The following is a 144,179-nucleotide window of genomic DNA, read 5'->3' as shown; positions in this document are numbered from 1 at the left end:
TCCGAAAACAACTGTCATGTCAATGGAGCGTGAAGAAGGAAAGTTGGAGAGATTCTGCCATGCAGAGATGATAGAGCAAGATCCTCACACTATTTGCTGGGTAATGTAGTTTAAGGGCTCAGGGCTCCTCCCACCTGCCTAAGACCCAGCATCCAATTTGGCAGCAGTGGATTTGATATCTCACAAAGGATTTGAGATAAAACCATGCAGGGTTTAACAGTTAATGAGATAGTTATTAAACATTTCTGGAATATCAAGTCATGAGAATCATACTGAGCAATCAGTAACAGAGACTCATCCACAGCTATTTTTACAGTTAAGATTAAATGTTTTCGAGAAACAGTTTGGGTGTGATCCTGAATTTCAGCATACATTCAGACTGGGAGTTGGTGATGCTCTGCTCTTCAGAGAGGGAACATGGGTCCCATCTTGCCCCAAATGAGCTGGCCCAGCCAGTTGTCTCTTCAGTTGAGGAGGAGGAGGAGCAGACAGCAGATACTTCTTAGGTCCTCCAGACATGAAGCCTTTGAAAACTGGCAGAGAGGAGATTCAGCTATTGAAAATTTTTGTGAGAGCTTCCCTTCAGATAACCAGCAACCTCCAGATGCCTTTGGATTGACATCCTCTACCATGGGAAAGGCAAATACTGTCAGTGGACTGTAAAATCCCAAATTCTCCCTTTCTGTTGTTGTCAGGCCCAACAAACTTCAGGTTTGGAGCTGAAAGCACTAAATTAGAAAAATGACACCCAGAGTCATGCCTGTATCATTTACATCAACATGTAGTCCCTGAAGTCAGATCTTCAGTCTTGCCCAAAGGTAATTGCATTCAATAACCCTGTAGACCTTTAACCAAAATTGGATCCTTTCCTGTATGTTTTCTTGTTTCCCACTTAAATAAAATAGATTGTAATGAGTTTCTGACCTCCTCTCAGCAAGTTTCTGCATTGATGCCCTCTTCTGATGAGCCTCTGTGACTCAGAATTAAGAGGAATCACATTGGGTGCCACCATCTCATCGAAACATTCAAGAATGTAATCCATTACTAACCTTTCATTTCAAGATCTACCTTTTATGTTTGTTCACAAAGTTAAAAATACAATCCCAAAGCTTATCTTCACTTCCAGTAAGCACTTCAAAATGTGTTGGGTTTCATATTTTTATGTGGAATAGTGCAGAAGAGTCCCTGGAACACCTTCACCATCAAGGAGTGTTCCAGAGCCCCAGAAATGTGCAACTCCAAAGTAGTGGGAAATTTTTGAGCTATGTGACTCCACAGCTCCTGCTTTGAAAGGCTAAAAGGAGCCTGGAAAATGAACTGCAGAGAATCCGGCCATATGACACCCAAGGAACGCAGGGACTTTTGGGGAGAAGAGAAGCTTAACAACTGGGGCACCTCTGGCCTTGGCTCCACAGCAGTTGATTTGCCATGATGTGAGATCCTAGAAGATGAGGATTCTTCTTCCCAACCCACCAGGTGAAAAATGAAGCAGGATGAGGTAGACACATGACAATTTTCCATCAATCCCTTGATGAATTCCAGCTGTTTTCATGGTTCATTTAGCTGTGGGATCTATGGAGCTATTGTCATGGTGGAAAGTATGGATAAATCTGAGGAAAAACTCACAACTAACAATCCCCTGTAAGCAGTGGGAAAAAAATCTGAGGTTTTAAAGGGAAATAATTAGTGCTGGATCCAAACCAAGTAATTTATTTAAAATCTTAGGGGCCTTCCTGTGAAATGTGCAGCTTTTTTTCTTTCTGTTGTTTTAACCAGACTGAAGCCTACAAGACAAAGATTTGAGACACTAATAACTGTGGCTGATTTCTGCCTGGATTTGTTTCAGCCCTGTCTCTTAATGCTAACCAGGAAAATGAAAAATAATTAATAACACTCAAAGTTCTCCATGCTAAGTGTGAAGTGCCATTGTTTGCCTCACATTCCTGGTGATGATTCTGCAGGGCCCCAACCCAACAAAGCAATCAAACACATGTGTAACACTGACAGCCTGACTAGCAGCTTTGGCTCCAAGGAGATCAAGGCTAGTATTTCATCCAAGAAACAGTGCTGGGCCATTAGCTGACAAACTATATGGACATCTTGAGCAGGTTCTTGCCTTGTTTTGGAGTATGACCATTTGTGACTTGATCTTTTGTGTAGGATTTTGTGTTTTCAAAGCTGGCCATGATAATCCAGCCCTGAAGCTTTAGATGTGCTTCCAAAGTTGTTTCAAGGACAATATTGGTTGTTGCAGAAAGGGTTGTGGTGTTTTCTGCAAAGTTTCCCTTCGCCTGTGTCTATAGGGTGAATCAAAAAGCACCTGGGATTCTTTCCAGACATGAGAGTTCTCTTCTCCAGATGTGTGACAAACAACGCTCACTTTTAAAAATTTCAAAGGTATATTAAAAACCTTAACAAAAAACAACAAAGGACTGAATAAGGAAAAATTACAGTACTGGGAGCACAGGAATAAACTTCCATGTGCTCATCTACAAAATGGATGCTCTGCTTTTCATACCCTTTGGCCCTCCTAAAGTCTTGTCAATCAACTCCTTTGCCATTTGTTGGTGGAGGCTTCTTTTTTGCAACTTGATTGGAGGTCAGGTGTTGTCATGCCGTGCCTCTTAGTAACAAGCCTTCCCTCCTCCCAAAATGCCCTATGCAAGGGGCACAGGTCAATCACAGAGGGGAAAGGGAACTATGGGGACAACAGAGGACATCTAAATGACAAATCACAATAACATAACTGTACACCAGTAAAACTTTCTTTAACACACACATAATATGTATCTCTTAATTGCAAGAGCCAATCATCAAATTACCCATCTATAACAAGATGTTTTAATTTTTAGGATGCTCTTGGCGCCGTTCAGATCTGGACAGTCAGACTGTTCCATGAACATCTCCCAGACACAGCTCAGAAGGCAGCACAAGTCGACAACTCCACACAGGCAGTTTGGAAGAAGCCACTTAGTTCTGGATAGCAAGAAGGGACAAGAGTGTGGACACAGCCCTCCCGTGCTGTTTGGCTTCAGGAGATCAGCACTGGGCACATTTAATTTACTGGTATAGACCCAGTGACTAAATCCCTCTCTTAACCTTTCTGTTACCCAGTGGTAATGTATCATGTGGCAGAGATGTTTATAAATCTTCATCCATCTGGAAATTATTATCTCAAAATGAAGTTTATTTGAAGAAATGGTATTAAATGATTACATGCTATTTTTGCCTCAGTTAGAAAGCAAACGGTACCATTATGGAGAGCCTTTCTTTGGTCCCAATTTATTTCAATTTTTTATCTAGACTATCAGCATCAGGGTATGGCAGCTAATTTGCCTGTTCTGCTACAGTTGTCTGGTGATTGGACATAATTTATTAGGAGTTTGACTATTTATTTAAGTTTATTTGTTACTGTTTCTCTTCTCCATCTTCTGTTTGGGCCTGTGTATTACCCATCTAAATTGTCTCTTTATTTACTTTTTGCTTTTCACAGTGAAGATTTGAAACACATATTAAAGTCCAGAAAAAGAAGACCTAAAAAAAATCACAGATAAGTTGCCAAAATAGTGTTGCCAAAATACACATTTTTGTTGTGTATTTGGAAAAAGCTGGACTGGACAGCTCTGGGACTGATTCTTCTCCCAGTGATAATTAAGTTAAGAAAAAGCCCGAGGGAGACCTAAGGTGAAACACTGAATTTCAGCAAATGCAGAGATTTTGCAGACGAGAGGTCGACTTCTACAATGGTGCAATCTTACTCCAGATCCCTATGACACCGATTGATAATTCACGATTGAACCAGAGCTTTCACTTTGAGGGGAAAAATAACAATTGGGTTTAAATATGTTAGCAAGTGGGGAGTCTGATAATTTCTGGCATTTGTGTTCAGTTCTGGCTCCTTGCCTTACACACACTGCTTCTGTAGCGTGCCCTTTCCAATCCATCTGCACCACCAAATTCTTGTGCGGGAGCCTCTTTTCCTCTAGTCATTACAAATGCCATCCCATCCCACTGACATTCATCCTGAGTGTATCTTTGATCAAGTCCCTTCTTCCCCAAACAGGTCTCCTCAGTTTCCCCCATCTGTGACATATCCAGTGTGAGCTACTCCTCCTTGCTTTCATCAGGCCTTCCCTAATGCCAGGTTTTGCATCTGCTGCCCCTTTCAGGTTTCTCAGATGTGTGCTCTCTCTCTGACAGAGCCTGGATTCATCAAAGCACATGAGCAAATAAAGTGCAGGAGAGAGTGCTACTTAACATGGGGCTGGTGGGTCCTTCCACACCCCTCCTGGGTTGCACCTCAGGAAGATAAAATGGAGAGCTTTTGGGGCCCATGGTGAAAAGGGCACCTTAAGTGAATGTGAGGTCCAAGACATGAAGAAGTTGTGAAGTGATTGACCTAGCAGTAGTTAGAAGTGGTTTTAAACCATAATATACTTGTTTTTTTGTCTACTGTTTTTCTCCACTACTAATCTGGTCAGTATGGTTGTTTTGTAGCAGAGTTTTTTATTCCCTAAATCCTGGAAGATCCAGAAATATTTCTTTTTCCCCTGTATGTTACAAATTTTCCCCTGGGGTGGTGTCACAGACCAGATCCACTGGTGTGCTTTCCTCTCAGCAGTGGCCATGTCCCTCTGCTGTATTTGCGCCATGATATGCACAGCAGAAAACTTCTGCTATATAAAAGCAAATTAGAAACATTTGCTTTTATATCCCATGGCCACACTTAGACATACTCCACAGTGATTCCTTAACTCTTTAGTTAAATGCTTTTAACAAGTAGGATAAATGTCAGCCAGCTACTACATTTTGTATACTTTCAAAGTTTCCAAGCCTATCCTTATCAACTTAATTTTTCTCTTTATTTTTCTTCCTAATGACATATTTAGAAAGGAATTCCATACTCTGGCAGGTTTAGAGACATTTATTAATTACATCCTGCTCTTTGTTTATTAATGAGATTGGGTTCTCATTTTCCCCCATTACAATTGTGGAGGGCTTTTGTTCCCCTTTAGCCCTAGCACTCTTAACATTAGCTCATAAACATTTCCTTTCTTATACCCAGAGATTTTCAGTGAAAGTTTAATTGACCAGTGGCTCATCTTAAGTAGGGAACTGACTCATTGTGCTCTCTACAGCTGTCAGCAAATCAGGAATGGATAACATGCTTGCTGGGCCTAAGCCCAGGACAATTTGACAAAGAAAAGAAAGTCAAGACAGGATTTCTCCAGTATATTTGCATAACTTCTGGCATGATGTAGGCCAGAGCTGCCCCAAAGTTTCCAGGTGTTACCTCAATAATAATAAATAATAGTTATTATTAACAATCAGCAATAATTATTAATAGCATAGAGTAAGAAGAAATAATAACAAATAATAACGATTATTTAATAGTATGTGGGAGGTGATGTTTGAAAAAGATGGGGAATTATTTCCACAAAAACATGTTCTAGATGTTTCCATTTTCCAAGAGTTCAAATGACCCATTTTCCACATAGCACTGCAAATTCTTCTAATGAAAACCCCAGTAGTACTTGAGAAATGAGTTCTCTGGTTTTAAATAAATAAATAAATAAATAAATAAATATTAGTGGAGATGTCAGAACAAGGTCAGCATTGTTGGGATGATGGGTACTGAAGGAGCTCTTGTGTGAAGGCTGCAGATGAAAAGGGCCAGCATTGCTCTGGATCAGAAGTTTCTTTGGTGATCAGTAGCTGCAAGAGAGCAAACCACACTGCCCAGAAGCCTTCGGGAGAGAACACCAGCCACAAACTCACAATGAAGTCATTCCTTAAGACATCAGCAACTCATTCAAACATAGCATAGAGTCATAGAACGCTTTCAGTTGGAATAGACCTTTTAAAAGTCATCTAGTCCAACTCCCTTTCCCTTAGACCAGTTTCTCTAAGCCCCATCCTACCTGGCCTTGAACACTTCCAGGGATGGGGCAGCCACAGCTTCTATAGACAACCTGTGCCCAGGGCCTCAACACCTGCACAGCCAAGAATTCCATTCCAATATCCCATCTAACCCTGTCCTCTGTCAGCGGGAAGCCATTCCCCTTTGTCCTGTCCCTCCAGTCACTTGTCCAAAGTCCCTTTCCAGCTCTTAGTGCCCCTTTAGGCACTGGCAGTGACTCCAGGGTATCCCTGGAGCCTTCTCCTCTCCAGGTGAACACCCTCAGCTCTCCCAGCCTGTTTCCAGAGCACAGGGGCTCCAGCTCTTGAAGCATCTCCCTGGACTGCTCTGGACTTGCTCCAAAATTCCACATCCTTCTTATTTTTGGAGCCCCAGACCTGGACGCTTACACCCTATGTTAGTTGCCATGGGGCAAAACATCCCTCAGCTTACAATTCCACATCCTCCAAACTTCTTTGCTGATGTCAAAGATGTTGGTTCTTCATGCAGCATGAAATCACATGTGCCCTGACTTGGGCTCATCAGTGGGTGGGATGGAGCTGTGCTTCCCTGCAGAAAGGTGCAAAGCCTAAGCTTGATGCAACTCTCCATCCTCATCACCAATACGGGGACAATTTGGAAGTCAGAGCCAGAGCTCATGGTGCCTTAAGGTTGGCTCTGTGCCCCTTCAAGAAGAGCAGAGTAAATGTAATCTTGTAGGATATTGGGATGTTTGCAGAGACCTGGCCTAGAGTTTTTGGGTCACAGAGTGAGAACAGGGATCTTTCTCCATTATAACAAGTGCTTCTGTGATCCGCCTTTGCCAGTTTTCCCTCTTGGTCCTTCTTGTCCCTCTGGCCCTCTCCACATCTTGCTGATTGTGCTTCAGACCCAGAAAATGAGCTCCTACACCAGGTTCCTCCACCAACAGATTCAACTGGCCCAAGAAGGCTCCATCCCAAAACACATCCTCAGTGCATCACAGGAACTTGGAGACTGCCCTACACATCAGAGGATACAGAGCTCTTCCGCCTGTTTTTTTTTCTCCCTAGGCTTCAAGATTCCTCCTTTAGACTACCTCTTTGATTTATTGCACTTTTGCACTTATGAGCACCTGTAAAATGTTTTTGTCCCATTAATTTCAACTTGGAAGTTTCAGTGTTTCCCAGAAGAAAAATAAATCACTCAGGATGGGAAGACATGCTTCACAAACTCCCTCCCTTGTCTGCGTTCCCCCTCTTGTCTTCCATTTCATTTTCCCTCCTACTGTTCCCTTCCCCCTAATCCAAAAGGGAAGAGGGGAGATAAATGTGCCACACAAGGTATGAACTTCACAAACCAGGAGCAAGGTAATTCTGTCTGTCCAAACATTGCTTTGCTGAGCACCTAAATAAGGCTCTCTGCATTTAGCACATTTCCTATTGCCAGAGATGAAGACTGTGGTCCCAGAAAGAGGACAACCAGCTGGAGGGGTCTAATCTCTGCAGGGATCTGTATCCACTTCTGAAATACTTGTCCCCAGAAGTTTGAAACACTTCGAATAGTCAGTATTCAGATGAAATTGTGTTTCCCTTAAGTTCTCCCCAAATGTGACTCTTCCAAGCCAGTGGTCTCAAGACTCTCACCATGCAATATAGCTTCTCTCCCTCTCCCAGCTTTCCTCCTAGCTTGCAATCATCCTCCTTGCAAGGAAACAACCAACAGTAGCACTCACTGGACTTCCTGAACAGATGATATACCCCAGATCAAGCCTTTTCCCATTTTATCAGACATTGGGAAGCAATAATGAAATGTATGTACTCTTGTTTTCTATGGTCAGTCTCAAGCACCTGCTCCAGTCTTCCAAGAACATCAGTTGTCAGGTTGGACAGGGCTTGAAGCCCCGTGGAACCTAGTGGAAGGTTCCCTGCCCATGGCAGGGGGTGGAGATGAGATGAGATTTAAGATCCCTCTTAACCCAAGCTATGCTATGGTTCTATGATTCCTTGCTGAAGTCCTGTGGTGTAAGTTGAACTACTGATATCATCTGCCAGGATAACTCCTGCTCTGCACTGGGGCCATTATGCCTTTGTTATAGGCTAATCAACAAAGACTCAACAATTATGGTTTTATAATATCCTCACCACATGGATAAGTCATTCAGTTTTCTTCCAGTGATGAGAACAAATTATGGACAAATAAGTTACACTTCACACTAAAGGAAGTGCTTCAGAATCTATGAAGTGTTTGTCTAATCAAGATCTGTTGTAAAAAACAGAGTTTATTTAAAAGATAGTCTCAGTCCCCAGATTCAAACCTGGGTTGAGGTTTTCCACAATTCGTTTCTCCTCCATTCAGTACAGGAAATACAGTGAGGGAACCCCTCGTGAGTTCATTTTATCATTTATTATATAAACTTCCCCACAAGAATTTAAATTTACATGGTCATTCAGTCTGTCATCTGTCTGCCCCCCACAGATTTCTCCACTTGTTGATTTTTCAAACAGTTTTGACAGGAAACTGAAGGTCTCAGAAGATATTATGTTCCTATTCCAACATTAAAATAATGATTCAGAGAAAGGAATTATTTCAAGCCATACAATTTCTTCTTAATTTTTTTCCTATAAGCTGATTTCTGCAGGGCAGGTGATGTACATAGCAGATTCTAGTAGATAAAATGCACAAAAAGCCCAAGGGAATTTTAGACGGGAAACAGAAAAAAAATGAACAATCTTAAAATAAATCAGTTTAATAAGCCATCAGCCTTGAGACAGAAATCCATCACAATCAGACTCTGCTTCCTGTCATTCTTTGTTCTTCTCATTTCTGTCTGGATTCGAGTCCACTCAAACCTTGCTGGAAAGGCAATTCCCTCTGGTATTTCCAGGCTGTCTATAAATATATGAATAATAAGCATCAGAAATTCTTCAAGAACACACATTTTCAAATGATTTCCAGTTATGTTTTGCACACTGCAGTCTCTAGGTACAGTGTGTGCATCACAATCAGGAGGCAAATCATTCAAAATGGCACTCAGCACAGCACAGAGGCCAGAGTAACCAGTGCCTAACTGGTGGTGACTTGAACATTACCACCTGTCCCGATGGTAACAAAAGTGAAAAAATTTACAGTTTTCTTCTAGACTGCAGTTTTGAATTGCTCAGAGATATCACCAAGAGTATATGTAGCATATAATTCCTCTCAGCATAGACTCTGGGAGTACATTGCATGAATTACATCACCAGGTTTCTCTCCCTTAAAATTAATTTAAAGGGCCAACTTGAAAGTAATGAAAGTAAATAAGACCAGAAAGATAAATCACTTCAATAAGGAAATTGCTAAGAATCTAAGTCTCCTCACTGTATTGTCTTCTGCCCTTGCAAATTTACAGGGTGGCATTCAAGAGCATCAGAAAGAAGAGTCTTGTGCAATTCTAGAAGTGCAGCTCAACAGAACTTTATGTTAGTCCTGCCTTGATCAAATTCCACCAAACTGTGAGGATTTCCTGAGGGAAAACCAGCCTAGGAAAGGAGAAAAGCAGGCAAGCTTTATGAAACAAGGCAAGCATAAGTGTTCTACCTCCAGTGCCGTGAAGTTGTACAGAGGACATTCAGCTCCAGAGGGATGTGGGGAGTGTGGTAGTTGAATGTCAAATATGGTGCTAGAATCACACGACTTGCACACTACATTGTTAAGGGGATCCACTTGAGAAAGTGTAAACAGCAAGTAGCATTATTATTTAATAGTTTTGTAGTGCCTTTCATTCAAATATCAACTTTTGTAAAAGTGTCTGTGAAAGCAGGGGACTGAAATGATACCCATTTCCAGATGTCAGTTTCCTGACCTAATTTTCTCTGTGTCCCTCTATCACTGTAGAGGGGACAGGCTCACTACACACTTCACTCTTCTCAAAGCACCCACTGCCCTTGAAGGGCCTTCACTTAGAACCTTCCAGGGCTGTGTCCAATGTGTCTTGCCCTGTGGGAAAAAGGAAGACCAACCCACAAAAAATCTTGCTGGGAAGTAAGTTTTCCAGTCACTTCCAGTGCAGCAGAACCACCTCAGCTCTTGCAATTGAGATTTTTCTCAATTTTTCAAGAAAATACTTGCCAAGAAATAATTATGAAGGCAGCCCTTCAGGGACAAAACAAGGAGGAGTGGCTTCACACTGACAAGAGGATAGGGTTAGGTGGGATATTGGAAAGAAAGTCTTCTTTGTGAGGGTGGTGAGGCACTGGCACAGGTTATCCAAAGAAACTGTGGCAGTTCCATCCCTGGAGGAGTTCAAGGCCAGGTTAGATGGCCCTTGGAGCAACCTGATCTAGAGGAAGGTGTCCATGGTGGGAGTTTGGAACAAGATGAACTTTTAAGGTCCTTTCCAACCCAGTCATTCTATGGTTCTGTGATTCTAATCCCCAGCTCAGAGAGAGATGTTATTTTCAATGCTTTCCCAGGGTTCTCTGCTGTGCCAAGACACAGCATCCCAATGAACCTTTGATGTACCTGTTATTTATTGTCTTATTATAGAAGAGTGTAAAAGTTACAGGGCCTGATTTCAAGCCCCTCGGCTTCTGAGCAACATGTGGTCACACATTAAGAGAACATTGATGTCTTTGGAGGGTTTTATGGTTCAAGTGTCAGAGGCAAAGGGCAAGAGGAGGCAGTGTGGAGGGCAGGGTACAGATTCCCCATCCTGTCAGCAGATAGGGCTCCATTTTTCAGTCTTATCTCTCTGTCTGCTTACTCCTCTACCATTGCCTGACTCATGGTGAAATTAGGGGCCCAACTGGATTCTCCAAAGTCTACATTGTCAGCAACACAAGAGGTACACACAAGAGGCTTTCAAAATCAGGTTCATCCACACATACAGGAGTTCCAGGAAGGAGAGAGTCCTTGGTTTTCTCAGCTCCCGTGGGCTGGACAAAATGGGTGTGTGGAGGACAAAGCAGACAATGTGCCCACACCATGGAAGGGATTTCAAAATCATCTTGTCCTCAACAGCCCTGTGGTGCAGGGACATGGCTAGATCAAAGTGTCTCAGTGGCACATGGAATGTTGGGTTTTGGTACTCTCTGGATAAGGGGACAAAGCTGGCCCAAGCCTGAGGAGACAAGTGATGGATGGAAAGCTCTAGGAAGACAGAGGAACAACAGAAGGCACAGAAACTGGAGCAGGTGTCCAGTTTTTAACCTTTCCTGTTGCCATTGGCAAGTGTCCACTGAGCTTGTTGGCAGAGCAGTTCACTGAAACTTTTCCCATTCATAGGACAGGTCACAGACCAAGGTCACCCAGATCTTCCCTGGTGTTTAAGCTGGTCAAACCAAGCACCCATAAACCCATCTGGCCATCATGATACAACCAGCAGTACTTGGGGACACACAGGATACTACACCTCTATGTGACGCTCTACGTTTTCCCCTGGCTGTCACAGCAGAGATTAGAGGCATCCACAGCATCTCCTACCTACATCATTTGCAATTTGTAGTCATTTATACCTTTTTTTCTTTTCTTTTTTTTTTTTTAAGGATCAGCACCCTGAAGCCAACACAGAATAAATTACAGAAAATCAGTGCTGTAGGCTTTAACAACTTCTTCTGCAGAAATAGAATATCACGTAGGAAAAATATAAGCACATAACTCCACTACTGAGAAATACTGAGGGATGCAATTTTTCTTTGCTGCCAGACTTTGATGAAGGTGGGAATGATTTGCTGCATCCTAAGAAGATGAAGTTTGTACAGTTGATCTTGAAGCACGTGGGATGGAGCATATATCTATCTGACAGACTGTCTGCTTTTCCTCTAGCATTTCTTGAGCCCTTCTACAAATTTCTAGCAAATTTGACTGAAAATCAGCAGTATCAAAAACACTTGAGTTTCAACATATTTTCTGAAGGAGGGAGGGGGAAACAATATAAATGTGCCCAGTGAGGAAAGGTCAGTATATGTTTTCTGTCCTCATAAGACTCTAGAAGATCTACACAGGTAAAGCTGGGAATCTCCTAAACACTGTAAAATCTTCAGCAGGGTTTGTAGGTAGCAGACAATGGAGACCCCAAAAGGGAGAACATAAACCCTTTTAGGTAACAGTTCACTGTTCCTCATTGATACAAATTTAACTATAAGGAAGAAGGTTTTTTTACAATGAGGGTGGTCAGGCCCTGGCACAGGCTGCTCAGACAAAGCTGTGGCTGCCCCATCCCTGGAAGTGTTTAAGGTCAGGATGAACAGGGCTTGGAGCCACCAGGTCTGGAGGAAGGGTGTCCCTGCCCATGGCAGTGGAGTTGAACTAGATGGTGATTCTAACTCAAACCATTCTCTGATTCCATGATTTCTAAAAGTACATCAATCCTTGAAGATAAATGAAGTCCCTAATGCTGATTGACACAGATTGAACAAGTCCTAAGTGTCTCCTTGGTTGACATTGGAGGTTTATCATATCTCCTTTTGATCTTCTGCTTCCCCTTTACAAGTCAGGGCCATTTTAATCTCATTCTGCCAGCACCTCCCTCCCCAGGAGACCTAAACTCCTCCTATAGCCCACTCTTCAGCCAACCCCAGCTTTACTGCAGGAGTACAACCCTGTAGTGAATTTGCATTTGTATCTCCTCCTGTTTGTTATGATGGCCTGGCTTATTTCTCCTGCCGGAGAGTTCATTTGAACTCTTACATTTCCAGCCAATTCTTTGCAGCTGAGGAAATCCATGTATCCTGCTTTATTCTTCCCCTTGGAGCACACCAAGCTTTTTGGGTCCTGCTCCAGAAGCACTGTCCAAGTCATGCCTGCTTCACAGAGGGACAGGAAAGATTTGTGTCATGTCTGTCAACAAGGGTGTTATGGTTTTTAAAGTGATTAAAAATGCCTCTGCCCAAATTAAGGTGAAAACTAGAAAATATACTAAAGTCAATAGTATGGATTTTATTTGTAAATATGAGAAAGAGAGAGGGAGAGAGAGGAGGAGAAAGAAATAGAAAAGAGGTGGGCGGACAGAAAGAGAGTGACAAAGACAGAATAAAGAAAATATCACCACTCCATTCATCCCAATGATATTTTGTTGATCATCTCCAGCTGGTCTTCTTGGTGTTGAGGGTCCCCCAAGAATCGTAGAATTCAATGGAGTAATACACACTCAGGTGAACTGGGAATGCCCAGGTACCTCCCCCAGAGGGGGGGCAGTCTCTTGCAGCACACTCTGGACCTGTTGCATTATTGTGCATCACATGCAATGCTGTGGTGCAAGGGCTCTGTGGAGCACTTTGGGGGTCTTTGATGGATTATGACACTCCCTCAGCTGCCTCTCAGGGAATGTCCTGTGGATGTGGCCTGTGGTGATGGGGGTTTCAGAGCTGGGCTGGTTTGTGTGAGGGAGGATGGGTGTCCACTGCCTCTGACCAGAGGTTACACCACAGACATGAAACCTCCTCCCCCTGCCTCATTTCGGGGGTGGTCTGTGTAAACCTGGCCTCTGTGGGCTGTGGTCTCCCCCACCCCCAAACCCAGCCAGGGATGATTCTCAGCACAGCTGCTGGCTTTGGCTTTCTTGTGGATGCATTTCCTTCCCTCAGCCTTGTTGGTTTCTCCCTAGACCTGAGATGATTGAATAATAATGTCCACTTTATCTTACCTAGGAAGCTTAATTCACAGTGCAAAGTCCCAGTCAAGAATCTTCAAGGATGCTTCTTGAAGCTGTAGCTTCTTTATACAGTTTTTGCTGTAATGGGCAAAACTCCTTCATTGCAATGAGGGCATGAACCATTTCTGTCCCTGACAAAGGGGGAATTCTCAAACTCCATGAGATTCCACATATCCTTATTCCAAGGTGTTTTGCTTACTCTCTCCTGGTTTTCAGTATTTTTAACTCTTTCTTCTGCTCTTGAAATACATTAGTTGCTGATCCACGAGGAAAACATCTCCATACCATGCTGTTGAGAGGCTGCTAGTATCTGGGGTATTCAAATGGATCATTTCACCCAGGAGGGGAAAAAAAACAACAAAAGAAAACCAAACCAAACCAAAACAAAACAAACAACAACAACAAAAAAGCTAATTCTTTTATTTTGGTAGGATGTTGACTCTTTGTCTCAAATACAAATATCAAAAGACCTCCAAGGTAATTTAGTTCAGTCTACCCCCAGGTCTGCACATATGCCCCAAACCTGTGTTTCTCTGTCTTCCCTAAGTCTGTATCTCTAAAACAATTCTATTAGCTGGAAAAAAACCAAGAAAGATGGGATAGGACCAGTTTGAAAAGATCAAGCAGAAATGCTGAAATGAGCACATGTGGACAGAGTTGAATCATCTTGCTGGTACAGTTTTGCTTGTGGGGAAGAATATTAATGTTTTCTAAAAGCCACATGCATGATATACTGCCAGTAGAATGGTATTGTGAAAAATGACACTCACTTTTTTAAATTTGAAAAGGTTTATCAAACCTTAACAAAATGCAACAGGACTGAATAAGGAAAAATTACAGCACGGGGAGGTCCCTGAGATTAGCAGCCACATGCTTGACTGCAAAAATGGATGCTCTGCCTTTTATACTCTTGGCCCCTCCCAAAGTCTGTCAGTCAACTCCAAGCCTGCCCTCCTCCCAAACACCAGGACTACCAAGGCTGTCCAGTGGCAACAATACAAGGGAGAGGAGAAAGAGGACTATAGGGAGAACAAATCACAGTAACATAACTATACGTCCATAAAACTTCTATTAACTTACACATAGTATTCATCCCTTAATTGTGAGAGCCGACCATCACATTACCCATCTATAACAGTGTCCTCTCCTGGGAAGAAAGCAGCAGAAGCCTTACTGGCTTGCTGGGTGTTTCATTGTTTTAAATGTCATGCTACATTTCATTTTCCCTAAGACATGAGAGATGTTAATTATTCCTTTCACTGAGCTGAAAAGCACCATTTATGTAACCAAAGCCTTTTCCTGTGTCTGTCATTGCTTCAGAGCTGCTGTTCATTCTCTTAACATAAGGCTGGTTCTAGACCACGAATCTCCATCCTTCCAATAGAGGCACATTTTTCCTTCACATTCTGCGAAGTCTGAGGGTAAATCTGAGCCCTAATTAATGCATACAAGCCAGCACAAGCAATGGAAGGAGACCACAGATACTGGCCTGGCAGGAGGTGGCAGGATCCTGGCAGGATCCTCACCTGGAGGTGAATAATCCCATCAGCTTCAGTAGTGATGTCAGCACATGTAAATGACGGCCACAGTGTGCACCCACTGCTCAGCCCCCAACATGGATCATGTGAAAAAGACTCCATATGATCCATCATATAATACCAGTGTAAGTATTTTCTGTCATGCCCTACTGAACTCATGTCAGGCTGAATCAGCTGAGATAGCACCAGGATTCAGTGCTAGGGGTTAGGTTTTTCCCTTTTTTTTTTTCTCTCTCTGTCTCAGAGAATTTTCTTCCCATTTGTTGCTGAATGGATAGTATTTAACAGAAAAAAGACATGGCAGGGTGTTTTGGAATTCCATTGAAATGGTTCTAGGGTGGAGGAGGAAAGTGGTGTGCTTTCAGCATTCTCTTAGCTGGGGGCAAGAGAGTCTTTGTCTGGCTTTGAGGGAAGATGTCTGTGGCTTTGGTGCTGGACTCCTGCTGCCCAGAGGACTCACTGCTACTACTGAGTTTTCCTTCACTGTTTCTCCTTACTGTGGGTCAGCCTCTGCTCACAAGAGCGGCTGTTGGACTGGAACCTTTCAACACTGAACCTTGTTGGTAAGAGAGACCTTCACCATCTGCATGGGTGCCACAGAGGAAACCTGGGCCCCAGCCTCCTCACTCTTTCTGGAGAAAGCACCTCTCAACTCTTCAGGTCCTTGTCGGAGCCCTGGCTGCTGTTGCCATTGCCAGGACATCACACATGGCATCTTTGGAACACCTGAGAGCCAGGGGAAAACAGAAACACTCTCCACCCTCCACCTTCTCCCTCCTCCTGGGGCTGCCATCATCCCTGGGGAGGTTCAGAATTCACTTTGGCTGCGCTCTGCCCCACCCTGAGCCAACAGAGCCCCTGCAGCCCTGGGGGAGTCACTGCAGCCCTGGGGGAACCACTGCAGCCCTGAGGGAATCACTGCAGCCCTGGGGGAGTCACTGCAGCCCTGGGGGAACCACTGCAGCCCTGAGGGAATCACTGCAGCCCTGGGAGAGTCACTGCAGCCCTGAGGGAGTCACTGCAGCCCTGAGGGAATCACTGCAGCCCTGGGAGAGTCACTGCAGCCCTGAGGGAGTCACTGCAGCCCTGGAGGAATCACTGCAGCCCTGGGGGAGTCACTGCAGCCCTGGGGGAGTCACTGCAGCCCTGAGGGAATCACTGCAGCCCTGGGGGAGTCACTGCAGCCCTGAGGGAGTCACTGCAGCCCTGGGGGAGTCTCTGCAGCCCTTGGGGAGTCTCTGCAGCCCTGGGGGAGTCACTGCAGACCTGGGAGAGTCACTGCAGCCCTGGGGGAGTCACTGCAGCCCTGAGGGAATCACTGCAGCCCTGGGGGAGTCACTGCAGCCCTGAGGGAATCACTGCAGCCCTGGGGGAGTCACTGCAGCCCTGGGGGAGTCACTGCAGACCTGGGGGAGTCACTGCAGCCCTGGGGGAGTCTCTGCAGCCCCTCTGCCCTGCCCTGAGCCAACAGAGCCCCTGCTGGTTTTGATCATAACTACACCAAAGGGGAAAGTGCTTGATGGGCAAGGGTGAGAAAAAGGGGCTGTTAGTGGGAATTTTCAGGGTTTTGTTGTTGCTGTTGTTGTTTATTTGTACGTATATATATATTCCAGTAAAGAACTGTTATTCCTTTTCCCATGTCTTTGCCTGAAAGCCCTGCAATTTCAAAGCCATAGTAATTTGGAGGGAGGGGATCATCTTTTCCATTCCAGGAAGGTTCCTGCCTTCTCTGGCAGGCACCTGTCTTTTAAACCAAGGCAAGTAGGAAAACACATGGGATGCTCATTGCCAGGGCTAGTGTGAAGGACGCATACTTTCCACAAACCATTCCTTATTTCTGCTTTCAGCACGGGCAGGGAAGATCATAGATTCCCCCTTCATTATCCCTTCCCACACTCTTGACTGACTTCTGTTTCAGCATGAAAACCATGCAGCCCTGAGAAGGTTGCCACCAGCCCTAGGCAAACATCCCAGCTGGAGTGGGTGGTCTCTGTGCCACATGCTGGTCATGGAAAACATCCTATTCATGATCCCCACTCTCTTTAAGCTGAAACATGTAACAGGAGTCTCTGATGGGAAACGCCAATTTATCAGTCCAAGTGAGCTGGAAATTCCTTTTTGTCAGGATCTGTTCACTCCTGAAAACATGCAGTACAGCCCAAGAAATGAGCAATGAACATGATATCTCTTTTATGTCTGTGCCTTGGTTTTAGACAATTTAAAAGGAAAATGCTCTGGAATGAGTTTTCTCTCTTTATAGGTCCAGCCAAGCCTTTTCCACCAATAAGGAACAAATACAAGTAGTTGTAAGTGAAAAAAATCTCCACAGTTTACTAATAATCAGAACAGCCACAGGCAAAAAATAGCAGTAAATAACAGCTAGATACCAAACTAGTGAATCTCATGAACTCCATGGGAATAGAGACACAAAATGTTGGAAATGCCCTTTCCTGAGATAGTGACACACCAGAGGACTTGGAGGACAAAGGGAAGACAATGTCACTTCCCTTCCAAAAGGACCAGTCTGTCTGTGCCAGCACAGGGTGGCCTGACCGCAGGAACTCCCCAGGTTTTTTTGTTCCTTGCTGACGGTAGAGTTTGCAAATTCACTTTGAAACACTCTCTAATCACTGAATGCAGTCAGTCATGACTGGCTACAGCTGGAAACACAAAACAACCACCTTGGAGGCAGAGCTCCTGCCTTCAGTAAAGGCTGTCATGAAAGAGAAATTCTGCTTCCATAGTTTCCTGTCTTTGGCTGGCAGGCCACCAGCGACTCAGATAGGGCAGGGCCACTCCACTACTGCCAGTGTCATGCCTTGACTGCAGATAGGCAGCTGCAGAATCTTCCCTTAAGGCAGCCCAGAAACAGTAACTGCAGTGTCTTTGAGATAAGGAAAAAAAAAAAAACCAAAAAACTAACCAAACCAACCAAACAAACAAAAAAATACTGCCATAGTACCCTGCCCATTCCAGCTTCCCAGCAGCAGGCTCTTAGAGCAACAGTAACAATTTCTTAGGAATACAATAACAATTTGAATTACTCCAGGGCAGACTGCCATGAAAGATAGCCTTTTAATAATAATAGCAATAATAATTTTTAAAGCCTGCCCAGTGACTTCACACTAGATGTAAAAGATAGATGGGAAACACTTAAGAGATATTTTTGGTATTTACCCTTGAAATGTCTGTATCCTGCCTCTCTTTACTTCAGTGTTAGTGGTGTCGCATGTCTGAGATGCTGTAATGTTTGAACAGCAAGTTGTACAAATGATGTAAGTCATTCCCATGAGAATGAAACTGCAGGATCCTGATCCCAAATAACTTGCATTTTCTGAAGTCTAGCAAGGGTTATGCTCAGCCCTTTCTTCCACTCAGCATTAGCAGGATTTCTTTCACTTTGGTGCTTGTGCTTACAAAATATATTAGAAATTCCCTGTCCCTCTGGCTTAAATTGGCTGATATCATGTGTTGGTTTTACAAAGCCTGGTTTTTGGCAGCGAGGGTAGGGGGGCACAGAGGTGGCTTCGGTGAGAAACTGCTGGAAGCTTACACCATGTCTGTCAAAGCCAAGCCCTGATGGCTCTGAAGATGAACATGGTGCTGGCCAAACCTGGGCCAATGAGAGATGTTGGTAATGCCCCCATAATAACATATTTAAGAAGAAAATCAAAACAAAGGGCAGGCAAGGGTTATTTCCTAGTCAGAGAAGAGGAGGAGGTGAGAGCATGTGAGGGAAACAACACAGAGACACCACGGTCAGTGGAGAAGGAGGGGCAGGAGGTGCTCCAGGTGTCAGAGCTGAGATTCCTCTGCAGCCCATCATGATGACCATGGTGAAGAAGCTGTGCCCCTGCAGCCCATGGGGATCCATGGGGGATGCAGGGATCCATCCATAGCCCATGGGGAAGGTGCCCATGCTGGAGCAGGTGGATGCCTGGAGGAGGCTGTGATCCAGTGGGAGACCTGGAGGAGAGAGGGAGACCTGCCTCCAGGCTGGAGCAGCCTGTCCTTGTTGGACTGCACCCTGTGGCTGAATGACCCATGCTGCAGCAGTTTTGGGAGGAATGTTTGCCTGTGGGAGGAACTCATGTTGTAGCAGTTTTGGGAGGACTGCTGCTTGTGAGATTGCAACTATGTTGGAGAAGTTCATGGAGAACTGTCTCTCCCACGGGAGGGACACCCTGACATAGCAGGAGAAGGACTCCTCTCTCTGAGCAGTGGAAGAAAACCTCAGCTGACAAACTCTCCAAAACCCCCATGCCCTTCTCCCTGCACAGGCAGCAGGAATGAGGGAGGGTCTTGGGGGAAGAAAACATGTTTTTAAGGGCTTGTTTTACTTCTCATTATCCTCCTCTAATTTTGTTACTAATAAATTCACTTTGTACTTCTAAGTCAAGCCTGTTTTGTTATTAGAGTGTATTTTCCCGGTCCTTATCTCAATTTATGAACCCTTTATTAATTTTTTCACTCCTCTGCCCTGCTGTGGCAAGGGAGAGTGAGTGCCTGGCATTTGTCCAGTGTTAAACCACAACACATCCATAAGTGGTTTTTTAAGAGATAAAGAGACAGACACAGGCATGTGCAGAATATGAACATATAAGTTGTGCCTTCTTAGGTAGCCAAGTAGAAAACAAGCCAGATGTCTTCAATTCAAAATTAACTTAGAAAATAAACTCTTGTGACGATGATCATGGTGGTGAGGAGTGAGTGGGTGGAAGGAGAAATAGGCTATGAGGGCAGCTGCAACTCAGGTAAATTAAAAAAATGAGTGATGCAGGTATAGATTATATGAGTCATAAGGATTGCAGACTCTCTGCCAAAGCATTTGCACACTGGAGCCAAAATTTGGCCTTAGAGAAGTGAAATTGTTACTGGTCATTCAGGGTAAATCACCCTGGATATATCTATCCTCCAGCACTGGGACACAGAAAACACAGCACAGCTGGAATGATAGTAGACCATAGAATAGGGATGGGACTGTAAAAGAGAGGAGAAACCATGGGATGCTCTCTCTGTCAAGACCCCCATGTTGTCCCTGAGACCAGTGTGGTGATTTCCATCTCCCAAGGTCAGACAGGGAATGAGGGTTTAGGCAAAGCACAGGAATTGACCTAACAGATGACAGGGTGATGGATTCCATAGCAAGTATCTGAGGTGCTTTTATTGCTCCTTTTTGGATGCTTGACATGGACCCAAGGGGGTGTGTCCATCCTGGGCTGTTATTTTTAAGTGACTCATGGTTTCAGGCAGGAGGGTTGCCCTAGTCTTGTTTCTGCTCTGCAGGTAAACAGTCCATTCCCATCAGGTCTCCCTGGAGCAAAGGAAATTCCAAACCATGGAATTGGTTTCATGTTCCCAGGATCCAGGTTCCCACTTACCACCCTGCTGCAAGATCTTTAACTCTGGATCCCAGAAGTTTTCCTCCCTGAGCCTACCACTTTCAGTTCCCAGTTGTGTGTGGTTGAGGTAAGCCAACCCCACTATCAGCTGAGTGCCTTGAAGAATAATTTGGAGTGAGTCAACATGAAGAACTCAAGGTGACACTGTCCTTCTTCTTTAGGTGTGTCTTGAGTAGAAACCAAACACAAATCACAACCCTAAACCAAACAGATTTCCAAAAAACGATGATAAATGATACCTGCTCTGTTTGCCATGAGAGGACACTTGTACATTAACTCTCACATTCCTGGCTGTAGCATGGAATATGCCAGAATACAGTTTGGTCAGAGTGAGATTCAATATTCATCTCAATGGAGAAATTTCTCCTGCAAGGACAGGGCTCTGTTGAGTGTGTTCCTCATTATATTACATAGGGCAGATGGTGGTGGTCTACAACTGCTATCCAGAGGGAAATAATAATAAAGAAAATCCTTGGGGTAAATGATGCAAAGAAAATTTCTTAAGAGGAAACAGTTTTTAAGGTAAGATTATGGAAAAGTGAAACGTCTATCAATACAGATGAAGGAGACACCTGTTCCCTGACTTCTTTAGCAAATATTGTATAAATCAACATTTTGGAAACTGAACAGTGTTTACTGTAGGTGAATTGTTCCTTTGCAAACACCTTATCAGCTGGAAGCTCCAGGATAGAACCCAGGCTGCTGACTTGGAACTCATTAGAAACGTCAATTTTGCCTGCTCTGCATCATAGAATAGATGTGGAAAACTGCAGACTCTGAGAATATGCATAGCTCTGAAATTACAGCTATTCATCAGGTCAAATTTGTTCCTGAAGGAATCCCAACTGGTCAAGGAATTCTGCAGGAGAATAACAGGTAATTATCTTTTGCTTCAATTCATTTTGTCACAACCTCTGCTGGACTGTGGTTTTCATTTGGTTTTCAGGAAATAAAAGAAAATTCAAGCAATGAGACAAATCTTTGATTCTCTGGGAAGGCATCTCATGTTTGGAGGATAAATCAACTGTGCCATGTAAGCCAGTTAACTGATACAATCACTGTCTTCTGTCTCAAGTTGGACAAAAAAAGAAGTAAGGGGTGGGGGTATAAAAGAGGAAAAAAAAAAGTCTCTTTAACTAAATTTTTAGTCCAGAAAGGAGAATAATAGATATGAATTAGATCAGTCCTAAGAAAAAGAAGACCTTTTTATCAGTCATCTTTATCCACTCTTTTTTCATCTTAACTCTACCACAGATATCACAGAATCACAGAATTGAGGAACGGTAAGGGTTGGAAGGAACCTCTGGAGGTCATCTAGTCCAATCCTTCTAATAAATCAGGCTCACCTGGACAAGCTCATGTCCCTAATGGTTTTGAATATCTTCAGAGCAAATGCCACACCCCCTTTGGGCAGCCTATACCAGTGCCCTGTCACTCACACAGTGAAGAAATTTTTCCTCATATTCAGATGGAACTTCCTGCACTTCAGTTTGAGCCTGTTGCCCCATGTCCTCTTTCAGGGCACCACTAGAGAGAGTCTGACCCCCATCCTCTTGACACCAGCCCTGAAAAGATACTCATAAGAATTGTTAAGATTCTCTCTCAGTCGTCCCTTCTTCAGGCATGTTGTGAGACCATCAGCACTGTGAAAAAGGAAGTCAGATGTGGGCAAGCTGAGGAAAAGGTCACGGGTGAACAAGACAGCTAAGAGACTGAAGAAAATACCACTTGTCTAGAGCAAAGTAGCCGTGGAGGGAATGTGATGGCTGTCTTGGGCATCAGTTGCAGCAAAGCAAACTCAGGTGGGCCCCAAAGGAAACCTACTAAATTGATGCAGCAATGTGGGAACAAAGCAACACGGACCCCCTTGTTCATGCAAGGAAATCACTTCATTGTAGAAAACACTCCCCTTTTATTCTTTTAACTCCAACCAGATGTAACCAAAACTTAACAGAAGGGCACTCATTGGGTGACTCAGCTGTAGCCTGCTGTCCGTGCATCCCATCACCAAGTCAGCTTCCCCCTCATTTGCTGTCCACACATTCTTTTTCTAACCTTAGAAACCCCCTTCCTGCAGGGGTGTCTGGTAAACATAAGCTTGCATGACTTTAACAAATATAACCCCATGTCCCACAAGCTGATAAAAGTGAAACACTGAAAAAGTCTGGACTCATTTCTGCTGTGGGTATTTCTGGCAGCATCGTCCTTGGTGTAGACATTTAGACTAAGGGGTCTCTTGAGATTTCTTCTGTCCCAAAGATGCCCAAATTAATGGAATTCCACAGGCTCTGCTATATAACTTCCATTAAATAGGATTCTCTGTAGGTCTACCACCCAGACTCACACTACAAGGGAAAGCAGAGTAACAGTTCATCTTGTCTTCAAAACCAGTGCTGGTGGACAGAGAATCTGTCCTACACACATCCTACCTCCAAGCACCAGGATTTACAAGCACTTGTGATGGTAAAAAAGGCTGAGTTCAACGGGCTGAGGCTGGAGGTGAGGAACCAAATCCTGTTCTCAGTAACGTTAAGTATAAAGTCTTTCTGCAAGAAACTCACATGAGATTTTGTCCTTACTGAGGACGTTCCAGTAAGATCAGTAAAAAGGAAGAGAGAAAAAAAAAATGTTTTGTTTCATTTGCTGCCTAATTTTCAGTATTTCACAGTTTTGGAATACACTGAAACCTCTTCAGCTAGATGAAAGATTCAAATGAACCTTGCCTGAGCTGGGGCAAGGTGCATCAGGATGCCTGCCTGCAACAAACACCATGGCACAAAAGAAACATAGGTCACACCTGGAATTTTGTGTTCCCTGGTTCCAAGTGCCATGTCCATGACTGCAGACTCTCTCCATCACAGCAAAACTATTACATATTGCATCGATACAAATATATACCCTCCAAAGAAGACACAACCTCATGTTGCACCAGGGGAGGTTTAGATCAGAAATTAGGAAAAAATTTCTTCTCTCAAAGGGCTATTCAGCCCTGGCATAGACTGTCCAGGGCAGGGGTGGAGCCACCATCCCTTAAGGAGTTTTAAAAGCCATGAAGATGTGGCACTATGGGATGTGGTTTAAGTGGTGGGTTTGGCAGTGCTGAGTAAATGGTTGGACTCAGTGATCTTGGAGGGTTTTTCCAACCTAAATTATTCCATGATTCTTTGATTCTCAGCCTCCCATGGAAAAGCCATGCACATCAGGGGGAAACTTATGAACCAAAATACACCACGAACCAGGAAGATTTCCAAACCACTTGTTCTCCAATACAGGGGGGAAAGCTGCTTTGAATTTGCAGCAGGCTGGGCTAAAAAGCAAAGGCATTCAAAGGGCAAGGAGGGCTGCCAGGGGACATGAGACGCAGGAGCATTTATATCATCTCCAAATGTCAGAGACCCTCTCTCTGTCCTCCTGCATTAACCCTTCACCTTTAAGCATTCTCTTCCCAGACAGGATCCTTCACAAGAAGACTGGCCCTCTCTAGCAGGTCATTGCTTTGAGGGGCAGAGCTGTTCACAGCAATCAGCTCTTGCTCAAGGGTCAGGAAGCACATAGCTGAGGAGAAGAACTCACAAGAAAACATTTCAATAGTGTTTCTGTTTTGTGGGACTCATGGTTTGCATTTATTCCCCGTTTCCCCTGTGGAAAAAAAAAAATGTTGCAATGACTCTCAGAGACAGGGAGTGACATGTGGGTCTCCGCCACCTTCCTCCTGAATTCTTTCTGTGAAAGAGTCTGACCCTCCTGGTGAGGAGGTTCATGCACATGATAGGAGAGGAACATTTCCATGCATGTAAGAACACTCCTTGCATGCAAGAACCACCCACAAAGTATCTTCTCCAATCACCTTCCCCAAGCAATGGCTCCCAAAGTCCGTTTGGTGTCATGGCTCCTTGCAAGCATCTCTTTGTTATACCAGATTTGTCCCCACCACTCATCTTAAAAACAAAAAATACTCCAGTCATAAAAATCGAGTCACAGAATACTTGCAACATGATGATCTGATAACAGAAGGGTTACAAACACTCCAAAAGCCAGTGCTTCCACCCAGGCAAAATTCAGAAGTGGTAATAATAAAATATCCATGACTTGGAGGCAGTGGATGAAAGATGGTCAGTGCTGTGGTTATCATTTTGCCAGAGCCAAGCCTCTTCAGCTGCATGAAGTGATCCATGATTGCAAACCAAGCTGAGATACCAAGGCATCTCCAACCACATTAGGCATTTTTTTGTACCTCAAATAAATTAAGAAACTCAACAGCTTACAACCTAGACAGGAATTTTCTCAAAAACAATGCCAAAAGAATTTTCCCCTGACATCTAGTGGCTGCTGAAAACAGAGACAGATAATGTGGCAGGAGAAAATAAGCTGAGCTATAACCAAGAAGATTAATTGCAAGTGCAATAATATCCAGGCCTTCTGATGAAATATTTTACAGTATATTGCCCTCAAGAGAGTGGCTCTTTTTACTGATTTATTTTAACCTTCACATTACACAGATATGTTATAGATGTTTTCAGGGATGCCTTGGTGTTATTTGCCCCCTGACAGCAAATAATAAACTCTTTCTCAGCTATAGAACATTTCCAAGGAAACCCTTGATGCGACTACAAAAATATCAAGGACAATTAAGTCACATGGCACTCATAGCCCTGTGGGAAAGGACTCGAGGTCTGCTCCAGGATTCAGATAGCATGAGAAACCCTGCTTCAAATCGAGTAGCAACAGCCTTAGGGGTAGTAATTATTAAATATCTCCTGGTTAAAGATCCTCTGGGGTCTCTCTATTATTTTAGTAATGGTTCAAGTCAACTTTACTGCTTCCAGAGGAGCCTGGTACCACAAAGGTGGAAGGGCTCATCTCAAGGGAATGCAGTCAGGACATCTCAGCTGCACATAATTCTGTTCAGCAGGGAGAAAGGGGATGTTGGTCACACATCTTTGGGAATCCAGGCAGACTCGATGTCTCTCTTGTAGGCCCAATTTTTAATCTCACTGGATGGAGGGTTATCATGAACAGAGGTTTCTGAGAGGTAGATGCATGCATAGGGTTCCTGTGGTTAAAACATGGTTAAGGAGATTCAGGCAATTTGGGGAGATTTCCAACCATCTAATCCACCAGCCCGGATGGCTTGCTTTGTCCCTACCCTTGGTTCCTCCTCTGTAATCCACTGTAATTAATAAGGCAGCCTTTTCCCCTCACTGTGGTTGTATTAGCTTTGGTGTGCATCAGCAGTGCCTGGAATTTCGGCCACAGAGTCTGGCTGAGTCCCCACTCCTCATCACACTCAAGAGAGAAGCCACTTAGGACAGGTGAAGTGAGATAGGTGACCAAATCCTGCTAATTGCACATTAACAGACCCACAGCATCCACTGGCATCAGAGGAGAGAGGCTGACTTCCCCTGGGCCCCAGAAGTGTGGCACACACCAGAGGGTGTTGGGAGAATGCCCAGCATGGCTCCCCAGCTGATGCTTCCATCACTGCTTTGTTACAGGCAGAAAATCCATCCACCCTCACTCCACCAGTATTTGCAGGATGCTGGTATCAGTGCCCCTCCCACTCTGGGTCACACCACACCTCTGAAGGTTTCTCCACACCAGCTCTCCATGAACCTGCTCTTCCTCTCCCTTACAGTCTCCTCATCCCACTCATACAGCAAAACCTCTCTTTAAATCCTTTAGTAACCATCAAAGCACCTTAAGGTTAGGGTCTTGCCCCATCTAACCCTGACTCCACAGCCAATTTCTCTTGTTGCTGTTACTCTTGGGATGATGGCACAGGAGTCCCACATTAGACCTTTCTGCCACGGGATTGTGCAGCAAAGCTTGGCAGACTGGTTCTGAACATTCCCCTTCTCCATTCAGCCCCTCAGGGGACCCAAACCCCACATGGAGGAAGAAAATTAATTTCTAAAAATCCTAGCAAGTGAGAATTACACCGGGACTTCTGGATGCACCAGACCAGCCCATGCTACGTCATGAAGACCTCACTTGTTGCAGCAGCAGCTTGCATTGAAGTCTCACCTAAATTCATGGTGATTGGACCTGTATCTTATCACAAGAAAGTTTGGAGAAAATGGACTGAAGCAAAGTTCTGGTGGCCCAGAGGAACTGTGTGGCCACAGGGGAGGCAACAGGATCTGTAGTCATGTGTTTTTCTTGTTATCTGTAAGGTCTCTGCATCTTCTGGGCACGAGTCTGCTGGCTCTGTGTCCACGTGTAGTGGATGGCCATGTGTGAAGATAAACCTGAGAAAATCATACAGGTGACCTTGTGACTCTAGGTTTAGACTACTTCAAAAAACATTGAGCACTTGGAGCCTTTCATACCCCAAAGAGAACAATGCATCTACCGTGGGTGCTGCACAGCAGATGCTAGGCCCCTTCACCAACACCACAAGCTTGAAGTGCAGCTTGCACAGACCTCTGATGCCTTTTTGGTTTTATCCTCCCTCTTTCCAAGCCCTGTGGAGCTGGAACAGAGCCCTGTAAAACCACTCTGGTTGGAGAGCTGTTGTCAGGTCATTTTCAAAAGTTAACAACACTTTGCAAATTGTTCTTCCTGGAGGTTCTACTATAACAGTGCCATTACTCAAAAAACCCATCCAAGATTATTATGTTAGACATAGGTCAGATCTCTTCACTCACAACAATATTCCATGGAAAAAAATAAAAGGGGAGAAAAAGAGGGAAATAAATTGTTCAACACAAACTGGAGATGACAATGAAACATTTACCCTTAATTAGGTATATTTTTATGGAGAATGGTTATCTATCCATCCATCATCACATACTAGGACAGGAAAGAGCCTGTGACTGTTTAGATATAAGTATCTTGCATGTGTAGTTAAAGAGAAAAAAGTGCTCCTAGAGAGGCTGGCTCTATTTCCCTCCTCCTATCCCTTTAGATGCCCTCCACAAACACTGCGTAAGTATGTTGAAGTTGGTCACCTGAGATAATTTAATCATCTGTATTAGGAAGTAATGAGTAGGAGTGTCTGTTCCTCTCCAGAAACAATAAAGAGAGTCTCAACCAATTAGTCCAGCTGCAAAAAACTCCATCACACCAGACCAATCCCATTTATACAATTTGATTTCTCCATCTGTAAAGCAGAGATAATAAGCCTGCCTTTATCTCAAAAGCAGTTGAAGATCCTTAAGGAATGAGGTAGTCATGATATGGGGATATTACTAAAGAAAAAAAACACAAAAAGGTTAACAAGGTCAGTAATGAGTTCTTATAGAAAACCTGCAGTGGAATTGCAAAAAAATCCCAAGTTTGCCCTCAGTTTGGAAAATCAAGGAATCAAAGATTTGGGTTTGGAAGGGACCTTTAAAGGTCACTTAGTCCAACTCCCTTGCAATGAGCAGGGACACCTTCAACCAGGTCACGTTTATAGTCTCCCCACAGCTCAAACTTGGGTCCTTCAAAAGCATTCTTCTTTCAGCAATTTTCAAATGACACAATAAAGAAAAAGATGCTTTTTTTTTTTCTATAAGTCACCCACTCGATGTTTCACAAAAGTTAACCACAGTGCAATTATCATACTTTTTGGCATTTCGGCAAGTTGAAGGCAACAAATACCATAACCTATACAAAAATTAGAGTATTTGTCTTTTTTAATTCTATTTTGATGATTCTTTTCCCATTTATGTTCTCCCTTGCACCTCTACTTGGACTCCTCAGCATCAATGAAATACCTCACAGTGGAGGAGCAGCAGAGCCACCCCCAGAGTGATTGTTTCTCCTGGGGCTCTTACACAGAGGACTCTGCTTCACCCCATCCTGTCTAGCCCATGGCAAGCAGCTGGTGCCTCGAGTCCACACCAAACCAAGACCACCTGTTCCTAGGCCTGCAGCAAAAGCACAGGGCTCTGGAACGTGGCTAAGACTAGGAAAGCTGGAACCTGAGGCCTTGAACAGCTGGAAAAAGATGCAGCCCTTGGAAAACTACCAGGTTTGGCTGCTCAGGATGGAAGGTGTAAGAAGGAGCCAGGGTTTAGGCATGTCCCTGCATGTGCCTCAACCTCTGGGTTGGAGCCAAGACATCTGAAAATACATGCCTGTAAGTGCATGTGCCCTGGAACAAGGTGAGACATCCCCTCCTATGCCCTTCCCTGATGGACTCACCAACGATCAGGGCTCCATGGAACACTGGTGATTGGGATGTTCCTGAAGACACCACAAGACCCCACAAAACTCATGATAATTACAATAGCCTCATTCTGTCATTAGGGTAGGGAAACACCAGTGCTTAGACATCTGTTCGCCTTGTGTCCACACTTTGCATCAATTCCTGCCCACTTTTAGTGTGTCAAAGTCTTTGCAAGGGGCTCTGTAAATCTGCAGCCTTGGTTCAAGTGAAGTTTTGCCACCTCTCTGGGTCAGGTCAGAATCATGCCCTGGGTCTTCAGAGTTTTTAAATTTTCACAAAGTTCCACACCATTAATTTCCTCTCAATCAGTTTTTCCCTCTCTGCTGATTAGTCTTTTCTGCCTTTAATACATTTCCAGGCTCTGTAGCCTCATAAAACTTCACGGGGGAACATTTCTGCATGGTTGGTGTGGGCAGGAAATTACTGTCATTTTTCACTTCTTCAGCCCAAGAAGGTGTTTACTGGGCCTGTCATCAGAGGGCATTTGCACGTTGGCCCTTCCAGCACCATCCCCAGAGAGGTGTCAGCACCAGCAGCCAATGCAGAAAAGAATCCAAGCTCTTTATTTTGACTGGCCTGGGAAGGAAATCTGGGCATTTCAGCAACACAATTTCTCCAGACGACCCCTCATCAGCATCTCAGCAGGGCAATGAAGGCTGGAGAGAAACTTCCTGGCCTCCACCAAAGGTTAGCAGCAACGCAAATGCTTCTGTTTATGGACATAACACACCCTGCCCCACTGCAGCTGATTGAGTGTGGGCACCCACATCCCTGGAATACCTTTATGTTTTGACACCTCTCTGATAGTGCCCCAGACAGGGACTCCTGGGGATACCTCTGTGTGGGGAGACTTAACGGAGAGGGGCTTTGTGGCAGAGCACAAATACAAGTGCAGGACTTGCAAGTGTCCACCAGGCTTTGTCTACTTCCTTTATTTTGATTATGAGCTGGCTGGAAATGAATCTAGGTGTGCCCAGGTGGGTAAGAAGGCTGAGGGCACCTGGCCTGTACCAGCAACGCTGTGGTAGCAGGAGCAGGGCAGTGACCTGTTCCAGGCACTGCTGAGGTACTTCCAGCCCTGGGGGGCAATTCTGGGCCCCTCACAACAAGAAGGACACTGAGGGGCTGGAGCATGTCCAGGGAAGGGAATGGAGCTGGGGAAGAGGCTGCAGCACCAGGAGTGGCTGAGTGAGCTAATGGAGCGCAGACTGGAGAAAAGGAGGCTCATTCTCCACAACTCCCTGACAGGAGGGTGTAGCCAGGTGGAGGTCAGGCTCTTCTCCGAGGGAACAAGGGACAGAACAAGAGAAAGGAGCCTAGCCTGTAGTTGTGCCAGGAGAAGTTTAGGTTGGATACTGGGAAAATTCCTCTCCTGAAAAGGTTGTCCAGCCCTGGCAAGGGCTGCCCAGGGCAGTGGTAGAGTCCTCATCCCTGGATGTGGCACTTGGGGACATAGGTTAACGGTGGCCGTGGTAGTTTGTTAGGGATTATTTGGACTTGATGAACTTAGAGGGCTTTTACAACCTCAATAATTCTGTGATTCACCATTTAAGAGGAATAATGAAAGGCAAAGACCAACATGTCGGGCGAAGAGATTCCTCCTCCACTTGCAAAGTGCATAATTTTGTGGGTCTTGCAGGTGGAAGGACAGGGGTTGGAAGATGCAGTTCTTGGGAAAAGCTACAGGATGTGTTGAACATGTGGGAAAAGTTCCATTCTCCTTGGCTGTACAGTAGTTCCTCAAGGGACATTTGTTTGTATTTTATTCAGTAAAGCCTTCAAACTTCTACCTGATGAACTGCACCCCTTTCTGTGGCAGAAAGAGTTTGCAATGCTCAGTCATTCACAAAGATGATGGGGGCAGAGCCTTGTCCTTCCTTGCCTGCTGAGCCGTAATCTAAGCCCATCCTGAATGGGATTGTTCAATCCAAGATGTAAGAGCTCACATATGCCTTGGTTGAACTTGGCCAGGTTCCTGTCAGCCCATTTCTCAGGCCTGCTCAGGGCCCTCTTCTGAGTAGCAGCCTTGATCTCCAGTCCATTGGCCACTTCCCTACCTAAGTCTACTGCCACCCACTTCAGCTTTCTGGGAGCAAACTGCATCCAGGTGATCAGTGAAGATATTCACTAATGCCAGCATTACTGGGAAATACCACTAGTTACTGGCTGCCAGGTGCACTTTGCACCACTTACTTACCATAACCATCTGGGATGCTTGCACCAGAACTAGATACTTGTGACTCACATCTCTGTGGTAAGAACCAGAATCACAGAATAATTGAGGCTGGACTGACCTCTGGAGGTTGTGGTTCAACCTCTGCTCACAGCAAGACCACTGCTCTCTCAGATCAGGTTGCTCAACCCCACCTTTATTCTGCAAGTTCAGCTCAGCCTCATTCTGACACAAAATGCTGCAGCTCTCCCCGCTTTAATTTAGAGAGAGCAAACTGTGATCTCCATAGCAAAGTGCAGTAGATCACCCCACACCTCCCAGTCCAGAGCTGTGAAGGCAGGAAAAGACAAACCAGGTGCTGTATAGCTAAATCTACTGTTCGATCAGGTTGCTCCAGTGTTCCTGGGTTGTTCAGTAATGTTGCCCTCTTTAAGTCCTAAATTCTTCCTGTGTGCATGTGCACAGCTGTAACAATAAAGAGCAAAGGCTGCAGGTGCTCCATGCATGATCTCAATGGCCTAATGATCTCTGCAGCCTGGCAGATTGATATTCCAGGAGACATGAGGATTTCTGATATTTAAATAGAAAACAGGAGAACAATCCGAGGGCTGTTTCAGCCTGAATTCAAGGCAGCCTCCAAACACTGAGCCAGGGAAAAATGCTCATTCATCGAGATACTTGGAAAGGATTTCATAAAGGAACGAAAATACAGAGAATATCTTTCTCCTCAGTCATTTAGTCTTTCATCATTTCCTCAATTGTCCTCATCTTCTTTCACATAAAGATTTCAATGTTAAAAGGTGGGGCAAAGTTTACTTTTACTCTGTTCATTTATGCTGAAGTCTCCAAAAAAACCAGAACTGGACATAACTTTTCCATTTGAAGAAAGACATCCTAGAATCACGGAATGATTTGGTGGAAGGGACCTTAGAGCTTATCTTGTTCCAACACCCCTGCCATGGTGTTGGAAGCTAAGATTTTTCTCCTTTTTTAATTGGTTTTCTTTCCCCTCTCAGGGTATTTTCTCCCATTTGTTGCCTAAGAGAGGAGGATACTTAAGAGAGACAAAAGAAGCGTCCAAGACTGGGTAAGGGGTGTAGCTGGTTGCACTCTATTGGCTGAGGGGTGGAAAGTGCAGAGGTACCATGAGATTTTGGCTGGAGGATGAAGGGCTGGGCTCAGGTCCTTGCTCTCTCTCGCTCTCAGGACTGGAGGGGAACTGGTCAGGCTGGTGCCACTGTGGGGGAAAATTTGCTGCCACCACGGAGGTCAGCCCTTTACTGCTTCTCCTGCCGTGGGTGAGCCTTTCCTTGTAAGAACCGCCATGGAACTGGGATCTTTTCCACACCTGACCTCACTGGGAAGGACCCTCACCATCTACTGGAGTGTCCCAGGGGAAAACCCGGGACCACTTCCCCTCCCCCTTCTGAGAGAGCATCTCCGAGTTGCCGCTGCCCAGCCCCACTGTTTTCTGTTGCTGCTTTGGGGTTTTTGCTACACTTTAACCTGATATCCTGCGCCTGCCCTGTGGATACCCTTTGGCTCCTGTCACAGCTTTGGAGTCTTTGCTGCACTTTGTTTTGCCACCCAGGGTGCGCTCGCCTGTGCTGTTCCAGCCTGCTCTGAGCTCCAAGGTTCCTGCTACGGTGCGTTTTGCCCTCTGGAACGGCCCTGAGGCCGGCTGCCCTCCGTGAGTTTGCAAAGGGAGCCCCTTCCCTCTCCCTCTCCCCATGGCCCAGGGCGCCATCACCGCGTGGGGAGAGGCGGCTGAGTGCGCCACAGCGCCCCCTGCAGGAGCGGGGGAATCATAGCACCTGCCCTGCCCGGCCGGGAGCCACCAGCGCCCCTGCTGGCTGTGCCTGGAACTGCACCCAGGGGAAAGGGCCTGACAGCCCAGAGGAGGCTGTGCTTGGGATCCTGCCTCTGTCTGCTGTTGCTGCTGCTGGTGTTGTTTGTCTTGTTACTTCTAGTAAAGAACTGTTACTCCTTTTACCATATCTTTGCCTGAAAGCCCCTTAATTTTGAAGTTATAATAATTTGGAGGGAAGGGAGTCACATTTTTCATTCCAAGGGAGGTTTCCACCTTCCTTGGCAGACACCTGTCTCTCAAACCAAGACACATGGGTGGACACACCTCCCACTAAATGAGGTTGCTCAGAGCCCCATCCAGGAGCACTCCTTCAGGCATGTCTCTGTGGAGAAAAGCAGCAGAAGCAGAGGACAGTGTCTCCTAGGTTAGTTGAGTGGCTGTGGCTCAGCTCAGATGTCTCTGTTCAGGAAGTCCCCTCTTCTTGAGGTTCTGACCTCAGAGGGACTCAGTCACCAGGAGGTGCCTGTACAAACTTCTGGAAATTCCCAGAAAGTCATTGCAAATCTGTTTCACCACTGAGGGCCATGCTGCAGACTGTAAATCCCTGATCTAAACCCTTCAGACATCTTTGGGTTCAAAAAAATCTGAAGCTGATCCTACTTCCTTACCTGGTTTGAAGAAATCAGTGTAGCTTCTCTCTTTCCCCATCACCACCAGCAACAAGCACCCCAGTTTCTGGAAGGACTTGGTTGGTGGTAAGGAATAACACACAACCATTGTGCAATTAATGTAGGAATCAGAACCCGCAACCCAACAAAATTACCTCATCTCCTGTAATTTGTGCAAGACGCTTCAGTCTCTGGCTTTCCAAGAGTCTTCCATTCTTCTCACCTGTACTTCAGCACTTGCAGGAAGATTTGATGTGCACAACCCAACAACTATGAAGACGCTGCCACAGATTGCCCAGGGAAGCTGTGGCTGCCCCATCCCTGGAAGTATTCCTGGCCAGGCTGGATGGGGCTTGGAGCAACCAGGTCTAGTGGAAGATACAGGAGGTTGGAACTGGATGAGCTTTAAGGTCCCTTCCAACTTCAATCCTTCTATAGTTCTGTGATTCTAAGCATTTCCAAGTGTTTCAAGCTCTTCTGCCCTTCAAAATAAGAAAACAAAACATCACTGATGAAAAAAACTTGAAAACTATTGACCTTGTCTCCTGTGTTCTACTCGTGCATTTCCTGCCTCAGGATCTGGAAGTTAGTTTAGGGAGCCATCTAAGTTGTGAAATAACAGTGTGATCCAGAAGAAAGAAGGAAAACCTATCTTCTAGGAAATATGGTCTGGCTAAGAATGCAGCTCCTCAGGAGTGGAGGAATGGCTCCACATGTGCTGCTCCTCACAAGTTGTTTCTGTTGCTGATAGGGAAAAAGAAAGCTTTTATAGCAAGACCTACCTTTTTTCCAAGGGATACCTGCACCCCAAGAATAGGACCCTATGCTGACTTCTCTTCCTTGAATCTAACTGGAGCTCAAAACAGTCAGTTTAACTGCACTGAAAATATCTCTTCTCTTTCCCTTCAGCCTTTGTACCATCACCCCACGCCAGGAGACAGTTTCTGGGATACACGTTTCACACAGTTAATGGCAAAAGGTGGATCTGTTGCTCAACATCCCAAACACTGTCAGAAGAGAACTCTTGGAGTGAATCCCCACCCCCAAGTCCTAGACTCTCCACGCAGCCACTGGATGGGTGTTGCCAGGTGAGTGTTGCAATTCCCATCTGCTCAGGAGAGAAGCTCACAAGGACCAAAGATCACTCTGCATGACTTTGGTGACATTGCAGCTAATAATTTCCAGATGTTACACTATCCTTTACAAGCACCACTTCTAGCTGTCTTCCCAGCTTGCTTCCATGCTGCAAAGAATGAGGGACAAGCCCCACTCCCATACCCTCCCTCATTTGGGAATCAGCCCTGAGAACAGATCAGTACCCAGGACCCATGATGCTTTATAGACTCCTTGGTACCAAGGAGTACTAAGGCCATGCCCTGGGAAAAGCTCAATGCTGGCTCCTCATTAATCCAGACAGGCACCTTTTTGACTCTTGTGCTGGACTTTTCCTGGCAGGCAAGGAGATGGGGTCAGCCAGGAAAGAAAAGTTTCACAGTATTAACCCCAAAGCATCCTCAGCCTCAAACAAAGTGTCAAAGAAAGAAGCACGTGGTTGACCTGAACTATTTATAAACTAAGACTCACTGGAAACATGATGGAACTGAACCAAATTCCTACTGCTAACCCATCCCTCTCCCCACAGACTGTCACCTGAGCAGTGTGTCATCAGCCAGCATCCTTGGCACCAACTTCTCCAGAATCAGGGTCTAAGCTATTTCTGAGTGCACAAACTACACCCCTCAGATGAAAAGTAGGTCCTGGAGGTCCCAAAGCTGCCTGGAGGGCGGTCCTTAGGGATGAGGAGGTGTTAGCATATGGTGGACACAAGGAGAAAGCTTGGCTGATCCTGTTCTTCCCTGCAAAGGGCTCTAAGTATCTTGCCAAGGAGCATCATGGGGTGGACACTTACCCTTATGTTTTCACCTTTACAGCTAAAGGGAAGACAGCCAGGGAAAGCAATGTGCTGATTGCGTCAGAGGGATACTCCATCTCCCCAGAACCAAAAACCCTGGAAGGTTGGAGCTAACCTCAACAGCTGGATTTCTACTTAGGCTGAGAAGTGCAGGAGAGGGAGGAACCCAGCACTCAGGTCATTGCCACCCTTTGGCATACCAGATGCCCCAGTTCAGCTCAGCCTCTCCTCAGAGATGAGCAGCAGCTCCTTGGGAAGTGAGTGCCACCCAGGAGGAATCTTCGCAGCCCCACCTCAGATGAGGACAGAGGGTTCTGATCCATCCCTGCTCCAGCAAAAGCAATAGTTGTAACAGCAACTGGACATCATACCAAGCCATGGGGACCGGCAATCCTGTGCTCCCTTCCTGGCAGTGGCAGCCTCTTTCTCTCATTTAGCTGGAGAAGAGAAGAAGGAAGGACATAGAGGCAGGGAGAAGGAACAGTTTGGAAATGCATGAGTCCTAGAAACATAAAATTTTAAGACCTAGACCTATTCTAGGTCTGAAAGAAAGTCAATCTCACACAGAGCCACTTCAGATTTCCTGTTTGGAACACAACAATGAATGTTTTATCTTCATCTTATTAGAAAACCAGCTTCAAATTCCAGCTGAGATCCATTGGATGAAGAGAGCTGAATCTGTTTTTATAAAGAATCAGGTCCAACAAGGGGAGAAGGTGGAAGCAGAAGAGCTGCTGTCCACATGCCAGATGGGCACGGACCAGTCCCAGGCCAAATTCACACCTCATCATAACAGCTTATTAACCAGCAGGTCAAGAGGTCAAGTAGTAACCCTGCCATGTTGCAACCCTCATACAGACGTGGAAAGATTGGAAGATATGTCCCACTCCTAGAGGTAATTCAGATGTCTGAAGTCCTGTTTATCAGGCTGATCACACAGTGACTGGCTAAGATGCTGTGCAGATTTTTCTCATGCTCATTAGAAAGAGGAACAAGATGAAACATTTTAAATTGCAAAAACACGCTCAAGAAATGTGCTTGGCCATAGGACTGTGGATTCATCTGCTGCAATTTAATGAGCTCCCCTTGAGAACAGTACCAAAACCCTATTCAGGAGCTATGCAGGGCAGGCTCCTCCACCGCCAATCCCAGGCAGGAAGAGGTAGGATAGGACAAGGAAGGATAAGGCACCACTGGAGTGGGCTAAAAATACAGTTCCACTTTGGCTCCAAAAACATTTTGGTGTAACTTGCTAACTTGAATTTTATCTGTAAACGTTTTCAGCCTGATACCATTGGGAATCCTGATTTTTCCGAGACTTACCAACAGGAAATCCCTGAGCTGGAGGGTTTAGCTGTAATGAACTTATTGTATATTCAAGCACTAAACGTCAATTTGGACTACCATGTCAAAAATAAGCACTGAAAGAATGCAGCTGGACCCTGGGGTCAGCTGTCAGGAACTCCAGAGTGAAATTGGCCAGATATAGACCAGCACAAACTCCATTTATATTTTTCCCTGAGCAAATATAACAGCTAAGACTGAACAAACCCACTATGTATTGGTGATCCACTCCCTCATCCTCTCCCCTACCCTACTACTTCCTACCCTTCCTACTTTGCAAGGGGAGGCTGGGGAGGCTTCATTAGGGGCTGCCCAAAGAGTTCTGGAGTGTTCAGATGTGTTGGGAGGCTAAATTCCTCTATCAGTATACATCTAAATCACAGCCACTTGTGTCATTCTGGTAGCCAAAAATCCCAGGTGCAATCACGATTCCCATCCTCCCAGACACAGGTGAAGACAAATCCCACCCCTTGTGCTAAAGGCACACAGGAATTAATTCAGAGCATGGGATGCCAGAGAAGAGGTGCACAGGGACAAGAGGAATAACATGTCTTCCTTTCCAGACATGTTGCCACAATGCTGCCCCTGTTCAATGGCTGCTGACAGCTTGTGCCTGGGATTTCATCCACTCTCCTGCATCAACCTGGATTCATACGGAAACAGGGAGGCTGGACTGGAAAACTGGGAAACTCCATTTCTTATGCTCCATGCTAAGCACTTGGAAGTGAGAGTTGTTTCTCTTCTGCTGCCAATGGGTGCAACACACTGCACCCACACAGCAGCACCCATGCATGGGGTATGCAGTGCAGGAAGCACAGGCTCACATCCAGAGGGGTAACACCATCACACAGGGGTGGGAAAAAGTGTCCAACCAAGGGGATGCTCAGAGGAAGCTGAAATCCCAGGTACAAACCACGTGCCAGATTTTAAATTAATTTCAAGCTAGATGAGAAGAACCCAATGCAAATCATAGGATATCCGGAGCTGGAAGGGGCCCACAAGGATCATCAAGTCCAACCAAGGGTGTGAGAGTGTTGTCCAAATGCACACCGTCTCTAAATAAATGCTTTCATTGAAGCTTCTATTCAGTAGGTGCTAACGTTATTGTTCTTGATATTCTCCCTAATTAATGTCCCACTCCCTGAGGTTTCCTCCTAAATTCTTCTCACAGAGACTCTCAACATTTTATAGTTAGCTAGATGGAGAAAATACTTGTAGGAAAGGAAGGTGAAGTTTGGTTCCTCCAACCAAAAGTCATGGGACTAAAATCTTAAAAAAAATGAAATAAAACAAATAAAAACCTTTATTTATAACTCTACCCCATAATTCTCTTACCTGTTTATGGTGAATCTGGGGATGAGACCTTTGTTTGCTTTGAGGGAGCACTGAACTTCCTCTGCCTTGCATGTGCATACACGCAATCATCTGGCAGACGTGGCCATGCACCCCCATGAGTTACTGAAGTCAGGAATGGCATTTGCAGGGCACTTGCAGCCTCCTTTCTTTCCTGCAAACACTCAGCAGCACGAGGAGCTGGTTATCTTCATTCTTTGTCCATTCCTTGTGGCTTCCAATCACTGGGAACAGCTTAGGCTGGAAATATTTGCCCTAGCCAAGTCATTGAGAATCACCCTTGGAGACTTCATGCTGTTCCTCCTCTCCTCTGTTCAGTGACTGCTTGTGTGATCTGGATTCCAGAGCCTTTAATTTGCTCTACTTTCACTAACTACACTAGCACCAAAAGTAAAGTGAGGGATATTAAGTCAACCTAAAGTCACAGTGGTTTTGTCAGGGAAGAAGATCACTAACATGATCAACTCCAACCATTCCCACAGCACTGCAAAACCCACCATTTTACCTTGTTCTCAAATGCCATATCCACACTGCTTTTAAATCTCTCCTGGGATGGGGACTCCACTACTGCCCTGGGCAGCCTGTTCTGAGGCTGGACAGGCTTGTAATGAAAATGATTAAAGGTTTTGGGACTCATTTGTTTTGGCAGGTAGAGAATGATGAATGGTGTCTGTTTTGTTTGTTTATCTTATGCTGAAAATCACAGTGGAGGCACAGGTTTCAAGATGCTTAGCCAAAGTATGAAAAATGTCCCTCTACGCCACTGCTCCCCAGCTCGACAAACCGCTCAAGGCAGCAATACTTTTCATTAAGGCTGGAAGCTTTGCTGTACAGAGTGAACCCACACACTCCACTGCCTGATATCTGGCTAATATCAGGGAGGATTAAAGCTTCCCTTTTTGGCCCTTTGAGTTCCCAGCAAAGCTGACAGCATCTTGGAATTCTCACCCAGGACAAATCCTACCCCAATTTAGCAAGCCTCTTCCATGGACAATAGGGTAGCCAAACTGCTTTTTGTTGTCACACTATGTGTTATTGACAAAGTTATCACTATAAAAACACCAAGCCAAGCCAGCCAGGGCCCTCCACTTACTCCAGCATGAGAACATTTCCTGCTAGCTCAGGGGAAAAGGTTATTAAAGGCACACTTGGAGGCAGAGTGCTGCCACAGGTTGTGGACCTGCACTTGATACACTTGTGTCAGTGTTCAAAGTCCAAGAAAGGTGATCTGTGAAAGGAGGGGTCCAACTGGTAGATGAGGAATATGAAATCCAAAGGTGAGATGTTAAAATGAAATGAGGTAGATGGCAGTAACGTGCAGCAGAAATGTGGTTGAATGTGCTTAAACACACCAGGGAATTAAATGAGAAGATGCTGCAGTTTCAAATGCTTTTAGCTGCACAAGTCAATACTCTGAACAGACACAGAGTCACAGAATCATTAAGGTGGGAAAAGCTCTCCATGATCATCAAGTCCCAAGTGTTCCCCCAGTTCTGCCAAGGCTACCCCTAACCCATGTCCCAAAGTGCTACATCTACACATCTTTTAAGCCCCTCCAGGAATGGGGACTCCACCATTGCCCTGCATGACCTGTGCTGGGGCTGGACAACTTTTGGGGAAAAACGTTTCACTGATACTCAATTTAAATCTCCCGTGGCACATCTTGAGCCTGTTTTCTCTTGTCCTAAGAGACCAACACCCACAAAGGACAAAGGAAGATGTGACAGACATCAATAGGTGGAGAAGTCATACAGAATCCGGAGGGCACTTGTCTTTCATGGCCATCTGAAAAATATGTGAAGTTATCAATCTCTCCAAAACAAGTAATTTTTTGTGGTTACAAATGTAACAGAGAAACGGAAAAGAGAAAATGTTTGTAGAGAATTCCAGGTTAACTTTCAGCCTGCCAAGAGGCATTTAAAGGTGTTCTCAGACTGCAAAAAACCACCATACAATTGCTTTCGTCCTTCTCTTGCACAGGAACTGAAGGTGTCCTGCCTGAGTGTACAACAACCTGTGCTGGAGGAGGAACAGTCCATCAGCAAGGAAGAGCAGTGATTCTGCTCTTCAGATCAACTGTCTTGGAGCCAGCACAGTCCTGTTTCTGGTCACCAGGAGAAGAGCATTTGTGCACTGCCCCAACTGCCCTTACACCTAGAGTGGCTTTACCTTTATTTGTCTCCAGAAAGGTGCTTTCTAATTCCATCACAGTGGCTGGAACATACATCTCACCACACACACTCTCCTGACACAATGCCTATCTCATGGCAATCACAGCCAGGTCACAGGGACGAACTCAAAGCTCCTCTGCTAAGCTCAGCTTTAACACTCACCACTAGAACCTCATCTGTACTGAACAGTGAAAAGAAAAAACAGTGTTGTCATCAGTGTTTTGGTTTTGAGATGAAGGAACAGGAATCTGATGCTGTGCAGGTATTGCAAGACAGTAGGGAACATCTCTGTCTTCTGCCGAAGACTGAGGACTTCTACCCAGAGAAGCTGTGGCTGCCTCATGCCTGGAATTGTTCAAAGCCAGACTGGACAGGGCTTGAAGCAACCTGGTCTAGTGGAGGGTATTCCTGCCCACGGCTGGGGGGCAGAACTGGATGGTCTTTAAAGTCCCTTCCAAACTAAACCATTCTGTGATTCCAATGTGCTTCTGGAGCAGAGTACAATCAGCAATTCCCATGGCAGAAGCACCGACTCATCCAGGCCCAGAGATCTTTTAATACCAAGCATATTTGATTTCAGATCTCTTGGGTCAGGTGTCAAGCTGTGGCCAGAAGCACAATGGCTCATGAACAGCATCTTCCCTCAGCATCTTCCAGATGAGGCATCAAGACACAGAACTTCTAGAAAGCAATTTAGACAGTGGTGAACTTTGTTTATTGACACTCTTTTCCACATTAGTTTCAACATCTGTGAAAGAAAAGAGAAAGTCTCTGAGATTACCTCAAAGCTGAGATGTTATCAAAACCTCCAACAGAAGCCTCATCTAATCTAAAGGAATTGTTCTCTCTTAGTTCTGCAAAGGGCTCAACTGAACCCGCGGAAGGGTCCTCTTTCTGCTGTGCACTCATATATCCAGTTAAAACAGTGAGGATGTATTGGGTTGCAGTGAAATTTCACCATCACTGCAAATTTACAGGGAGAAGATTAATACAGGAAAATTATTTCCAAACCTAGGACCCATATTCTGATCAGAGATAGCCAGGCCAAATGAAACTACAGAATACAACCCCAAACTCTGTCAAGAATTTCAGACCAACAACTGAAACCAGACTCCTGAAAGAAAAACCAGAAAAGCAAGGGCTGAAAAAAAGAGACAGATGGTTTTCTGCAGCACAGCTCCACCAAGGAAGGACAAAGAAGTCTGTGGACATCCTCCTCTGGAGACACTCTGTAAAGAAAAGGAGATTTTCTTCCCAAAAAATGCCTTGTTTATAGCATGTGCAGATCTCAGGTGAAAATAGATACACTTAGCATCAATCAACTGGCCAGCTAGACAGTGCTTTCCTGAAAGGAGAAGCCCAAAGAGACTCGTAAGTAGAACGGTCACCAAGAGATAGTGCTGGAATTCTGATCTGGGTAGGTAACTCAACCATCCATCATGATGTCACCATCTTGCCACCTTCTGTTGATGACTGGAAAGGCTGACCTGGAAGAGAGACCAGACAGAGCAAAAGGAATAAAATAGGTATTTATTGAAAGGACACACCTTGGGCAGTGCAAGAGCTTGGCTGGGGCTACACCCAAATCAAATCCAAGATGGATCCCAGTCATGAGTTTTTACACTTAAGTGCCCCCTTCCCTCTCCGTTGTTTATGCTTTTAAGGTAATGGTTTTCATTGATTCTTTAGCTGGGAAGGGGTTGTTTTGTCTAACTACCCTGTGAAGAGAACTTACTAACACCTAACATGAAGTTTCAGAGTTACACACCAAACAGCAGAGAATCTGAATATAAAAATTAAAATCCCAGGCGTCACTGTATGAAGCACAAAGAGATAGATGTCTCCCCAGGAGCAGAAGTTCCTCTGCCTGTCCTGTCCACAAAGTGCAATCTCACACCCTCATGCTTGGCAGAAACACAATGGCTGAGCTGGCAGTTTTTCCATGTGCACCAACCCTGCATGTTCAAGGTTTACAGATTTTTTTTGTGCAGCTTAACTGACTGAGGTACCTTATTGCTGGATTTTAAAAATAAACACATTTCGCATGAAATTTTGAGGCAGGCAGGATGTAGGAGTGTTCTATGTATGTCTGTTTTATATAAACATAAGTATGATATGGCAGTTCAGGAGTTGCCAATCAGTTCTCATCCATGGTTTCACTTAACACCTGAGACGAGACCATACAACCTGATATGCAAACTCCTTTTTAAGAGAAACATAAGAAACACACTATGTAAGGCAGCTGACCAGATGAACTCATGGAAGTCCAGGCTCAGCTCACAGTTCAAGCACCATCACCAAAAGATGCTCTGAGGGCTGGAGGAGCTCTACCATGAGAAAAAAACAAGAGAAATAGTATTCTTCAGCCTGGAGAAGGCTCCAGGAACACCTCAGAGCCCCTGCCAGTGCCTAAAGGGGCCCCAAAAGAGTTGTAGAGTAACTTTGAACAAGACCCTGGAATGACAGGACCAGGGTGAATGGCTTCCCACTCCCAGAGGTTGTTAGATGGAATACTGGGGAAAAAAATCCTTCCCTGTGAGGGTGGTGAGGCTCTGGCACAGGTTGCCCGGGAAAGCTGTGGCTGCCCCATTCCTGGAAGTGTTCAAGACCAGGATGGTTGATCTGAGTAACCAGGTCTAGTGGGAGGTGTCCTGCCCATGGCAGGAGGTGGAACTGGATGATGTTGAAAGTCCCTTCCAAGCCTACTCTATGATGCTATTAAAGTAACCTAGCAGAGCAAGATTGAAGAGTCCTGCAGATTAAATGTTGAGCCAGTCAATGCAATAAATTCACCACTAAATTGAGCAGCAGCAGAGCTGACATCTCACAGTCATTTAGGGCAAAAAAACTTTCATACTGTTTAAGGAAAATTGTAAACCAATGTTGCATCTTACCATACACAAAATAAAGTGCTATTAAAACAATGAGCACTTAAAAGATTTGATTAAAAGATGTTTTTTTTTTTCCCCTGGGATTAAGAATAGATTGCCTGCAGAGTGGAGGTGCTCAAGGCTGCCCAGAGATACCACCTATGCCAGATCTTTTCAGAGCAGACAGAGCATATGCAAACACTTCCACATGAAAAAGGTCAAAATCCAGACAGCAAGGAGACATACCTTCTGGCCATTTGAAAGGTGATGGAATAAGGCACAGAAGAGCCCAAGGTTTATTTAGATTAAGTCCACTCTTCCAGCAGCACCTCCACCTTATTCTTTCCACTCCTTATTCTTCACTTTCATGCAACTATATTTCAGTAATGCTGTTCAATACTGTAAATAGCTTAAAGAAAAATTTCTCTCCTGTATCTTCCCACTTCAGCTCCTGGACTATACAGATGATGCCTTGGGTTTTTACTCTCTGCTATAGACAGACTGGGTAGGAGGAAAAACAAAACAACCCAAGAAACATCCTAATGATGCCTGGAGAGTCCCTGCAGCTCTTCACATTTCACTGCTTCCCACCAGAGACTCAAGAGTTGTGGACAGACTGCTGCTAAGACTCATGCAGCAGACTCCTGATCACTCCTGTTCATCAGCATTTTGGGCAGACGTATGTTGATTATTAGCTGGCATCACAGAAGGTGCTGGATGAGTAACAAACACTGCTTCCCCGATGAAGGAACACAGTATTTCCACTATCCATACATGTCTACAAATCCAGCTTAGTCCCAGTCCCATCGTAGGCTGGAGCTGTTTTTCTAGCTGCATGCCATCTTTTGGGCAGAAGCATGAGAAAGAACTGCAGTACCAGCTTTTCTGAAACAGGATTTGGAGCCATCAAGGCAGTTGGTTCTTCAGGCAAATCTTCTTGCCCAGACATTCACATCTGAAGCAATTTTGATTTGATGAACAATAAGCCAAGGAGTTTTGGGGCTGAGAAGGCCACTGGGGTTTAAACCAGGCTCATAAAGAAAACAAACACAAAGGAGCCATTGAAGAAGACACTCAAGTTGTGAGATACAAATCAGTTTTATTTTATAAAGACAGATGAGCTTTCCTGCAATTGCCAACATAGCTTTAATGTGTCATTTACTATGGGATATTCTGGTCTCGCTTATTTTAAATACCTGGTCAAGCAAGGATAAACCAATGCTGCTGAGCTCGCTATAAAAATATAGTGGGATCTGATATTCCAAAACTAATATGCTCAAAAATCTTAAGGATTTGTAATGAGGGATTAAATTGAGATTGCAATGAAATGCTTTCTCCATTTGAAGACAGTTGCAGACTTTTAAGTGCCACAGCTGTGCAGGAACTGATAGGCTCTTGAAAATTGAAAGCACACTGTCAAACCTCCTGTTTGTTTCTCTTCCACTACACGATTTCCAAAGTAATTTACAGGGGGTGAAAAAAAGAAACACCAAAATGAGAAAGCTATGATACAGCTGCAGTCTGTACAACCCCCTGCCTCACAGCCACAAGGAGCTGGTCAGTGCTTCATCAGCCCTGTGATGCTGTCCCACCTCACACCACCTGCTACATGGAAAGTGGCAGAAGTGGAAGAGAAACAGAGATAATTTAAGGCTAACTAAAGATACATCCACAGAAAGCCTATCTGAGCAGCTTTGTGCAACAGATGCAAAAATCAACTGTAGTGTTCGACACATTAACAATTACAGGGGTTAAACAGAACAGCAACACAACATTGGGGAGGAGAACTAGACTTCATTTGGTTTGTGCAACCTGAGAAATAAACAACTAATGAAAAAAACAAAAAAAAAGAAGTCCCACTGATGCTGTACAAACCTAATTTCACATGTTGCTCAACTGTGCTGAGATGCTCCGTGTTCACCTACAAAACACAGTGACTTCACGACTACTCTTTGGGTTGCTTTGAAAAGCCACCATCACACACAAGCTGATGCTTTTCTGTTATATTGGAACAAAAACAGGCCTCTGCTGCCTCGAGCATGCCAGATCCCATCCACAGTGTGCAAAACTGACCTAAAGTTTCTGAATTTCACCTGAAATTATACTGGTATCATAAGATGGTACAGGGCACAGGACAGAATTATCTTATGCTCATCACTATGAAGTGCTGTTCTTTCAGGTGTTTCCTTCTCCCTCTCTGGGCAGGAGGGAGAAATAAACACCTGAAATAAGCAGAGCAAGAGCTTTCCTACCTACTCCTTCCCCAAAGATGATGGCAGTGCTACAAAGTGGCAGCACCTCCTTTGAGGAAGTTTTCATGAAGTTGGAACAGAGCTAATCTGGGGGAGAAGATACTCATGGATGTGTCCAACTTTGCACCTGAAATCATGTTCAGTGTCTCAAAATCAAGGTCTCCAAGCTCTCTTATCTAGCACATCATCCTGGAACAGACCAATGCCAACAAATTGCTGCAGAGAGGCTCAATTCAGCCACTCAACTGTGGACACAACCATTAAAAGCTAACCGAAGAAATATGAATATAGTTTTAATACAATCATTAAGGCGTTACCTGGAAAAATGCATATTCTAGAACAGTGCTATTATGTATACTGGTTCTCACAAACACACCTGTTTTGACAACAGAAAGCTGAGATTATACATATCTATATTTTAAAAAAGTTAATTTCAGCTAGCCTTAGAGTGAAGTTAGGAAAAGACTATGTTGTGGGTTCAAAAGAAAACATAAACCAGGGAGAGAAAAATAAGCCAGGCATGATGAAGTATTTTTATTCTGCTATATACCTTTATATTTCAGAGCTCACAACTGAGCCCAGATTCTTGGGTATACAATATGAAAGCAAGAGCAATGAAATCCAAACTGAAACACATACCAGGAATCACAAAGCAGGCTGCAAATTGCTTTCCCATTAGTGCAACTGAACACATGTGGTAACCTACCCAACAGCAAACTGCAGCTCCAGCAAACCACCGGAAGCTTCTTCCCTCAAAATACAGATGGTTTAAAAAAACCCCTATTAATTCAGATGAATAATGTTAAGTGCCTCCTTTTTACAGAGGGTGGAGCAATTCCACACATTCACCTAATGCCAAAGTGCTTCATTCCCAGACTGGGTTTTTTGGAAGATGTCTGAAGTGTCTCTGGGCACACTGTCCCCACTGCACACCCTGGAGGGCAGCAGCTGAACCCCACGATGGTACTGTGTTCATTAAGTCTCAACTAATGAGATCTGTGCCCAACCTAAGTAGGGGAATGGTCAGGCTGAAATTATTATGCAGAACCTTAGAGGTGTCTACCTCAAGGTTTCCACTAGTAGGAAGAGCAAGTATGGAGGAGTGGAAAAAACCCCAAATGTCATTTCTTATTAACCAGGTGCAAGGAAACTTCAAAAATCTTACAGGTGCTCATTCTCTGGCAAGTTCACACTGCCAGCTGAAGACTCCTCAGTGCAAACTAGAACTTCAAAGGCTACAGAGGACAGCCAAAATAAAGTTGTCGAACTGTAACAAATTCATGGTATTTCTCCAATACTGACTACATTATTCAAGCAAACACAGGGGTACATGGGAGAATGTAAAGACATCTTACCATAAAAGTATTTTAAATTAAAGGGGTTTTTCTTCTGAAAATATTAAAATAAATTTAAATAATAATTAAGAACTTACCAAACATTCACAGAAGGGGCTGATCAGCACTAGAAGTTGTTTTCAGGAAAGCCTTTATAAATGGATTCAAATGCCCAAGGGAAAAAAAACCACAAAACCTCTAACAGATTATAAATATCAGACATAAAAGGACTTAAAGCAGAATGAAAATTTACCTGGGCTGTGAATACACCATGATCCTGTGTTATTGTGCTCAAGTTCATTTGTCTAACACCATAGGGACAACTTTAGCTTTTTTGCTTTCATAATTAATATAAAGAATAAGTGCAATTTTATTTCTATTCCAGATCACTGATTTCACCTCAATGTCTGCTATCAAATCCCTGTCCGAGCTCACTTGTCCGAACTTTTGCGAGGTCTGCGGAAGCTGGACATGTTCTCATTCAGTGCACAGATCCTTCGAGAGAACTCCTCAAACTCCCCTAGGACTTGTTCATCACACTCAACTGCTACAGCATGTTCCACTGGGATGGAGTTAAAGTCTTCAAGCTGATCTCCTGCACTGAAGCCTGTCGCTTCCATACCCATGATCTCCTCTGCCTGCTCCACAGTGCAGCAAAGCACGGGGTTGAGTGTGGGCTGAAACTCACGGGGCTGCTCCTTGCTCGTGGTGCCAGAGCACTCGCCAGGCAGAAATGCCCCATTTATTGCACTAGAACGTCCAAGGAAAGATTCCTGCCCATCTTGGGTATTGTTTAGGCTTCCATTTTCTCCATTTAAACTACTGCATGAGTCCTGGCCTTTCTTGGTATTTCTTTTGGAGGAGTCCATAGAGGTGTCCAAGGAAGAACTTATGGGTCCAGGTTTTTTATCCAGCTCTCCAACACAGGCTGTGACAGCAACAGGCTGTGTTAAAGCAGAGTTGTAACTAGGAGGAGGAGTTTTGTACTGTAGTCTCTCGTTTCCTGTGCTGGCTCGTTTTCGGAGTCCTTTATCTGGAGAAGGAAGCCCACTGGAAAAACCAATATCCAATCTGCCAAAGCTAGAGCTCTGTCTCTTTGGAACAGGAATTGCACTGGATGTATGGTGTCGATCACTATAAAAGAAGGAAAGAATAGATCATACCTGTCAGGCATGTTCATGAGCAATACAGATGTTTAACCACAGGCTGAAGCAATTGTTTTATTGTAACTCCAGGCTCCATTTGGCCTACAACTTGTATCCCAAAGTGCTAAAACCCCAAATGTGTTTAGTGCCACATGAACCACAGAAGACACCCCAGAGGACAGCTGTACTGAAAAGCAGTGAGGTCGTGTAGGAACACTTACACAGCACTATGGTTTGGCAAGCCAATCACCCAAGAAACCACCACATTATGTAAATTTGTACTGTTAACACCATTTTATAGGACCAAGCTCCACTTTATGAAATACTAATATTTACCATATATTTACATATTTAAGGCCTGTAGTGGGTCATTATAAACTCTTTAAAAGTGAGTAATAACAGATTAATCCTCTATAAGCAAAGAATAAAACAGTGGATTTCCACGACAGCAGAACAAAGGAGAAAAACCTCACCAACTCCACTATTTGCAGAGGGTTATTCTTGCAAGATCTTCTGCTTTTCTGTGCCAGTCATTCCAAAACAATTTTGACAATTGCCAACTTCTATTTGTTTTCAGGAACATGAACCAATCAAGCCTAATTCACACATCTGACTTTACTTTTTAATACTTCCACAGGCCACTTTCACTGTCTCAAACTCTAAAATTTGGAAAATCCACTTTACATCATCTCGAGTGTGTTATGAGAATTTTCCTTCATCTGCTCAATACTTAACCAACTGTAATCACCACCTTATATGCAAATAGCATGCTGTACATTAAATAAGCAGCTGGTTCATTTTCCTCCCAAACAACAACAAGAACAAAAAAAAGTAAAAAACAGTCTAGTATATATTTGCTGAATATGTGACTCTAAGTTTCAACCATTGTCAGTATGAAACTCCTTTACAAACTCCATTTGAAAGAAACTCCTTCTGCTCAAGATATTTTGGGTTTTGTCTGGCATGGGAAAATCTTGTGTCGTGGTTTAACAGATTGTTTGGTTTTTAGGTGGGGAGGGAGTCCATGGGCTGTGGGGATGGTTCCCTGTGGGGACCTGGCAGAACCAATCAGCTGGCTATTTTTGAAGATTGACACCTGATTAAACCACTTAAAAGAGTTGGAATATGCTTCTGTGAAAACACATTTAACAATGGGCAAGCCCATGAAAAGCTGTATTGCTTCTGGCCTTTGAACAGGCAGTTGGGTGCTGGCCCCTTCCCAGCAGAGCCCACAGGTCCTTTTTTCCAGCAGCACCGGTGGGCCATGCCGCCGGGAGCCATCCCAACACCAGAAGCAGCCACGTGGCCAGGACCAGCTTCAGGAGTGGCCCCGTGGCTGCTGCTGGAGGTGGCCCTGTGGCCTGGAGCTGCCATGTGGAAGGGACTGCTCAGCCGAAACTGGCACGGCTGGAGCAACGCCCCACAGCTGTGGCTATCTTGGCATGGCTCGCAATGAACTTTGTTTGCCTAGCTGCTTTTAGCCAGCCATGCTTTGGCCGGAAGGACAAAAGCAGTGCCAGCAGCTTTTCTTTTCTCTTCTTTTCGTTGCCCCGCATGAAGAGAAGGCGTGGGTGGCGCCAGCAGCCGGCGTGACTTGTGTGGTTCATGAGAGATACAGCGAGCCATTTCCACGACACAGAGCCTGCATGAGATCAACCTTCCAGCACTGCAGAACTCTATAAAAAACTGTCTCAATTGTTAAAGCTTGAGAACAAATAAACCTACAAACACCAATTCTCTCCCAAATCAGGAAAAAGGAAAGGATGAAGACACCTAGAGAAAACAACATGGTACACTGAGGTCAGTGAAGGAGGAGTCAAATTCTAGATGGGAGGAGATTGAGGAGCCTAAGTCTTGGGCTGAAATTCTCTTGTAAGGCTGTGGTGAAGATACAATTGATACATCGGACTTATATTTCTTCCCTGCAACTCATGGAATGCATTGGGGGGATGTAGTGTTCTACCCACAGCCATGAACAGAAGCAATCCTGTTGAAGTAGCTTGAAGAGAAAGAAATGAGAGAAATGAGAAACCTTGCCCCAGGAATAAAAGAAGGAAACCTCTGTTTTCCAGAGATGGATGAAGAGAACTTTTGCTTTTATGTGTGAACAGCTCATCCTTAAAATAGTACCCCATAAGTTGGCATGGCCCATGAAAGCAGCTTTGGGAAAGCTCTAAGTTGAGGGGAGGGACTTACACACTGGAAACAGGTTTTCCTTTCCTGGGTTGCCGATTTGCTGAGACACTGATGCTATGAGAGAACTGCTTCTTGTGGAGAAGTCTCCATGGCATGGCAAGAGAGATTCCTCTCTCTAAGAGAACTGAAGAAAGACTATTAGAGAGGTGGTAAACTGACTGAAAGTTCCAGGTTTTGTCTCTTTATGTTGTCAGTGGGAAAGAAAAGAGGGTGTGGGGGGAGAAGTGTTCTGAAGGTTTATTCTGATTTCTTGTTTATTTTTTTCTTTTAGTTCTGTTACTAAAGTTTTCTTTATACCGTTTAAAGTTTTGAGCCTGCTTTTCTCTCCTCCTAACCCTTATCTTGCAGCACAAAATGACTAAGTAATTCTAGTGGGTGCACTGGCATTTGGCCAGCAGTAGACCCACTACATTAATCAGTGTGTTGGCTGGGAAACTTATATTGGCAAACCAAAACCACTACACTTAATTGGTGTTTCTGCCTGGTTTTTGAACTGAAACCACCACATCTTGAAACAGCAGTTACGAGTAGTCTCTACCACAGATCCTTTTCCACATTACCTTTCTTGTTTTGCTCCCCTTTATAAATAGAATAAAGTAGATTGCAGTAAGTCCCTCATAAGTGTCCCCATGAGAGGGCAGTGGGTAGTACTGCCAGTGAATTTCCTCTCCCATATTACCTCCTCCCAGGCCGCCCCTAAATGCATCTGTAGGTTTTCCACAAAACCCTCAAATCACCTTAAGGAGAAGCTGGTTTTCAGAATACACAGTTGCAAACAGTGAAGTGGAGAGGTAAGGGCCACACATGAAGGCAGAAGCAAAACACCAGCTTTCTTCTTAGATTTCAACAGCTGTTTCAGACCTTTTAAATGAAAACTCCACAAAGCTTTTACAGCTTTGTCTTTCAACCAACCCCTACAGCATCAACCATTTATTTTCAGAATGATGTAATATGACAAACACAAGAATCTGCAGCAGGAGACTTGTGAACTGTATTCAGGCAATTTGCACTGCTGATATATTAAGGATGGTCTGTTTTGCCCTCCCTTCCCTCAGTTTAGTACTTTCTGCCTTTATTCAGAAAAATAAATGAATACTCTGTATTACTTATTTGTTGAGATTCTGTTTATCCTACAGTTAAATGACAAGTTCTAGGAATTTACCCAAATTCCAAGATGCGCAAATATTCACAAAGACAGATAAAGACAATTCAGTGGGTCAAAGGACACATCATCCCATTTTTATGTGAACTAATTTCCCAGGACAAATGATAGCTGAATGTACAGATCACTACTCAAGTTATAGGACACTTTGCAAAGAGTAGGTGGTGCTTTTCAGTGCAAGAGATCTAAGATTTTGCTGCCTTTCTAATTCTAGATACACCCAGGTTGCAGCACTGAATTCTCTCTCTTGTTTGGGCAGGACAGTTTGTATAACAAGGTGATTTGCATGTGCTACCAAAGAGATGTGGCAAGATGCATGTCACACCCTGAGCCACAGAAACAAGGACAGGCAGTGACTCCATGCAACAGAACTGGACTTCCTTCTCCCCTCTTCTTTACAGAACTGAGCCCAAAGCACAGGCTAGACTACTCTTTCTGCTAAGAGCAGCTTAAGTCTGATTCAAGCCAGGAGGAGTACAAAAAGAAGCCTCCAGACAAATGTTCTGAGCTTTTTGCAGCTCTAGAATGAGCTGTATATAACTTGTTTTTAAGTCTGGACCTATCTGACAAATCTATCCACAAATGCAACTGACCATTAGCATTTAAAACAGTGAGTATGCAAAGAAGCTGGAGTGGACACCATTCCCACAGGAGCTCCTTTTCAAACTCAAAGGCCACTTATTATAGATGCATGGATGTGGCACTTGGGGACATGGGTCAGTGGTGGACTTGGCCTGGGGAATGGTTGGTCTTGATGATTTTAGAGGTCATGTCCAACCGTAAGGATTGTATGATTGCACCTTCCCAAAATAAATGGGCCATTCCTTAAAACTACTGCCAGTGCTATACCGCCTGCAACAGCAATGACAAAAATCATTCTACCTGCTTTCTATCAATATGTCAGGAAATGGAAATATATTCCTGCTGAATCAGAACCAAGGTGGGGCTGCAATCCAGATAAACAATTCCCATATTTGAAACAATTATTTTTAAAAAAAATTTAAAAAAATATTTAATTCCCCCACCAACCAAACCAACAAAAAAAAGATCAAAAAAATAACTCCAGGACTAGGTATAATACAAGATTTGCTGGAAGGATAACTTTTTTTCCCCTCACGTGCAATGGATGGCAGATACAGGGATGTATCATGTTAGTTCTTTTGCCAACAGTTTGTGTTCAGGTTCACCAAGAGACCTCCACAGCAACAGCAGCAGTCTCTATGGCAGCTACAGAAGTTATGGTACAGAACACTTGCATCCTTCCCAAAGTAAAAGGACAGTTTGATGTCGAAGTGTCAGATCTGTAACACCTCATATAGCTGTGAGAGCTTCCTATCTCCCCTTCTAGGCAGAATGACTAGAAGATTTATAGGAAATTCTGCCACTTCTCTGGGTTTTATTCAATCATCCACAGGTTAAAATAAGTATTTGGGACACTAAAACCTAATCCAGGAAGAATTTCAAGCTGTACCTTGTGGATTTAAGTACAGATGTGCATTTGTCAAAATAGTGACAAGACGATCTACTCTTTACACAATATTTGGGTGATAAAAGCTCTTGCCTGGAACATAAGCAGTCAGAATTGGGCCCAGACAAGTTACAAACACAGCGGCCTGCACAGGCTATAGTTGGGTTTGGAGTAGACCATCCTGTTGAATACATCACTTTGCAGCCCAAGATGCAAGACCACACAAGAATAAGTGCTATCTCAGATGAGAAGAACATGGAGGGAAAGAAGAACAGAAAGTAGGCCTGGCTTAATCCCATCTTCTGAAGTTGCAGAGGAATACTGTTGTGCAAAGCACAAGTAATTCTAGGACAGAGCAAACCCAAGGCAAAGTTTCTTTGCTCTCTTGATTGAGTAATACCTCTTATCTGTTGTGCTGTGTCTCAAACTTGCTCAAACTAATTTACCTTACGTTGGACTCTTTAAAGGACAGAGACTTCAGTATGGCATAGGACTGCCTAATTTGCAAGCCCCAAGTTACCTGCACAATAGCTGAGGTGACTTGGCTTGTTCAGCCTGGAGGAGGCTGAGGATCTCCCCACAGTCTGCAGCTTCCTCCCAAGAGGCAGCAGAGCAGCAGCTCAGATCTCTGCTCTCTGTGACCAGGAACAGGACCCAAGGGAATGCCTGGAGCTGTGTCAGGGGAGATTTACACTGCTTATCAGGAAAAGGTTCTTCCCCCAGAGGGTGGTCAGGCACTAAAAAGCCTCCCCAGGGCAGTGGTCACAGCCCCAAGGCTGTGAGAGCTCAAGAAGTGTTTGGACAATGCTCTCAGGCACAGGGTAGAATTGCTGGGGTGTCCTGTGACGGCCAGGAGTTGGACTTGGTGATCCCTGTGTTTCCCTTCAACACAGGATATTCTGTGATTCTTCAGCAAGACTTAATGAGTTCAGTTTAGGCACAGCAGCAACTCTTCTATTAAGCAGAAGAAACTTAAGTATCTGAGTAAACCAACATGAAAACTGAGGTGTCTAGCACAAGAAAAACAGCTTTAAAAACTGTTGCAGTGGGCATATAAATTTAAATTTCCCCTCAAACATTCTTACATTCCTTTGTAAAACTAGACCTTACAGGAAAATGGGTGAGAAATTAATTAACTTGCAGGACCAGGAGAGTTTTTTAAGAGGTTGTTACGACACGGCTACTCAAGCTAACATTAGATACGCCTGAGCAATACCTCTTTAGCCCAGCAGCCAAAAAAAAATCTTCCCTTCCTTACTAAACTGAACAAGCAGAATGATCTATACCAAGAGATCTAAATGTAGCAACAGTGAGCTGTTTATCTCTCTCATCTATAAAATAACTTCTCAGCAGAATACTTAAGGGCTGCCCCATAGGGCAGTAAAGCAGGAATTATCGCCATTTTTTGTGCATATATTCAAACTAATGTATTAGGACAAAAAGTGCAGCCAGATTCCTTGTTTGACATGCACTGAAATGGCCCCTAAGACTTTAAAACCAGATTTTAAGCTGCTGGAGAAATATGGGGGCAGAGGTCAGAAACTGTCCATTGTTACCAATAAGTATGAAGGAATGAAGTCAACAGTATGGTTTATCTGCTTATCAAATATTACCTAAGGCATCTAGATAGTTAAGTAAATATGTATGAAGTACTTTGGAAATTAGTCATCCAAGAGTTAATTTCCTGGACTCCTTCCACAGTCACTGGAGAGGGAAAATGAGAAAAGAGTGATAATCCCATATTTGAGAGCCAGTTATAATCAGTGAGAAGGTCATCCTCCACAGATGCCTCTTCCTGCTCACAGGGGGCAATGCAAGAAGCTCAAGCTGAGTGACAAGTGTCTACAAGGCAAACACAGGAGGATAAATAGCTCTCTACAGACTTTTAAGTAGAGCAATGTTCATAGTCTTGCAGGCAAGTAGAACAAATCCATAAGGGCTCTGGGTACACTGGGTTAAACTGTTACGTCTTTTTCTGCGCCATCACCTCCCTCCAGGTGAGAATGGAAGTCATATTGAGGTTATAGCTCAAAAGTAATGCTTAGACAGAGGCACAGAGCTCAGAAATACAAAGTGGCTATTAATACCTACGAAAACAAGCAGCTGACTGAGGGTGTCTATTCCATTTGTGTGTTCCTTGAGGCTTTACTGTTACCAGAATTCACAGCATTCTCATCAAGGTAAAGCCCAGAGAAAGAATCCCAGAATAGAATCCCAGAAGGGTCTGGGTTGAAAGCTACTTTCAAGACCATCCAGTTCCACTCCCCTGCCAAGGGCATGGACACCTCCCACTAGACCAGGTTGCTCCAAGCCCCATCCAATCTGGCCTTGAACACTTCCAGGGATGGGACAGCCACAGCTTCTCTGGGCAGCCTGTGCCAGGCTTCCCCACGCTCACAGGGAATTTCTAAACTAAACCCACCCTCCATCAGTTTAAAGACACTGTCCCTTGTCCTTTGAGCTTCACAGCTCATGAAATAAATAAAAATATATAAAAGTATATAAAAAAGAAAGTAATGTTAGAAAACTATCATCCAGTTACTCAGAAACTTTAGAGACTGTCAGGTACTGTCCTCAGTGAGAAGGGCTTGGCTTGTAGGAGCACAGCCCTTTACTCTAAGACACAGCCTTGAGCTGAATTAGTCACGCTGGGCTGATTCAGATTCCAGCAACAATTCCTTGGTTGGTCTCCTGAGACAGCAGACAGGTGTGGACATCTGTCCAAAAAGAATGGCCTGTGACTTGTGGAGCATAAAAACTGATTTGATTAATGGTCATTAGGCCCTAATGACTTTGAGTCATCAGGCTGAATGTCACTAGAACTGGTAACGCATACGGGTTTTACAGTTCCTATCAGAAAGCAGGATTTCTAAATTAAATACAAAAAAACCTGAACCAACCTGAGAAGCCTCAGGTCACCAATTTCAATATTTCAATTGCATCCAAATCTCAAAAGTCAATTCTAACAGTCTCACTTCAGGTCTAAGTTTTTCTGGCAGAAAAATGACAAAGTAGCTATTTGGTCCCAAAATATTAATTTTCTCAAGTTAATGAACAGTCAGTTTGAGCATTCTTAGCCCTAAGGTGGAAGGCACAGACTCCCTACTGCAAACAGGTGAGATAAAGTGACTGAAGAAAGACACAAACATTTCTGAAATTATTTTCTTAGTGAACACATTCTGGTTGCAGCTTTGATAAAACATTTCTTTGGTCAGATTCACCTGTGATTATTTTATCTGTCTGCAAGTGACTCAGAGAAACTGTAAAGCAATATGAGGGAAAAATACAATTTACAGGCTCAAATATGTATCTTCTCCTCCCCACAAAATGTTTCCTGTGAGGAACATTACTGGATCACAGCTGGACAAAATACTAAATTTTGATTGCCTGGCCAAAAGCCAAAATCCACAGCTACAGCTCTTTGCTATGAGAATGCTTTAAAAAAAACCCACAAAAACCTAAACACCATTTGATCTTTTTGTGTTGCAAACTATGACCTCATGGCAGTAAGAATACTAAATGAAGGTGTTTTAGTTGGTTTATAGCCATCTGAAATGCTTGAAGCTCCATGAGCAGTTCAGATCCAATATCATGTCAACTGTGCTAAAAAGCAATAATAGTTTCTCACCTTCTTAGAGATTACTGGTTAAATAATGTACAATAGCAATAGGAAGGCTGCCAATATGAAGTTAAGATAAAACTGCATCTTTCGGCAGCTAAGAAATTCTGTAACACATTTTTAAAAAATGAAATCTTCATAAATCAAGCCACCAAAGTTTTTAGGACTAAGAAGTTTTGGGATCCTCTTGATTCTAGCAGTATATTAATCAAGACAGCCTCAAAACACAAATTTAAACCTTGGCACTCAAATATTTTTGAGGAAAGCCTTTAAATGCAGCTCAAAAGGGCATCTCCCTGCCTACAGACCAGCCATTCCAAAGGAGTATCTCATATTTGCCAGCATTAGGTAAGTCTACTGTCTATTCACTTAAGAAAAAAAATCTTCTTGCTGGACTTCTCAGGTTTGCAGCATGTTCTTTACTTTCTGTTAATCACAAATGCTAGCCTCCCTCATAAGTTACAGAGTGAAAATATAAGGCTGAAGAATAGGAGAGAAAATGAGTCAGAGACTCTTGATTTAATGCAACCATGATCTAAAGAGCCTAAACTTGTGAAAGGTAAATCTGAACATGCAAAAAAAAATATAAAACTATATTAAAAATGTACAGGCTACATGGAAGTGGGGATTTGAAGGGGCCTTACGATAAACAGGGAGAGCAACTTTTTAAAGGACAGGACAAGGGGGAACAGATTTAAACTAAAATAGAGGAGATTCGGATTAGAGATTAGGAAGAAATTCTTGGCTCTGAGGGTGGTGAGGCCCTGGCACAGGTTGCCCAGAGAAGCTCTGGCTGCCCCATCCCTTGAAGTCTTCATGGGCAGGTTGGACAGGGCTTAGAGCAAGCTGGTCTAGTGGAAGGTGTCCCTGCCCATGGTCAGGGAGTAGAACAACATGACATTTAAGGTCCCTTCCAATCCAAACCTTTCTATGATTTGGTGTCAAATGCTGGAATAAACTGCCTGCCCACAAGAAAAGTAATTTAAGACAAAATTTGCATAGGGCCTTTTGCATCCACAAAAGCTAACCTAAAAACCTGAGCTACTTTTCTGGAAGCCAGTGAAACTCCAGGACTAAAAACTGGAAACAGAGAGGAGTATTTCCAGAAGGAAACAGAAAAGATTCAGGGGACAAAAGTAAACATGGAAGGATATCGGTACCAGGAGAGATATGAAGATGGAAGCAGAGCTTGTAGGCCTGCAAGCTTGCTGCAATAAATCATACAAATTGGAATGGGAAAACACGTATTAATCATTTAAGTGTAATGCCTGAGAAACCAAAACAACACAAATCTCACCAGGCACAGGGAACAAGCCATTAAACCTTGATGCACAGACACTGGACTTTGCAGACCTTTCAAAGGGCCAAAGGCTACCCCAGAGATCCAGGCAAAGCAGGGGAACTCAGAAGACTGAAGCAGAGACTTTACAGCCAAATTTGCTCTCACAGATGTATGAAATAGGTGAGCTCTTCTACAAAGGCCATGGAGGATTTTTTGGGTTTGTTTTTAATCTAAAATGGTAGTGATTATGGTGGTGATAGAACCTAAACTCAGAAAAGTCTAGCTACAGTGCTCAGAAAGGAAACTGAAGACCAGTAAGAGAACCAAACTAATCAGGCAGTGCAAGTGAATGTGTGGATAAGAAAACCTCTTGTCTCCCTGCTCTTATCCTGCAAACAAAGAATAACCTGGAAATATTTTACTGACTATAGTTTGTGTCAGAGGGTATCAGATGACTCACAGTAACCTAAAAACAAAAAATTTCATTCAAATATTAATTTCAATAGCTAGTGGCTTTTCTGTTTGTTTCAATGTTCGTAATCAGGTATTATCCACAGGACAGCAGACATCTGTATTCTGCCCAATTATCAAAGTCTAGCCAGTTTTCCCCTCAAGATAGACTTCCTGTGAAGCCTCATTTCCATTTACATTATTAGGAAGCACTAAGAAGCATAGTTTGAAATCATCAGTTAAAAAAAATTAAAAATGAACAACTATTAATTCAAGTTCTGAAGGTAAGAAGGAAATGAGGCATAGACATCCATGGGGAGAAGAATGGAATGTGATACTCCCAAAAAACTATGCTTAATATTCCTACATGGAAATATTATCCAGCCAAAAAAAAAGAAAAAAACTGCTTTGTTTTGCTAATGATTGTGCATCACTTATAGAAAACAACAACAGGATTGTATGGTGGCAAAACCTTGAAGACATAACTAAAGTTTCCAGACCAGTTCTTCAGAGACAGCACATGCCAGAAGGGAAGAACAGGTATCCACACTGAAAATTACTCCTATTTCACATGTTCCAGTGTCAATCCACTTCTGCTTATTCAAGACTGTAGGAGATATTCATGACCTGCACCTCTCCCACTCTACTGATGAGCAGAGAGAAGTGCCAGAGATGTCACAGTCCAGCCTTCTATTTTCAGATTTTCTGAGGGGATCACACATCATCTGAGGATTCTTACACTACTGTGATGGATACCACACAAAAACTCACAGCGATATTTTCCCAAGGAAGAAGGCTATGCATCTTGCTAGAGGAAAAAACAAAAGTACAGAGAATCTTTTCAGCTGTGCCTGAAATTACCTAAAGAATAAAACTGTGCAAATGGCTGAGCTTCCCTTCTCAGGACTTATTTACTTCCTCTGTTGGCTGAGCTGAATTTCCATCAAGCAACACTTTTTACATTATTCCTTAAAGAGGAAGCTTTTTCTACTCCTACATTTGTTTTCCTTAGATATGACTCCAAACAGCAACCTGGAGGTGGGAGTGTTCAGCCTGGGAGAAGGCTCCAGATATACATTAAAGCCCCTTCTAGTGCCTAAAGAGGCTCCCAGTGAGCTGGAAAGGGACTTTGGATAAGGGCCTAGAATGACAGGACAAGAGGAAATGGCTTTCCACTGCCAGAGGGCAGGGTTAGATGGAATATTGGGAAAAAATTCTGCGAGGGTGGTGAGGGTCTGGCAAAGGCTGCCCACAGAAGCTGGGGCTGCCCCATCCCTGGATGTGTTCAAGGCCGGGTTGGATGGAGCTTGGAGCAACCTGGTCTAGTGGGAGGTGTCCCTGCCTGTGGCAGGGGATGGGAACTGGATGACCTTTTAAGGTCTTTCCAGCCCAAACCATTCTATGATTCCCTGTGACCTGTTATAGAAGGATTCACACAAGCACTTTTTAACATCAAAATCAATTTTAAAAACAGGAAAATGTTGGAGAAGCAACTGCTTTGCTCATGAGAATTAAAAAGGCAGGAAAAAAAAACTATTCTGTGATTCTGTGATAAGATAAGACAAAAAATTGCTTAAAGCAAGAGGACGGCATGAGAGCAAACAATTCACAGAGTATAAATTAAAACTATGTGAATACAAATAATTTTGTATTTATCAATACAAATACACTGGGTAGTAAACTGTGCTTCACATTTAGTAAAGTTCACCTCCATTTAAGGAGACCTGGTTAAGCCTCCTGCTCAAACAACTGCTGCAAGAGAAACCTAAACTAACTTTAGACTTAAAACATAGAAACCTGTCTGACCTGATTTTCTGCAAACAGTGGAAGATGAGTCTGAATCCTCCACAGTGAATCAGAACAGAAGTACATGGGATTTCCCTGGAAGATACTATAACCTTCAGTTATTTACTCATGTAGCTTCTCATTTAGCAACAACGCTGAACATGAAACAGCTACTTTCATTAGCAGCAATTATACCACAGGGAGGTTGTTTTGCTTATCATTCAGATTCCTCTGCAGCTCACTTGATTTGCACAGTCAGGGACCGCCCAGGCTATGACCTATTCTGCTTAAGCAGTTTGATACAGAAGGTGCATAAGCTACCAAACATTAAACACAGTCTTAAGACAACAATTAATTCACCTCCCTCTAGTGAGCAACATTGTTTTTTCAAACACAATTCCCTTGCTACATCAACCTCTGAGGAGGGTTGTGGGCCCATCATATAGAAGAACTTGTAAGAGCATAAGAAAACAGTAGAATGTTGTGGACAGTTACATGGTCTGTATTTTGGGAAGGTCATAATCTCACCAAGCATGATCAGCTTGTGAAGAGGAGCTGCTTGTTTGAGACAAATCCTTACCTTCGTTTTTTTTGTAGCACCCACCTCTTTCTTTTCAATTACAAAAAAAAAAAAAAAATACTTACCACCTAACCATTAGCCCAAGCTCCATGAAGTTTTTCAGGTTAGGAAGAGTTTGCCTTAGATCTGGAGTACTCAGCCCATACTGGTATCTAAGCTATGAAAACAGGGGAAAAAAATCCTAAAATTAGCACAGCTTTCCAAATCCCTAAGAATATAACATCATGGTCAGTTAAGTTACTAGAAAGTTTAGGATGATTATCCAGTAGTTCCAAGATATTTATTCCCCTTAAGAATATGTTCCATTTACTACTTGTATGAGAAAACCCACCCAAGAACAGGGACAAAATAATCAGTCAACCTGACTCTTAAAACTCCTTACACTTTCCCACTTACTATCTGCAACAGGAGAGCAGGCTCACAGCTCAATAAAAACACAGCATTATGGGAAGAGACCAAATTCCATCACAATATTCTATATTCTTGAATTCTAAATATTTATTTGTGTGTACTTGTTGGTCTGAGTGTATCAGTGTACACTGGAATCAGTAACTGAATTAATATAGTAATATCAATGAGTAAAAATACATATTGTCGCACAACTGATAAATATCTGTGCTCCTTACACAGTTCATATCAACATTTAAACTCCTGTTATTAGTATCATAATTAAGTCCAGCACTCAAATCAGATGCTACTTAGCAAAGGCTTTAAACATGCTTGAACCTGAATATTGACTCCTACAAGTTGTTCTAACGTCATCCACGTGACATAACTGTCAGTGCTGAGAATTATAAACTCTGTCTTTAACAAGCCACCAAATTAAAAATACCTCTGTGAAGAAAACAGCACATGGAAGGGAAGAAGTCTGCCTTTCAAGTTTGAATCTCAAAATATCAGGGAAACTTTGCAAAGAAATTTATCCCTTATGTGGTTGAAATATTAAAAAAAAAAAAACCACACCAAAAAAACCAACACCCTACATTCCAGTATCTCTAAGGCTACTGGAATGATGCACTACCAATTTAATAAGCAGTTCTTAGCATATGTTAACACGCTCTAGAAGTCTCTGCTGGATCCAATACAGGCACACACAGTAACTGTACAAATTTAGTGCTGATAGAGCTACTTGCTGAAACATGGAGCAATCCCACTCAAAGTTAAATTTCTTTTGTTTAGAATCACACGCATGTTTTCATAATTCCTGACAGTAAGATGAAGGAAAGTATCTTAAGTTTCAAAAATTTTTGACTTCTCCCAAACAATCAGCTTTTCAGAGAAAAAGACTCTTGAAATTGGAAATGATTTTTATGCTTGTCTGAGTTTCAGAAAGAAAAATTACTCTGGAAGAAAATCACCCTCAGTACCGCATTGTACAACAGCAGGCCATTTATTACAGTTTATTACTTCCATATGGAAAAAGCCAAATCATATGGTGGGCTTGGTTCATATTTTCTGCTACAATGACAGAACCTGGATTAAGATAACCATACAATATAAATTACGAAACCATCACCGCATTCTCCTGATGGGATTATAGTGGATTTGGTTAACTGGAGAACTAGCCTGGAGCAAAAGAAATAAAGAAGAAAAAAACCACCAACCTCAAAAATTTTACATTTGTTCCTCCTCCAACATTGAAAAGTTCATGAAATATCCCTTTTTACAGTCATTCGTACATTTTAAGATTTCAGAGAATGAAAATAAGGGGGTTTAAGGGATCTCTCCAACAGCCAAGATCAGAAGAATTCATGGGAGTATCCAAACATGAGGAAAACCACTGCTTCTACTAAAAGACATTTTCATATTTCCAATAGTAAAGATGCACATTAAGTAAATTTAGGATGCAAATTTCATGAAATCTCTAGAAAAAAAATATTATTTAACTTCACAAACTGCATACTATTTTGGCTTTGTAACAGATTAAAAGCAAAGCAATACTGCCTTGTGTCTATGTCAATACAAGCTGCTGCTGATGTATTTATAATCCCAGAAACTGCTGAAAAACTCATCTGCCTTCTAGGGACAGAAAGAAATATACAAAAATCAGCTGATGAATCAGGTTTTAGTCTGGATCCAAAATTATCACTCTATTAATGCAGCAAAAGTTAAGTCCTGCTTCACATAATTCTGTAGTAGTCTCACATATCCTGACAAAGAAATCTCTGCTTTGCTGCACAATGCAGGCCACTACACCAAACAAATGGGAACGTGGAGGTGAAGCGAGCTTAAAAACAGGGTTTTTTTACTTAAAAGATCAGAACTCTTCTTCCTCCTCTCTCTAAACTCTGACAATGTGAAAAAAGAAATTAGTAAGGATTGGATTTTCCCCCGATTCATAAAGCATTTCTCACACACCTTCCTGTAAGTTTAATTTTTTAACATCCAACACCACACAACATGGGGAGTTACTCCACCTCATCCAATAAATAGTAAGGCACTGAACAACAGTCGTAAGGACTGACACCACGGAGATACACCAAGGGCTGCTGGAACACCTCTGCTCTGAAGACAGGTTGGGAGAGCTAGGGCTGTTCAGCCTGGAGAAGAGCAGGCTTTGGGGAGACCTCAGAGCCCCTTCCAGTGCCTAAAGGGGCTCCAAAAGCTGGAGAGGGAGTTTGGACAATGGCCTGAAATGAAGGAACAAGGGGGAATGGCTTCAAGCTAACAGAGGACCGGGTTAGATGGAATATTGGGAAGAAATTATTGGCTGAGAGGGTGGTGAGGCCCTGGCACAGGTTGCCCAGAGAAGCTGGGGCTGCCCCAGGCTTGGAAGGATGGGGCCTCAAGGCCCCAGGTTGGATGGGGCTTGGAGCAACCTGATCTAGAGGAGGTTTCCCTGCCCATGGCAGGGGGGTGGAATTGGATGATCTTTAAGGTCTGCTCCAATCCAAACCATTCTACGACTCCCTGTGGCCTGTTATGGTAGGATTCACACAAGTACTTTTTAACATCAAAATCAACTTTAAAAAGAGAAAAATGTAGGGAGAAGCTGCTTTGCTCATGAGAATTAAGAGGGCAGGAAAACAAGAGCATGCAGAGGTCACCAGGTGCTGTCTTGATTCTCCTAAGAAACAATTCAAATTTCAATTGCTGCTATTAAAAGTCACACATCTCCACACTAAATTTCCAGTGCAATATTTTTCAAAAGCAGTATTTTAGTTAAGATTTTAAAGATTAGATTGTTTCTTCAAGATATTACAGACCCAGCCATCCAAAGAAAACGTGCTTGTTTTAAGTGGAGCGAAGAGGTGTCCAGGATTTGTGTTCACATAGAAGACCACGCATTCTCCACAGGACTGAGTAAATCATTAATTATGTTCCACTGATAAAATATTAATTCCGATTTCCATACCAATATTTAGCTCCTATGCACAGCTTTATTTTTCCAAGTGCTGCTCTCATGTTAGTTACTAGCAACACTTACTTCACAGAAACAAGATATAGGAGACAAGATGCGTCATATTTTATGAACAGTTGAAGGCAGAAGAACTTAAAAATTATCTATATGGAGAACTCTGAAGAAATAGGATAATACATTTATTTTAAGGCCAACTTCTCTACAGAATACCAGCTAATCATACCAGTGGGTATCTTCTATTATACCTATATATTCCAACACCATAGAAAACCATACATGTTAAATTAAGCTGCATTTAAAACAATAGCTCTCAGAGGGAAAGGTAGATTTATTTTTTAAAAACTGGTATTCGCTTTCTAAGAAAGTGTTTAAATACTGAACTTCCTTAAAAGGCTAATACTACCAAAACCACAGCATTAGCTGTAGGTGAAGCACAACAAACTGAAGTTAAATTGTAGCATAGTTATTTTACATTCTTTAAGATGAGAAACAACAATATTCAGTTGCTCCAGTTTCCACCTGCATTTCCTTCTCTGCAGTGGTCTGAACTTATATTGGAAAGTGTCTGTCCCCAGCACTAAACCAGCTCCAATCTGAACATCTCTACTCTACAGCCAACCAAACAGCTTCCAAGGAATTATTCTATCAACTGGACTGTTAGACTTAAAAATCATAGCCTAAAATCATGTTACACAACAGAAAAGCTTACTGCCTTCCTAAAGGTAACAATTCCACAGCAAAATGTTAATTCATCAAATGTGCCAGTAGAGATACATAATTTGTTAACTAACTAAAATACAAACCTGCAAACATTCAGTTACTTTCCTATAAAGTCCATAAGAGGTACCAGGACTACTGAAGTTTCTCAATTAAGTTGGCTTAAAAAGAAACCATTTTGTTATTTTTCTGTCTCTGGGTAATTGCAGTGTGCACCAAAGATCAAAAATTAGGGGCTTTGCCACTCTAGGCCTGCTCTTAAGAAAAATAATTATATCCTGCATTTGAACAATCAAAGAACAATCATCCACTCCCTATCCCAATTCCTGCAGCAGTATTTAATAACTAATGGTATACAAACATATACATTTACTTCCAGCCAGGAACCACAGAGAACCTGGACTCAAGTATCTTTTTTTTTTTTTTTTTTTTTTTTGGCAGGGAGTGCAGAATGACTCCAATTCTGAACTCATCTGTTCATCATTTCTCATATTGTTTCCCCAGCCATATTCATCTTGTTCTAAGCCATGTGGCAGCAGTCTAACAACCAGAATATATTGTTATAGTTCAAAACAGCACCCATTTAAGTACATATTGTGCATAATATTAAAGTCTATGCCAAAATCTGCTGCATTTTGGACTTCCCTTAGTCCCCACTGCATGCAACTGGCTCTTGATGTTGTAGCAGCACCTGTACCTATACAATAGGTAGACACAACCCACTATTACACTATGCAAAGGTCTTGCAATATTAAAGCAGTCAAAAGCAATTCTGAATTATTTTCAGCTATATGAGGAGTTTCTCTTGATAGCATCAAGAATTTCAAAAGAACATCTGCTCCACAAATGTGAAAACCTACAGAGAAAAATAGAAGCACAAGTATTGTTTCAATCAAATTTGCAGAGCTGGCCACAAGCCAAGCATTTGCATAAGGTTTTCAGAGAATGTCAAATACTGGGACAGAAATATTAAGTTTTAGAAGTTTTAATAAAATGACATAGTTAATTGTTTTACAAGATCCTGGGTGACTTTTCAGAGTATGACAGAGCACTGGCAGGGATTCAGATGACTAAGCACTGCAATAATGAAAACGGGAAGTGTTGTTGTAATGCCTGTTGCTATATAAACAACTATGGGGGATCAGTGAAATAATGCCTGCTGCTATATAAACAGTTGTGTGTGTTTATATCTTTTGGGGGCAATTATAAAATTTTAGATTATTGAACTGTTCACATGCTGCTTGCCTTTGTTTTATTGAATCTGGCTAGCTGTTCTAGCTCTGAACACCTATGTGGGTTTACTAAAAAACCCTTAAGCTACAATATTAGTAAAACATGTTGTGGCATCAATAGGTCTTTAGATAATGTACCTCCACACTAAGCAACTAAAAACAAGTTTCATTTTTCATACTTCAAAAGACTATCAGTAAGAACAAATTACAGTTGAGAAGTAATCATAACAAAAGGGTTTTTAAAACTTTTTTAAGATTCTTGGGGAAGTAGGAGCTGAAAAAAGAAAAATAACCATTGTGATTATAACAAGTCTTGAAATCCTCAATCTTGCTTCCAGAAGGAGCAAATAGAGGACTGCCACAGTACTGACAGCCCTCATCCAAGCAAGAGGAAGAGCTCAAATACAACAGCTATTTCAATAGATATGATGACTTATCTTCATATGCCTGTGTCTGCCTCCCAGAGTTACACCTGAAAAGCAGATGTTTACTTTGCCTATCATTCAAGAGTATTAAACTGACAAGAAAGCAAAAAACCCATATCCTTGAAGACCCATGTCCTTCATTAATCCATAGGGCATATGCTTTCAAGTTTCTCAAGCCAACCCAGCATGCCTAAAGCCTTCACTAAAACCATCTTAAAAGACTCCCACCACAATTTTGATTTAGCAATAGCAAATAAGACACACAAACAGTGAACAAAGAAGTAAGAGGACATAACTGCATTTTATGCTATACCTTTGAAGGATACTTAAAATCAGTTATTTTTAAAGCATACTTAGTCTGAACTAACCTGGTTTGTCCCACATTTACAAGGGAGATGCTGATATCAATAAGATAATTTCCTGTAATCACAAAATCCTAGAATGGTTTGGGTTGGAAAGAACTTTTAAGCTCATCCAGTTTTAACCCCCCCTGTCATGGGCCTACATACCTCCCCGTAGACCAGGTTGCTCCAAAAACTGTCCAGCCTAGCCTTGAACACTTCCAGGCATGGGGCAGCCACAGTTTCTCTGGGCAACCTCTGCCAGGACCTCACCATTCTCACAGCCAAGAATTTCTGCCCAGTATCTCATCTAATCCTGCCCTCTGGCAGTGGGAAGCCATTCTCCCTTGTCCTGTAATTCCAGTCCCTCTCCTGGTCTCTTGGAGCCCCTTCAGGCACTGGAAGGGGCTTTAAGGTCCCCCTGGAGCATTTTCCTCTCCAGCCTGAACCCCCAGCTCTCCGAGACTGTCTCCAGAGCAAAGAAGCCCCAGCCCTTAGAGCATCTCCATGGCCTCCACTGGACTCACTCTAACAGGTCCACGTCCTTCTGATGTTGAGGGTCCCTCACTCTCTCACTTTGACCTGTAACAGTGATAACTAACACTGGAGATGCTACACAGCCCCTAGATCAAGACAGTCACTAGTACAGCTCAGAAATGTTGATCTCTACATTACAGCAAAATGTTCTCACAGAGCTCTGGCTGATACAGTTCTCACAAACTGCATCCAACTGAGATGGAAACAACTTCTCACCACTGGTTCTTCCTGCCCCAAAAACAGCCTTTCTTGGGAAAGGAAACCTCCTTTCCTCTCCTCTCAGCATGGAGAATTTTAGTTCACTTCCATCTGAAAGGCAGGGGAAATTCATGCATGAAATCTACATACAGGAACGATTCAGAAGTGATCAGGGAAACTATATTCTCATCTGATAACAGACCTAATTCCCTTTTACCTCCTTTGATTTGCCCTAGAATTATATTAAGTTGCTTCTTACTCTCACATTCACCAAAACACAAAGTTTAATCTTTATTCCAAGACAGCAGCAGCCTCAATTCTAAATGCACAGCAACTTGCACTATTCTGCCAAACACTTATGAAGCAGTTTTCTTCTAAGTTTTAAAACTTCAGCAATATTTAATACTGGATTTTGGTTTCACAGCAATAGTGTTTATTGGAGAGAGACCTCAAGAAAATAAGGAAATGGGAGTATGTGTTTGAATACATGTAGAACACACTGTAGAACTAAACATTTAGATGAGCCAAAAAGCTGCGTTTCCTCAAGAACTCTCTCACCGATTTATGAAATTCTTCTTCAGAGGAAACACAAAACCCCCTCCAGAGAGGTCTCAAACATTAGCCTTCATGGCTGCAGTCTGGTGTCCAGTAAGGGGAACCACTGTCAAAGACAGGCTGGGAGAAATAGTCACTCGTGTAAATAAAGTATTTCTATAAAACAGCAGTTACTGGGCTTGTTACAAAAACCAGCATATATGGGCCCCATGCCCATAAAGGTACACCTCATATGCCACAACTGTTTTATAAAAGAACATTAAAAAAGGCAATTTAGAAGATAGAGCAGTTACTAGCCTCCAAAAAGCTTCCCCTGCTCCCCAGTGAAGCACTCAAATAACTAAAACCATGTTTACTGCAGTCTTGCTGCATTTACAGCTTGATAAGATGAAACTACAGAGCCCATAACCTTTACAGGTTCAGGTCAGATGTTCATAAAAGGGTTCAGTATCACTAATTGATGCTCACTGGATTATAGGAAATGGGCACACTTACTTCCTATGACTTCATTTTATCCTAAGCTTTTGTATTAAAAACCATTACATCAGACACAGAACAAAAGGTCAGACAGATGTGCAAAAGTCAAAAGGTCAAAGATAAGCAACATTCTATACCTCCATCTTAAATGTGAAATTTTCTCTGTGTGTTTAGCTCCCCAAATGTAATTCTACATACCTGAAAGTTGACTTTTTACCTATATATCAACCTATGAATACCAAAAGGGGAATATTCTCAGGGAATACACAGGTATGTACAGAGAACCACCTTGTCCTGGATGGAAATCAGAGAAAATATATGGTTAAGGTTATAGTGCTGCACACTCCTCCTCCACTTATCCATTACTTTCACTTTTTAATAAATCCACTCCAAAACCAGGCAATTTTCCCATATGACATCAGTCCAGCTCTACCCTGTACCTTAAGATGTTGCAGGAAAGAAACTTGCAGAATTATTTCAGTGGGCAAACAATGAGCTCCATTAGATGTTGTAAACACAAAATCCTTCTGCTATTTGCTCTTTCATGTTGTGTCAGGAAAAGCCCTTGTTTCAAAATGGGTAAAATTGAGCTTCTGGCTGTTCATTCATCCAGGTTTGTGAACCCTGCTCTTTCAGGTGAAAAGGCTTTTGCTTCAAGAAAGCTTTACTCAAGAGCAAGTAATTCAGCCCATGACACATGGAGCTTAAATGGAAGAAGAATTTGGGGACCCTCTGCTCCCAGCCACACCTTGCATTTCAGCTGAACTGCTTTCCAGGTATCTACTACATTACTGTCAGTGAATAAAGGAGACTGACTTCTAAAAAAAAGGATTAGATTGTGAATAAAATGGGAAGCTCCCATTTGAGGAGTGCAGAATGAACAGTTTAACCTGTGAAGGACTTGCTTCCTATCAGGATAGCACCAGCATTCAGTGAACTCCACTTGACAGTAAGACATACCAACACAGGAAACGGTTTCCCATATGATGGATGATATTTCTAACTTAAAAGCTGAGGTCAGGGAGCATTAAACCAAGGACAGTTCAGCACTCGTCTTCCTGAAAACGTCAACTTACACATGCAAAATTGAAGCAGAGCATGTTTTTTTCCCTAATTACACAACATTAACTTCACAGATATTCACATTAATTACACACAAGGCCAGCAAAGAGAGATGCAATAATTCTATCAGTATTTCCAGTCCCTTGAAAAACAAAGTATTTTAAAGCTCTGGATTTCCAAACATTCCGGACTAACAAAAAAGTGTATGAGCCCATACATATCAGACACCTTTATTTCATTAGTTGAAGAACAACTTGCTCTAAACTTCAACCACAGTATATAAAAAAATCTGAAGGGCATTTATGGATGATTAAGTAGCTACATACCAAAAGCTTTCAAAATAGGCTTTGTGCTCTGATGTGCCAAATCTTACACACAGAAGTACAAGACTGATCCTGACCCGAGGATGACAAAAGATACATATTAAACTATACAACAGAAGGGGGAGAAGTGAGGATAATGGAAACTCAGAAAACAAAAAACCTCCACAAGTCATAGCGTCTCATTTGATTGCAAATTAAAGACAATAATTTTTATGCATTAAAGCAAGCAGTTTCAAGAAATTAGATGCATTTTACCATAATTTATTTTACCCATTAAGAAATGGGCCACATGGCAGAAAGAGAGAAGGCTCCAAAGGAAGAAACAGGTTTACAAAGCAGGACCTGGAATTCCATAGATGTGAACACTTTATATTTGAATGTCCAGCTTTGCCTCCAGTGCACACATCCTACTTGTTAAGAAAAACTATACACTGACACATTGTGCCAGGGCTTGGTAACAGACTTCCCACTTCCTTTTCAATTTTATCATAGAACTTATATACAATACAAAACAGCTGAAGCTGGCAGACGACGTGTCTATGTCAGACCAACTGTATCAGGAATTCATTTGCCTTTTGATTATTTAATTTTGGTTTTATTTTAAAAACATAGTAATTTTTTCAGAAACTTTGCTGTCTGAAGAGCTAATGCACAGAGATGATGACAGCTATACAGTACAAAAGCTATGTAACATAGAGAATATGCCTGTAAGGTTGGTCCCCCAAAATTATTTTGAAGGACTGACTCTAAGCACAGCTGGTGATGCCACCTCTCCTATTCACAGAAACCCAGAACAGTTTGGGTTGGAAAGAACTTTTAAGCTCATCCAGTTCCAATTCCCCTGTCACAGGCTAGATACCTTCCACTAGAAAAGGTTGCTCCAAGACCTGTCCAGCCTGGCCTTGAGCACTTCCAGGCATGGGACAGCCACAGTTTCTCTGGGCAACCTCTGCTAGGGCCTCACCATTTTCAGAGCCAAGAATTTCTGCCCAATATCCGATCTAACCCTACCATTCTCCCTCGTCCTCTCACTCCAGGCTCTTCTCCAAAGTCCCTCTTCAGCTGTCTCGGAACCCCTTCAAGGACTGGAAGGGGCTCTGAGGTCTTCCTAAAGCCATCTCTTCTCCAGGCTGAAAAATCGAAGCTCTCCCAGCCTGCCCATACATGAGAAATGCTTCATCCTTCCAGTCACCCAACCACACTGGTCATCCCACCAGAGCTACAGGAGCCTCCAGCACTGCCTGGGCTTAGGCTGCAGGTGCTGGGGTCTGTATGGGTTGAACAGCCAAGATCTGCTCCTTCACAGAGTAAGTTAATCTTGGCGCTTGCCTACGGACAAGGATAGGCAGGATTTCAGCTGAATGAAAGCTGGGGCTTTAGTTACAGCTAATCCAGTCTCATTTCAACCTATTTTATCTTGGCATAGGTGATAAGGAAAAAAAACAGCCTTTCCAAAAAGTTTGCAAAAAACATATATATATTCCCCAATTCTAAATGATCTGGCTAAGTATCAGCTCACTGTTACCCTAGGAAAGTTTCAGGAATGAAACCTCTCCTAAGAGCTTTTGGCTCTACACAGCTGGAGAAGGTACTTCATGGTTTTTCAGGTGCAGTCCCTTCCTCTTAACATTAAAATGAAAACTTGGCACTTCACAAGACAAGGACTAGACTCTGGCTTCAACCTGTGCTCTTTCAAGAACACTTTTCCGTATGTAGCTAAATTGGCCTTGGATTCAGACGGCGCATTCTTTCTGAACTGTGTGTTTTATAATCTTAGTTTAGGGGCCTCATAAAAGATGTAGTGTGCAAGTCACAGTATCCTACACTCAAAGGGCCATAACCACTGCATATACACCACTACCCACAGAAATCTTAAAGACACTTCTGCTCCTTCGTGTTTATTGCCAAAATAAATTTCTAGGCCTAACATTTCTGCTGTTCAACTTCCCATGGAAATGTTTACTAGTTTCTATTACAGAGCTGATTTTCTCTCATGTTTGATAGTCTAAGCCAGAAACTGAACCTCTTGCCTCATTTCATGTTTAACAGCTGAGTTTCAGTTCAGCCTCTTACATATGGCACTAGTACATAAGCATTTAACTTTAATTCCATACAGGTATTAGGAAGACAGCACTTTAACTACACCTACAATATAACAAGCATTTTACTTTTCTTCCATGGTTCTGTGAATGTTTGTGCATTAGACAAGCAATGCACCCAAAAAACAGCATTCCCAGGAAAGCAGCATTGGCTGCTCAGCTTCTCAAGCAGATTACACGAAGCACGTGAACGCCACCTGCCACCATGTGGACACATTGGCCGTGGACACACAAGAGAAGGGCTAGACATCAGTTACTTCCCTGGATCTGTACTCTATTGATGAGAAAAAGAACCCTGGGGAAGCTGACAAGAGAGTAATTTTTTTTCCCCACATCAAATAGCAAAGTTCTTGTGCTGCTAATGACAGTCAGATGAAAGCAGAGCTATTCTTTGGCTAGGGCTGAGCAAGTCATGCCAATGTGAATAGGAGTATCAGTCTAACACAACTCAATAGTGGTCTGACAACACAAATGAGGATGAGAAAAAAAGCCTGCTCTGTGAAACAATCCTGAGCACCACCTCCAGGCTGAACAGAAAGAAAAAACAACCTTAACTTATACAGTGTAACAAATTCCACAGGTTTCACTAATCCTGGAAGATGATGCCTGGAAGGTTATACTCTGTCTGACACCATATGCAGAGACCCCATTAACAAACTCCAACAATGAACTTTTTACATGGGCAGACAGGGATAGGAAAAGGGGAAGAGATTTAAACTGAAAGATGGCAGATTTAGATTAGATACTAGAAAGAAATTCTTTACTCAGAAGGTGGTAAAGCCCTGGCACAGGTTGCCCACACAAGCTGTGGCTGCCCCATCCCTGGACGTGTTCAAGGCCAGGTTGCACAGGGTTTGGAGCAAGCTGGTCCAGGGCTGGTGCAGAGAAGGCATTGGTCTAGGCAAGGTATCCCTGCCCATGAACAAGACGGTCTTCAAGTTCCCTTCCAACCCAAACTGTTGTATGATTCTATGACCTGAGGTAAGCCTAGACACATTCGCTCCTTGGGTTGGCTATAGAAAACAAAGTTACAAAATGGTCCAAATTATCTGACACCTGGTTTTGCAAGTCTACTATTCAAGAGCCATTAATTTAGACAAAGGACAAACCACCACCACTCCTGAGGCCATGTCCAATAAAGCCAGCCGGGGATAGTGACCAAGGTCACAGCAAAAGGATAAAAGGGGTCTCACAACAGTCATACAGCTGCCCTCTGGTTCTGTGATAAAGCTGAGAGAAGACTTAGAATAAGAAATCCAGAAGATTAAGAGACAAATTAATTTGGTGTCCTTCAGTGGCTGACTGAAATAGAAAATCATTTGACACTTAGATTGCAAATAACTTGACAGCCCCACGCAAGAAAATAGCTGCAGTAAATTCTCTTCTTACTGGTACGTAAAGAAACCAGCTTTACAGCTCTATTGAAATTATGTCCTCTACAAGCAATCGGGGAACTGGACAGAGAATAATGTCTGTCAAGTATCAAGCAAGACACGACCTCTTGAATTCCTAAAGAAATTGGAAATGTGATGAACAAGATGGACATGCTTTCCTCAATGGCTACACACCATAAATGCATGCATTAGACAAAATGACCAATACAGTACAGAAATCATTTAATACAGAATCACAGAATTGTTTTGGTTGGAAGGAACCGTAAAGCCCATCTCATTCTAACACCCTGCCATGGCCAAGGACACCTTCCACTAGACCAGGCTGCTCCAAGCCCCATCCAACCTGGCCTTGGAAACCTCCAGGGATGGGGCAGCCACAGCTTCCCTGTGCAACCAGTGCCAAGGCCTCATCACTCTTATCTTTCTGGGTATACAATTTTGGGAGAGTTATTCTCCCACAGTAACACTGTGTGCTCACTAGGGACTCACTCACCTCAAGGAGGGTGGTCACTAAATAAAGATTTACTCATCATATGCAATGAAGAACCTACACTGAAGTTAGGCCAAACCAATTAAGGCTCTGGGAATGAAGGAAAGACACAGCAAAGCAGCCAGTAAAGCAGCAATAAAGATGCTTTCTTTCTACAGGCCTGCGACTCAAAACTCAAAGACACTGCACTCTCAGTACCCCGTTTCAAAGTTTAAAAAAATTAATTAAATAATTGAGACAAAGAAACCTAGAGCAGCAAGACCTCTGCTCAAGTGCTTATGACAGCTCAGTTCCACAAGATCCATGCCTGTGCCCCAGCGGAACTGGGTGCCACCCACATAACATATTCCGAACAAAAAGAATTCTGAGAGATGCCATTTTGACCCTGTTCCATGTTCACTTATCACCCACAAAAAAACCTTACCAAGATTTGGGGATTTCCTAATATTCATCCACCATAACAAGAGGCTTTCATGGTGTAATCTCAGTAACTTCACTGTGAATACCAGGATGAGAGTACACGTCTTTCTCCTACTAAAGCCTCAGCTTCCTCAGATACTCCATACACATCCCTAACTTAGGAGCTACAGAGTTTATGGGGCTAGTACTTGCTGAATGCTCTGCCACTGTCTAATGCTTTGGAGAGCTGTGCAATTCATTCCCATTTTTAGCAACTCTATTGTACTTCACCTTTGACAATGATAGTGACAATTTTTTTGGTAGATATAATTAGACATAAATGACTACTTTCTCTTGGGAAAAAACCCACACTTCTATGCTAGCAAGAGTCAAACAGCTGAAATCTTAAATGGAAATTTATGGCCTTAGATAATGTCATCCAACTCAAAAAGTTCCTCTGTGAACTTTGCGAGCGAGTCAATTTTACAAACAGAAAACAAGGGTATTGAAACAATTCGTGCTCACATACAGATGGAAGTTATTATGAACTCTCAGAATTAACACACATTGTTTCAACTTTGGAATGTAACAGCAAAGCAAGTTTCTCCAAAAAATACTCCACCATGCCAGCACTAAGCTGCTTCTAATTCCAGCTGAATTCTCCTGAGTGCAAGATGTGGTTTCCAGTGTTATTATCCTGCTGTTTTACAAAACAGTACCACTTTATCTCTAGAAGAGTTTTTATGTCAGTAATTTTATTTAATATCAACCCCATTTCACTTCTTCCACATTCACATTTCTCCTTGCAGCCAGAATTCTAGGTAATTGTTAAAGGAAAAAAATATAAACATCTGTGAAACCAGGAAAGCTTATACAAATAATTTCATAATATTTCTTTAAGTTGACAGAGTTTTTCTGGGCTCTTTGTCAGTGTTCAAAACCTGCATGAATGATTTAAGTGAGGTGATAGAGACCCAGGCTCTGTTTTCATGCTCCAGTGAAGTCACCCCTATTCTTCCCAGGCAACTCTAACCTTCCCATAGCCCACAGAGGGAATTAAGCAACTGATTTACATTTATTCCTGACAAAGAGAACTGGTTCTCTGAATTAAAGCCAGCACTTTGGGGTGATGATCTGGAGATAAGAGAGGGGCAGCTGCTCATTCTCTGTCCAAACTTAATTTTTCACACATTCACAAGAACTAAGCATATCTGGATACTTTTCTGAAAGCAGCTGTAAGGTCTGCTAAAAGCTAGGTAAATTCAACAGTTTCAGCATCCCAAGGAACACACAAAGGATTCAGACAATCTTGGGTTTTTAGGTCAAGTCAGCCCCAGAGCACAGAGGTTTTGTGATGCATTTCTGCACATTATCTACCTGCTCTGCTTTCACAATGGAATTTCCCCTCAGCAGAACGATAAAAACCAGCAATATTTGACCAAGGACATCAAAACAAAGGTGACTACAACAGTTTATGTGGACATCAGTAACACTTTCATGATTAAATAAGCAGCAGAAGCATGCCCAGAAATTCCGATTTACTTTTATTATGGCTTTATATCCAACAGCATACAATCTCAAGCATTAAGATGTGAACTACTAATATTCTACTAACCACACTGTAGTTTGGCAACTGACTAGCTTGCACCAGCACCAATGACCCCAAGTAGAACTGGAAATTCTTTACACCAATACATACTTAAAGCCTTCATTTACTTTTATAAGTTAAAACATGTGTCACTGATTTCAGAAACCAACTGTAAGGAACTGTAAGGCAACATGGGTGAGTGACCGTGTGTTCAACCACCCAGAGTCCTTCAGAAACAGGACAAGAAAAGCAGAATGAGAGGTTTCAGTAGGTCCATGAGTGGTAACAACTTGGAGGTGACAAGTCAAAGAGATAAACAGGAAAACAAGCGAAGTGGTGACAGTTCCTATAAAAAAGTACTACAGGCACAAGTGTCAAGTAAGCCAAACTACATGAACAGCAAAGACAACCACCCTGGGCTCAATGAAGAATTCATCATTTTGATGAAAAAAACAAGAGAGCTTCTTGCTTGCATCACATAACTGAATGGCAAACTCCAGAGCAAGGTAAAAACCAGGAAGGGCTGAAAGGCAAAGCAAACAGCATCAATGACTCACAAGTTACAGAATGAACTAGGAAGCAGAGATTAAGAAAAGCATTGATTTGATAGTAATGAAGAGAGAGGTCTATCAAAGCATTTGAGGGAAAGACTAATCCCTTTTTCTCACTAATCTTCCCTCTGGAGGTCAAGTGTGAACAGCTGGCTGCCATTACTAATACCACTGACAAGGAGGTACAGTCTAAGACACATTTACAGCCTAGCTAAGTGAATTTCCAAGATTAGAAGGACTTGATTAGCTTAGCCTTAAGATATTTTAGCCTTTAAATAATTTCAGAAGTCATTGACCAAAATACACTAAGCATGGGCAAGTCTGGAAAACGGTAAATACAATCCAAGCTTAAAAAACAAACAACACAGACTCAGAAGCTTTACTACAATTTGGAATAAGGAATGGCAAAAAAGTGATGGAAGAAAAAAATGGAAAAACAAACAAGAGTAGCAGAAAGCATAAAAAGGTCAGATTTTTCAAGAATAAAACTGCAAGACTGATGTAATTTCAAACAGGTTAGAAGCAGAAATGTCATATTTCTGTTGGAATTTAAATCTCTTGGCATTTTCTGGTATAATATGCTCACAAGCATGCTGGGGAAATGGGATATTGACGAAGTACAAGTGAACACACAGAAAGTACTCTTTGGTTATAATAAAGCATGGTTCATGGCTACAACTGAAGTTCTGGTAAAATGGGACTCCACCTGGAGTATCAGAACACCAGTTCTACCAAATATTTTAATTAGGTAATCTGGATAGGGCATAGGCTCAGATGCAGCCAGCATAAAGCTGAGACCGAGTTCTGAACCTCCAGTGTTATGCACCAAAGCAGAAACATGATTAAGAACAAAAAAGTTCATCTTTAAGAATACAATTCAAGGTACAGAATGTAAAATACGAATTAAAGAAGTTGACTGCACAAATTCAGACTGCAGACTTGTGCTGCTGTGCAGAAGATACCTGGGGCTGTTGGTTGCAGAGAATCATAAGATTTACTCTGCTAGGCTTTTAAGAGTACAAAGCTATTAGAACCCAATGAACTGGAAATAAAAGGACAAGACTTGGGAAGCTTTTCTCCTATCCTACTCAATGTTTCGAAAGAGACAGTTGTTCACTGTATCTAGCTTTGGGCATTGCATTTCAAGAAAAATGTGGATTCAGATGGGGAATTTGAGACAAGAGAAGTGTTGAAAAGTGGTTTTTCAATGCAGGAAAGTTTGCAAAGAGGAAGAGACTTAAATGGATCAAATTATTATAATATATAAACAAAGGCAAGAGAGGTTTGTACTCAATGTCAGAAATTAGATGTCTTTAGTGGCCAAGACAGTCAAGCATTGGAACTAAGCAGTACTTATATCACAGGCTTTTCTTCACAGAACATCACCAGGGACAGCATAAGAGCATCTGGCCCTGACCTAGGACTACAACTTGAAACAGCCAGGCCTCTTTCAGACCAGCTTTCTGAACATTCTCTGAATTCCATGCCAAATGTGTTAGCTGCAGGTATTACTGCCATCTCAAATACAAGTTTGCAAAGTCTCTTGCATTTTTCAGAGTAAAGGATGCTTTTAAAAATAAATTAAAAACAAGGAAGTAAGGTTGTTTAGAAGACTTTTTAAATAAAAGTCACACATTTGCAATACTTCATATTTTCCACATATTGTGTTTTCTTATAAGGGTAGAATACTTGTTGAAGTAATAATACAGCAAAAATAAAGATGCATGAGCAAGAATTATATTAACAGATCTTCAAGTATGACAGAATAAAAAAAACAGAGAATATTTACAATTTTCAAAACAGTGTGAAGTCTATAAACTCCTAGAAAGTACTATTTGAAAAGGAAAAGATCATTATTATCTGGCAAGTCATTCTCTAAGCCCCACAGAAGAAATTCTCAAGCACAAAGCTGTAAGGTAAGTGAAAATTATGTTTTCAAGGACATTTTTCTTAGTTCATAGGTTTTCACAGACAGCACATGCACAGTCATGTCATACTGACATCAAGCAGAGACTAGATATAAATAATAATAAAAAATAATGTCGTGTACCAACCTGTGCTATATTTTTGTTGAGAAGATAAACTCCATATTCAAACTGAAGCTTCTCCCCTCCTTTTGCATATAAAGGAAATCTGGTGGGGGGGAAAAAAAAGGAGAGGGAGAAAGCATTAATTATTCAGAAGCTTATGTAAACTTCAAAAAGCCCTGGATTCCTTTTCTGAGAAGGTAAAGATTTAAAAAGCCTCCCTTGTTGACTTATCCCAGGAACCCCTCCATAGGATGTATTTAGGAACCCTCTGCAACTCCAGTCAATCAGCATTTAAAAACTGATGTCAAAACTCAGCTATGGAATTCCGTTTTTAAAGTATTTCAGGTTTTTAAGATTATGATTCTCCCAGAGCTGCAACATCCCTCTCACCAATCAAAGCACAATTTCAGAAACACACAGCACAATTTCAGATCCCATGTTATCCCTCTGCACTCAGCCAGTCACACTTGGTTAGCTCATTTCCAAACAGAAATAAACTTTTAAGTAACGTGTTCTCTTTTGATCATTATCCTGTGATTGACAGAGCACAAAGCCCTTTACACAGAGAAGAAATTTGGAGGCTTACTTACCATAACAACATTCAGAATATAAGTGATTTCTTTCAACAAACTTCACAGAAGCACCAAAGGCTTGAGTCACAGCATCATAGGTCACTATAGCCCTTGCAAACATTTTATTACTGATCTTTATTTCCTACATAATGAATATTGCTCACCATTTTAAATACCCAGATGTAGCAAACAGCTTATAAGAACACAGCATGACACTGCTGCGTGAGACAAGAGAACTAAAACATTAGTTCCTTAAATATTGAAACTCTTTGACGGTTTCTGCATTAAAGAATATAATTTTATATGTCTGCGTAAAGGAAGCTCTGCTTAAGTGAAGCAGTTCTCAAACAGCTTTAACAGCTGTACACTGCATTTCTAAGGATTGTCTTCTGACTCCTCCTGAGCACCAGAGCTTATGAGGTCATCATGATCAATTCAGCAATCTTAATACAAACTAAACTTTATTTTTATGGGAACTACAGCATGAATCAAGCTTTTGCCTTTTCATGAGCCACATCCAGCAGCTCCTAATCAAGATGCTGAATGAATTATCCACATAAGCCCCCATGCTTCAGCAAAAACAAAAGCCTCTCTCAAATATAAGATAACAAATACAAGAGATCAATATCTACTAGAAACAACACACATTCTGGAGAGGTGATTAGGCAAAGTGAATTTTATCATCCATCAGCCCCACAGTAGAGTACATTTGTAATTTTAAGAATTATATAGTGCCATTAAAGCTAAAGGTTAAGAGGTCACGATCACAGCAGATCAAATATTGAGATGTCAGCTTCAGGTTTTCTGCTACTTTCAAACTTGCTAGGTCTCCAAGTCGAGGAACATTAAAATCTCTGTGAATAGTAAATATCTAGCTCACTTTGCTTAACAGATCTATAAATCAAACTAGTTTCCCATGCAGGAAAACGAAACTTTTCCAAATGAACACATGCTACAAAAATTCCACAGCACATTATTCTAAGTGTTTTAAAATACAAAGCAAGAGGGATTCATTTCAATATCTCCAATTACACTACCCAAACAGATCAAGGTTTAGATTTAAAGAATAACTTTACAATTAACAGTCTAAAACTAACCACTTTTTTTTACAATAAAAGCACCATTAAGAACACAAACCATGCTTCCCTAGAAGGCAGCATTTCATGAAGTCACTGGTAATGGGAACCATGTATTCTATTATTAGACACAGAGCTCTTTGATCCATGCAGTATAGAAAGGGGATACAAACTGGTTTATGGTGCTTGCTGACATCTCCCACACAGATTCTTTTAAAAGGGAAAATCAGACTTTTCTGCTTATCACGTTGATCCTGCTTCTTTGCCAATATTCTCATTTCTATCCTCTAACTTCCACTAATTAATCTTGAAAGGCTTTAAACCACGTACATCCTCAGGTCAGCTTTCACAACATAATCACTTAAACAAAAGTCTTGAAAACTGTCAGTGGATGTCTCTGCATATACACATTTATGACTCAACAGAAAAGATATTACTAAGTTTTATGCCTCTCACCTTGTGTTTTACCTTGCTTGCCCATTAAGCCTGGTCACAAACAATAAACTCAAGGGAGAGGAACCCAAACATTTTTATATAGTGCTTCAGTGAGTATAATTGAGCCCAACTTGAACTTCTGCCTCCCTGTGTAAAATTCTTCTAGCGCCCTTTAGCATGCTGCAAAAGCTGAGTCTGCTGTGTAAGGATTTAATTATACTAAATACTTGTGAAAAACACTATTTTAGTGTTTTTATAATCACAAAATGCATCATAAAATTCAAAATGGCATCTGCCTACCTATTGCATTCCAAAGTGCACCTTCCTTCTTTCTATTCTTGCTGATATATTTGGGGGAAAAAAATCACTAAGCTCCTTTAAAGCAAAACACAGATACTTATTCTGAGATAAAAAATTCAGAGTGTGATATGTTTAGTGGAAAGAATCAAAAAGCACAAGCTACAGGTACCCTTTCTATAATCAACCTGAAAGGTGATCTGAGAGAAGTTATCAAGTGTTGGAAATTTGTTGTCAGTCCAAACAGTCAGAAGCTGAGCTCTGGTCCTCCTCAGAGTGGTACTTACACACTCTAGGAAACCATGCATCTGCCATGTGAACAGTCAAGAATTAGCAACAAAACAGCTTCTGCTCAGTGAGGGTCAACATGTGCCTTTGTAAAAACACACGTTATCATTTACATACAGCTATGAAAAATGACATTTCAACAGCATGTAGACTTCTTAAAATACAGTGCTAACACACCTTGAGTTTACAGAAGATTATCTATTTCTGGATACAAAGAGACAGGCAATACAGCAATAGTAGTTGTAATAGTGACTTGTAAGGAAGTTCCTGGTTTAGAGAACGTTAACCTGATGCAAGAAAAAGTCCACTATGTTTAGTAAACTGTAACAGGTTTACCCCATTTGGAGCTGTTTCTGAACCTGGTGTTTCCACTGCTTTCAAGACATGTCAGCAATGGTAAGAGCCTGTACTGGGGAAAAGCACAAGAACCAGGAGACATTAAGCGAATGATCAGCCAGCAAGTTTGCATAAAGGTGGCTTTAGGATCTATGAGAATTGTGCCAAATATGCTGAAATTAAACAAGCCCCACTCTGAATTCAGAAGGTGAAGAACTCGGGATAAGAGTGATCCAAACTGCACACCAGGCTGATTTGAACCAGATGGGTCAAATACATGCTTTGAAGGTCTAAGATAACATAAAGAAGATTCTTGATCTTAAAAGCTTATATTTGTTTTGGGAGTCTCATGTTTTGCTTATTTAATCCTATAGGACTGTGACAAACACTAAGTTTTTACTAAGTTTTTTTGAGTCATGTTCTGCTTTATAGGGCTCCCTGGGATACAAGTCAGGTGACCAGTGTTACCCAGCTGCATCAAAATGCATATCTATAATAAACCACAAAACACATGCAGGACATTTTTAGGCACATAGCTCATATCCCCTTCCATGGCATGTCACTTTAGACACAACTTGTGTTTTTCTGTGGTGATGCCACAATGACTGAACAGCTTTTCTCCTAGTGAACCAACACTATTATGTTCAAGACTCAAGCATTCCCAGCCACACAGGAAGAGATTTTGATTATCATTTCTCACAGATGAAAAAAACAATTAAATAAAATAAACCCAAAATAACAGAAGCAGATAAAAGACATTTTTAATCATCTCAGAATAACTTTATTTTAGAGGAGCTTAGAATAGAGATGACAATTCATCTGCCCTAACCTTACCTCTTTTATCCTCAACCAATTGACCTCTCTCCCATCTCTCCTCCTTGGAGGGTTCCCAAGCCCCTCCTCTCTACCTGCAATCTTAATTTCAGCAAGTCATTATCCACCATTTTATTTCAATCCATTCTCTATTAATTCCTGCCACACTTCCTAAGCAGACATGAACTACTGTATAAAGAACTCTTCAGCTTAAAACTTGCTTTTCTATCAAAGGCAACTAAAATTCAAATATTTAAACATACAGAGGAACTGCTGATATGCAATGAGTAAGGAAACCAGTGTGAGCATGTGAAGGCTCAACAGAGTTGTGAAAAAGAAAAAGCAGGGCTCAGGTTAAGTGCTTGGCTCACAGTTACCCTGAGGGGGGGAAAAGCAACATCAAGCCAGACTTTTAAATGAACAACAGGGCTGAAAGTCCACCTGTAATCCACACTGAAACTACAAAACCAGCACATTACCATCAACAATGGAATTAAGTTTTGAGTTCAAGGACCTCACAACACTTCGCAAATGCTAAGTTTTTAAATAGTGAGTTTGAATATTTGCATTAACTGTATCATTCTGGTAGGTACCAAGCTTAAAGGTACCCAACTACACCATCAACAGGATTCTCAGGGAGATGCTACTTTGTTTAGTCTAATTAGATTTTATTCTACTATGGTGTTTAATCAAGTAGAAGGCTCTGTAGACATAACAAACACGTGTAACTCCAAGAAACTTAAAAACAAGGTAAAATCTCATTAGAGTAAATCACATCAAGGTTACAAAGACTAGACAGGATACAAAATCATCCACTCTGGTTTATAAGCCTTCCTATTAAAAAAGAGAAACCAAATATATGTGTTTCCAGTCAATATGAAAACCCAGTGGTGGCTGGGTGTCAGCATTTCCACTCCAGCTGACTCATGCAGATGCAAACAGCAGAACAGAAGTCTCAGTGTCAAACCAAGGCAAATTCCAATTTGCAGTTCACGTGCAGCAGACAGGATTTCAGATGAACACTTCTGCCAGTGGTGCTTGTCTAGGGGCCTGAAGGCATTTTTGCTAGAAGACAGCTCTGTAATTCTACAGGATCCCTGCAGGAATCTGATCCAGAGGCTGCAGCCCACCCCATGAGACCACAAGCCATTGCTCTGTGTTGCTGTTCATCCAGATACAAGGAGATTATCCTGTAATTATAAAGCCACAGGCACAAGGAATCCTAACGTATCACCTCTAAGCCAAGTTCAAACTGCTCTGTACACTCAGCTATTGTAACACTTTCCTCTAAATAAATGTCATCCTTCCTAGGGTAGGAAAGTTGTTTAAGTCACCTTCCATTGTTAATTTAAGTCTTTTCCATGGTTCAAGATGTAACAAAGACTGTACTCAAGCGCTGCTAAAAGTAAAACCAAGAAATTTCAGGGGTAGATGGAGGAAAAGCCTCTTGCAAGGATTTTTCATTTTCATGTCTACAGTTTGAGGTGTGATGCCTGCAGTTCATATCCATGATCTATTCTGGGTTTGTTTTTTTTCTTATAAGGAGTATTATTGACTTCGTAATAAAAGAAAGGGTTGCAACCCATCTCTTACTGACTTTTAAAACCCCTGGCTTCAGTAAGAGCACAGGCAAAAATTTGCTAATATAGTGTCTTAACCAAAACTGCTCATTAATACTGATGCATTTAGAAACCAGAAAACTGACTACAGAAAATGAGATCTTTTAAAGCTGCCCACAGATAACAGGTTCTGGAAAACCAGAGGCCTGTTTCAAAGCTAAAACTATGATTAGACTGTCTGCAGTGTTTTAAGCATTAGACCATTCTTACATCTCAAATAAATTGTGCTAAGTATTCTACTCTAACCACTAAAAACTCTTCACTGTTCTTTCACTTTCTCCAGCTGATCCTCAAGTACTCATCAGCCATCAGGATCTCATTTAATCTTGTATCTTTAGCTCATCTTTAGCTGTTTTACATAGTCACTTTGGTGCTTGATGAACACTACAGGATTCCTGGCTCAGGCAGATGGTATATGTTAGGAAAAGTTGAAAGAATCATTATTCCACACATTTATTTCAGACTTCAGGTATCTCTTACAAATTCAAGTCCAAATACATTTACTGTTGTGTTCTGTGATTTATGAACTCTGCATCCAGAAATATCATGTATGTACCAATATACTGATAGCCCACTTTTATGGTCTATAACCACCTGCCTTTAACACAAACTATTTTTAAAGCTTATGAAATTGCTTCATTTTTAACTGCTTTCACCTGCTTCTACTTTGGCAATACACCATATGGTTTAGATCTTTCATTCTCTCTTCTGTTCAGACCTCTGCCATATCCCCAATTATATTAAAGTCTCAAAGTTTAATCTGTACTTCAGAAAGCTCTGAAGGGAAGAAATTGGTAAAATAATTGTTTTTACACATCACATCCAACTGTCTTGCACAGGCTGAAGTGTGGCACAATTTAAATATCATATTACATTTCATTTGGCAAATCTAAGTAAAATTCCAAATCTAGTTTGGAATCATGTTGCACAGCCTTAATTTTCCAAGTGATTCAGAACTTTAAGGACCAGTAATATTTGCACATTATAAACTAAATTAGGACACTTACGTTTTAAGAACACTTAATTATCACAAAATGGTTTGTGCTGCAAGGGACCTTAAACCCCATCTTGTTCCAACCTCCTACTATGGGCAGGGACACCTCCCACTAGACCAGGTTGGTCCAAGATGGGGCAGCCACTGCTTCTCTGGGCAACCTCTGCCAGGGCCTCCCTACCATCACAAGGAAAAATTCCTTCCCAATATTCCATCTAACCCTGCTGTCTAGCAGTGGGAAGTCATCCTCCCTTCTGTCCTTGAGGCTGCCTCCAGAGGAGAGGGGCTCCAGCCCTTGAAGCACCTCTGTGGCCTCCTCTGGATTCACTTCAGCAGCTCCACATCCTTCTGATGTTGGACACCAGAGCTGGAAGCAACTCTGCAGCTGGAGCCTCACCAGAGCAGGAAAGAGGAGCAGAATTCCCCCCGCCACTGCTGCCCATGCTGTGGGATCAGCCCAGAGCACAGGGGCTTTCTTAGTGCCAGCACACATGGCCAGAGTACATCCAGCTTCTCACAGAGCCATTTTCCCAAGCTGCCCTTCTCCTCAGGGCTGCTCTCAATCCTCTCTCTACCCAGCCAGAACTTGTGCTTGGGATTGCTATGATCCCAGTACAGCACCTTGCGCTTGGCCTGGTTGAACTTCATGAGGCTGGCACAGGCCCACATCTTCAGCCTGTCCAGGTCCCTCTGCATGCCAACCCTTCCCTCTAGTACCACACAGCTTGGTGTCATTGGCAAACTCCATCTCACTATCCATGTCATTGACTTAGAAGTTAAACAGTGCTGGTCGCAATTCTAAATCATGAGAACACCGATCATCACTGCTGTCCATTTGGTTATCAAGACACTACCCAGTAGTTAAGTGCAGATTGGAATCTTAGTCCAAATATTAAATGAAGCTGACACCACCACATTTACACATCACTGTATTTACACTATCTTTGATACTTCCTGCCCAACTGCATCAAATTTGTCAGAGAACAAACTCAACCTGGCTTTTTCTTTCACTTCTCATTTTCAAGGACAGTAAGCAGAATGACTGCAGGGAGGTGGCTGCAAAGTAGACTTGGCAGAATGCAGCTGAAACCCAGTTATTCACTATCATTCAGATAAAGAACTGATGTAATTTCTGTGACTGTAAGTCACTTGTGTCATAGCAGTCATCTATCAGATCTGGGGGAACAACAGTGTGTCACACAACACCACTAAAAATGGGTCAGTTCAGGAAAAAAAGAGTTTTAAGCTTTAGACCATGGATAGGAGACTCTATACAAGGACAGGACTAAATAGAACAATCCAGATAAGATAATGGCCTGAAAAAGTCACAAGTTCTTGTTTGATATGTCTGAAGTATGAGGAGTGTACAAGAAAAGGTTTAAATATTTACTGGAGTTTGAGTTACTTCAGCGTCACCCCCTTTTTGGGGTCTGCAAGAGGGGCAGGCAGGGGAGGAAAGAACTAGTATTTTCCCTCCAACCTAACCACATCCTGTTTGCTCACTGTAATGGAATGTTGTATTCAGAGGAGGAAGCTTGCTTTATTTAAAAGTCCTGGGGCTTCTCTGAAACAGAAGAAATTAAACCCTGAAAGTCTTTTAAGTGAGAAGGACCACCACTGCCCAGACAGCTCACTTGAGATCAATTTCCCAGGAAATTCCCACTTCAAATCATATACTAGGACAAATAAGCTGATTAAGAGCCACAAGCACAAAAATATCCAGCATTCCTAACATCTTAGCACTCCACCTGAAGATCAAGGCACAAGAAGCTTTGGCTGCACAGCTTTAAAACCTGTTTCATTCTCAGATGAGCTGCACCATAGGTCTATCAGCTTCAGAGCAGAGACTGCACAGATCTTCTGCAGAACATTCAAAATTAAATGAAAAGACAGAAAAAAGGACTACAAGCATGCATTTTGCTTGTAATTACAGATTAAGACAAATATGAGTTACAAATCATAAGCAAATTCAGACTGGATTACTATATGATTTTGAGTTCCTACTTAACAGAAAATGCTACACTTGTAAAACAAATTTAATGACAAAAATACAGATGGTCATGAGGAAAAAGCATATCCCCATTCAAGCTTTATACAATACATAAAGAATTAGTTTACTGGGAAAACAAAAAATCAGTTTAACTTCAAGAAATGTATTTTCAAAATGCTTTTCTGAACAGTTCAGATGGTGATAATCAAAAGCAGAAGTATCTTTTTGTGATAAGTGTAACTGCTGTGACCTTGCTCTTGGGGAATGCATGATAGATTCAGTATGTACAGACTGTAGAGAGAAAATAAAAGCAAAGATGCAAATTATGAAAGTCAGGCAGTCCCTGACAAGACTGTCACCACTTTGTACAAGAGGGTATCATTCTACTGCTTCAGCAAATAATTTCACACACCTCAAAAATACAGCAAAGAATCAATAGAGCCAGTGACACTGATGGCTTTTTGTAATTAGGCATTTACATTACATATTTCAGCTTGGATTCAAGGGTTGCACCATACAAGCCATGATGGATGTCACAATACATGGACTATCTGTAAGGACAGAGCAGAAAACCTTGCTATCAGAACTTTAAATCTCACTGCCACTGAAGGATCATTTTTAACTAGAAGACACTTTATACAGGTCAATTCCCTGTTGATATAAAAAAAATGAAGTAATGTTTTGGAAAAAAAAATCTCAACAGGAATATAGCGTTCCAATGGGAGTAAATTAAGACTAGTATGTCTTCACAAAAACATTTCTCAGCTGGTCTCAGACGTCTGGGGTCAGTGGTCTCATCTACTGTAGTAAACAAAATCTGTTTTCTCAGACTGGCCGGGAGCATGTAAAGACTTCCAGTTCCCAGAAACAGTGTTAACAGTATCTAAATTCATTAAACAACACCTGATCTAATTCTTTATCTACACACAGCAGTATCTGCTGACTCAATGAAGGCAAAAGCATTTTTTTGCTAATCAAGAACCAAATAAGCCAGGATTCTAGCTAAATATCCTCAATAATTGCAGAATGCAAAAATACAGTTCAAGATAAGTTCATGGCAAAAAGCATTCTTTGAGCAATACAGCTGACCCTTTAACACACAATCAATCTACCCCAAAGAATATTTTCTTTGATAGCTATTAGATTTCTCAAGCAACCATCTCCCTCCATCTAAGTTTGCCAAGATCTCTTCCCAAAGCTGCCATTTCATTACCTCAGCTGAAGTACCAAATATGATTAAAGACTTCTCCACTGAGTTGGAAAATCTTAACGTCAGCGAGAAGTTATTCTTCACATGCTTGTGTTCTGATTTTTCAGACTGCTTTGTTTGCAAGTGACTTATCTGTTACCAGGCACAGAGAAATAACAACCTTAGTGGTGTTGTATTAAGTCTACTGCAGCTGAAATCCTGATTTTTCCCGTTCTTCCAAACTGGAGTAAGGCCACAATAAGTAAGACCACTTACAGATTATGCTCATTCAACAAGTGGACTGCAAATGCTCCAAAATTATCCATAGGCTAGTTCAGCAACACTTATCTCCACTTATTTGCAAATCCAGCTTGCCACACTTAAAAGAAATTAAAGATAATACATAAAGAAATATAAATTGGAAGCCTTTTTGGAGCAGAACTGGCAAGTTCTGCTCCATATGTTTGCTTTATTCAGGGGCCTGAAAAGAAATTTTTTACATCAGGACTTCTACTGTCAGTAACTCACTTTTCATGATTTAACACTATGTGAACTGCACACAACAAACCAGTTTTCCTGAGCAACTGAGTAGGTCAAAAATACAACACCAATGTACCAAAATAATTGCCTGAGTATATGCAGATTCAAAATATGTCCTGCTTGATTTACTTAAATCTTCTCCATTTTTCTGAAATTTGGTTCCCTAAACTAATGAAAAGCAGCCCAAACTAGAGTAATCCAGTCTGCTGGGGTATGAGTTCAAGGTTCAGCCAAAAAACTGTGGAGATACATCAACATCCCCACAATTTATGCTGGAGTTTGAAAAGCTGCTAAAGGACAGGTAACTGAAATAAAGAAATTTAATAATGCAAGTTAATTGCTTTGCTCGATACAATTAGGAGCAAGGGAGAAACATGATCTATTAGTTTTGAAAGAAAACTGCAATTTAAGGCATTTGACATAAGGCCTTGGAGTTGGTAGGATTGTTTCTCCAATAGCTGGGAAGAGAAGATCTCCAGCAGGAGATAATCCTAAAAAAATCTTGCACAACACAGGTAGATAGTCCAACAGGGATTCATTGACTTAGCTAAACTCTCTCCTTTTGAGAAATGTGTTGTGAAATCAAGTATTAAGTAACAAGAGTTTGGAAGGCTGTGGCATGAAGGACTAAACCTTCCAATCTGTATGAGAGCAGGAAATTGAATTAATCTTTACACACCCACACACAGGGAGCTCCACTACTCAGAAATTTGTTTTCAAGATACAAATGTTCTAGTTTGCAACCCTTCTCAAAGTGATGTACAGGAAGGAGTACGACATCTAATTCAAGAACTACACTGAAGCAAAACAGGTCTATGTTCTATTAAGGTAACCCGGAAGCGTGTTCAGACAGGCTATTCAAATGGTATCAAAATTACTTGCTGGTGGTTTCACGGCGTCGAAACAGGAAGACCTCAGCAAGTTTAAATCATAAAGTAAATTACCTTGCCTGTCCTGCCAAAAGTCACTAACCTTCAAAGGGAAATCAGACACTTTCAAGCATCTCAATCCTGTCAACTAGGCACAATAAAACCCTTCTATCTCTATCTGGATTATGAGGAATTAGTGTTAAAATGTTTTAATACTCTGACTGAATATTTCCAAAGAGAAGAATCTGGCTTTTCACAGCTTCCTGTCAATAGAGTCAGCTACCTTCCACCAGTTCATTTCCCCTCAATCATTTTCTTTGCTCCTTTTTCAAATTTTATTTGTGGAAATATGAAGCTATTGATGCTGCAAACCTGACTGAAGCCATACATACATACAAAGAGAGTTGCAGAATCTCTGAGTTGCAAGGGACTTCAAGATTATCTCATTCCAAGTCCCTGCCAGCACAGGGACACCTTCAGCTAGACCAGGCTGCTCTGAGCCCCATCCAACCTGGCCTTGAACACTTCCAGCAATGGGCAGTCCATAAACTCTCTGAGCAAACTTTGCCAGGGCCCAGAATCTGAACAGAGCAGTTGGGTTCCCACCAATGGTCAGTGTTGCATTCCTGGCAGTTCAGTGATTTCAGGCTACAAAGGGAACCTTTACCAGTAGTTGCCACTAATTTTGTGTTAGAGCACACAGGTGCAAAGACAGTGGGAAAATAAGCAAAGTTCCAAAAACACAGAAGAAGGCATTCAGAAAGCGAATTTAAAGACAGCAAGACTATTTCCTAGAAGGAAAACAATAACAGTGTAGCTACGTGTTCAAAGACAGTGATTACAGAACAAATTTAAAGCTCTTCATTGAATATTCAGTTGATTTAGAGTAAGTGGCAAGTTACTGTGCTTTTTTCAATTGATTAAAAACTCTGTGTTAAAAGAAAGTTATTTGTTTTCTCCCACTTATTAACCACTATTCTGGCACTGGCAGCAGCTCCCCAGTGAAATTACACTTGCTATCTGCAATTTATTCCCATAGCTAGCAGCAAAACATAAAAGGCAAGTTTTCCAAATAGAAACCAAAACTCATGAAACACTAAGAAGCACAATTTAAGTTTTTCTAGCATTACTGGATGCCAAATCAAAGCCTCTTATGTGCCAACAGACCCAGAATAAAAAAGCTGAATTACTCTATTGTATCGCAAAATTCCAACAAGAGAAACTCAAAGACTATTCTGTGGCTACTGAAAGCAGTTAAGAAGTAACTTCAAATTTCATATCACCTCAGACTACCCAAAACTATTTTCAGATGGGTGTTTTGTTTTGGTGTTGATTTTGAAGAAACTAGATCCATGTATTTACAATATACTCACTCTCGTTCTTTTTCTGTCAGCTTGTCATTTATATTGTCTTTGATTGTAGACCGGGAGCCCTTGTGAATTATAGGATACCTGAGTGGCACTTGTAAGAAGAAGGATATCATGGAAACTAGGTGAGCAGTATAGCCCAGGGCAACAGCGATGCTTCCATCATCTTTTGCTGTCAATGACAAAAAGATTCCATTATTAATTCTATCCATTGAATCCTAGTATTAATCTTTACTGCTCAGAGAACAACAATTAATGTAGGTCTCAGAAGTCAGAGCTCAAGGGCAGAAGGAGGCCTGGAATAATTTTGGAGAGCTTTACAAGCATTTGCACTTCACTGCGTTGTGTCTGCCTCCTGTGACTAGGCACAGAAAACTGGTGATGGCTTGCTCTCCTGCAAATTTTACTTACAAAGTTACACTATCAGGATGGGGGAAGGTAAAGAAGAGATGGGGAAAATGAAACAAAATTCCCCAGACAAAACTCAAGTATTAAGCTTTCTGTGTTTCTCTAGATGGAGTTGACACATGAGTGGGATCAGGGGAAAGCTGCATTCCTCCTCAACTTTATTCACGTGTGAGATCAGTTGGAGAGACACTGACCTCAAGCTATAAACTCTGTTCTCTGCCAACAGCTGGAAAAACAGATTAACCCATTGTTTTAAAGTACCATTTTCAATTTGACATTTAAGGTTCCAACCTTAAAGCTTCACCTGCCAGGAATGCACATAGATCTATGTGAATTGAAACTACATCTTTTAGCCATATAAAAGCTTTTCCTTTCTCTTTTCTCTATCTTAAATTCTTTTTAAAGGATACAGACAGTGCAAGAGTCATCCCTTCTGATTCATCCATGAAACCAGCTAAACAGAGGACCTTCAAGAAAGTTTATAATGATATTCCACAACCATTCGCTAAGCTCTATCATGGTCTGTCATGATGTATGTATCTAAGTTACACCCCTGTCAAAATGGATTTTGTAAAAAAGGTTCAAAACTTGTTCAAAACTGGCTTTTTAGGGATTTTTTTTTGATCCTTCAGACATTTAAATTTTTAAAAGATAGTATCTACTGAGTCAGAGAAGATACATGCCAGACAGCTGGGTTTCAAATTTAACTGCCTATTTCACTGAATTGAATGCTTAGTACTTCTTCCTCACAATACAATACTTCCAGAGATTTGGATAAAGAATTAGTAATTCTTTTGCAATTAATTAATACCAGGAAACTGAAAATGGGCCAGAAGATGGCACACCACTGACTCCTCAAGAGTTAGCAAACTGAGCTCATTGCCACATTCAATGCAATCAGGGAAACAAAGCAATAGACTGATTTTTGTCCTACTGACAAATTAATTTGTTTAAAGATTATTCCAGTATTCGAGCATCCAATATACATATTATTAGTACAAGTTAATTGCGATGGGGTGGCTTTAAAGAGTTAGACAATTGAGGGAGGTTTTTGCTCAAGAAACCAGAGTGAACAAGTACTGGGGGCAAGAAATCCTCAAGGGGATTTTAATGAATTTCCAGTTCACATCAAACATTTGTACATGAATGCATGCAGTTACCTGTACAACTGTTATACAGGCAGGCACATGATATATTTGCTTCTGCAACAGGATGAGGGTTGACAGTTAAAGTAGAGGGTCACTTGTAAATTACTGCATACTGTCAGAGAAGTCCAAAGTCTTTTTTTGCAATGCATTTATTTGGCAAGTTCACCAACAACTACAGCAAACCAAATGGAGATTCATGCCTCCTGCCCCACCAAGATTTATGGACAAAAAGTTGTCCCAATGGAATTCTAGGTCAGACGTAAGTATTTTCCAGAACCACTGGGTTTGGAAGGCACCTCTGGGAATAGCAAAGTCCTCACCCCGTGCTCGGAGCAGGTAGTCCCCAGGACTGTGTCCAGCTGGGTTCTGAGCATCCCCAAGGATGGAGACTTCGCTGCCTCTCCATGTAACCTGTTCCACCGTTTCAATATGCAGTCTTAGAACACAGAGGTGCTTTACTAAGAGTCAAAATAAATCTCCTTAGCTTTAGTTAGCAAGTACCAACAAATAATTTGTAAGTTTTCTTCTAGTCTAGATCTTTCTGGTCAAAAATTTGGACCCCAAGCTATTGTTACTAGTTTTCTTAATTTTACTAAGTTCAGAAGCAGTGTTAGCTGTAACAACTACATTAAGAACATGCAGCTACCTTGAAAGTCTTCAGAATTAGGAAGCTTGACTCCACAAACGAAGTAATCCTTTTGGTTATTCTGTAAATTTAAAATCAACAGTGGAAAGTGAGCACAAAACAACATGCATAACACCAAAACCTGCATAACACCAAAACCTGCATAAAACATGACAACAAAGCTAACAAACAATAAAATAAAAATCAAAAAACTAAATATTCAACGAAACTAAGAGTGACTGACACAGTATTTTAATCCACATCTCACACAATTTGGAAAATAAATGCACCACTTTTAAAGAGTGAAGAGCTTTATACTAATTCATTATATAAAAGATTTTGAAGCTTAACATTTTAACATATGTTTCTGTGCACTCAGCTAGCCTACTGTCAGGGTTACTTTTATGAAACTATACAAAAAGTGGAAAATATCCATTAAATTATAGCTATTCTATTTTCACAGAGGACACTGTTTAAGAGGTGCTGGTCTAAAGTTCCTTCCCTGTAAAGTTTGTAATCTAAAGACCAAATGTAAGAAAAAGCTGAAATAAACAGAATGAGCAAAGAGCAGATTCTGTCACAAATAAAGCATATTTGTTTGCAGTGTAATAAATAGGAAGTCCATTTCACATTAAGGAGATTGTCAGAATGTTGAAAACATACCAAATCAATAGGGTAGATGTAGGATAGCTCCGACAGCAACTGCTTGCACCGAATAGTCTGCTGGGCATTTGTCTTCAAAAACTGTTCTCTTTGGGGAAAGAGATTCCAAAACCATTATTTTCTTCAAAAGCTCCAAATAAAGGTAACAAGCTGTCCTATCCCTTCTGCAGCTTTCCAATTACCACGTGCTATCCCCCAAAAAGTTAGGTAAATCCACCCCAAAATAAAATACAGCACACAAAACTAATTTTTGTTTTCAGGCATACCATACACTATGGATATATTTGGACTGTAAGAATCAGGTATTACAAAGCTGTGTTACAATAAAACATACCTAAGAGTCCTATCAGACTCCACATGTACAACCAAACATCTGTTCTCTTCTAGACTTACTGCTGGTAATTACCACTTTAGATATCTACAAACTGTAGCAGGAATGTCTTTAACAGAAGTTTTCGGGCAACATGAGGAAGAATTTGGTGCCAGAAGTCCTATTTTCAACGGCTTACTCTCAAGCTTATCTTTTTTTCCAATTACAGAACAAACATAGGTCCTTTTACCTCTTAGCAGTGCATTCCTTTCTTAATTCATACAGACATTCATTATGCTCTTCAAGTTTCTGGTATTCAGTCCCAAATGCATTTTCTAAGCAACATAAGGAATGAGGGAAAAAAAAACAAACAGTATGAAGTCTTTTCTTAGCTATCCAAAGTTTTGAAAGTAGATACTGACAAAAAGTTGGCAATAATCTTCCACTTATTCTTACACTCCCATTTTCCATATTATGCTCCTAAACTAGAGAATGTCAGCACAGGAGGAACACCTGTCTTCAGGCACTACACACCATTCACCAGCTAAACACAACCCATCAGATTTTACCCTCCTTTAGTATCTATTCCTCTCACAACCACACAGTGCAGTAATCTAACTATGGGGTCTCAGTACTTGCATAACCAGAATAAAGTGCATGATAAAAACCATCCTTTTTAGCAGTGGCTAAATACTTCAGACTCAACTATGTACTGAAAACAAAAAGCCTGCAACAAGATCAAACACATTTAGCTTGGCCTTGGTGAGCTCCAAAGAGGCAGTGACACAGCTTTTCACTGTAGGATATTTGCCCAGTAAAGTATGATACCAAGATGACCGAGCATTTAATCTGCCACTTGCACATCAAAATACTAAGAGGGATTTTTGTCTTCTAATACTTAGAACCGAATCCAAATCACAGGTACAGCAACTTCCCTCATGACATTATGAAATCCTTTTATCATGACAATGTTTACAGTACTATACTGCAGTTCTTCTGATGTTCTTATAAAATGTGAATTAAACCCAAATTAAAGATTGCTTTGGGGAGGTGTCATAGTTATTTAGAAGTTTAGAGACAAGATATCAGAAACTGCTGAAACTAGTCTAAAACTCAATACAACACAGAAAGTGAAGAATTATACCTGGCTGCAAATTTCAGATAAAGAAAAAATATGAGCACACTACAACCAGACAATGAAAACAGAAAAGAAACCAGCACTTTGATTCTGGTCATTAACTAGGCTAAGGTTTCTACACTCACCTCTGTCAAGCAAAGTACTTTTTTGCTTATGCAACAAGGCTACTTCTTGACCAAGGGCCTTCTTCTGTCGCTCCAATTCATTACGTAGCACCAGGATCTTCAACTGTAAACATTCACTCTCCTTCTTCTATGGGAAGAAGTACAGATTTAAAAAACCAAAAAGTTTCATTGCACAGAAGCAATTTCATAAAGGTGATAGGGGGGAAAGAAAAAACAGGACAAGACTAGCACCTGCCTAAGAACTGAATTCATAGATTATGGCAGGAAACAGATTCTCAAAGACTAATCATTTTGGTGCTTTGGAAGGAAAGCAGCACAACTGTGTGCCACAGTGCTTGCTCCACTCATGGGATGCATCTCCTCTCTTGAGCCCAAATCAAAAATTAAGAATGATGCTTCACCAGGACATAAAAAATTACAGCAGTGCACTAGCAGCAGGATAAGCATTCATTCCCTGGCAAAGGGCTCACCAGAAAGAGGGAAGGTGAGCAGTAAGAAGTCTGTACAAAGTGAAGGCAGGAGCTGGAAAAAAGTCTGAGGTGTTCAAGCTGCACTACTAGATTCAATTTCCAGCTTCAGGTCAATGAGAATAAGAGGATACAAGAAAAAGCTGAGAGAATGTTCAGCCTGAAGAACAGAAAAGGCTCCAGGGACACCTTAGAGGCTCAGTTGTCCAAGAGAACCAGAGAGGGAATTTGGACAAGGGTCTGAAATGACAGGACAAGGGGAAATGGGTTCCCACTGCCAGAGAGGAGGGTTAGATGGGATGTCGGGAATGAAATTCTTAGCTGTGAGGGCGAGGAGGCCCTGGCACAGGTTTCCCACAGAAGCTGTGGCTGCCCCATCCCTGGAAGTGTTCAAGGCCAGGTTGGACAGGGCTTGGAGCAGTCTACGCTAATGGAAGGTATGCCCGCCTATAGCAGGTGGTTGGAACTGGATGAGCTTTAAGGTCCCTTCCAACCAAAAAACATACTAGCATTGTATTGCATAATTTTGCTCTCAGATATTTAACAATGAAAAGCCTTTGCAAGGAGGGACTAGCATATCCATAGCTGAAAAGGTTATGGTTAAACAGTCAAGATACCAGGAGAAGGCAAAGAAGCCCTAGGTTGGAATGACACACAAGACATTTTATATTGCCCCTTACCAAAGGTGACTTCACCTCTTCATCTACAAAGTAAAGCCAGTAATTACTGCAGGTTAACAGGCTCCCATTTTTCCTATTTTTTCAAATCCTTGAACCAGTTTGACACTTTTGGCACTTAGCTGAGTACTCTCAACTCAGAATCTGCTTTACAGCAATAAATCAACTTCACACTGCAAGTGTGCCTTTTACAAGGCACCTGACACATACCAATGAGTATCAGCATAATGAAGTCACCACAAACCACTGCTGCTCTGACAACTCATCTTTGAACCAAGATCAGCTTTCCTGGGCAGAAAGCAGAAACTAATGTCAACAGACTTCTCTGGGGAGGGGAGGAGAGCAAGCAAAACCAAATGTCAAAAGCCATTGTGAGATCTGGCACAATTTCTGTTTAAAATGAATATGTCACTTGAGTGACAGCATTTGCATGAATTCTGTTCATCCAAAGGGAGTCAGGGTACAAGAAGATACAGCCAGGAGACTCACCTCCCTCTAAATTCACAGCAGGTTTCTGTCAAGTTTCATATAAATCATTAGAAGTTTGTTTTTCCTGAAAGACCTCTTTTGCGCACTGTGCAGTGTTTATGCTTTGATACCATGATTGCAAAAAAATAAAGGTAAAAATAGGATAACCGATTTACAGATCCATCCGAGTAACTCACACAACTCAAACCAATGATACTACACAGCTCTCAGATGAGTTCCCATTTAAAATGACAGGTGTAAAGAAAGATTTCAAGTTCAAGCATTAAAAAAAAAAAGCTTACAGTCAAGACATCAATCAGATGCTTCAGCAAGCCCATAAAAAAGATTTTAACAAATCAAACATACCAGTTCATTTCTTGTAGATGTACATCTCAGCTTTTCTTCAATCTCCCTTCCTATTTTCTGAACAGTTACCTGAGTCTGTTTAATTGCACACTGAGCTCTGTGAAGCCTGCAAGAAGAAAGTTGCAGCTGTGATAAAGGTGTCCCACACATGCAAACACTTCAAAACCAGCAGCAGGAATGCAAACTCAGACCATCAGCTTCCATTCCAATTATCAAATTAGGAAGCATAAGGAAGGAAGGATTAGATGGGCTATTGGGCAGAAATTCCTCCCTGTGAGAATGGCAAGGCCCTGGCACAGGTTGCCCAGAGCAGCTGTGACTGCCCCATCCCTGGAAGTGTTCAAGGTCATGTTGGATGGGCCTTGCAGCAACCTGCTCTAGTGGAAGGTGCCCCTGCCCATGGCAGGAGGATAGAACTGGATGAGCTTTAAGGTCCCACAACCCCAAACAATTCTGTGATAACTTTAATAGTGTAGGAAGAAAACCACCAAGTCTTTAAATTCAAGCAAGTATCAAAATCTCCTCTTCAATTTTTCAATTCAACAGATGCTGACCAGGCTGCAGGTGAGAGAGCAGGTACTTAGGGGTATCTCACTTAAGTTAAATCACCATTAACATGAAGACAGACACACACAAGCATTGTTAACAGAGGTCAGCTTTAGAAAAAGTGCAAATATCCTTTAGCTAACACACAGCTACCGAGCCAAGACCATGAAACACTCTTCAGTATTTCCCACTATGCTAATGGGCCCTTCTCTAGCAAAAACACAGGTTTTTTAACTGAATCATGTTTGAAAACATGAAAAGATTATGATAATGCATTACTGACTGTTAGCCCTGGCTTCTGAAGAGAGAAAACTAATTATTTGCCATACTTGTTGGGGAAAAAAAAACAGCCAGAGGAAAAAGACAGCAAAAACAGGTCTAAGAGAAACATTAACATCTTTCTTGAAATTAACACAGAGTAGAAATTTTTGTATTTATTAGAAAAAACAGAGGAGTTGTACATGGAAACAAACAGTGCTAGTAATATTAACAAACAAGATCTTGTGATTTAGGACTTTTACATGTTACAGTTCTAAATGAATGCACTTAAGTCACCAGATGCCTTCAGTTCCTTCACACTGTTCCTTCCCCTAAATACCAATAACAGCATAATTTAAAACAAAAACCTAAGTAATTTATTTGGTTTCTCTTCAGTTTCAAGGGCTCAGTCTAACACAACTAATGAAGAACTGAGACCTCCTGGAATCCTTCATCCTACTGGGAACTACTTCTTACACCTACCACCTTGGTGAATGCATCCTGAGGCTGTTGCCTATGGAACATGTGGTTACACAGATCAAAGCCAAGGTTTGCTGACCATCCTGAACATCACTCAGAGCTCTGCTGGCATGTCATCCAGCAGGATCTAAGTTTTCTACTTCCACATTTTTCAACTTGTTTCTTCCCTAAAGTCTGTAATGTTTTCCTTCTACATATAAGGAAGCCTTACTCAAGTTAAAACTTTTTGGTAAAGAGTAGTGACTGAATGAACATTTCCCCTTCCTCTTCATGTAGTTTAACACTGGAAGAACATTCTCGATTTAGACCATTAGGTGATGACGAGACAGTCTTACAAGTTTTCACAACACCCCAAGAAGGCAGCAAAACCTCCTGGAAGGTGTTCTACTCAATGAAAGAGTATTTATGTAATGGAGAAATTGTTAGAAAGGTCAATTACCATGTGAGGTCCTCACAGTAATTTGATCAACACTCATTAACAACCTACAAATTGTGTAGTTCTCCTATGCATGCTCAGAAGATAAGGAACAAGCATTTACAGAGACTGACTTTGCAAAGCAATACATATAGCGGAATACTCGTTCAACTGGGTGAATCAGTATCTAAAATATGTATTTCTGACATACGAAAACTGCTATACCAAATAATTCAGCAATAAAATCTGGTTTTAATAAGAAATTTATTTCTTTTTAAGCCAAGCATCATCCACTCGTTCTTTTCACAGTAAACTTTGCTGCTTTGATGCCAAATAGGGCCATTTACACTGCAAGACAGAAAAATTACTGATATTGGTTGACTCAATCCCAGTACATCCACTGTTGCTGCAAAAACTTTAAAATGGTAACATGATCACATCCAAAGTTAAATCTTCCAAGATTAAAATTTTAGGGACTTCATGTCACGAAAGCAGCAACTATCAACAGATTTTTTTTTTCTCAGCCAAAAAAAAGTCCCTACATGGAAATCTTTTATCATCCATCAAGGGGAATACAAACTAAGCCATGTAAGAATGCCAACATGGAAATTTTGTCTATCACTTCTGCACAAGCAGACTTTGGTGGAAGCAATTATTATTGCACCAATGGAAATCAGCAAGCTGAGGCCATAAATCTGGATTAAAATGTATACAGAATAAAGAGAGAAACTTCAACCCTAACTGACCACATCTTGGTTCCATTTCTAGGCTAAATGCAGGCCCAATGCTACAGCTTAGTCAGCACAAGCTGTGCTTTGAGCACAATCCTGCTTGGTTTAATAACTGTCAACAATAAGCCAACTGATGACATCACCTACATGCCATCAGCCAATGTGAGATTCTTCCTACATTGCCCAAGACTTCATTTTTTAATGTATTTTATTAAAATTAGCAATTCCATAGCACTTTAAAAGCTAATTGAGGGCTTGAAGAGGCCATTGGCCTGCTACCAGATTTCCTCCAGTAACTGCGAAAGCCAAACCAGTTACAGCAGAAACTAGCATTTTTAAAGGGATAGCTTAGCCAACAGTGTTGTCATCCAGTGTCTGCAGCCATTGTCAGCCAGAAGCAGAGCAACTGGAACGTGAAGTGTGACAGATTTACTGTTGTTGCCTGGGGCCCTGAGAGCTGCTGTGCAATTGTCCAACATCAGGCCAGTTTCATGCTGCTGCCTGGGAAAGAACTGGAAAGCAAGGCAGACATTAAAATTCCTGAGCATCCTAACTTATTGGAGGTAGAGATCCACAAGGTTGCTGTTCTACTTCCATTCCCAAAGCACCTGCTTTCTGGGATGAGGGAGATTAAAAAGACACAAAACACTCTCCCTTCCTCTGACAGTTTAGAAATCAGCTGGATACGTTAAAAGTGCAATCCATGTATTGTAAACGAAGTCTAACAAAAGCTGCATCCCTACTCGGTCTACAAAGGACCAGCACATAAAATTTCACCATCTCTCCACTTTCTAGACCCCAGGTACCTGAAATACAGGGTATCTGGCTTATTTCCTCAAGGCTTTTCAAGTCTTACATCAAATTGCTTTCCCTAATAACCACTGCCCTCCCCCACCTCCTCCCAAAAAAAAAAAAAAAAAAAAAAAAAAAAGCAGCCCACAACCCACTTTCTACTTTGGCTGTAAGATTTGAAACCATTCTAGCATACAGGGCTCCACCAATCAATCCAATTCACGTACCAGCTTGGATGGGGACGGGGAAAAAAAATGGTTACCAAGTTTTGGACTTCTTTATCATTACATGATTTCTCTGACATAATGTTCTTGTCTTGTTTGCAAGATCAATCAGCTTTCCTTACTTCCCAGGACTGAACAGTGCAGTGGTCTAACATAACTTGACTTTACAACTTCAGACTTCAACTGTGCTGTAAGAATACATTCACTCTCTTTAAGCCTGCAGAAAGTTTGAAGGTTCAGCTGGAGCACTTTGCTTCACAACACGCTGCAATATCCTAGTCTCACTTAGTCAAGCATTAGTCCATTGATTTACTAGTTTGTATAGCAAGTTCATTTCCATCTGCAATCTCTAAAAACCTGAAAGCTGGAGTATAGCGAGAGTTATGCCTATTACTTAATAGGTTTGAAAGACAGGGATCTGTCAGGGAAGGTGGAACTTCCCTTTTATTGGAAAAATTACCTCTTTCCCTCCAAATTATTACAACCTGGAAATGACAGGGTTTTCAGGCAAAAATCTGGGAAAAGGAATAACAGTTCATTACTAGTATGTATATATATAACTAGCAGCAGCAATAACAAACAAACATCAGGATCCCAAGCACAGCCTCCTCCGGGCTGTCAGGCCCTTTCCCCTGGGTGCAGTTCCAGGCACAGCCAGCAGGGGCGCTGGTGGCTCCCGGCCGGGCAGGGCAGGTGCGATGATTCCCCCGCTCCTGCAGGGGGCGCTGTGGAATGAGCTCAGTTGCATTTACTTCCCATGGGAATGGCGGGTGGGCTGGATGGCATAAAATAGGCTGCAGCAGCAACCTCAGAGCAGTGGCTGGGATGGCAGAGGCAGGCACACGCCCCCGGGATGGAAAAAAAAACATAGCAGAAAACTCCACAGCCTTAGCAGGAGCCACAGAGGTTGGGTGGACCCGGGCCGCTGGGTTAGAGTGTAGTGGAAAAGGCTGAGGCAACAGCAAAGACAAGGGGAGCATGGCTGCAGAACGCAGCCAGGGAGACATGTCCTCCAGGTGTGGGGAAGGGGTCAGGCTGCTGGGTTTTTCCCGGAGGCACCCACACAGATGGTGAGGGTCCTTTCCAGTCAGATCAGGTGTTAATAAGGTCCCAGTTCAACAGCTGCTCTAACGAGAAAAGGCTCACCCATGGTAGGAGAAACAGTGGGAGGACAAAAGCTCCACAGTGGCAGAGAATCCTCTGGGCAAGGACCACAGACTGCCTGTCCCTCCTCTGATCCTGAGAGCTAGAGCACAAGAGAAGCAGAGCTCAGCCCCTCACCCCAATAGCCAAAATCTGGAGATATCCCTGCCCTTCCCAAGAGAATACCCCTCAGCTACAATAGCTCAGCCAGCTGCACTATTCCCCCTCCCCCTTGGCTACATCTTTTGTCTCTTTTAAGTACTGGTCATTATCGTCTCTTAGCAACAGATGGGACAAAAATACCACGAGAGAAAGAAACAAAAGGAAAAATCCTAAACCCCAACATTAAGATAACATATGCTTGTATTTACCTTAATAAAAGAGTCTCAGCTTTATCAAACAGTTGATACATGATTTTTCACTTCTGTCATCCACTCCCAATATCTATTTTCTATCAGACACATCTGGATTTTTCATGTACAGAACTTTAAGCCATAAATGCATCAATTAATTATAGTAGTCACATACTACAGTTACTTCTCACAAGAAAAATAAATGGTTCTGGTCATATTAGCCAGAACAACCTTAGTTTACAGCAAGACTAAATTTAAACTGAGAATTATTACTACATGGGATTTAGAAAATAGAATGGAACACTTCTGGCAATAAGTGACCTAGAGGGTCCTGGAAGTAAAGCACCCAAACCTATTACTAAGAAAAAAATAATGAAAGACTTTTCTAGTAAATTCAGAAACCAGAATGCACACTACTTTGTATCTGTCCACAAATTTAGATTCTGGAGAGTGCCAGCCAGCTTTAAGACTTTTTTCATAACCCCTTAAACCATCATTTGCTACATCTGCTTTCCCACAAGAAAAAATTGCTAATTGATAATCATATACTCCCTTTCCAATTTCTTCAGAAACCTATACCTACAATTTGTCAAAAACAGATGTAGGGCAAGAAAAGAGAGTAGGGAGTAGGAAAAGAATAAAATGCAAGTCTGAATTAGTAATTTGTGACATCAAATCTCTACAAGAGACAATGCTACAATAAACTCACACAAGACAGTGCTATTGCAGCACAGATAATTTTCCATCATTCTTTCAAACAGTATGGAGTGCTACACATGTAATTCACTTAGGTGTAAGCCTTATGCTTGCACTGGAGAGTCTACATTTAAGTCTTACACATTTAAGACTCAAATTAAGCTTTAAAATAATCAAGTCCGTGTGAATTTGTGGACTGCAACAGTCCATAAACAACAGTCCATAAATGCTTTGAGCAGCTTGGAAACAGAGAAGAAAAGGAAAAAAACATGTCTATCAAATGGGCAGCAAGGCAGGTTCCAGCCTCCAGTTTGAGGAATGTTTACGGAAACTAGCTAGGACATGGATCACCTGCAATACTCACACGGCATGAATGGAAGAGGAGAGCCTTAAAGCACAATTCAATTTTTTTGAGAAATGAAGCAACAAAATGTGAGATGTTGCTAGTTCTTTTATTTCAATTCAGTTCTTTTATTCCAGATTTATCTCCGGTTAAACAGATGGATATTTGGGTTGATTTTTTTTTAATATTAAAAAAAAAAAAAAAGAGGCAAATTACAAAGGAAACTTCTTTCTGTTCTCAGTTTGTGATTACAGAAACCTTGCTGGAAGGGCACACAGAATTATATCCAAGACACTGTATTTAGTCAAAAACGAAAATTAGATGCAAATCAAATTTGCATAATTTGAACTGCATAAACATGTCAAGATAACTCCTGCCAGGTGGACAGTAACACCAGTAGAATTCAACAGCCTTTTCCTAACAAATCTTTACAGAAGTATCAATTCTCACTCTGAGACAGTGAGCAAGCCAAAGACCAGGATACACTTAAAAACTGAAAAGGAAGATGCACAAATTCAGACTGAATGTGTTCCAGGCTCCGCCCAAAAAGAGACCAGTTGCTCTCCACTTGACTGTGTTCTTCCATTCAAGGCCACACAGCTGATAAAGTGCTTGTGACAGCAGAGCACAGGCTTATGCAATGGAGGAAGGAGGTGGAACACCAGCCAGTATTCAGGTGGCTCATGTTTCAAAGCTGCACACTGCAGCACTCTCCTCCTGGAAGCCACCCTCAAATTCAGATCTGAGTTTTCTTCCAAGAGGAGCAGAATTCTGCAGCTACAGTAGTGAAAACTCCCACCTAACAGGGAGAGTCGTAATGCTCTCACGAGTGTTCTGCAGCCTCTTGGACATCAATGCATTCCCTACTGTGCCCTGCTTTAACAAGCAAATTTATTAGCACATTTTCCTCACTACAAGATCTTTAATCTGTTTCATTTGCTCTCAGTCAAAATTCTGCCTTGACTTTCCCTGGTGTGGTTGGATAGTTCTGAGGATTTTAGAGACATGATTGCATTCACCAAAATCCTTGCCCAGGCTGAGTAAGAAAGTAACTCACAGCACCATTCTCATGGCCATATCCAGGACAAAGGTGTAACAAAAATAAACAGTCTTGATGTTCACCAAATCCTCCTTAAAATTTTCAGGTATACACCAGTAAATCACTTAGATTCTCCTCTGGTGGCACTTGGCTATTTAGAGTAAAGATAAGGAAGACATTTTCTACAATGAGGATGGTGAAACACTGGCACAGGTTGTTCAAGGTGGTAGTGGGTGCCCTGTCCCTGGAAGTGTTCAAGGCCAGGTTGGATGGGGCTTAAATCAACCTGGTCTGCCATGGCAGGCAGAACTGGATGATCTCTAAACATCCTTCTGAATCCAAACCATTCTACAATTCTACAACATGCTGGTTTTCATCCATTTCATAGCCAGAAAAAGGAACAGGACTGTGTTCTGACTTCTCTGTATTGCTTCATTGATATCACCTTTTACACACTGTCACAAATAAAGAGGCAGGATAAAAATACTTTTTAAGCCCCACATAGCTTTATGTAATTCCTCTCAAAAGCGCTTTGAAACCAAATTTGATCAAGAGCTAGCAATAGATGTACGCTAAAAATGTGCCACTGCAGAGGTAGCTTATTGCGTACAGCAAATTAAGAAAATTGAAGATCAGAGCAGCAGACTACTAATCTAGCAGTTTACAAACACTCAACTCATACTGCTCTTACGCTTCATGGACCATTTCAAATTGCTGTCATCCATGCCAGTCTCTGCTACAGATCTTGGCAAAAGGAAGGCTTGTAAGTTTAGTGTTCTAAAGATTCAATAGCCTCAGTTCCCATACAGCTCAGCACCATAGAGGTAAAATTCCTGGGAAGAGATCTGTCCAAAAGTCTGATCCACCAATAAAAACCCCCAAGGAACCTCTCAAAATAGGAAAAAAAAAAAAAAAAAACCCAAAAAAAAAAAAAAAAAAAAAAAAAAAAAAAAACCCAAAAAAAACCAGATCCCAGTTTTCATCTCCATCGCTACTTCTCAGGAAGCCACCACAGCACAATTCCAACCCAAAGTCTTCAAGCCAAAAAGGCTGACACTTGTTAAACTGTTCATCCATTTTAGTGCTGCTTAATTAAGCACACAGAGGCACTCTTGAGGTCCCATTCCAGTTCCTATTTACTCATCTTGGCCTTAGGCCACCTGGATTTGCCTGCCCAAAGCCAGAGGGGATGCCTGCCTGGTCTTGGCTGCCTGCTGGGTATGAAGTGCCAAGTCTTACAGGTGCAAGTCTTTCCTGTTTAGAAACATCAAACCAGGCCATGACAAAAAATCCACCCAACGCATACCACTAGCTAAGGGCTGTTTTAGCAGAGGAACTTTGGGACTTAAGAGCAGGTAAGAGGAATCCTACAACCTCTTTCACACTGAAGATGGTGTATTTCCACATCTACTGGGAGAGGATGATGGCAGCAGCAGTCGCAACACTGAAGCCCAAAAGCCTGCAATGTGATTGCCAAGATATTCTCAGAAAAAGCCAGAGCAAGGCACTGAAAGAGTATCAGGTTATTTATTAGTCAGCACCTTTCCTAACCTATTCACATTCTACAAAAAGATGGTGACTGTTCCACCACCTGAACATCCGTAACTGCAATGTTTAGACAGGTTTTGGTCACATCTGAGTTGGGATCCTTCTCCAAGTAAGGACAGCAAAGGGGAGAGCTAGAAACATGAGACTTAATTGTCAGTGTATATTTTAAAATTGAACTACATCTCTTCTGCCTGTCCTTATCTCTGTGCAGCTACCAGCATGCCACAAAGAATAGGGCAGCAAAAAGCAACTAGTTTCCATGTAGATCCATCTACTTCCTAGCTCCATTGGGTTCACTTCTTTCATGGAGATTAAGATGGAAATAGAGGAACTTCAGGGAAGTTCAAAAGGCAGTACAGCTATGTATGGCTCACATCTGGCTTTATCAGTCACCGTGCAACTCTCTGGCCAGATAGTCAGTGACGAGAGCATGTGTTCTTCCTGCTTTCCCTCCTTTTCACTGGAAGCCTGAAGTTTGGAACTGCTACTTAAATCAGCTATACAATAGCAAAGTCTGTCTGAGCTCCTGTCAGACAGGACACTGACATTGTTCATTGTCATGGACTGGTTTACAGAAGACAAATCAATGTACCTGAGGTACACCTTAGCACTGAGCAGCTTAAGCCCACGAAGCCCTTGTGCCGCTCTACTCTTCCCTACTCAGAGCTTATGACAAACAGCTTCACTTTCAGCATTATTTCCATGTGCTAAAAATATCTGCACAAAGGCAGTTACTACATTCAGCATATGTAATCCCAGGGACTATGCAGTCTCAGAGAAACGATGCTGATGAGCTACTAACAAATTGTTCGGCTCCATGGCGGCAGCCTACATTGACCCATACATTTTGTCTTAATTTCTACTTTCAAAGATCAACTTCTGTTTGTTCAGTAAAACTGTTAATAAAGATGGAAGATTGAAACAAAAGCTGATTTTATACACTGTCAACATGTTTCAGCCTTGGTCACTAGAAGGTGATTTTATTAATATCTCCATTTCAGATCACAAACAAATGCTACCAACATTTGTATTCTTAACACCTCTTCAGTGATGAGACATGAACCCTTCTTTAAATGAACAGTTATATTAAAGATGGCAAACCCTGAAGCAAAGTCTGTCATTTGAAGCATACCACTGCCCCATGAGAGATTAATACCCAGAAACATTATTCAAATCAAATTCTGCCAGATTAGACACTAATAATATTAAGCACCTGCCTGGAGCTAGTCTTTTTACTCATCCCAGCACTCAAATTATGCCAATGTCAGATTCTGTTGTTGGCTTTGGTTTTGTTGTAAAAGAACACCTTTTTAAAGCAAAAACAAGCAAAATGTTTTCAATCTCCACTAACTAGCTGGCTAAATACCATAAACATACCATGCCATCTGCAGAAGGAAGAGTTAAGCCATAGAGATGGCAGTTCTGAATGGAGAATAAAAACTACAGGAAGCAAAACTTCAAAGGGCCAGATTTTCACCAGTCCTTAGAGCAGTTTTTGTCTCCAGGCAGAATATAGGAGGATTTCAGGCATTCACATACTTAGAGACACAAGCCAATTGCTCTGTAAGTGTCACAACAACACAAAAAGCTGTTTCAGAATATGCTGTATTAATTTTTGTATTTAGAAATTAAAGCAAGATTCTATTACAAAGCGTTTTAAGCCCTTTCTTTAGCAATATCTCATCTTTCCAACTTAATACTAAATGTCTATTTTTCAAAGTTTTAAGAAAGGCTAGAAAACCAAGAGAATACTAAATGTAAACCTATTCCCCTTAGTGCTGCAAACGTGCTCAGAACTTGATTATTGAGACATGTCCAGAACATGACCTCAGATGAATTTGGCCCATCCTGAGTGCTGTGTGAAATGCGTTTCTCTACAACCTATTACTAGCAGCAACATAATGTTTAGAAAGTCTTTAAATTATTTATTTTTCAGGAAATATGACAAGGGATAAACACCTCAAAATTTGAGCTTTCCAGCTGATGTGGTGAATTTTTGTTAGTTAGCCCTTTTAAAGCAAATGGTTGGAAGAACATTTGTCATTTCTATATGGCACAAACAACTCACAAGCAGCACCACATTTGACTGAGGATCTCCCTGTCCCAGAACAAGAAGGGTCATGAGCTGCAGAGGTGCTGAAACACTCCTTGCGTAAAGAGGAGTCGCCTGGACTTTTAACTTGTTCCTCATGCTTAATCGACTTGTAAATCCATGCAATCCGGCATCTAAACACAGGCACTATTTTAATCCAATGCCCAAAAAATTTTCCATTGTTCACACACACTGTCATTCCAAATCAATTTTATTATCAACATCATTTGAGCCAAGCATACACTTTTCATTAAGGTCTATTCACAATCACAAGCTTCATAAATTTTAGCTATTCACTTCTGAGGAAAAAAACTTCTTACATAACTTCTTTCCCCAAAAGCAGTTTTGAAACACAGATTAACCACACAAGTTCTCACTGTGTAGTCAAGATTTAGTGGATGAGTTAGAACCAATTCTCTCAATTTCAGCTACCAGTTGCTTTGCTGCATTTGGCAGCATAGTACCACCACATCAACTGGGACTCAGATCCCACTGTCACCAGCATTTTTTACACTTTTGTAAAAGTGTAAATAAAGCCAGTACAAGCTGTTCTTGATATTCATATTGTGAAAACATTAGGAAACTACATGTGCAGCTTGTGAATTTTTACTACAGACAAATACCTTTCATGAGAAACTCTTCAAAACATGGGATTTATGTGACCAGATGCAAATCTTTATGGTGTGGACACCTCAGTATTCTCTTTACAGCCAATAGACAGAAGAAAGAAGACAGCAACTCATTTCCTCCCAAAGCATGTCCTGTCTAATGAATCATAAATTATGCCCATCTCTCTCTTCTGTTCAAAGAGGAACACACTCATGAGAACTATCTTTGGGAAGAGTTCATGAGCTGGTTATTCAAGCACGGACTCCTGGAGGAGGTGGCAAACCAAACTGCTTGGTAGGTGTCTTAGGTTGCAATGCAAGATGTAACCAGCAGTACGTATTCTATCCCCACCTGTTAAAACCAGGTAGAGCAGTGTTCTTTATCTCTTCCACGACCCATCCCTCGTAACTCTGGGGAGGATATCCTCTGCAATGGGCCATCTGTCAAAACCAGGTGGGGCAGTGATCTTCATCTTTCCCACAACCTGTCCTTCCTCCAGGGAGATGTCTTCTGTTAATGGCCACTGAGCTCCACTGCATGACTGAGAAAATTACATCATCCCCTTGGGAGGTGCTCCACCTAGGGGGAGCAGCCAAGCATTTACTACCTAGATAAAATTGTGAGATTTGGAACATCAGAGCAGCCTTTTCCCACCAGATTCCCAGAGGAAAACCAGGCCCATCTACACCACTACTGGACCTTCAGAGAAAAACTACACCCTTTCACAGGATCATTGGTTCAACTGAACCACATCTGTCACTGCAGGAGGACTGCAGCCACCATTTAATGGGACTGCCACCAACACACTGACTGACTGACGGGGTGTCAGGTTGTATTCTGACTCTGTCAGTGGTTTTTTTGTATTACTGCATTTTTATATAAATTTTCCTAGTAAAGAATTGTTATTCTTATTCCCATATCTTTGCCTGAGAGCCCCTTAATTTCAAAACTATAACAATTAGGAGGGAGGGTGTTTTTATTTTCCATTTCAAAAGAGGCTTCTGCCTTCCTTAGCAGACACCTGTCTTTTCAAACCAAAGCAACAGGACAAAAAGTGACTAGAGATTATTTTAAAACCAATACCATCACCGAGATTATCAGTTTGAGATCAAAAGTAAGCAGCAGTATAGAAAATGTACCTATAAAAAAGTAGAGTTAATGTGAGAGGGATGGAAAGGATTCTAAACTACACAGAGGACTCTGCCTTAGCTCCTGACAAACTTTCCTAACCACAATGAAATCAGACAAAAATGACACCTAGGTAGAGCCACAAATTAGTTTCTAAATTCTGTTGGAACTAAACAACGCAACTGTAAACCTCTTGATACAGTATGCACAATCTACTAAAACACAGTCAGCAGCAGGCCTGTTTCTGAGGCCTGGGAAAAACTGTTCCTTTTGGGACAAAATAAAAAAGGATAATGTCACAGCTCAGAGACAAAGCTTAACAGAAACTAAACCCAACAACATGTCTAGGCACTGTGAGAGACTAAACTCTCACATCCCCAAAACAGAGAGAAGCTCTAGTAGTCAGGGTTCAAAACAGCACTAGTAAGCACACAACAAGGTGAACTTTATCACAGCTGACACTTTAATTTCTTGTCAGCTTGAGGGAAAACAGTCAGGCATGTTCAGAAGAAGGATTACAGATCAATTACACAGGGCTGGACAGGGGTCCACCTAGTCAAGTTCATTACCACAGTGAGTCTTTTTTCTGGACCGTGCTTCATATTACATAAATGTTCACACAAAATGTGAAAAACCCTCATGAATGAAGTAGTCAGGGTACACTGCACATTTTTTTTTTTATTTCTGTTTAACAAAGACTAAATACAAGGTACTACAAGTTCTCTTCTAATGGACAGTGCCAGAATGTAATCAAAACTTCCTAACACTCCCCCTGGTTGTCTCCCACTAAAAGCACAGAAAACAAACACTTAGTAAGCAGCCTTCAGTTTAAATATGCTTTACAGAATCAAGAAACAGAACTCTTAAATTTTAAGAGAGCTTAAATAAGGACATCTGAATAAGCAACCTAAGCTGACTTTTCCTCTCTCTTCAGGCAGGCAACACTGACACCTACTGTCAACACTGTCAAATAACTTGTACAACTGATTGAAAAAGTCAAATGTATTTTTTACATAGACTTTTGAAAGCATATTAAATATTTCCTATTCAAGGGTTTCCTTCATTAGCACATCTACTGCCTTTACTGCAGAACTGAAGTTATTAACCTGTCTTGTAAAATGCCACTTAAAAAGAGATTCCTCAAAACCAACTTAGTGACAGCGGCAGACCACAATTATACTTTTCCATAACTCATATTTTGATTATAGTTACAGCAGATCTGAAAAAGGACATTTTGTTTAACTTACTACTAGCCCTTCATGTTTTTTATCACCACAGACATTTAAGTAGCCACCCAAAAGCAAAAAAATCCCTGTACCTTTCTTAGGCCACATCCGTGCTGGGTAACTGGGTCCTGACTGTGTTCTCATGTATTTGAAAAAACTTTATTGCTGTTGAGAACAGAGTAGAGGCTTTCCACAGAAACTTTCCAATAAAGAAGCTCCTTGATTTTGATACTCACAAGGCATGTCCATGGGCCAGCTCCACAGTCAGTCCTAGTTCAGAGCACTAAGGCATCTAAACATCAGAAGCCCAGTGAGCACCACTGAACACACATACACCACAGCCCAGCTCCTCACTACATGAATATATTGGCACAACCTTGATACCTCCTTTGCACATTCCACACCATGCTGGGTTTTTTTTTAATGTTTGGAAAGATCCTCCCATACAGACACTACAGAAGTTACAATAGCTGCACAAAATAAAATAAAAAACCTTACCTAAGCAAAGAGAAGACATCGTAAGAGTTACGAACACAGCTCTGATCCACCTGAAGAAGACTGTTCTTCATGGTACCTGAGTGATCCTTGAGGAAAAGAAGGATTTTTTTTTTTTTAAATAAAAATATCCATCTTGATTGAGAGCATGCACTTTTAGTAGAATAGATGATCTTGCATTTAATGTATTTTAAACCTGTCTTTATACATGTTTTTCCTATGGTAGATAGAAACAATTTAAGGTGGCAATAACACCACTTACCTATAAAGGTATAAAAGACCTATCGGTTTATCTAAATTCTAGACACATAGTGTGTTTTCTTGAACTTTATAATCCATAACTGTCTGAGTTTCATACACAGAAACACTGAAAAATCCAACCGGCAGCACTGCCATTCTTCAGCTTTAGACCTGAGAGACCACTCAGTCATGTGCCAGAGAATTACATGAACATGACATAAAGCTCTATCCTTATGCTGTAACACATTAAAAGATCAAAGCAATCTTAGCTTTGAGCCACATGAACAAGTTTCTGGAAGTTACAAAGTAAGAATGACTTACGGTGCTTCTTTGTAGAGACCAAAATACCTGTTCTGCACAAAAGGTATCAAAACAGTAACAGACAAGCAGCAATTCCTCATGCTGCAAATGTCAGATATTGAACTTTTCTGTATCAGGCATGGTCACACAAATTCCTAGAAAAGTCGCAAACTCAGAAGTGTTGCTTTACATGATAAAGTAAATTTTAAGCAGGTCAAGCCACCTGGGAGCACTGTCAGAAATATTATGGATTGCAGGAAAAAGGCACTTTCGTGTGTAAAGCAGCCCCATCTGGTACCCATGATCAGCCAGTGTTCCAGCAGAGATGGATTCTGAGTACCACCTTCCTAACTGGTACCTGAGTAGCAATCCCTGCCTAAAGATTCTTTCCCAACAGTAAAGATTTCTGCCCCAACAGTAGTCTCTCTCCATATAAATGATGTTGAAATTCAGAGTTAAATGTCAACACTTCCTGACACAACTGTGTTACCCGCAGGTCACGCAGTAGACATTCCTTTCCACCAAAAATATGGTTCTACCTAAACAAACCTGAGATCTAACACACTATGTAGTATATCACATTGCTACAGAGGCACCATCCCAGGAGCTCTCTCAGCTTCTCATTTTCCTACCCAAGACACTGGATGCTAAATGCTGAAATCTAGACATCTCACCATTAAAAAATAAAAAAATGAAAACATCTTAATGTCTGAAAGAACTAGGATAGTGGAAAACTGAAAACGCACAAGGTGCCAGCATGACCATGCCCTACCCCTGGAAGTGTTGGCCACGTGGGATGGGGCTTGGAGCAACCTGATCAAGTGGAAGGTGTCCCTGCCCATGGCAGAAGGGTAGAACTGGATGAGCTCTTAGGTGCCTTCCAACCCAAACCATTCTAGGATTTTACTGCATAAAATTGATGCCATTTCAACAAACACTGCCTTCAGAAAGAAAAATGTAACATTTCTCAGAGAACAAGAGCACTGACAAGAATAACTGGCTGCAAGAATGAAAGAATTTGCAGCAGCAACCTATTTCAGCCTTTTCTTCTTCCTCTGTACTACAGTGTTGAAAGGAATTTTCCAAACAATCAGGCACCAAGTGCTGTATGCAAACTGTTCTACCCTGAGGAAATCTGCAGAATATGTAAGGAAGTTTACCCTCTGAGAGTGTGTCTTTTTCTCTGCCACATTTACTAGATATAGGCGCATGTACTTGCAAATACACAAAAAAGCTTTGCTTGTGCAAAGTAGCCAGGGTCTAGCTGCTAAAAAATACTTAAAGAATATGTATATATGGGGAAGACTCTACCTACACTGATGGAGACGACAGACTGAAAAAAAGAGAGATGCAGCTTTCCAAAGATGAGGGTGTTTCCTTCTTGATGGTTGAAAATGAAGCTGCGATTCAGTGTCCTTGAAAAATATGTTTCTTTTCCCCGTGCCTCTGAAAATATTTGAGCTACAGAGAGCTGTATTGACTAGCTCTGCTTTTACTTCTTTAAAGAGAAATCAGAAAGCTAGTCTAACTAGAAGCTACACTTGCTTCCCTCAGTGCAATTTCTGAAAAGGTATCTCTGCAAGAACAAGGGTGAGTTTTATCAGTTGGAAGCAGCAAGCATAAAATGGTTGAAAAGCAATCTGTAAGTCAGGAAGGCATTGAGGGAACCAGAGGATGAGAAGCCTGGCTTTAGGAAAGCTAGTATAGCATCCAGGATTGATTATGTTGAATACTGGTTTTACAGTATTTTTACCAGTAAATACTGCTTTTACACACGAGTGTGAAGCCTTCGACAAAACTAAACAGATTCAGAAAGCTGCTCAAGGATCAGAAATATTTTAAATCCAGGTTAACAGTTTCAAAATAAATCCCTGAAGAACACATCTATCTTATTTAAACATTGGTCCAGTTCAAGCAATTCCAAATAAAGGCTCAGTGTATGATTAGTAGAGAGGGTGAAACAGAAAGGAACAAGCGCTCCAGTGGTTCAGTGCCAGAAAGGCAACAGGAAAATACACTGGACATGGTTCTGATGAAAGCAGCAGAATCCTGCTGAAATAAATCTTCCAGCAAATTACTGCTACAAAATAATAATAAACTTGTTCAAGTCCAGAAGTTGGAGGTACAAGTCTGTGGAAGTCAAATGGGATCAAGAACAAAGTAGCTATATTGGCAGCTCACTTTTGTATTTACACTGAGAAGAAAACCTGTAAACGCTAGAAGAGTTACTGTCCAGACATCTATAGTAAAGAAAGTACCCTTCAGTGTTGAGAAGGCAACCACAAAGGTTTTTGAAACCTTTGAAACCCAACCTTTTTCCTTGCCATGAGCTAGTAAAAATCCATGGCAGTAAAAAACCTGAAACTTGAGTAAGAACATGACTCAAAACTTTTTTTTGAGCATCTAAGCAACAGCCAAGTGTTTGCTGGACAAAAGAGGTAGAAGAAAGGTAAAGCTCCTAATACCAATATATTGTCAAGGATATAGAATTTTAAAGTTCTATGCCATCTCTACAATAAGAAAGTGAAGAATCAGTGGCAATAACAATAAAGAGGCTCTGGCTATGGTTCTTTTATTCAGGTAAGACAATTACTATGCTACAGTTGTCTGGGATACTTAGAATTTCTCCACCAGTAATGCTACAAGAGTTTCCTACTTTGCTCCTCTACATGACAAGCTATGACTGTACTTGCAAACAAGACAGAGAATGAGGAACCTGCAGGGTGAGAGACCCCACCTGCAGTGCTTCCTCCAGCCCTGTGATCTCAAACATCAGAATGACATGGAGCTACTGGAACGAGTCCAGAGGAGGCCATAAAATGGCTCCGAGGGCTGGAGCACCTCTGCTCTGGAGACAGGCAGGGAGAGCTGAAGGTGCTCATCCCGGAAAAGAGAAGGATCTGGACAAACTTTAGACCCTCTGCCAGTGCCTAAAGGAGCTGCAAGAGAGCTGGAGATGGGCTTTGGACAAGAGCCTGGAATGACAGAATGATCCTAGTGAGTCCTTTCCAACTCAGAATATTCTGTGACTCTGTGCCAAGGGAATGACTTCACACTGACAGAGGGCAGGGTAAGATCAGGTATTTCAAAGAAATTCCTCCCTGTGAGGGTGCTGAGGCCCTGGCACAGGTTGCCCACAGAAGCGTGGGTGCTCCATCCCTGGAAATGTTCTAGACAGGGTAGGATGGTGCTTGGAGCAACCAGGTCTAGTGGGAGGTGTCCCTACCCATGGCAGGGGGCTGGAACAAGATGGTCTTTAAGATCCCTTGCAATTCAGACAATTCTATGATATGATTCTATAACCAAAACCAAGAAGTACCTTTAAACCTTATAAGCTAGGGAACAAATCCTGATGACAGTTGGAAAAAGAAGACAGTGTTCCCATCTTCAAATTCAGGCCCAGGCTGTCAGTACTAAAATCTTGAAAAACTACAACTGCATCCTGCTTCAGGAAAACTGAATTCAGAAACTGCAGCTGTGTGTCAAGGAGTCATTTCCTCTCCAACCAGAGTCTCCTTAACACAACCTATCTGTACGACAGTATATCCACCAACAATTTGAGATTCAAAAAAACCTGACAGATTGACTACTTACAACTGGTAAGCTTAAACCTTTTCATCATCAGTGAGGTAGTATCAGAGACAATACTGGCTGGACAGGCACAAATACTACAGTGGATCATTGAGGAACAAATCAATAGAACAAATAAATAGCTTCCCATTAAAGATCTACAAACTCTAGGCTTCAGACTGATAACCAAAACTTTGTGGTTTTATATTTGCCATGAAAATGAGTTTTAACCACATCACTTACAATATGTCTATGTTTAAATGAAATGCCTGCCTCAAAGAATACGGTGAAAGCTTATTTACAGTAACTAGAAGGATTTTGGACCCTAAACGCTATCCACTTTAAGTCTTTTCAAAAGATCACATATATGCATGCAACCAAGGCAAGATATTAGTTCATATCTGTCACATAAAAAAAACTACTCCTCAAAAGAAAGCATTTTAATGTTCTGAGCATTCAAATGTGAAAAATCAATCTCACAGGTCAAATTTCAGTTTGTCACCAGTACCAATAAGCCAGAACAAATATAAGACACTGTTACCTTCTGTTCAAATGAAGCTCCATAATAACCATCATTGAGACCAAAAATAATCTCATTTGGGTTTCTTGCATGGATCTGTAAGGAAGGAAGAAAAGAAATCAGTTTAAAGCGAGCTTACTGCAAATTTTCACACCAAACGAGCACAAATTGCTTCCCGAGTCTAAAGCAGTTTTTCATCACCTGTAGCTCTAGAAGTACATAAAACCTCACAGAAAACTGAACTTAACCATGGAAAACCTGTTTGCTTCACAGCTTTAGGAATAGTCACTATGTTCAGCCATTCTACTTTGAAAACAGAAATACTAGACAGAGCATCCTTCCTATTATTGCATTTCCAGGTGACAAAAATAAATAAGATAGCTGGAAACTAAACAGAGGTAAAACTCAAGATTCTGATCTGGAGAACAGAAGGCTCCCAGGTGATCTTATAGCCCCTGCCAGTGGCTCAAGGAGCTCCAAAGAAAGCTGGAGAGGGACTTTGGACAAGGTTGAATGACTTCTCGTTACCAGAGGGCAGGGTTAAATAGGATATTGGGAAGAGTGTCTTGGTTGTGAGGGTGGTGAGGTCCTGGCCCAGGTCGCCCACAGAAGCTGTGACTGCCTGGAAGTGGGCTGTGATGGGCAGGACTTGGAGCAACCTGGTCTAGTGGAATGTGTCCCCATCCATGGTAGGGGAGTGGAACTGGATGATATTTAAGGTCTCTTCCAACCCCAGCCACTCTATGATTTTATGATTTAAAGCTCTGATATAAACTAACATGAATATCTGCAATTAAACTTTAAAATACAATCTTCAAAAATACTCATTTCCTTTCTCAGCATCCTATATATGAATTCATCCAGATATTTTTTTTCCTGAATACAAAAGTTGAGAAAAAATGTTTTCACATTACCTGCTGGCCCAAGTATTTCAACCCATCTAGATTGACCTTCCATTCAATCAAAAGCTGAAAGTGCTCCTTCTTGCCACCCCAGATCCTCACAACAAAACAAGAGACAGAGGTATCGAGACGATCAGGCATTATTCCAAAGTCCAGACTCCTCCATGTTGGATTCTATGCATTCAAAGAAGGATAAATACAGTTTAAATAAGATGAAATTAGTCCATAAATTGAGAAAGTAGCAAATCACACCTCAAAGATTTAAAAAAAATCTTAAGAATGAGGAACACGAGCTATTTCAAGCTCTGCTGCTTCCCTACCCTGTTTGCTAGAGAGAATTCCTCAGTTAAAAAGTACATGCTGTAAAGTACTTCAGAAACTGAATGGCTTTTGCTTCCTTCCATTACAAGACATCAAAGAGTTTACTTCAGAAATTACTAATTCAGTTTAACCACATCAGGAACTTGCAAAACAGAAGTAATATTCCTTTCGTAGTTATAGTTCAGCTTCTGAAAACCAGAGTATAGCCTGTATTCCCAAAGTTTAATGCTGATATATTCCCCAATAATTAAATTTGCAGAACTTGCTGACATATTTTTTCACGTTCTTCTCCTCCTTGACTGTTGCTCTATCCTCAGATGCTGTCACTAAAAGCTCATCTTTACTCCATGAGATCAGACTTGCACCTGGAGCTTTTCAGAAGCAGCACACATTAAGCTAAACTGCAAATAGCACCAGAATTCAGATTTGCAAAGATGACATGTTCCGTGCATTTCCACTCATCTCTAGCAACATCTAAAGAACTGACCCAAACTGTAACAAAACCAAGTCAATCCAACATCAATAGTGCCAAGAGACAACAGGGTGTCCAAAAGCGGAGAGGGGGAAGTGCTGTTATTGATATTTATTTCTCTCCTTCCTCTGATGAACACAGAAACAGTAGCTCCTCCAAATCAAAAGGTAGGAACCCACCACTCCACGAAAGAACTCGCCTTCCCTTCCAGTGCTTAAGCAGCATGGAAAAAGCCTAGCATCCCTGAACTGGGATGAGTAAATTTGAATTTGATGCCTCTGAAAAGAAGGGAGAAGCAAAGTTACCCACTAAGTATTACAGAAGAAATTATTCAAGTCCTCTTAACAAGAGGGAATATTTCATAGCTATTCAGGCACAAGAATACCCAGTCATTAAAATCCCCATAGGTTACATACAGGATGTCTCAAGATATTTTTATTGAGATTTTTGTCATTCCATCTCTTATATCCTGTGGTTAGTTTCCCTTTTTGTTTTTTCCTTTTCCTGATTTAGAATAGACAGAACCAAAAATCCTAACAATTTAAGAGAGAAATTGGAGAAGTTGGCAGCCTTGAGTATGCAGACAGCTTTTCCTTCATTCAGAAGGATTTCAAAGCATTTCCCCAGGGTGCTATAAATGCTACCTTGTTAGTGCAGGCATTAAAAAGTCTTCAGCAGGTTTTCAAACTATCTTAGCCAATATTTGCAACACCCTACTCCTATCCTACTATTACCCTTCCTCATTTGTAATAAACTGTTCAGTTCTGGCCCCTTCATTCATCTAAACTGAAAAATTTAGAAAATCTAACTTCAAACTTCAGTTTCTTACATCTATTAGCTCTTCAAAGAATATATGTATATACCTGGCAGGTACATGTGCCTTCCTCTTTTCCTACATAACACGAAGATGTTAATTGAAATCAGCATTTGTACTACTCAGTAGCTCCCTACTCTAACCCTCATGAAAAGAATCTGAAAAGGAGGAGAAGAACACAATACTCCTAACAGAAGTGAACAGTGGAAACGCACATTAAACAGTTGTGGTATTCAGCAGAGAAATCAATATACTGCACAAAATACACAATTTTTAAAACAAAGTTTTTCCACATTGAAGTAACTTACCAGAGAATTCTTGATCACCTCACTCCTATAAAATTCTAGAGAAAAACAAGTAAAAAAGCACTTTTAGATTAGCTTAAACACGGATACAAATCTTAGTATTTGAAACAGAAAAAAACTAAAGCAACAATCAAGAAAGACAAATGTTAGTGGGTCCAGTTTATTAGTAACTGATTCATGAGACGGACTTTGAAATGCAGTCATGCTTCTGACTAAAATTACTTCTTCACACTTACTTATTACAAGTCATTATTTAAATTTAGCATTTAATCTTTATATCCATGATGATCCTCAAGGCTTTGATTTCTGAGGAATGAACACGGCATGGTACTTAACAGTATTTGGATGACATTTGCAAAAATGACTGGTTTGCCACACAACATCTGCCTGGAATACAGCAGCTTGGATAAATTAATCACAGCACTTTCCTGAGGAGCAATGGGGACCTTTTCCAGGTGCTCAGAGAGGGAACAGCCAAGTTACCTGACAGAGGTGCCAACAAGCCTGCATTTAAATGGCAGTAAGCAACTGCTGGCACATGAATCTTGGCTTTCCCAGAGCTTAAAAGACTTTAGATAGCTCTGGAGGCAGGAATACAGATTTGTACAATATCCCAGCCCAATGGAGAACAAGGATAAAGCTCTGATGAAGTGCAAAACAGTCCCTAACACTTAACACTGCAGAAACAGTCATCAGTGACAGGTTTAACCAACCACCACAACAAAGTCCAGGCAGCAAGCTGAAGTTTTGTGTTCTCATCCTTCTAAAGCACCAGCCTTGGTAAAAAAAGCAAGGCAAGATGCCATATCTGTCACTGTGCCAGATGAAAATAAAAATTAAGAGAAAATCAAAATTCATCTCCAATCACACCAAAAGGAGCATGAAAACACATTTTAATAACATCTTTCCACAACAAAGAGCTATATACCACAGTGGGAAAAGCAAGAAAGGAAGGAGATCTAATGCTCAAACACAGTTATGAAAAATAGAACAGATGCCTGTATGCTTCATGTCACTGGCTGAAAATCCTATTTTTTGAAAACTTTGATAACAGTATGTGCTGACATATGCTTCGTAAAACAACTGGTATGCACAGAGTGGGATACTCTTCCCTACAGAAGACAACTAAAACTCCAAAACTTTAACTTTTATGTGCTCTTGGAAGTCCCCAATTTCTTAAATCATCACAAAGGGAAGAGAAATGACAAAAATAGGCAGATTTAAAAGACTACGAGACCTGTCATCTGTTCTGCCTCACTGACAGCTAACACTGAAAGCTTCCATGAAATTGAGGAAACTAAAGAACTCCTTGCCAGTGTTAGCAAAGGCGACGCAACTAATGCCAGCAAGTTGCCAGGACAAAAAAAAAAAAAAAAAAAAAAAAAAAAAAAAATCATATCATAAGAATTCAAAGATTAACTAGCAAGAAGGTTGATAGCAAGCCTGGCTTACCTTTGTAGATCTTGGCATTATCACACAAGTGAAGAGTGAAATACGTATCCAAGAGGCGATAACCATTCTTATTAATAATGTTACGTGCAGCAATATTCCGAAGATGACGAAGCCGGCGCTAAAAAGAAGAAAAAAAAATAATTCAAAGAACTTTCTTAGATTGAAAATTAACCCCTTCTCTTTTTTCAAAGCATTTTAATGAAACCCAAACCACTGTTCTGAAAAAAAAAAAAAAATCCCACCAAATTCTCAATTTTTTTCTGTCAGACAGCAAGGGTAAACAGCCAGGATTCAGCAAAGCCACAAAACAAGCAACAAGCACCTACAAGCTTGGGTTAAGCAACACTGATATTCAAGAGAAGCTATTCTTATTCATGTCCTGTGTGTAATTTTTATCCCACATGACTAAATCACCCCACCTCTTTGAGCGATTTCAAGCAAATATGTGACACTATCAGCTTCAGACACAGCAGCAGCATCACCCACATTTTTTGTACCATCACACTGGAAACACTTCCTAGCCAAAGCTGTTTTAAACAAGCGTTAATGGACAAAGAGCTCAAACTATCCACCACCTAATCCAGAGCCATAAGGAACAGGCTGAACAAAGCATCCTGATTTCATGGTAATCCTGGAAACTATGCTAACAACCTTAAATAAAAGTAAAATACATCAGGAAGTTATATCAAGATTTTCAGGGAAAATTAAGGGCACAGTGAAATTTGAGATCTTCACTGTCAGTTACCATCTGCTGCGATGAGAGAGTCCTTTTCCCTTGGAATGACTACAGTAGGATATGCCACTAAAATATTTAGTTTAAATTACTTCATCCAACTCCAACTCTACTTTGGTTTACTAACTGAATGAAAATCATCAGATCAAATAAATTTCTCTCCCACCTCTCTGTGCCCAACAGCTTTAATAGCTGTGGCTCAAGTCTTAGCCTCAAGGCCCTCCACACCCTTAATCTTTGACAAAAGTTTTACATTATTTACTTCTTATAAAATTTAACTAGTTAACAAGGCAATTTTGCAGGACTGTCACACTTAAATAATTGCTTAGCTGTTGTTTCTACTGTTTTCTGTCTTCGAAGACCCATGCTTCAAACAGCCTCCCATGAATGCAGCACTCAGTGAACTGCCACTTCAAATACATAAAGCTCTCACCAAATCCTTCAGCGTCATATTTTCCCAATAAATCTCTCAACTCTCCAGTGTCTCACCCACTTCCAAGGGGATGTTCACAAACTGCTCCACATACTTTGTGGATCACCACAATCCACCAACAAGCCTCAAACAACTGGTTTAGTGCATACTTTTACCTCAGAGTTCATCTTACACCATTTTTTTCCCAAAAGCATCTTTATTTGTAAGGCGGAATCTACCTTAAAAGCTGATTGACCAAAAGCACATTTTAAAAGCTTTTGAAACCAAAAGACAATTTTCCTATTTGTAACTTGTCTTAAAAGGCTTTTAACAAGAGTTGAAAGGCCGTCATCTGTCTTAGAATCATACTATGACACTTTATATCATTTAACACCACTCCAGTGACATATTAGTTTTCCTCCATGGAAAGGTATGTGGAATATTAAATTTCTGTTCATGTGACAGCCTAAAAATCACCGATGGATTCATTCCATTCAAAGTCTGTTTATGACTTAGACTAAAAACAAAGCCTGAGAGAGGATGGCCAAGTACCTCTAGTATATACATGAACCACAAAATTAAAACCAAAAAAATCCCAATCAACAAAAAATGTTCTGTGAGATTACATGGTCTTATTTCCTTAGAAACACGTATCAAAAATGTCATCAGAAATATTAAACCTCACTTAAAAGAAGACACATGGACCTTTATCATTTTTTCACATCTAACCTCAAAGCTGGGTAGCTTCACTGGCTGTTTTTATGTGCAACTGAAACACTCCTTAAGAAATGGCTATGAACATGCATTTTGCTACCTATAAAAGTGATCCAAGAATTTTATGCGTAATCCCTCTTCTATTTAACATCAGTAGAACAGAAATCAATCAACTACGACGCTCATTCCCTTCATTTTTGATATCTGTTTTTTCCTTTAATCCCTTACAAAGAACAGCCCACACTGCACCCTAACAAAGAGGGTAACTTTCTCCAGGTCTCTTTAGGATTGCAAACTAACCTGTGTGCCTGCTTTAAGTAGTATGCTTCAATGATTAGCTCTCAAGCAAAGTCAAACAAGTTTTTTACCATTCACAGTACACAATGAGGTCAACGAGGTTTGAAAAAAAAAAAAAAAAAAAAAAAAAAAACACACAAAAAACAGCTGTCAAGTGTCCTAACCTACACCTGCACCTCTGAACAAGACGTGAAAACTTATCTCCATGGTTTGTGACTTCCTTGCACCCTTCATGATATGGGGGTTAAAGTCTCACTTCTCCTAAACATGTTGTTAAATTTGGGGCTGTAAAACCACAACACAGTTCAGAACTTAATGTGTAACAGGTAATGAATATCTATTTGAATCTCCAGCTTAGCCAGTACCCTCCTCCTACCCATTTAGCCTGGGTGACAGAGAACAAATTTCCAAATACATAAGACAATTTTATCATTCATATCCTTTAGTGTGAGGTCATGATGATAGAGAGACTTGAACCCTCATAATAAATCTTCTCATTTACACACTATGTTCGCTGATGTTATACTGAATTATTCAAATTTTGTCAGAACCCTACAGAGGCAACATTCAGAGTTAATTAATCTCTCCTGAACCAAGATAATTAGCTTCAACTAGGAGACTATCAGCTGCAAAGACATACCCAAAGACAACTGAAATAGGCTCTAGAATTCCTCATCAAGGGCTTTTTTTTTGTGACAAAGTAAATATTATTCGGAGGGAAGTTTTAAATCTCTCCAGTGTTATCTCCTATGCATTTCATATCATTTTGTGCTGGAGACACTGGAATACACAAAACAAAAACCCCACTGTGTTGCAGCTCAGCTAGCACAGGCATCAGCCAAACGCTGCCAGCCCCCAGCACTGCATCACCCTTTCTTATTCCTTCCACCATAAATAAACACTTGTGCAGCTGCTCACAGAATCGTATCTGGGAACCAAGCTGGATGGAAACTAACCACCTCTCCCTTTTCCTGGGTTAGTTGCACCAGCTCAGTTCCTCAGTATGGCTCACCACGTGGCTGGACAAGCAGCTGAGCAGGCCAAGGAGGGGACAGTGCAGCAGCAAGAGGCCGAAGGCAAAGAACTGCTGGAATGAAACCACCACCTTGAAGTGCAGGTGGAGCAACAGCGCCTGGCACGGCCACGAGCTGAGGGGAAAGCAGCTCACAATGAGGTACCAGAGCATTTCAAACTGCAAAAGCAGCTCTTTTAAGAGAATAAACCAGTACACTCTATGTTGAATTCAGAAGCTGCAAATAATACACAATTCTTTCATTTCCTCCTTCTAGGTGAAGTGCTAAAAAGGGTCCCTTTGCTTTAGTGATGAGTTTCAGCTATTTTGATCTTTCTATAAAAGCGTTGAGAAATCTTCATCATGAGGGATGATTCCCCCAGGATAAAATGCTCTGCACCCAGAACAGTAAATCCAAAAAGCCCACTTTAAAAATCAAAATACAAGGGCCAAAGAACAATAAAAGTGCCTCGGCAGCCTCATGAGTCACTTAACTTCAAAAAGGCCAGCATGAGTGCAAGATGACAGTGCAACACCTGCTTTCATTTAAAAAAGGAGTGAGACATGCAGTGAGAATGGCTAATTTTCACCACTATCTCCTCAAAGAGTTTACAGGTTACCAGCAATACAGGACCTCAGACAGGCATCTACAGCAAGTATTTTAATGAGATATCCTACAGAAAAAAAAAAGTTATTTTTGCAGAACTAATACCATGGAAAAGGTTATTTAACCTTTCCAGGAGCTCTCAATTCAGCACATGCAGCCTTAACAGTGACATATGTGGATCAGTGCTTAGCACGGTCGTACAGCAGGTCTAACAGCTCATTCTCGGGGGTTTGTGACACAAGTTATTTTGGTTACAATTGTCCTAGACCTTTGCAATTTCCAAGAAAGCCAGTGGAGCAGTGAAATTACATTACAGGCCTGGTTAACCTTTGCTTTAATTGCAATTCTAAGTTGTATTTGATTAAAAGCAACTGCTATATAGCAACTACATGTTGACTGACATAAAAGGAATTAGTGCTTCCTTCTGTGCTGAAGATAAATGACTACAAACCAGGAGAAGAGATCCACTAATTTCCCATTAGGAGAAATCCTGAGTAGCTTGTATTTTAAAAACACTGCTGCATGTAAAGACAGAACAGGTTATAGGCAGACAGCTATCCCAAAGATACACAGGAAGTCTGATCAGGAATACTGTAGGAGAGATTTGGAGAACGGAACCTACCATCAGGTTTCATCCCTCATGCCTGCAGAGGCAGAAAAGCAGCTTCCTGGAATTCTACAACAGCATCTTGACAGAAGTGCTGCAGAGGGCAGCAAGACCATCCCTACTCAGCCATTACCAGCTTCACTCAAAACTCAGAGAAAGAGAAGCACTCAGTTTTCATCATTCTGAGGAACTATTTGCAGTTGTGTAATATATCTAGTGCTCCCATTCAATGACTTTCTGGGAATCCCTCCAGATTTACCACAGGCCATAAACAAATCAGACTGCTCCAGAAACAAGTATTTTCATCATCATCAACCTTGTTAAGATGGCTTTTTCATCAGATGATTCCAGACACTCTGCCAAGTCTTTTTGAGGTCTAAAGGATTGAAACTGTCTGGTCCCTTCATGCTTTACTTCCCTCAACACTAAGATACCATAATCTTTCACTACCTCTGCCTAGAATGCCACCTTCAGCAACCATGTTCCCATCCTGCAAAATGTGTTTTGTGCAGTCTTATGGTGAGGGTCAGAAAACTGAACCAAGGTAAAGCTGCCAAAACCAAAAGTTAATAAGGTAACTAGGTTAGTGGGTAACTGGGTAAGTAAGGGTAACATCTTAAGTTAAGTTCCTCCAATTCAGCTCCCTACAGCTACACAGATGTACCCACCACAAAAGAGGACAGAGCAGGCAGACTTCCAACACTTAAGTTTCTTTACAGCTTAAGCCGATCCAGATGCCACTCTCTGCTTTTCTCCAGGTCTGAGAAACAGAAGTGACAAAGCTATTCACTGTTTTTTTTGCCTAATAATCTGGTATAATTAATAAAAATCACTGCAGAGATGACACAGCAGGGAGGTCAGAAAAGGGAGTAAGTCAAATGAGAGAGAAGTGCACTGTTGTTAACATGAGGTCTGGACTGTTCATGGCAGAACAGGACTACCTTCAACAGCCTCAAGTATTCATGGAATTTCGTAATTATTTGTTCAAGCTCATATAATGGGTAGCAAAATCAAGCACAGAGAGCTCTGATTCCTCTTCCATCTTAACCACTTCATTATTCCCTTACAAGAATCTGATGACCCTGGGAAAAAAAAACATGTCAGTGTATCCAAGCTGGATGAGAACACAGCCAAACTCCATTTTCTATTTCTGGTACTCAGCCATCACACTGACTCTAGCTCTGGCTCCAGGTATCAGTTGTGAAGTTCAGGTCCCTAATATGGGCAACAGCAAAGCCCATTCTAATCACTTGGAGCCCATCATGCCATCGGCAGCAGAGATAACCTAATGGCTCACAGCTGGGAAAACTGAGAAGTCCGTGTTCTCTCTGTCCCACATCTGCCTTCTCCCAGTAGCAGGGTCTTCCAGCTCTAGCACTGGCTCTTTTAGCAAAGCTGTTCATGAATTCTACTTTCAGCAGGCCCTTTGACATGTCAAATAAATTGCAAAGGTGTCAAGGGACTACCTGAACTTAAACAAGGCAGGCAGTTTGATTTCTTCCAGCAAGAACCATCCAAGATGCCATCAAATAGCCCCCTCTGTGAATGGAGGGTTTGGCTGAAAACTTCCAGATGTTACTAAGTGACAGTGGGCCTACTGCACCCATGGCCATAATTAAGTTTCAGAAACTCTATCAGGCAGATTTTTAAAGAAAATTATTAATAGGAATATATTTTCCAGAACAAAGCTTAAATTCAATTGCCCAGGAAGAAAGTTTTATACATCTGCAACTGAATTTGAAAATGGCCACCCCACCCATCCATTCCTGATGACTTTCCATACAGCCCATGCAACTAGAAACTTACTTTTGTCTGAAATGTAAATACAATGGTTAAACCAGCATTAAGAAGGCTGAGAAATCATCTTGTATGAGCAAAATAGAAGTTTACATAAATTACTTAGCCCAAACTCACCAAAATTGTATCACCACTCAGGGCTCTCTCAGAGGCCTGATGAACTGAAAAACAATTATTCTGTTTCCAAAACAACTTTCAACACTGGCTAAAATTTCAGCACCTTCCCCTTCAGGGAAGGTCTCCTTCCCTAGCCTTTAATGGAGTATCCTACTTATCAAACACTTTTTAATCAAGACACACCCCAAGACAGTGTTCATCTCTGTTTTCAGACTGGTGGCCTCCTCACAATTTTGTCAAGAAAGTAAATTCCCTGAATTCTTTTCAGATCAGGATCAGCTCTGAGCTCAGTATAAGATAGTACACATTCTGTTTTTGCCTGGCTTTCACATGAATTTTGTAGCTTGGTCCCTTGCTCTATGACCCACAGAAGCTCTGGAAGAATTTAAGCAAAATCCTTCCAACTATTTCAGCATTAAAGCAGGAGGCAAAGATTAGTTAGCAACACAAATGTTACTACAGCAAATCCAGTGTTTTTGAACTGAACAGACTTGAGCTTGCAATGTCAGCTATTTAGATGTCTGGATATTTGTCAGAATTATGTCATATTACAAAACAGAGGGCTCAGTGTGCTTTGTAGCTCATAGCAGACAGGTTGAGGTCGGTCTTTTTCTTAAAAAGCATAAAACCTCCAGCCCTGAAACAAAGAAAAGTTATCAAAATATGATCCATATTTAGCCAACATGAGCATTATTTATTATCACAGCACTGCTCTAAGCCTCCATATTGCACCTTCCAACTTCATCAGATTTTCACTATTTGCTTTCACCTCCCCATGCCAGTTTGAATATTAAGAGGCAATCATATGATCCAATCTCTGGGAAGTCAAATGATGGTAGACAAGAATTCATACTTAATTTTATACAAGTGTTCAAGCTGCCTAATTTTACCAATTTAATATCTTTCTTTTTTAAGTGGAGCATATCTCACAGAAGGTTTGAGTCAACTCTGCTGTAAAACAAAGCTTTTAATATCCAAAAACATGTATGTGGGAAGTTCAGGCACTACTCAGATGTATGGTTACTTAAAACCACAGGAAGGGCAAGAAAACGCTTGTACTCCATTTTACACTTGCTAGGAAGATTTATGAGGATTGCAATTTAACAGTTTCCCACAGTTCAGAGTCAAGAGAATCAAATGGGCTTTCAGCTCTACTTCTGATGCAAAGCAGAAGTGTTTGATACGCAATCTTGTGGGACATACCATAAGGAATATTTAGGAATTCTATTTTAATGTTTTCCAGCACACACCTGAAGACAGCAAGGCTCAAAGTTACACAGCCATCTTTAGTTCATATACAGCCATCATTAGTTGAATGAATCACTTGAGGTTCTCCTTGTGCACCTCCTTCATATCTCTGTTTCCTCACATCAAGTGATCAACAGCTACCCAGGAACTCCTTTATAAGATTTAGCTACTTTCTTGCAAGAGCCTTTAAAAAACTATTTCTACTAGGAATCGGAACTGAGGACACCACCAGTTTGAAGAGGCTCTGTAGGAACACGACTGCACATTTTTTCCTGTGAAGATGCAACACATTCACCTACATTGTACACCTCACATTCACAAAGATCTTCGGCAAGGATGCAGGTACACTGAACCTGTGTAGAGTGATTTACCCAGACCACAAGAAAAGTCAAAGCCTAAATGATCACCAGAAAAATTAAAGCTGTTTTATCAACATGGGCTCAAATATTTTCAAGATTCACAGTTGTGAATTTTAGCTTACAGTTCCTTAAAGCAAAGTGCCTCCTTTCCTTCATGCTTCTGGGCAGCTGAAAGGCTTTCAAAAGTTTCCCTTAAGAAGGAAAACAGCTATGAAGCTTTCACATGAACATCAAGGGTCAATACAGGTTTTTAATCATCCATACTCCATCCCATGGCTACTCCTGCTTCTGTACTGCACTGAGAGCTTCACCAGGAACAGAGGCAAATGAAAGATGTTCAAAAGACAAATCTGCCCTAATTCACACAAGGAGAAAGTGAAACCGGAAGAATAAGAAATATCTCAATACTTGACATGGTCCATGCCGAAGTATAATTCTTTTCCAGCTGTCTGAATGTAAAACAGCCCTTTGCAAAGTCAGTATGGAGTTAAAAAATGCAACACCTAAAGTTCAACGTCAGATCTAACAAAATATGTTAGTCTATGGCATGATCTGCTCCTTTTAATACTAACTAAAGCAACAGTAGCATCAGAAAATAATTAAAACATAACTAGACTAAAAATGAAAAAAAAACTTATGACTCTTGACAGCTGTGTTCTCTGGTCCATACTCCCCTGTACTCTCTCCTACTAGCTAACCCTCTAAACTCCCTCCTCACTAACTGCATTTACACTGAGGAGCAACTCGGAACTCAACTTCTACCCCCATGAAATGATGTAAACAGCTGGTAACTGTTCAGCTGGTAAAAGAAATCTTCTCTCTGTACCCCATAATCACACACAGAAAATCCATACCACTTTATTTTAGAGTCCAAAATAAATGAAAGAACCAAGACTAAAACTGATGTAAGCTTATGATGTTCACACAACTCACTAATCTTTGGCATGCTTACCCTTTATTTCCACATTCAGAATTTGTGCTAATTTCTGCAGAATGACTGTAAAAGCCTGTTACTTAAAACATATTGTAGGGGCAGGTACAGAAGACACATTCAGTCTTTGGACACGAAAAAGATAGCTGGTAAGGTGTGGCAAAACAAGACTCAACACACAGAATTAATTTAAACATAATGTTAGCAGGAAGGGTTCAAAAGCCAAATCATGAGCCTATGCAAGGTCTTGGGCAAATGAAGTTCTTACTGTGTACTGTTGCAGCAGCTGTGTTTGGTTATGGTCACTAGAACATCAAGAGTGACAGATCCAGCAAGCTGGTAAACACCACAGCTCCAAAGAGTAAGAACTGTCAGCACACCCTAAAAAAATTGCTCTAAACTGTGGTTAAGAAAATCTTACAAATATTGCCCACTGGCCAGACAAAGCTATTCTTGCTAGGTGCTTACATAAGATACAAATAATAGGATAATAGACAGTCTTTCCACCTTTAACCAAAACCTTTTAGAAAGGGTAGCTAGAAATAACACCTTTCTTTATTGATGTTTTTCACTGAGTTTGTCTAACTAAGTATTTACTCTCAAGATAAAAGACTGAAATGTAGCTGCATCTTTGACACAGCACAGGAACTAACCCACCAGACAGAAAAGAGAACATCAGGGTGCAAGTCCCACCTCATTAATAAAACACTGTAGCAGTTGAGAGAAGTCCTTTAAGCCTCTTAACATGACCTTGGGGAAGAGAGCATTAGTCCACATTAGCTGTGGGAATAACCTGGGAATATCAAGATTATACTCAGAAGGAAGCGCCCAAAAAGTACACAGGGCCTTAGAGAAGCAAGGGCATGAACAAAATCAAAGTAATGGCAATTCTGACCTTAAAGATGGACTTAAGATTGCTCTAGGCTGCACAAGCAAACATCATATTATGATTAATACCCTGAAGCATATTAATGCTTATCTTGTTACTGGATGAATAAATCACAGGCAAAAAAAGTGAGTTTCCCTTCATAAATGAGACTTGGGTCTTTAGCTAGCAAGTTGCTCAATTAAGAGCATTGCATAACCCACCACAAATTTCCCAAATAAAGCAAGAAAACCAATCTAGTATGGCTTTTGGATGCAACAGTCTCTCTAACTTATCAGAAGATCATTTGGTCTGCAGAATACACCTGAATCCCTTAGGGAATACAGATAGTACACTGCAGATAGCAAAACTCCAGCCCCAGGTTAACAGCCAGCCTTTTGGGCTAAAATTACAATTTTCCAGTAACTTTAAGTAAACTATTCCTCCTAATTTGCCTCTTGCAAACACTAAACATTGATACAGCTGGGTATGGATACAATGAACAAGATCAGCAGGTCACAATTTACACTGTGGTGTTTCACTGGAGAAGAACTTCCCTCCTACTCAGCATTTAAAGAGAGTGTGTGTCAAGAAGAAGTGAAAGCAATATTCCAACACAACACTTTCCATCCACTATTCAGATTCCTCCCCTTCCCCCATATTTTGTAGGAAAGGGGAAGTAAGAATAATCAGCCTCTTTTTCTTCCCATATCACTCAAGAGAATATATAACAAGAGCAATATAAAACTATCATTAAAAAAATACTATTTTCTCACTGTTTAGTTGAAAGTCTCACTCTTGTGCAGCCCTGGGCCCGTTCAGTAACTTTCATTACTTCTCCTACACAAGACCCCCTCAAAACATATTTGTCAGCACACTTCAAATCATCCCTTTCTGCCATGTTGCCCAAAATGTTGTGTATGAGTGATATATATCTCTAAAGAAAGAAACCAAGTCGAATCTGGAAGACCCTGGCAGGGGACACAAAAGAAGGGCTTCTCTACATATACTACCCACAAAAAGAAAGTCAAAGAAGGTGTCACCCCCTGATAAATCATTCTGGAAAACTGGTAACAACTGATGAGAAGGCTGAGGTACTCAACAACTCTTTTCTACCTCAGTCTTCAATGACAACCTCTCTTCCTGCACCTCTTGAATGGATGGACAGCAGGACAGGGACTGGGGGAACAAAGTCCCTCACACTGTAAGATCAGGTTCATGACCACCTGAGGAACTCGAATCTCCACAAGTCTATGGGACCCAAAGAGATGCATCAGACTCTTGAGGGAGCTGGCTGATTTAGTTGCCAAGCCAGTCTCTGTGATATTGGAAAAATCATGGCAGTTGGGTGAAGTCCCAGGTGATTGGAAAAGGGGAAGCACAGCACCAACCCTTAAAAAAGCCAGAAAGGAGGACCCTGGGAGCTACCACCCTGTCAGCCTCACCTCTGTGCCTGGGAAGATCACAGAACAGATCCTCTGAGAAGCTGTGCTGAGGCACATGAAAGACAGGGAGGTGACTCCACAGCCAGCATGGTTTCACCCAAGCAAAGTTCTGCCTGACCAACCCAGTGGCCTTCCATGATGGGGTGACTACATCAGTGGACAAGGGAAGAGTTACAGATGTCATTTATCTGCACTTTGGTAAAGCCTTTGACGTGGTTCCCCACAACATCCTTCTCTCCAAATTGGAGTGATGGATTCAACAGGTGGACTGTGAGATGGCTAAAGAATTGGTTGGACAGTCAAATGCCCAGGACAGAGATTCTCCCAGAGTTAAGCTAGTATGGAAGCCACAGGAGCTATGAATGCTGAGCACTGCTCTTGGACTCTTAAAAGTACATAAAACTCCAACCGGACCTTTCGGAATCCCAGCCTTAAGGTTACTGGAAGCCGCAGTGCGTTCCTGAGAAGTTCCACTAACTTGCTCGGTTGCTCTGTTCTGCTCTACCCTAAACATACACTTCTGATACCTGTAGCTGAAACCTCATTCCTCTCCACAGAAACTTTCACTGTCTATCAAGAGATGTTTGTGAACTGAAAGATACAGAAAATATTGTGTTACTTGGTCTGGACACCATTCATGGCTGGACATAATAGCACAACTTACCCTTTCCCTCCTTACTACCACAACCATACTCAGCAGACACATCTCCCTCCTTCACATACACTCTCCCAGCCATTGGTTCTGGGTCCACAACTATGTGCTTTCCTGTCACTAGACAACCACATGTGAAATCTGTTTTGGCCAGCAATCAGCACAGCAGCATTCAACAGATCATTTGACTGTGGCATGACTGCCTCTCTGCATTCAGGCTGCATTTTTCTGTCCAATCCCTTCCATTGAGGATATGTAAGAGTCTGAAAGGTTTAGGTCCCCCAACCCTTCCACTGCTTTGAACTGCTTATAATGACAGGATTGAACAGGTTTTTTGAGCATTCAGAAATCTTTAAGTTCTCATGACACTCCCAATTTTCTTGCATCAAGCAAATGGGAAGAGTTATTACTAAATAATCTTAGCTCCTGAACTGCAATTATTTCACATTTTCAGTTACACTATGCTCACTCTTACAGCCAAAGAGAACAACATCCAGACACAAATACTAAGGGAGCCAAATGGGAATTTTATGATTAATCAGATGCATTTCTTTACAGCCATATCCTCTATTTCTCTTTCTTAAAATACAGAACACAACAGCAAAAGGCATTCTGCCCCTGTCATCCCACCACACAAAAGTTAAAGAAAAGGTCAGTCAGTTTTGACACAAGCATGATCACAGTACCAAAAGGTTTTGGACTTAACTTTCCACTCCTACAGAAGTGTCAGTAGCAGGAATGCTGATTTCTAATCAATGTGAATGTTACTAGAACAATTAAAGCTAGACTAAACTCAGATTACACCGTCAGTACTTCTGCACCTAAAAAGTCACTTCAGCCATTAAAAGCACTCACCTTGAATTAACATTTGAGAATTTGTCTTTAGACAGATTTAAAGCCATGACTCAGACAATTCTGCTCTCAATTCTTATAGTTTAAAAAATGTAGCACTGGGTGTTCTAGAGAAAGCTGCTTACTGAAACAAATCATCAAGTTGATTTCTGTGCTGGCACATAGCTCATACAATTACCTTGCCTTACGTAGCACCACATAACTTGGATCAGCTAGACTAGGGCACTACAGAGGTGGCACAATAGACTAGGAATGACTTTCCTTTTTCATAATTCTCCAGCAAAATAGCACCAGTGTGCTGAGCCCCTTCAAGGTATCTTGCACTTCAGTAACAGACTTTTGAGCTCAGATAATAACAGAGAAGGAGGGTGATTTGCTATCAGTGTGTTCAGTTGAGCCTCTCAATTTGATTCCAAGTACGGACACAGTGCACAGATCCCTCAGCACATGGTGTTAGCAGAGCACACAGCAGAACAATACCTCATTCTCTACCACAGCCTTACACTTGCTACAATTAATATACAAGCATCCTCGATAAATATTTAGTCAACTGGAACATCCTATAATGACTCAATTTCTGCTCCTAGGAACTCCTATAAAAGTTTCTGCTTCTAGGAGAAAAAGCCTGTGTTTTGGTCTCACTTTCACAAATGAAGTCAAATGACTAATATCTCAGACTTCTCCCTGCAGCATTCACTTGGTCCTTGCACAAGCCTGAGAAAGAATAAAACCAAAAATTTAGCAAGGACAAGGCCATACTTGATCTCGAGGACAATCCACTATTTCCTGTTCACACAGAGCTGCATTTATGTTTATTAGCAGAGCAGACCCACATTTCAGAATAAGTACTTGCTGGTAAATCAGGGTCAGATGGCCAACAGCCACCTCCATTTCCTGCCTTTGCCCCTAAGTGGATGTCTCCTAGAGCAAGTTTAACAAAAAAGCAGCTATAGATCCACTTCAAGTTAACATCCGTTGATTTTTTTTTTCTCTACTCTTGATATTCCCACCTGGTAACATGTAGCTCAAGTAACACAGATCATGCATCTACTTCCTAACAATATCGACAGCACTGAGTTAATGAGCCAAAACAATACTCACATCTTACAGTATTTCTAAAGAAAAGTAAAATTTTGCTAATTACTCCCACCTTCACCACTTCTGCTCCAGCTCCTGTGCAATCAAAGTCACCACATGCAAGAGGAGAAAGAGCACAGACTCGGTTTGAGAGGGATTGCTAAATGCTCAGGCAGAATCTAGTCTTCCTCGCTCATTAATACTCTCCAAAATTAAAACGTGTGACAAATGCCCAGTAATCCAAAAGCCAACTATCAGCAAACAGGAAAAAGAGAGTTAGGTGAAGGGAGGATGCAATAGGGAGACAACATTTCACCACTTTTCAGAATACACTTCATGTTATATCCACACTCCTGCAACTCCCATCTTTAGTCTGCTCCAGATCCTTTGCAGGCACAGTACTTTCCTGGGAGAGGAAGCACCACCCCACTCCCCCGGGAGACAGGCCCTAGCCCCATGCTTCCTCCCGCCTTCCTACCAGCCTAAGAGAAAGGTGCTCAAACTCCCCCTTGCCCCCTTCCACAAGCTTGGGGACTCTACCTCAGGTAATTCCAGACCTCGGGGAAGCCCCACTGATACCTCATGGAGCACCCCTTTACCTCAGGGCGCACCCCCTCTCACCCGCGGGAGCAATCCCTGTACACCTCAGGGAACACCCCTCAGTTCAGGAAACATCTCCCTTCACCCCAGAACAACCCACACCTCAGCGAGCAAGGCCCTGTGCACACCTCAGAGCATCCCACACCTAAAAGAGCACACCCCCTTCACCTCAGAACACCCCACACTTCAGGGGACACCCCTGATTCACCTCAGGACACCCTCCTCCTCCTCCTCCTCAGCCCTCTCCCAGCGCCGCCCCGAGGCCCCGCCGTACCTGCTGCGAAGGCAGCTCCACATGCAGGGCGCGGGCAGCGGAGCCGGGCGGTAATGCGGAGGGACCGGCAGCCGAGGTCATCCTCACGTAGGGTCCCCGCACCACTCCCCCGAGGCCGCCGGGCGCGCAGGGGTTAATGGCGGCAGCAACGCCGTGCCGGCCGCCCGCTACGGAGCCATATTACCGCAGTGCCGGGGGGTTGGCGAAGCACCGCCTCCCGCACGCCCATTGGCCTTCCACCCGCAGGGGCGGGAGCTCAGCCGCCTTTGCGAGTTACGACTGGCTTGATCTGACGCCAATCAACGCCCCTCTTCGCTGGCCCTGTCAAACCGCTGGAACGCGCGCCGGCGTCGATTAGAGGGCGCGCTTCCGGAAGGCGGGACGGCGCCCGAAGACGGGCGGTGATTGGAGAAGATCGAGTTTGATTGGCAGCACGGCCTCCGTCACGTGTGCGGGAGCTGTTGTCATCACGTGGTGGGGCGGAAAGTAGTTCAGCGGAGGGGGCGGTCGCCATGGCAGCGGGAGGGGCTGCGAGTCTGGGCCCGGCTCTGTGGATCGGCAGTGGCGTCATCCTCACCGCCCCTCCGCATCACTCCGACCTCCCCACATCATATCCACCTGCCCCACAACAGGCCAGCCCGCCCCGCGTCACACCCGTCTGTGTCATGTCAATATAAAAAAGAGCTTAGGCTATTGCAGAGGATCCAGGAGGATGACGAAGGGTCTGGAGAGCTTTATAAGGAGCAACTGAGGTCACTTCTCTTCAGCCTAGAGAAGAGAGCGAACAATGAGAGCAGAGCTCTCATTGAGGTGTTCAGTATCCTCAGGAGGAGAAGCAGAGGGACGTGTAGCAATCTCTTGAATGCCGGGACCAGCGAGTGACAGGACCTGAAGGAATGACCTGAACACAGTTGAGGGAGATATAAGTTGGGTTTTTGAAAAAGGTTTTTCATCCAGAGGGTGGCTGAGCACTGGAACAGGCTCCCCAGGAAAGTGGTTGCAGCACCAAATCTGACAGACCTCAAGAAGCCTTTGGACAATGTTCTCAGGCACATGGTGGGATTGGTGTGGTGACCTGCACAGGGCCAGGAATTGGACTGGATGATCCTGATGAGTGTCTTCCCACTCAGCTTATTCCATGATGCTATGATTCTATGAACCTTCCCCACACCACATCCACTTGCCTCACATCACACCACCCTTCTCCACAGCACATCCACCTGCTCCATGTCACCCCAGCCTGCCTCATACCACCCCAGCCTGGCCCACAACAGACCAACCTGCCCCACATTGTGCCAACCAACCCAGTATCAGACAAACCCATCCCACATCACATGGATCCATCCCATTCCATGCCAAGCCATCCCACATCAGGGCAACTACAATGCCTACAGACACCAAAGCCCAATGCAACCATCCCCTCAGCACCTACCTCCACCATCCCACCCAGGCAACATCCATCCTGAGCTGAGGGAGGACCATGCCCACCTGGAGCAGCACCATCCCCACATACTGTGCAGCTCTTGGAGCACCACTCCTGTCCCTGTGCCCCACCAGGGCCATCCATCCCACCCTGCAGCACCTGCCTGGTGTAGGTGATCATGCTCGAGACGCTCATCCCCATGGCACTGCCAGGAACTGTCTCACCTGTCCAGGGACAAAACACCTGTCCCCACACTGCTGGGAACACCAGTCCTGCCATCCCTGTAGCAGCCCCAGGAATGCCTGTCCCCAGTGCATGCCACAGCACTGGAAATGCCTGTTCTCACCTGGCTGGCCAGGTCTGAAAGGGTTGAGTGTCCTGTGCAGTGCTGGAAAACCCCATCCTCTGCTCCTCCTGTCCTCCAGTCTTCCTGTCCTCAGCAGCATGCATCTCCCACTCCATGGAGACTATCCCAGTAAGCCTTAATTCACCTGCAAAGTCCTGGGTTTGTAATATCCATGCTGTGGTGAGGTGTTGTAATGACATTGTCTTCAGCACTTATTTTGATCTAGGGTACTCAAAAGTGAATTTGTTAAAAAGAGGAAGTAAAATGAAAAACTGGAATGGAAAGTCAAGTTTATTGGGGGTTGATAGCCATTTTTCTGGCATGAAATCATCCACTTCCATGCTGCTCCTTCCTTTGCAACTGCTAACCATGGTCTGCTTTTCTCCAAAATGCTTCCTAGTTGAAATGGAGATACTAAAATTTTCTCCTGGGTGATTTGTGATGCACTGTGTGCATCCCACATCCATAACCTCCCCATCTACCCAACCTGAGTGGTTTGTCTGCTGTTTAGAGGGAAGGGATGGTGTTGAGAGGGATCTGGACAGGCTGGAGAAGTGGGTCTGTGTGAACCTTGTGAAGTTCAACCAGACAAAGTCCAAGGTCCTGCACATGGATCAGGGCAGTCCCAAGTACAAACACAGGCTGGGCAAATAAACTGAACAGGCAGCAGCCCTGGGGAGAAGAATTTGAGAGTGTTGATGGGATGAGAAGTTCAACAGGATTGACCATGTTCGCTGAGAGCCCAGAAGTCCCTGTGTGCTGGGCTGATCCCACAGCAAGGGCACTAGGGGAGGGAGGATTCTACCCCTCTGTCCTGCTTAGGTGAGGCCCCACCTGCAGAGCTAACTCCAGCCCTGGGGTCCAACATCTGAAGGATGTGGAGCTGCTGGAGTGTGTTCAGAGGAGGCCACAGAGATGTAGTAAGGGCTGGAGCACCTCTGGTCTGGACACAGGCTTGAGAGCAGGGGGTGTTTAGCCTGGAGAAGAGAAGGCTCAGGGGAGACTTTGAAGACCCTGCCAGTGTCTAAAGGGGCTGCAAGAAAGCTGGAGAGGGACTTTGGACAAGGGCCTGGAATGACAGAATGATCCTAGTGGGTCCTTTCCAACTTGGAATATTCTGTGACTCTGTGAGTCCGTGACAAGGGAGAATGACCTCACACTGACAGAAATCAGGGTTAAATTGGATATTTCAGAGAAATTTTTCCCTGTGAGAGTGATGAGACCCTGGCACAGGTTGCCCAGAAAAGCTGTGACTGCCCCATACATGGAAGTGTTCAAGGCCAGGTTGGATGGGGCTTAGAGCAACCTGGTCTAGTAGAAAGTGTCTTTGGACAAGATGAGCTTTAAGGTGTGTTTCAATCTAAGCTAGTCTGTGATTCTGTGATCTTCAGTTTTCCTCAGATGAAGTCAACAGGTAAAGACATCACCAGATTACTCGCTCTGTCTTGTGTTTATGTGTTGTCTAAACTCACACTGGCAGCTTCTCACTACAACATTACGGAATACCAGAAGGTATTTCTTCTGGACATTTTTTTTTTTTTGAGAGCAAAGCCAGAAGATAATTAAAATCACTACTAACAAAACTCCAAGGAGCAATTTTAACAAAACCTGGTAAAGACTCTTGCAGAATGGAGTGTATTTTTGAAAAGCCTCTGGAGAAAGCTGGATGAAATGCTGGTGGGGAATTGTCAGAAATTACATTTGAATATTTAATTACCATTTCTGGAAGCACTACTTTATCAATGATGTTTTTGCACTGAAGCTGAGACATGTGGACTTGTCCTTCAAAAGGACATGTCGTGGAGAGATACCACCTGCATGTTATTACAGATATTATTTAATAGATTTTATTGCAAATTTTGACCTGGCAGAACCTTTGGGAAGGGAAGAAATGACCTTGTGGCTGACAACAATTCCTACCACAGATCAGGTCAAATATGCTTTTTATTGGGGTATGAGATCATTGCAAAATCCCTCCAATGAGACAATGTACTTCACTGATGGGTAGAAGGATTCCAAATGCAGAGCAAAATACTTGAAGTCTGTGAGCTGTTTAAAGAGGAAAAATGGCAAATTCTGCACTGAATGTGTATTAAATAATGTCATTTACAGCCATAAATGTAGGGTTAAGAGAGTTTGTTTAGCTTCACTTTGGGAGGGATCAATCTCAAGCAATAGCTATTAAAACAGGAGACTGGTTTTGTGGTCACTGAACTTTGCACCTGTTTGTGTTGTCTGTATTTCTAGTTGCAGCTGAATGTGTCTGCTCCCTTCACAGAGGTTATTTTGAACTGCTGTGAGACACTTGAAGATACCTAAGGTGTTCTGGTCATATCTAGGCAATGTATCAGAAGCTCACAGTTAAAAGCACAGTAAAGGGCAGATCTTTTCAATGTGGAGGCTCTTTGTTTTAAATTAATAGCAATATAAATCTTTAATGCAATAAATTCCAAGGGGGGCTGTATTAATTTGCAACTTTATTGTTGCACTGTTGCAGCCGTATTGTTTGCACTTTACCATAACCATCAGCTGCGTAAATGTGGGGGTATTAAAACTGATTTAATTAATTTATTGTAAATTTCCTGAGTGTCCCATTAAAGATAAACCCTACCTCAGACAGACACTTCATTGTGGTTTTGAGAAACCATCAAGCTGTTCAGGTCACATTATGTGAGCAGAGGAGATCTACTTGCAGTAGAAGACATTTTCAAGTCAGCTCATAACCATTAGACAATTTCCATGAAGGACACAGAAGAGGACTCCTGGTGCTTTGGAGGGAAAATGATGCTTAGAATATCTGTTACTCTCCTGGTCCTTAGAAGAGTTATTATTTATATGGAAAAGACTTCCTTGTCAGACTCAGACTTTTATTTTAAATATATATTGTGAATGAGATAGGGAAAGTAGTGAAAGGACTAGAGCACAAGAAGTGGCTGAGGGAGCTGGGGGTGGGTCTCAGCCTGGAGCAAAGGAGGCTCAGGTGGGGCCTTCTCCCTTTCTACAACTCCCTGACAGGAGAGTAGACCCAGGTGGGAGTTAGGCTCTTCTCCCAGGGAATAATGGACAGGACAAGAGGAAACAGTCTAAAGGTGCGTGAGGGGACGTTTAGGTTAGTTATTGGGAACCTTTTTTCATGGAAACGGTCGTCCAGCCCTGGAACAGTTTGTCTAGGGCAGTGGTAGAGTCCCCATCCCTGGTAGGATTTAACAGGTGTGTGGATGTGGCACTTGGAGACATGAATTAGTGGTCGGCTGGGTAGTGCTGGGGGAACAGTTGGGCTCAATGGTCTCAAGGGCTTTAGAACCTAAATGATTCTGTAGTTCTATGAAACAAAATACATTTTAAATGAGAAGGCAATTAAGTGAAGGAGAACAGGACATGTGGTCCATCACACCCACCCACCTCAAAGTGGTTGCTACCACTGGGGACTACATTAAAAGCCCATGTAAATCAACCAGAAGATGTTTATTTTTATGTCAGCAGGAAGATCAAGGCCAAAGGCTAGTGATTCACAACTGAATCAGCATTGGGACTACCAGCTGCTGCAAGGACTGTCTTCCATACAAGATACAAAATTCCTAAGTTCCCAGGTAAGTACAGTCATGAAATATCTCCTGGTGCATTACCAGAAGTCCCTGAAGGAAAATTATTTCTGAATTCTGCTTGAAATATTGCACCTGCATTTTCATCTTGCAGAGGTGGTAATGTGATTTTATCACCTAATCTGATGCACCATGGTTGTGCTTTCCACTCCAGAAGTTGTTGCATTTAATCTATGGGAAAAGTAAATACTTCTTTGCAATATTGATGGAGACTGTTAAGGCCCCTTGAATGAAAAGTTTCTGCAGAATGATCCATTGATGTAAGCTAAATATACATACAAAGATAAAAAGTCAGTATCCCCATTTAATTGGAGCCTACTAGCTGTTAAGCCTCCCCAGGACAGCATTTGCACCAAACTTTGTATTTTCATTGGCTGTAAGCATCTCCCAGACAATTTAAAACCATTAGACAAAAGCATCAAGGCTTTCTTGATCTTTGATACTTGAAAGGTATGACCTGTAGGTCATAATATTCTGACTGACTCTTCACAGATGAAACTTTTATATCCATTTAGAAAGAATTTGGGATACCAGACCTTCTGATGTGACAAGGAAGAAGAATGGATGGGTATGGTTGCTGATGCTATACAGACTATTTGCATAAAGGCACAGAATCACAGAATAATTTAGGTTGGAAAAGACCGCTCAGATCATCAAGCTTAACGATTCCCAAGATTTCATGCAATAGCAGTGTGAGATTTTGGCCCAGAGGCTAATATTGGCTCAGTCAAATGTGGCAGGAGGGCCCTCCTGCCTGCACTGTGTTACCTTGACCAAAGTTCAGCAGGAAGTGTACAGCAAAGCCAAAAACTATTGGGGTAAAAACTCCCAATGTATGATTAGCTAGAATGGTGGAGAAGAATCAGGGAACCAGTAAATAATCAGACCATGGATGGAGATCAAATTCCCACCAAGCTCATGTTATGGCCTTTTGCAGCCTATTAAAACATTTTCACCCCCCAAAAACCCCATCTGAAACAAAAAAGAAACAACCATAAAGCAAAATAGAGAAATACCTTCATTAGCATTTTTTTCCTGCCCTTTCAGCTGCCTAACAGGGTCCCTTGAATCCCTGGCAGAAACAGGCAAGAAAAGGCATATTTTTGATAGTATGGATTTTTCTTTAAATGGAAAAACTTCACTTATCTAAGCTGTTGCCAAACAGAACCCTTTTCCAGGGGATCATTTTACAGCACTAAGCTTTGAGAACGTGCACTGTAGAAAAATAATTTGTTATTCCTTGTGGCACTGCTGCTTGGGCTAAATTGACAAAAAATTTATTCAGAGGGTAATGCACCCATTTCTGGTCTCTGCCTCTTCCTCAAAGACTGCCGTTCCAGTCTGGCTGAGTGATTTCTTGGCATTGCTACTTGGCATTTCCCCAAAATGCTTGGGGGCTTTGTTACATTATCATGAAGTTACTGACAGACACCTCACGGGGGCAGCACGTCCTCTCAGTTTTTTGTTTTTTTGTTTTGTTTTTTTTCCCAATACCCTTCATTAGACTCAGCTCTGCTTCCACAATGAATTTAAAAAAATAAAAATAATAATAATAATAATAAAAAGGCCTGTGTACACACTAAAAACAACATTATTCTGCTTATGCTATGTTAATTAATGAGGGGCTCAAAGCAAGCTGGTGACTTCCCACCTTTATAGCAGGTACTGTAGGAAATAATGCTGCCCTGCTTCACAGAGAGGGAAAAAAAACAACTAAGCAAACCCACAGAATCGTAAAGGCTGGAAAAGCCCCAAAGACCATTGAGTACAATCATTCTATACCAAGCCACTACTAACCCGTGTCCCCAAGTCCCACATCCACACATCTGTTAAATCCCTCCAGGGATGGAGACTGCCACTGCCCTGGGCAGTCTGTGCCACTGCCTGACTGCTCTTCTAGTGAATAAAGTTTCCCTAATACACTATATAAACCTTCCCTGGTGCAAATTAAGGCCATTTCCTCTCATCCTGTCCCTTGTCCCCCGGGAGCAGAGCCCAACCCTCACCTGACTTCACTCTCCTGTCAGGAAGTTGTAGAGAGTGAGAAAGTCCTCCCTCAAGCTTCCTTTCATCCACACTGAGCCCCACCCAGCTCTTTGAGCCACTTCTAGCACTCCCTTCCCCATCTCCATTCCCTTCTGTGGACATACTCCTGCTCCCCAGTGTCCTTCTTGTCGTGAAGGGCTCAAAACTGAAGCCAGGATTCATGTAATATGCTTAGGATGCCCTATGGCTGGCAGTCAAGGAAGGGATAAATCACTGCAGGTGGCCTGCATCCAACTGCTATGCCTTTTCCATAAACTGAGTCATGTAGCCTTTTGTTTGCCAGAGGGAGAGCTCTGATTTGAGGCAAAGATACCTAAATAGGACAGTAACTATGTGTAAACATATGAGGAAAACGTGGTAAAAGTGGAAAGTCCCCTTTTCCAGCCTGTAATGATGGACAGATTTATCAGGATTCTTGCAAGTATAATGAGGAATGTTAGGAGGACACAGATCTTGAAGAACCAGAGAAATGAAGAACCAAATGATCAAGCTAAACAAAAGCAGAGGAAGAAGTTGCTGAGCTAAAAGCAAGACTGGTCCACAGGAAAGCAAAGATGCCCATTTCTCAACAGAGATTGTAAGAACAGCTTTATCAGAGCCTATCTCAGCCAAGGGAAGTGACCTAGATAAGGCAGCCTTAGCATAGCAACTCCATCCTGACCCTGCCCCAGCAACACGAAGCATAGTCATAGAACCAAAGAATTACAGAACTGGTTGGAAAAGTCTTCTCTAAGATCATTGAGTCCAACAATTAACCTGGCACTGCCAAGGCCACCCCTAACCCATTGTCTACAAGTCACATCCACAAACTTTAGAACACTTCTGGGTATCGTGACTCCACCGCTTCCCTAGGCAGACTGTTCTAATGCTTCTCACCATGAAGTCAGAGGTGGTAATTTTAACTCCTATTAGTGGTTAAGTTCATAGAATTACAGAATGGTTTGAATTGGAAGCAACCTTAAAGATCATCCAGTTCCACTCCCCTGCCATGGGAAAGACACCTTCCACTAGACCAGGTTGCTCTAAGCCCCATCCAACCTGGCCTTAATCACTTCTAGGCAAGGGACAGCCACAGCTTCTGTGGGCAACCTGTGCCACTATGCCACAGGGAAGAAATTCTTCCTAATAACCCTTCTAACCCTGCCCTTCTGTCACTATGAAGCCATTGCCCCTTGTCCTATCCCTCCATGCCTTCATCCGAAGTCCTTCTACAGCTCTCTTTATGCACAGGCAGGGGCTCTAAGGTCTCCCTGAGGCCTTCTCCTTTCCAGGCTGAACATCCCCACCTTTCCCAGTCTGTCTGCAGAGAGGGGGTCCAGCCCCCAGAGCCTCTATGCAGCCTCCTCTGGACTTGCCAGGTCTGTGTCTTTGTGGGACTTCAGAGCTGAAGGCAAGAGTGCAGGTGGACCCCCACAAGCAAAAGAGCCAGATCACTCCCTTGGCCTTCTGCACACTATTGTATGAGACATCCTAGGCTAGTACCTTGGGCACAAACTGACATCAGACAAAAATTCTCCTTTCATAGACTGTCACTGAACATTGTTCTTTTGCTATCTCAGGTTAGACTTTAATTAATAGTACTTCCAGCACAGCCAAAAATTCAGCAGAGCTGGTCCAACCTTGAAGTATGGAAAAAATCACAGGACATTCATCAGTATATCCCTTTTTGCAGGAATGGAGCTGTTTGAAATAACTCTCTCCCTCCTCTGTATTAGGGGGATTTTCAGTCTGCAGCTATGCTTTGATCTACAACTTGATAATCAAAAAACACTGCTTGGAAAAATCTCTGTAAGAATTGACCTCCTCCAGTTCATGGAATCCTCAAAGTTAGATTCCAGTGACTTGTCTGTAAGTGGTTTAGACAGAGCTTTTCTCACTACACATTTCCAGAGTCACTGGAAACACAACCTTAATGTCAGTTAGCAGAAAACAGAGATACAAATCAACCCTACTAGGGGTGAGAAGAAAGGGGAGCAAGCAACACACCAGGTTTATCTTCCTGGGCACGTGACTTTCAAATTCCATTGGCCAAGTCTGAAAAGGGCAAGGAGTAAGTTTGGCTTTCACCTTGGAGAACAGCACTGTCAGGCTGTTAAAGTCAGCCAGCACTGATTGATCACTTCCATGGTTCACAGGCCAGAACCAGCCCAAAAACAACAGGTTAAACCCTGCCTTATTAATAGAAGAGCCCACTTGAACTTTTCAGCACTGTGAGCTATTTCTGGAGCACTTTGCATCTCCATCAGTAGAAGTCTGGGGGCTCTGACAAGAATAATCACAAAATGGTTTGACTTGAAGTAACTTAAAGCTCATCTCATTCCAACTCCCCTTCCATGGGGCAGGGACACCTTCCACTAAACCAGGAACTAGATGCTGGCTTGGAACACTTCCAAGGATGAGGCAGCAAGAG

General features: G+C 42.0%; 1 protein-coding gene across 1 annotated transcript; it reads right to left on the bottom strand.

The window, feature by feature from the left end:
• Window positions 1-45,586: 45,586 nt before the first annotated feature.
• UVRAG (UV radiation resistance associated) lies at window positions 45,587-134,522 on the bottom strand. The gene is made up of 15 exons (XM_062515349.1): window positions 134,353-134,522; window positions 119,754-119,871; window positions 118,305-118,339; window positions 116,402-116,563; window positions 115,509-115,583; window positions 110,861-110,946; window positions 96,740-96,845; window positions 94,762-94,888; window positions 93,749-93,833; window positions 93,189-93,276; window positions 92,547-92,607; window positions 90,351-90,516; window positions 77,984-78,062; window positions 60,246-60,337; window positions 45,587-47,627 (listed from the first exon to the last, which is right to left on the bottom strand). Exons 1-15 carry the CDS (start codon window positions 134,431-134,433, stop codon window positions 46,925-46,927), a joined length of 2,064 nt encoding a protein of 687 aa, XP_062371333.1. The 5' UTR covers window positions 134,434-134,522; the 3' UTR covers window positions 45,587-46,924.
• Between the last annotated feature and the right edge of the window lie 9,657 nt (window positions 134,523-144,179).

The sequence above is a fragment of the Cinclus cinclus genome, chromosome 2 (assembly GCF_963662255.1).
Source record: "Cinclus cinclus chromosome 2, bCinCin1.1, whole genome shotgun sequence".
NCBI classification, from domain to species: domain Eukaryota; kingdom Metazoa; phylum Chordata; class Aves; order Passeriformes; family Cinclidae; genus Cinclus; species Cinclus cinclus.
The sequence above is the reverse complement of the archived record's forward strand: the minus strand, read 5'-3'. Positions and strand labels throughout refer to the sequence as shown.

What these genes read in the sequence shown, in the direction of transcription:
- UVRAG (XM_062515349.1), bottom strand. Translation starts at nt 134,433, where the DNA reads ATGACCTCGGCTGCCGGTCCCTCCGCATTACCGCCCGGCTCCGCTGCC. An exon ending in CATCTACAAGAAATGAACTG is followed by an intron (nt 94,889 to 96,739) that starts GTATGTTTGATT and finishes TTCTTCCCATAG; the next exon opens with AAGAAGGAGAGTGAATGTTT. An exon ending in TCAACAAAAATATAGCACAG is followed by an intron (nt 60,338 to 77,983) that starts GTTGGTACACGA and finishes CTGTTTTCATAG; the next exon opens with CTTAGATACCAGTATGGGCT.